Source organism: Parambassis ranga, chromosome 22, assembly GCF_900634625.1.
Source record: "Parambassis ranga chromosome 22, fParRan2.1, whole genome shotgun sequence".
NCBI lineage: Eukaryota > Metazoa > Chordata > Actinopteri > Ambassidae > Parambassis > Parambassis ranga.
This window is the reverse complement of record NC_041042.1, coordinates 1,710,039-1,833,096: the sequence shown is the minus strand read 5'-3', so window position 1 is coordinate 1,833,096 and position 123,058 is coordinate 1,710,039. Positions and strand designations below refer to the sequence as shown.

At 47.3% G+C, this 123,058-nt stretch overlaps 3 protein-coding genes and 1 long non-coding RNA gene across 7 annotated transcripts; all 4 read left to right on the top strand.

Annotated features, from left to right (window-relative positions):
* The first annotated feature begins 30,648 nt into the window (after nucleotides 1–30,648).
* Nucleotides 30,649–63,203, top strand: LOC114427089 (protein jagged-2-like). Of its 2 annotated transcripts, XM_028394855.1 has the most exons (26): nucleotides 30,649–30,957; nucleotides 31,744–32,067; nucleotides 42,038–42,095; nucleotides 45,864–46,118; nucleotides 46,485–46,545; nucleotides 50,027–50,157; nucleotides 50,718–50,837; nucleotides 50,947–51,060; nucleotides 51,477–51,590; nucleotides 52,915–53,028; nucleotides 54,045–54,091; nucleotides 54,440–54,613; nucleotides 54,755–54,905; nucleotides 55,006–55,170; nucleotides 55,508–55,621; nucleotides 55,898–56,011; nucleotides 56,202–56,315; nucleotides 56,392–56,508; nucleotides 56,593–56,620; nucleotides 57,270–57,355; nucleotides 57,878–57,991; nucleotides 58,073–58,188; nucleotides 58,268–58,528; nucleotides 58,755–58,886; nucleotides 60,624–60,783; nucleotides 60,875–63,203. In XM_028394855.1, exons 1-26 carry the CDS (start codon nucleotides 30,889–30,891, stop codon nucleotides 61,393–61,395), a joined length of 3,774 nt encoding a protein of 1,257 aa, XP_028250656.1. In that variant the 5' UTR covers nucleotides 30,649–30,888; the 3' UTR covers nucleotides 61,396–63,203. The 2 variants fall into 2 exon arrangements, with proteins under 2 accessions (XP_028250656.1, XP_028250657.1); XM_028394856.1 differs by lacking the exon at nucleotides 52,915–53,028.
* Nucleotides 63,204–65,495: 2,292 nt separating this feature from the next.
* Nucleotides 65,496–92,155, top strand: LOC114427941 (uncharacterized). The gene is made up of 3 exons (XR_003669489.1): nucleotides 65,496–65,737; nucleotides 65,818–65,900; nucleotides 91,756–92,155. It is a non-coding gene; the product is annotated as an uncharacterized LOC114427941 (long non-coding RNA).
* A 6,117-nt stretch (nucleotides 92,156–98,272) lies between these two features.
* snapc1b (small nuclear RNA activating complex, polypeptide 1b) lies at nucleotides 98,273–100,896 on the top strand. The gene is made up of 9 exons (XM_028395716.1): nucleotides 98,273–98,576; nucleotides 99,062–99,218; nucleotides 99,299–99,439; nucleotides 99,518–99,781; nucleotides 99,859–99,912; nucleotides 100,006–100,068; nucleotides 100,292–100,427; nucleotides 100,538–100,609; nucleotides 100,677–100,896. The coding sequence occupies exons 1-9, from the start codon at nucleotides 98,446–98,448 to the stop codon at nucleotides 100,718–100,720; spliced, it is 1,062 nt and encodes a 353-aa protein (XP_028251517.1). The 5' UTR covers nucleotides 98,273–98,445; the 3' UTR covers nucleotides 100,721–100,896.
* Nucleotides 100,897–101,940: 1,044 nt separating this feature from the next.
* Nucleotides 101,941–118,321, top strand: LOC114427971 (synaptotagmin-16-like). 3 transcript variants are annotated; one of them, XM_028396223.1, is made up of 7 exons: nucleotides 101,941–102,199; nucleotides 110,235–110,408; nucleotides 112,360–112,614; nucleotides 113,422–113,663; nucleotides 114,475–114,939; nucleotides 115,022–115,211; nucleotides 115,303–118,321. In XM_028396223.1, the coding sequence occupies exons 1-7, from the start codon at nucleotides 102,187–102,189 to the stop codon at nucleotides 115,614–115,616; spliced, it is 1,653 nt and encodes a 550-aa protein (XP_028252024.1). In that variant the 5' UTR covers nucleotides 101,941–102,186; the 3' UTR covers nucleotides 115,617–118,321. The 3 variants fall into 3 exon arrangements, with proteins under 3 accessions (XP_028252024.1, XP_028252023.1, XP_028252022.1); XM_028396222.1 differs by lacking the exon at nucleotides 101,941–102,199 and adding an exon at nucleotides 103,949–104,348 and having other exon boundaries at nucleotides 114,478–114,939; XM_028396221.1 differs by lacking the exon at nucleotides 101,941–102,199 and adding an exon at nucleotides 103,954–104,348.
* The last annotated feature ends 4,737 nt before the right edge of the window (nucleotides 118,322–123,058 follow it).

Genomic DNA, 123,058 nt, shown 5'->3' with positions numbered 1-123,058 from the left:
AGGCCTCGGACAGCCGGCGGCTCACAGAGGAACACAGAGTTTAATGTTCGGGAGGCGTCAGAGGGCCTTTTGCTTTTTGATTTTAGTTTTAGTGTTTGCTTCTGGATTTTTATTCAAAGCTGACCTCTGATAGTGTAACATGTTGTTGGTTGGAGACATTTTCCATAATGTGTTTCTGAGAGGTTTGTGTGGTTGGAGCGCTGCAGCCGCTCGATGACGGCGCTCTGCCACGTTAGCACGAGTGAGCTAGCTGCCAACATGGCCTCCGTTACAAAAAGAGACAAAACATTTTCACCGCTAAATGCACACACACACACACGCAGAGCAGCCGTCAGTTAATTGAGGGGGTGTCCTCAGTGTCCCATTGTGCCTCCACTCAGTGAAACTAAACAGAACAAACCACAGCAGAGCTGCAGCCCACAGCATCTGTCTGCTGTGTTTATGGTAAACAAAGGTTACAGTGAACACAGCACACACACACACACACAGCACATGCAATTAGACAACACACACACAGGTCAGCCTCCCACCTTCAAACAGATGTGCCCAGGATGACTCACACACACACACAGACACACACACAGTGGATTCTCTCCTACCTACTGTATGTAGGTTTAAACAGTGATGGAGGAGGCTCACATGCCTGCACACACACACACACACACACACACGTTACACAGGACTGACCATATATCACAGTGCAACTACTATTATTATATAATATATATATATATATATATTATATTATATATTACTATTACAACAACTACTGTCCAATCACTTCCATTTCTTTGCGTTTTTGTTTTGTCACATTAGACCACACCATAAAAACAGTGTGTGTGCAGGGACTGTGGGAGTGTGTCCACATGTGCTGTCAGACCTTTGCTTCAGGAGGCCCGGAGACCTCTGCTGGCTGTCATAATGGCGGCGATCTATGGAGGAGGTGATGGTGTTTGGGTGAAAAGGCGCAGGAGGAGTCGCTTTAATTGCTTTTCTTAGCTGAGTGAGAGGAACTGATTGACTTATGAGGGATGAAGAGGACGGACCTGCTGCCACATGGCTGTGTGTGTTCATGCATGTGTGTGTGTGTGTGTGTGTTTGTCCCGAGCATCTGGTCAGGCACGGGCCAGATGGAGTGTGAATGAGGAGTCTTATGTGGAGGCACGAGCTCCATTCTTCCTCCTCCTGCTGCTCGGCCAGCAGACGTGTCAGTTTGACATCAGAGGAGACAAAAGGAGGCGGGTGGAGGAGGAGTGACCATGTGACAGGGCCAGCTGACCTCTGACCTCCGCCGCAGATCAACACGCTCCACATGCAGGCGGGGATGTGATGATGCTGATGATGTGAGCCAATCAGAGTGCTGCTGCTGCTGCCGGCGTGTCAGGAGAACCTGTCAATAAAGATTAATAGGAGCAGATTATCTGCATGAATATTTAATGTCACCGCGCTTTGGGTCAACTGATGTGTGAACGTAGCTGTGATGACTAAACTGGTCTAAAGATAACTCAGCAGCAGACACTACAGGCTGCATTTATGCCTGCTTCACATTTCAACATGGAGGTCTGTGGGGATGGACTCTTGGTGGTCGCTTTCTGTTATGTTGATTCTGTCATCCTATGTATCTGTTTTCGATTGTTTTTGAGCTAATCATGTCTCATAGTTTGTTTTCACTTCATTCCTGACCTTCCTCATGTGTTCGTAGTGGTGCCCGTGTTTCCTGTTTTATTGTGAAAGTCCATGGTCCCCCATGTGTTCCTGTGAGTGTTACTTCCTGGTGTTTTCCCTCCGTTAGGATTGCTTGCCCCGCCCCCTGATGTGTCTCACCTGTGTCTTGTTATCCTCTTGTCGTTTATCCACCAGCAGGTGACGTCACTGAAGCTTCGTCCGTCTTATGTTCAGTCTGAGTGAATCAGTTTTGGTTCACTGAGACTGGAACCACTGGACTGGAAGTGTCCTGTGATCGGGTCGCCAAGGCCCCCGCCTTCGACCGCCACCAGATCCTCTTTGGATTCCCCCGGAAGAGCTGGAGGAAATGTCCGGTGAGAGGGAAGTCTGGGTGTCCCTGCTTAGACTGCTGCCCCTGCAACCCAGCCATGGACGGACGGACGGACGGACGGACGGATGATGGATGGATGGATGGATGGATGGATGGATGGATGGATAACCAAGGAGTGTTTGAAAGTGAGTCACATCATATTTATATTTACTCCTTCGGCTCTCAGTCCTGTTGTTTGACCACTCTGTTGATTGCAATCATAAACCAAATCACCCACTCCAGGCACCAGGGAGAAACATCATCTCAGCCTCACAGAGACGCTGCCATTATGAATATTATTTCCCAGGTTTATTATTAGGTTTTATATTTCAGTCCTTATTACCTCCCTGGGTCTCAGGTGTCCGATCTACCTGCCTAATGCCTGCTGCAGCAGTGACTGCATTTTCCTTCAGGGATCAATAAAATTAATTGTTTGTCATCTCATCTCATTTGATCTCCCCTGTACAGGATGCAGGTCTGAAGCTAACGAGCCTCAGCTCTCCTGATGATCCCTCCAGTAGTAAAGCATCAGCTGGATGTTCCTCTTTCCGGCGCTTTTACACATATGTTAAAGATAAATGTTTGCATTCTTCTGACTTTGGACATTTCTTTTACACAAGTGTGAATGTTTTCTGTTCACTGTGGCCTCACCTGTTGTTGCACAGCTACAACATTTAGGCCCCGTTCACACTGGAGAAAGTCAATCAGCTAGAGTAGGATTGAATCCAGTTAGTTAGCCTTTAAGCTGGATACGTTCAGACCTATTTTCCTTTGTTGTCCTCCAAACCGCTAGGTGGCACCTCATAATATACAGAGTCCGTTCAGACTGTGGTAAGACCTCGTGTGCGCATGCGTTGTGTGTTATTTTTTTACGGCTTTTGTACGCAACCCAGACACTGTCCCCGTGAACCGGAACTATCACATCACTAGCCGGATTCGCTAGCTGCATTTGCATTCAGACCTGAGCCACATTTGAGCCAATCTGGCTAGATCAGCCACCAAGAGATGGATTGAAATCAATCCGGATATATCCAGATACGACCCGAATCCCGCTCTAGCTGAATTGGGCCCCGTTCACACTGGAGAAAGTCATTCCAGCTAGAGTAGGATTGAGCCCAGACAGCCTTTAAGCTGGATGCAGACCTATTTTCAAATCTGGCTAGCACACACTTGTGTCCGCACTCAATCCGGCTTCATCCAGCATGTTTGCGGTCCTCCAAACCACTAGGTGGCGCCTCGTAATATACAGAGTCCGTTCACGCCGCGTGTGCGGAAGTTGCACATCGCTAACCGGAAGTAGCATGTCGCTAGCCGGATTCGCTCGCCACATTTGCGTTCACACCTGAGCCACATTTGAGCCAAAATTGATTGATTGAAATCAAACTGGATACAGCCGGATTCAAGGTGTTCACACTCGGAAAAAAACACATCTGGATTGATCAGGATGCGGCCGAATCCTGCTTAAGCCACATTTTTTTCCCCAGTGTGAACGGGGTCTTTAGCTGGATGCTAAACAAACAAACTCCAAGATTAGCATGGAGTTAGCGCTGCCTTGAGTTTTAGGTGTTTTTAACCGCTTCAGTGTTACAGGTACGAAGATCGATTCGAGTGTGTTTCATCCTGGAGGTCTGTGGGGGGTGATTCACTTTAAGCCACATGGTTGCCACACTATATACACACTGTGTGTTTATGTGTGTGCAGTTTGCTCCATGCTAACACTTAGCATGGTGACATTAGAATGAGCTTGGAACCTCTGTGGAATGGCAGAACGTGGGCACATGGCGTCCTCCCTGGGGGGAGCAAAGAGAGCACCAAGACATTTATCATCCCATCCTGCAGACATTCATCATCTCGCCCAGATAGCAGCCACTTCCAGGTCTATTTTTGCCTGACACAGTGCAGCGGTTCAGTTTGTGAAACTGAGGGTGAGCTGACAATGATTGAACGCACGGCAACAGCTCAGAAGGTGCAATCAGGGGGCCGCTGGAAAAGTTCATCCACCACGTCCAACCCATTAAAAGTCATCTGAAAGAGTAAAGTCCTGCCTGGAAGAGTTCAGTTCCCCAGGTGGCGTTCAGCTCTGCGTCCTCAGCGGGGATATCCATGATGACAACATATGTGCTGTAAAGAAGCTTAAATCCACGTCTGTGTGGGAACAAAGGAAAGTCTATCAGCTGCGGCTTGTTTCCTGCTCGCGGCGGATCAGCTGGCGTCCTGCAGCAGTGTGGGAGCCAGGCCGCTACACGCCGCGCATCTAAATGTGGGAAATGGAAGCTTTGGAAGTTTTAATAGACTGAGCGTGCTTGTATGTGAGCGGAGGCTTGGTGAGTGGGAGATGAGCGATAACGCTGAGTCATATTGTACCGAGTCGTTCTGACCCAGTTCTCACTCACATCCTATTTGCCTTCACAATTTATTCATTCGACACAGCGCTGGTACTTTCACAGAGATGCAGCTCTTTAATAATGCATGTCGACCTGAAGTGGAAGTGGGAGAGGCTGAGAAATACTGAAAGCTCGTCCATTTACTGTGTTTTTCTGCACTCCTGTTGCACTTTTAGCCATAAAAACACACGACACGGCGTTGGCCTGGAGAAATGTTTCAGTTTGAGCTGCAACATTCACATTCAGTCATAGAATATGATCAAAGTCCTCCTGTTCCACAGGGGGCGCTGTTGAGATTGGACACATACACTGCAGTCCTGACTGGTGGGGTGGTGGAAAGTTGGACCAGCCCACCTTGCTGTGCCAGCTAGAGCAGGATTTGGGCCGTATCTGGATATATATATTTTTTCTCACAACGCGGTACACGAGGTTCTACCAGGGCCTGAACGGACTCTGTATATTACAAGGCGCCACCTAGTGGTTTGGAGGACAACAAACAAGCCGGATTAAGCTGGATTGAGCGTGTGTGTGATAGCCAGATTTGAAAATAGGTCTGAATGTGTCCAGCTTAAAGGCTATGTGGATTCCATCATACTCTAGCTGGACTGACTTTCTCCAGTGTGAACGGGGTCTAACACAACTGCTGTCTGATGCAGTCTGATCCCTGGATGATGGAGGGATGAAGCAGCGCAGCAGCATCAGAGGAGGATTCTCTTGTTTCCTTTCAGACTCTGTGCTCTGTCGTTTTTGCTAACCTCTGCAATCCACGTCTGCCTCGTATCAAAGCTGCTTTTTGTCACTTGTGGATTTATCCCCTGAAGTCAGTCGGGCATCGCAGCGCTCAGCGGGATTCCCCCCCCCGCTTCATGAGAGGAGCAGGTGTTCTGCTCTTTATGTTTGATCAAACGGGATGATTTCTGTTTGAATGTTTCTGCAGATCACAGCGCTACAAAAAGCTGCTGCGCAAATAAAGTTTGATGGATTGATTCTTTAAAGCCGAGGCTGACGGCGCCCTCAGGGTCGGCCCTGATCTGACCTGTCAGCACACGCTCAGAGGAGGCGTCGGCCATTGATCCGCCTCCATGGCAACCAAACATTCAGACACATGTAGGAGTGGAGGGTGGAGCTGGAGACTCCTGTGTGTGTGTCTGTCTGTGTGTGTGTGTGTGCCGAGCAGTGAAGGGACATCTCCTAAATTTATGACCTATTGTAGAAGAAGAACAGCACACCTACACACACCTCCTTCACACACACACACACACACACACACCAGGAGGCAGGCTGCAGATGTCTCTTTATAGGAGGTGGTGAATGTGTGTGTCTGTCAGAGTGTGTTGACCGCTGACCCCTGTATACACACACACACACACACACACACACACACTTTCTCCTCCCATGACCCCATCTACCCAGACTGACAGTCAGACAAAGGATCTCCACATGAAGCAGTGAGGGCCGTGTGCTTTTTAAACTTCCTGTTCGGGTCACTGGATCTTTGTCAAATCTTTGTTTTTTAGGTCATCGGTCAGTTTATGATTACAGCTCACACGCGCTGTGTTTAAAGGACACACACACGTTTGTGATTCTGCCAAGTTTGCATGTTTCTGTTTTGATGCCGTTAAATGAAGTAATCCAGGTTCCTTTACCTGCACCCCCCCCACACACACACACACACACACACACACTTAGTGTGTCACACACACTTACACACACACGTGTGTGTAATGGTTCTTATCTCTCTGCATCAGAAATGCCCACATACACGTGTTGCCTTTAAATATGCAGCGCTGCAGGGGAACACACGGGTCACACTGTGTGTGTGTGTGTCTGTGTGTGTGTGTGTGCGCTCTCATGCTGTGGGACTGATAGGCAGCAGCCTCACTGTACAGAAACATATTGCACATGCTGCGGAGGGTTCTGTACACGCTGTGATGTTACTCTGTAATATGTGGTTCATTCAGACCTTCATATGACGACCTGAGAGACGGGAGCAGCACATTTTGAGCCTGAGAAGACTCCTGATGCTGATGTTCTCAGATGTTGGACCTTTTTGTCTTCTACGACCTTTGACTTGTGTTCGTGTGATCAAATATGTTACAAAGCTTCTTTTAGCGTCCAATACCACAGAGAAAGGGTCAATGTGATGAAACTGAAAAACCAAGGCTTGTAAAGTTGGACATTTTAATGTGGACATTTATGAGGTTCATCAGGATCCGGCCTCTAGTGGCCATGTGTGAAACTGCAGCTTTTCTTACTTCCTCTCTGTGGAGTTCGCTGGTTGATGCAAAGTCATTCCTGCTGGCCTACAGGTGGATTTTATTGGTCCATTTTCTGACCCTGTTTGTGTTCTTCTCATCTGACTAAATGATAAAGACGATGTGTTTTTTGTGCTTCCAGAAGCTTCTTTATTTTGGCTGAAAACAAATAAAGGATAAATGAGGAGGACTCAGTGATGCTGAGGAAGGCCCGAGCAGCGCTCCATGGACCACCGTGGGCCGCCGCTTCCATGTTTCCAGCCCCTGCAGGTTTGGCTTTGTTAGCCGGCGGTCCTCTGGGGGTTGATGACCTAGAATCCGTCATCTTCTAATCTTCGTGGAGATGAAAAGAGACATTGTTTACATACATCTGCCTTCAAAGGGGGAAGGCGCCCAAATTAGAAGCAGCAAGTCAAACAGTATGCAGATGAGGCAGCTGAATGGGGTGAATAGACAACTCCCGACTGGAGGCGCACGCCTTCACCCTCCTCACCCTCCTCGCCTTCATCTCTCAGTCCTGTGGGTGAGGAGGAGGAGGAGGAGGAGGGAGAAGCAGGTGCTGTCTCCCCCTCTCTGCAGAGCTCCTCCATTGTGGTTCCTCTCAAAAAGGACAGCTGTTGTGTCTCACACCCCCCTCCAGTGTTGGCTGACGTGTGTGTGTTGGCATGTGTCTCTCAGAGTGTGTGTTTGGTTTAAACGGGCTGCTGAGGACGGAGGTGCCGTCGTTTTGTCCTCAGCTGCTGTTCTGCTTCTCCCATCTGGAATCATTGATCCTCAGTCTGTCTGTCTGCTCCGTCCTTCTCCACCACAACATCAGACCTGGATGACTGAGAATCTTCATGGTCTGTTCTTCGAATAATCCTATAAAACCTCCTGTACTGCAACATGTCATCCTGTAAACTGTAAAACAATGTAAAATCAACTCATTTTAAATGTTCACATTCACTTTAAAAACTCTTTGAACTAACAATGCAGGCAGATTTAGAGCTAACACCAACCTAGCAGATTAGCATTGTAGCTTCTAAAACATGCTTGGACCATGTGTGTGAGCTGAGGATGAAGACGAACAACTTTTTTAGTTGATTTTCTGACATAACATGTGTTGGACGATGCTAACTGTTAGCATGTTGGTGCTGCAGAGCAATGATGCAGCTCATCTATAAGCTAAGATGCTAAATGACTACAGAAACATGGTGATGATTGTCAATAGGCAATAATTCAGATCATCGATTAGTGCTGCTTATATATTCATCTCTTCATCCTCAGCCTCACGGGTCCCTCCTCTGTCCTCTTCATCCCGCCTCTCTTCTCTTTAACAGGCGTGTCCGCCGCTCAGATGAGCCCCCGCTGCTTCCACAGTCTGCCCTTTTGTCTCCTCTCAGAGCCCAGATGCCTTCGTTCAGCCCCCCCAATCGCAGGAATGACCACATCGGCATCAGAGGAATGGCACCAGGAATTCTTTTGTGCTGGTCCTGTTTAGCCCCCCCCCCCCCCCCCATGCTGGCAGCCGCCGGCCTCGCCCCTCCACCCGGCCTCCATTGGAACGTCATTGTTCATCTTAAATCTGAACAGGCAGCTGATGAGGTAATAGTTTCACCTCTGTGGGAATGTGGACGCCGTTTTCTTTGGTTTAAAAAAAGACAAAAATCTGGACGTTCAGCATTCGGCTGCTCGGTTAGGTTTAGATAGAGACCGCCGTCAGGGTTTAAAACCTGCAGTCCCTTCATCGGCCAGTTCCAAACACCTCATAAGAAGACGTCACGGACATTTATGCTGCACACACAACAACATGTCGCAGCATGTTCGGCTGCAGGATTCTGCTGACTCAGCTTTTATATGCTGATGCATGCTGCTGTACAATGGAGCCATTAATGGCTGTTATGTCCAGTCAGTCATTTTTAGAATGCTAATGTAGCACCGACATCACTCTGGGACGCAGCTTCTGGATCTTTGAGGGCATCATCGATTCATCTGACGTCGCTGTCACACTGATTAACATAACTAATTAACTATCAACGCTGTGCTCCCACAACCTAAAACACAGGATGAACCAATAGGGGGATTTATTCCTTTAATTCAATTAAGACCATCTAAGATGTCAATTACCTTCATGCTCCATTACAGTATTACATTAACAGCTGTGACAAAGCTTTCTATACACACACAGACACACACAGACACACAGCATCACTGTGTGTGGATGGATGCTGTCAGCTTCAGCTACATCTATCCAAACATCACGCCTTCCAGCCACACAGCACGCCAGCCTTCATACGCGGCTGTCTGCCATGATCGCCTCTGACAGCTCGACAGCTGATGTGTAATGGAGCTCATTGTCCAGCTTTAGCTTTCAAGCTCGGCTACAAACTTAAGAAGCGTGCGAGACGTTTGGTTTCAGCACATGAAGTGATGAATGGATCATTCATGTGGCAGCGATACGGAGCAAAACATTTTCTGGTGACCCACATTGTAGCGGTGACCCAGAAGCCAAGGCTCGTGGGAGTGAGAGGACGGGGGAGGCAGGGGGAGGGGGAGGATTCCACAGGGAGCAGCGTCTGCATCATAATATGATTTCCATCTGACAAGGACTCAAAGATGTCCATGTGTCAGGGGGCGTCTAAACCAGTTAGAGTTCAGGCAGGTGGATGGAACAGTGAGGTGGACGGGAGGAGACCTGAGAACTCTGGAGGGGTGGCGGTGCATGTGGTCAGTGGAGGAGGTTCTGGTGATGATGGAGGGATCTGGGATCATAGGCAGCATGTGTGGGAGGGGAGCACCTTTCTTTTAGGTAAACATAGTTCTCGTGGCTCTGATAGCTTTGTTTGACAGTCTGCTGGTGGATGTTAGTCATGAGTCTCCTTCCCCTTTCTTCACCACAGTGCTGGAACAAGGTCACACTGATGTCCTTTTATGAGAGTAAGAAAAGCACCCATCATTTTTCCTCTCCTCGTTTGCATAATAAAATTTGAATTGCTGTGTTTGCTGTCTGAGAGGAGCTCCTTCCTCTCTCCATTAACTACCACAAAGGTGCCCTTGAGCACGGTGCTTAGCCTCCTGCTGCTGCAGTGCATCTGCTCGCCGGTCAGCGGAACACACAGCTTCGGCCGTACTGGACGGATCCCACCTGCAGGGAAAATAATGGACGAGCCCATAAACTGTGCATGCTGCAGTGTTCACGGCTGAAAAACCTGCAGTTCCTCCAGTGTCCACTCGAGGCTGACTCCGAAAGTCCGAAATGACAAATGTTATTATCTTTTGACATCATTTCATCAAAATAAACAATTTTATTATAAGATTGTCTCCAAAAAATATTCGGGTAAATTTCTACAGTTGACCAAATTTAAAGCTAATTTTCTTACAAATGTTCACATTTTAATATCCTGGAAATGTAATGCGCTCCCTCCAAACAGCAGGGGGCGCTGCAGGAGGAGGGTCAGGGTCTGAATCTGTAGAAATATACGTTTATTTCTGCCAAGGACGTTTTGACACATTTGAACATCCAGGTCCAGTGGGAGTGTTCCTCATGTTGTTGAGATTGTCACAGCAGGATGCAGAGCATCTCATGCTCCTCACCTCCACCTCTCCCTCTCTCTCTCTCTCTCTCTCTCTCTCTCTCTCTCTGTTTTCCACCACCCACCGTCCTCCATCATAAATTCAGGAAGATTAATATTTCATCTGCCACTTCACAGCGCTCTCCAGCAGTGTGGAAGGAGGAAGCGGGGGAACCTCGTTAGTCACATGTTTGCATCCAGTTGTCACTCACGTGTCGTGTTGTTGATGCTGACAGCAGATGAGAGCGTTCGTTCTGCTCACGGTGCTTTTCAGAGGCACAGTGAAAGTGCTGCAAGTGCTCTGTTTGGAGTTTTCTGCACAGGGAGCAACAAAAAGCTTCAAGACGTGAAGTGTGACAGTTTAAAAACAAAAAATCTTTCTTCTCAACACACACACTACAGTTTACTCTCGATTATTAAATGATTTCCTCACGTCTTTCATCTAACCTGTGACACTGAGGGTCCAGAAATCTCCTCGGAGCTGCAGATGTGGTGACACAGTGGCGGGCTGTGGTCCCATGTTCCGTCACATCCATCTACAAATAATGCTTAAATGTAAACATAACAGTTGACTGACTGCACAGTGAAGAAGAATTTAGAGAGGTGTCCTGTGCTGTGAGGAGCAGATAATGTTGTTAAGCTCGCACATGATGTGAGGTGGAGGAGGAGGGTGGAGAATCAATCTCCGCTCATTTCGAGGACAGAGGAGCCTTTTATTTTAGTCATCACAGGTCAGCTCTGCTCGGAAATTATCTCCGTCCTGTAATTTAATTTAATTTAACGCCACCATCCTAATATAAATGTTTTGTTACCGTGGAAACGCAGATTCCAGGAGGCCGTGTTTATATGGCATATTTATGTTTTTATGTTTTTAATGACAGCACAGTGGTCTCATAATTAGCAAGCGGCGATAAACAGCTCGCTCCACATGGTGCGGAGGGAAAATAAATCTGTTCTAAATACACACAACCTTTATCAAAGCTAACTCCTTTATTTGGTTAAATTACACATTTTTGAATAAAACCTTTTACATGAGCTAGTTGTAGACTCTAAACTCTGCTGAGGGGTTAATGAAAAGTGTTTTTTGAAATCATGTTCCACCAAATGACCTGAGAAGACTCAGCTTTTCAAAATAAAGCTTAGCAGAAAAAATGCATTAAAAATGTTTCAGCTATGAATCAATCATCAAATCTCTGTATGATATCAGAACATGTTGGATTTAATGCATTGTTTGTGATTGTTAGGCTTCTTTGTGAGGTGAAACAGGGACAACACCACAGCAGTGGACAGGGAGCGCCATCCAGTGGACAAACTAAAGCACTGCACGTAAGTCAGCTGGTTTTCTTTCTTTCTTTTGTCCTTGTCCACCTCCTCCTTCACCTTTAAAATTAAAAACCTTTTTAACCCCCACCGCTGATATAAAGAGCATTTCCATCCTCATCCATTTGCCTGGTAAGAGGTGGCTGTGTGTGTGTGTGTGTGTGTGTGTGTGTGAGCTGCTTATTGTTAAGTGGCAGCTGAGTGGTTTTGAGACAATATATTAGTTTATGAGTTTAAAGTGAAGTTTTTCAGATCACGAACTCTTTGTGTTTTGAAAGATTAAATCCTCTTAATGGTGTGTGCTTGTAAATAAAATGTATTTTTAATTTAGCTGAGTTACAGGTAGAGATCCAACAGAGGCACAAAAGATCAACAAATATAATCCAGTTTTTATGAAATATTTACATTGATAAACAAATAAGAGTTATTATCTGAGTAAAACAACAACAACAACAACAACAACAAAACTTATTACAGCCAATGTCTTGTTTGCTTGTGTGCTTTTGTTGAGTTTTCTCAAAAATGTGAAACAGCGCCACCCGCGGTTTTAAAGTTCGGTTAATGTCTCCCAGTCTGTGCGGTCAAACGAGGTACTGCAACCAAACACAAATCAGGAAACCAACAGGTGAAATCGACATTTGTAGATCAATAAATATCTTCATAAATTAATCTCATTGAAACTACTGTGAAACTGTTGAAATGCAGCTCGCTTAGTTTTATTTCTGCATAGTCAACGGCTTGTTAACCGACGCCGGAAAGTTTTAAAACTGCTAGCTAACACTGACGGCCTGTTAGCTAGCTGCTAGGAGGCAACAGAATGTCCTGACATCGAAAACATGTTTAACATGTGTGTGTCCGTTTGTGTGTCCGTTTGTGTGTCTGTTTCTCCGTTTGCTGATACTTTAGGACACATTTTTATAAAGCTGTTTGGCACAGAGAGCTCACAGTCGTCAATGAATGACCTGCTGTAGTCAGTTAAAGATAGTTTCTGGCACTTGTAGACCATTTAGAGTGATATATACTGAAGGTTTGGTTAATAAAATACTTAATTATGACTTCATTATAATAGGTAGTCATATACAAACTAAATTATCACATAAAATATACGTTCTTCTACCTGTTTTTATTATTTTTTAACATTAGTATTAATGTGTCCAGCAGGTGGTGCTGTTGCCTCAGTTCCAGGTCTCAGGCAGCTGATTACTGAGTGTGAAGTCTCTGTGAGTCCACACACACACACACACACACACACACACACACACACACACACACACACCTTCTGCTTGCTTGTTGTGTTGTCAGGTGTCAAACTACCAACTGCACACACTTGAGGGCGTGTCAGTGCAACACCTGAGAAGCTGAGAAACCCCCTCAGAGCTCAGAGAGGGGGTGATCGATAACTTGAATTATGTAGATTCATTTTTAGTTTTCAATTTGTTTATTTTCAGATGTTTGAAGGAAAGCAATTAGGCCACATGGGATTATATATTTTCTTTCCACAGTGACGGCTAAATGATGTTGATTTTACACCAGTTGTTTTTCTCTGTAAAATGTAAAATGTGTCTTTCCCTGTTTGTCCTGCCAAAACGGAAACCTCACATTTGTTGAATCAATTGCTTTGATTCAGTATTTAATTAGCTGTTTCAGCACTAGTTTAAAGAATTTGTTTTATGCTGTTATTTTTTCTTTAAGCTCTTTATATAATTGTCAGAAACGGATGGATTCAGTGATTCTTTGCTGCGGTTGAACCTCCTCCTGAAGCTGCATTAGAACACTGATATCTTCTTGGTATAATGAATAAAGGTGAACACTGTTATTCACCTCAGCACATGAAAAGCTGAATTTCCGTCGCCGTGTGGAAAAATCTCGCTGCTCAGGCCTACCTGCTGTCGCCGGCCGGCCGCTACAGCGAACGTACTGATTGGCTGCTGGCCTCTGGTGCCATTGTTGCGGCCGTGCCTCTGTTGTCTCATACCTCAACAGCTGTAATGAGAGAGGGGAGGCCGTGACGGGCCCCCCCCCCCTCCTGTAGGGAAGCTGTTAAGCTTAATGTTTAATAAGCCACTGGACACAGGAGGAAACCTGATCCTCTCCGGAGAGAGAGGGTGGCGTTTGTTTGTGTATTTGTGTGTGTGCCCTCTGCGTGCATTTGTTGTGCGAGTATCCAAGCGTGCTGCATTATTCTCTGGTCAATGTGTGAATCAGATACACTGTGTTGACCGGGCTCTGTTGTATTGGACTCTTTATTCAACTCAAGGACGGCTAGTATTTCTCCTCCGAGCCTCAGAAGCTGCTCCTTTGGTCTGCACGTTGTTTTGACCATTTTTCATTTCAATCAATCAATTTTTTAGCAGCATTCAGTTACATGATAGACTTTTTAGTTTTTTTTTTTTAGTTTTGGTGTGGCTGCACCCAACTACTGATGGCATTATGCAATCTTTCTGAACGTTGTATCTGGATAAGGAGACAGAATAATGATGATGATGATGACGTGAAGGTGGTTTAGTTCCTAAAGGAGGAGAATCTGAAATAATAAATTGAACACACAGTAACTTGAATGTATTATGTAGAAAGAGAGATGTAGCCTGTGGGCGGGAAGTAGTCTCAGAGAACATAATTCTTTCCTGTAAATTAGGTTTTTTAACATTTTTTTTCTCTGTGAATTTACAATTTTAATCTCAGAATATCCACCATTGTTTTTAAAGATTTATGATTTCAATACCCACACTTTTTTTTCTTGTAAATTTACATGTTTAGAGAATGAAAAGTTTAATAATCCCAGAGAGTAGTTAGTCCAAATTTCTCTCCTTTTGTGGCTAATAAATGTAGAGTCTGAGCCGACATGACTTTAATCTGTAACAAAAAGTCAGTTGTATGGATGCATGTTGAAGTAAGTGAAGTTTTCTAACAACTCTTCGTGCCCCACATGAGCAAAACTGGATAATTGCTGTTTTATAGCAGCTCCTCATAGTGGAAGAAAAACAGGAACTGAACTGAAAGAATCCCGCTGGGGAAAAAGTGAAAATGAATGTTTCTTTTTCAGCAGCTGCAGGTGGAGTCATCGGGTTTATTGTTTCCCCATTCATCGCCGCTCCAGCTGCACCTTTTTTACTTAAGTAACAGGAACAACCTTCTCACTCCACAAGGTTTCTTCCTGTCATGTGAAAGGATGATTGTCATCCTTCCCAAATGAATCACATCTGCTCGTTGCGTTCCTCTGCACTTTCTTTAATGGGTTTGTGTTAAAAATGGCTGCCTGCAAGGCTACCATAGACTTCCCTTAGCTTTAGCTTCACTGCTAAATGCTGTTAAATCCATCCATAATGGCATCTAGATAAGTTACTTTAACCTGGTGACCAAACTAATGTGTGCCTGTACTGAGTCACTGTTAGAGCGATTGATTGATTGATGCACAATAAGGAACAGTGGGACCTCACATACAGTCACAGCTGTGTGCACCGGAGCAGCTGGACGCACACTGAAGTGTGTGCAGCAGCAGCAGCAGCCAGTTAAGCACTCATATCAGCCACATGGTGTTTCACTGCTGGTAATAATGCAGCGTTTACTCATCAACGGTCACAGTGAATGGCTCTTCTGCCACGGTCACATGTCCTCTGCTGGCTGAAGACGCTGGCCTGCCTCCTGTCCTGGGGTATCGGGTAGAATTACGGGGCAGCTAAAGCCTCTGATGTATTATTCATCTACTCATGTCAGATATTACAGGGGAACTGGTGAAGGGGTTTAGGTGGTGGTGCTGGTGGTGCTGGTGGTGGTGGCATGCACTGATGCACCACAGGGTCAGGAAGTGGACGAACAGTCAGGCTCTGTCCACTGCGGTGCATCTGTCACAGTGACCTCAGAAACCCCAGAATCCCACCTGTTCCTCTGCTGCTGCGCCTCTCAGACCTCATTATAAACAGGACTGGAAGCATGGCTTTAATTGTGTGTTTGTGTTTTGGGTACCTGCCACTCAGAGTCGGTTTAGTTTGTTTTTCTGCATGTATTTCCACCGGTGGTGAGACAGATTCCCATGTAACTTTAATACAATGTGTCATGTAGATATAAAAATGTGTTAAAAAGAATGTTAAAGTGTTTTATAAATAACTCACAGGTCGTAATTATAGAAAGGCTAAATGTTATGGCGGCCATTTTGAGTGACATCACTGGTCAGTTTGCCTGTGTCAGCTCTATGTATGCTGCACATGTGTGGGCGTAGTTCAGTCCCAAAAGGGTGACTGTCAAAACGTGCTTTGTTTAGTAGGTCTACATTTCTACGTGATGTCAGATGGAGTTGATGGAGACACATCTGACCTGCTTCTAGTTATTTACAGCTGGTAGAAGGTCCTCACTTCTGTCTAATCAATCATAGACTTCTAATTTGCTGATGCAGTTTGCAGTTCTGGCATCACGACATTTTCTAAGTGAAACCTCGATCAGCTGCCCCCATGCTCCCAGTGCGACCTGGAATTAGGCGAGCGCTCGCTGGGCAGCGTGGTCCGTTACTACGTACACACACGACATGTGGAGGAGGGGGAGACAAGACAAAAAACCAAACCTGACTCTGTCCCTACACACAAAGCCCAGGGGTATGTGAGGGGCATGAGAGCAATAATAGCCCTGCCTAAAAATAAAAGGGGCAAAATGACAGTGGAGGATACCGTTACAAAGAGCTCCACTGGACAAATAGGAGGGCCGACGCTTTGAAGAGTTTCTCACAAAAGGCGAACCTCCCTCCACCCCCTCCTCCCGCCACCCGCTCTGCACTCCCTCCGATCAGGTTCCCATTATCGGCAAGGCCACACGGTGGAGAGGGCAGGAGGGGTTTGAAATGCCTGTCAGGAGCTGCTCGTCTGTGTCCGGCCTGCACGGCTCATGTGAGACACACAGAGCACCAACACACACTACACAGGACGTGTGTTTATATTTTATTTGGCTTTACGGCTTTCCTTGGTGACAGTCATTCATTTTCCAGTCTTGGATGGAGACAGAGTGGATCCTGAGTGATCTCACACCTCCCTGTTGTTATGAACAGTGGTAAAACCTTTAGAGGTTTACCCCCCAGGAAGACCTGGAGGCAGAGACAGGGTGGCCCTATTGCTAGGTGCAGTAGGCTAGAGCCTTTCCCAGCATGCATTGGGCCATCCATAGCTCTCCAATGTCTGCTCCCTGAACAACAAACTGGACCAAAACAAACATCTGACACTGCAGCCGCTCCAAAGACGAACAGGAACGAGGAGAAAGTTTTCCCTGTAAATTAGTTTTTCTCATAAATGTAATCTCAGATCAGATATTTATTTTTTGATAAATTACACTTTTTTTAATCTATAAAATCATTTTTCATATCGCAGTCTGGTTAAGAATGGATCTTGGGTCCATCAGGAGCTCCGTCAGGCTGAATTACCAGCCAGTGACCCGGCTCTGAGCTGCAGGTAGTACTTGCAGCTGAAGGCTGCTACCAGATGGGTGGGATCCTACAGTCTGCGAGTCGAGCTGTCACTCACAGGAAGGTAAACTGAACTAAGTGAAACAATATTTTCCTGTGATTGAACACTTGACTGCTCATTGTATTTCTAATGTGGTGAACCACACCCAATTCAAAAGGCTCCAATAAACCATGAAATGTGTTTTCATACACAAGGAGACGGAGTGGCTCTGACTGAGGCCCGGCTACAGGTGTGCGCTACCTCGGAGGCCCAAGCGTTGGAAGAACTCATGTCCAGGCATGTCCTTGTGCCGCTGCGTCCCACAGTTGGCCTCTGTAATTAGGATCCTGGAGGGTAATGGCCCTGGTGCGTGGTCGCCCAACACTCCCACCACCAGCAGCACTCTGACAGGAGGAGGATAAAGACGCCTCCAGATACCGATGGAGTTCATATGCACAATAAGTGATTGTTTGATGGTTGGGGGTCCTGTGGTTTTAGTTTTTGTATTGTTTGTGGTGGCTTGAATGAAAGCTGGTGACAGAAAAGTGGAACGCGGGGCTTCCAGGGCTCCTGGTACAAGCAGCCCAGTGCATTCTGGGTGTTGAAGTCTGGAAACACTGGATGTCTTACTGGAGTAACCCTGCTGTGACCTACGCTTTTGTTCATCTAGTGTCTTTTTGAAGGGTCTACAAAGTACTTCTTATCAGGTGTTTTAGTCGCTGCCTAACTCATTTGTGTTTTCCTGGTTATGGTAATGACAATGGCTCATGTCCTCCCACATTGCTTATCTTCTTATCTCTCCAGCTGCACTTCTAATCTTCAGGTGAGCCACAGTTTTGGAGCTGCACTGTACATGACTCACCCCCCCTTTAACAAGTCATATTTTTATTGCTGGAGGATTTAGTGGTAGATGATCTCAGGCTCTATCACTCAGGGTGTTGATCAGGACAGAGTCACAGATTCATGGCAGGTGCTTATCAGGCCCGCCAGCCGGACAACTCCTTCGGCTCGGAACCGGGCCGGCCGGAGGAGGATAATATGGCCCACTCCCATTTTCAACACTGCATTGTTGTGGCTGGCAGCGCGATCCGCCCGATTGAGATCATACAGAAGAAAGTGTCATTTCCTTCAGCTGAACCCACCCAAGAGCGACCCGCTGCCACCTTCCTCAGAACGTACATTTCCACTTCATCTGTCACTCAGTGCAACACAAAGTGACGGTGTATTAACAATGCTGCTGATCCTGGACAGTGATAAACACACATGCATACACACCCATTAACACATGTGGTCACACAGTGTTTGGCTTTTTGACCTCCAGCTAACACTGATTTTTCTAAGGCCGCGTTCACACTGGAGAAAGTCAGTCCAGCTAGAGTAGGCTTGAATCCAGATCGCCTTTAAACTGGATACGTTCAGACCTATTTTCAAATCTCACACACGCGTGTCTGCGCTCAATCCGGCTTAATCCAGCTTGTCCTCCAAGATGGCGCCTCGTAATATACAGAGTCCGTTCAGGCCGTGGTAGGACCGCTTTTGCGCACGAGTCGTGCGTTTTTTTTTGTCCTGTGTTTTTTTTGGTTTAAAAAGCAGTTTATTCCTCTGTAGCCCTGTTGAAAATAAACTCGGGGCAAAGCTGTCGTAGTTCAACGGTTGTTTACATACGGCTTTTGTACGCGACCCGGACACTGTCCCCCCACTGTCGAATCGGAAGTATCACGTCACTAGCCACATTTACGTTCAGACCTGAGCCACATTTGTGCCAATCTGACTAGATCCACCTCTGAGAGGTGGATTGAAATCAATCTGGATATATCTGGATTCGCATTGTTCAGACGATATCCAGATACGGCTCGAATCCTGCTCTAGCCGGATTGATTTCCCCAGTGTGAACGGGGTCAAAGCAGAACTACATGATAAAAGTACCATGTTTCTAGATAAGTGTGTTGGCATACTTGGCACATTGCGCACGCTCTGTGGTCAGTATCATCAGCCATATTTAGACTGGTGCATGCAAAAATGGATTGTTTGGATTAAATCAATCATTTGTTTTGATCTTTTATCTGCTTGAATTTGTTTTCTATCCATGGTCATACCATGTGTTACTGTCATGTAAAATCAAAGATGTACCTGGATCTCTTCCCCCTTTTTGACCTCTGTTGGGAGCACATCATCAAAAACCAGTAACACACATCAGAGGACACAGCAGCCTAGGAGCATGCTGGCCATCTATACCACAATCTAATGGGGCTTCAGAGTCACAATAGGTCGGTGCAGACCTTTATATGGGGTCCCCCCCTCCCTCTGAAGAGACATATTAACAGGCTTCTGAGACTAATGGATGTAGTAGGATCTAATTTAAAGGAGGGAGGGTATCGTATCCACGCGTGCACAAAGACATTAAAGGAAGTCCTCTGGGAGGCCGCAGAGTTTTGATCCCAGTCATTTCTCAGGGGGGACGCTGATCCGTTCATTATGTTGGATAAAAACCAGCACACAAAAGGGTTAATACTGTATTCCTTGCCTCTAATGCCTGCCTGTAATTTATCGAACGATAGCTGACGTTTGAACTCTAGATTGTCAGTAGACAGGATGTGTAGCAGTGTGTGTGTTGGTTGTGTCGGTTGTTGCAGCCATTCAGCTACATTGAGCCTTTTCTGAATCTGAATCTAACGTAGACGCTTTGTGTGACTTCAGGCAGCGTGACGTTCCTTTGGTCTATTCTGGCATTCCTAAACATTCTTTCGATTGCCAGAATATTTGTTTACAAGTCCAATGGAGAAGCAGTGAATTCCAGAGCTGCATTCCTGTTTGATAATTACACAGAGAGGCCTGTGGAAAGCTAGATTTATTATTGTGATAAAGGTGATAAAACATATTAGACACAGACTTAATCATTTGTGGTGTACCGTGATTGAGTTAACCTTTAGGATTTGTTATTAAAGTTTTTTAATAACAAAAATGTTTCCGCTGCAGGAACTTGTAGCCTGTTAGTTCCTGCAGCTTTGAGCACATTTCAGGAGTATTTTACCGCCCCCTTTGTTCCTGCAGTGAAGAAATGCCTGTTAGCAGACCGATTGGTTCAGATTATTACCCTGTCTGGATGTCAAAACCGCCAGTGTGTCTACCCATGATGTGACTGTATAACGGAGACCCACTTTGGCAGGATATCCACCTTTAACCCTTTGTTTTCTTTGCAAATTAAGCCCAGCCTGGTTTACAACTGTCTGACTCACGTGTTGTCTGTTGGCATATTTTTAGCTGTACTGTCCTTTTCCAGGATCTGAGCAATGATTCTTTGATAATGAGCAGCAAAATAAATGTGGGCATTAATTCCACTAAAGACCTTCACACAGGTGTAGTAAATACATCCAACAAGAGCATGTGCTTCTTAACATTAGAACATCAACAATGAAACAAGGAGTTGTTGATTTTTCCCCCTGGCTGGCAGCTGTCTCCTGCTGCTGAATAACTAGCCTGGAGTATGATAGAAATTCCAGCTGTGAGTGAACTGTGCTCTTGTAGTTTTGCATGTGAGCGCCTGTGTTTGGTGGTGATTTGTGGTTCAAAGCAGTTATGACTTTATGGTTTAATTGCCCTGCTGGTGCTGCTGCTGTCGACAGCGACACGCCTGGCCCTTCCCTCTTCACATCGCGGTAGGATATTTTCACAGGAGGTGGGCACCTGCCTCAGCTTCCTCGCTGATTGTTTCCAGGACCGGGGGCCTCTGTAGTCCTGACATTTTTTGCACTGAGGTAACGTTTCCTTGCATTATGGTCACAGAATAGCTCCCCTTGTCTATTGTGCTACATGTTAAAACTCCTTATGGATTTGGGAACAGTGATGTGTAGGGGGGGTGGAAGGGGGGGGGGGATATTCCGGGGAATTCCAGCGGCATTCCTATCAGATTGCCTTCCTCGTTCTTTTCTTTTTTCCTTCAGTATAATCAGTGCAGCTCGGTGGTGTCAAGGCCGTGTCGGCTTCAGATGTCATACAGAGATAAAAAAAAAAGAAATCATAATTGATGTATAATTAAACCAAGAATGAAATGGTTAAAGAGCACTCATACATGTGGCAGTAATGGATGGACCTGGAATGACACCAAGAACCCTCCCAACAAAGTGCCAACACGAAGTGCTGCTTCTTCACTGGAGATCAAGAGACAGACAGAAAAAAGACAAATCTCAGTTTAAAAAGGCTTCTTATCTGTGTTGATAGTAAACAGAGAACAGAGAGTGTGTCATTGGAGAGGGAGGTCAGTCTGAGTGCTTCATGGGTTTAACTTGATGCTTGGTTTCACTTATAAGCCCCCAAAAAAGACAAATCTGTCTCTGCTCCCAGAGCGGCCCACCGATCAATCATTGTATTAGTAGGTTGCCTTATACCTTGGTTAACCTGCCCACAATCCTTAGCAGTGCTGACACAAATAACATCATTATAATAACATCATTTTTATTGTGGCCAAACAGGAGAATATTTTAGCCTTTAGAAACGTCCACAGTATTGAATTTAGCAGAAAATGTGTTGCAGGAGTTTTCAGAATATCATAAATAACTGCACAGGATAGTACAGTTTGCATGTGTGTGTGCTGGATTATAATAGAAGCATCTAGTTACATTTTACTAAGTAACACTTGTTTGCTTGGATCAGCTCCAAAGCTCCTTGTTTACCTCACTGCACCGTCGATGTTTATCACCGTGGCCTTAAATCGACTCCCCGCTGACGTCTTTGCTAATTAGTCGTACGTGATACCTGGCCGGAGACCTGGAGAGTGTTTTGTTTGCATGGCTGCCTTCATGTTCTGCTGTGTGCTTGTGCTTCTTTTTTGCTGCATCTGAATTGTATGTGTTTTGTGTTGTTTGTGTCGTGAGCTCCAGAGAGCGCACAGGAACATTTTCCCACTGCTCCGCGGAGCCGCCGTTCTGTTGTCGCCAACCCACAGCCGCGCTGGTCATTGTATTTGTGTCCTGTGTATCACTTCCTGCGTCAGATTGTGGATTGTTAGAGAAACAATGGCGTGTTTCGCCTTGAAAGGACACCTCAATCATTTACCACTCGGCTGTAAGCGTATACAGTGCTGCTGCTCTGAAACAATATGTATTTTTCCTCCTCTGTGCTGTCACTTGAGCTCACAGTTAACGTAATGAATCACAGTTTAGAACATGCCCTGATTTCTTAAATAACATCTAAACAAAACAACAGACTCACAGTGGTCCCAGTCATGGCACATTTATAAGCCAGCAACGTCCATTCCTTTCCCTGAAAGGAGCGTGCTTCCTGTAACATCTACCAGTGCGGGGTATCACCTACTGTACTCATCCTGAAATATTCGCGTCAGCCAAGGCAAACATGCCCACCTCCACAAATATGCAGTCATGCACACACTTGTCGCTCCTGGTTGTGGCTGTGGTGATGGTGCTGAGAGTGAAGCCTCTCCCGCATCCCATCTCACCTCCCACTGAGGATGTTATGCAAAGTTGAAAAAAAAAGAAATCAAAGCAAAATGTTGGCCAATGCAAGTGAAAAAAATCCTGACATGTTTGGACTGAATGGCATTCTTCAGGTCTGCATTAGGCCCCAGCTTGTTGCTGCTTCGGCTGCATTAGGCACAGTAAGGCAACACATCAGCTTGAAATGAACTCACACACTAATGTTGTGTCATTAATATACATGAGAACAAGCTGACACACTTTTTTACTGAATCCTAAAAGTTCAGTCTTAAATCCATGTAGACTCTTAAATGAAACTCAGGCAGGAGTCCATGAACGTTCCTCCTTCACCTGCAGCGCCGGGCTGCAGATACATCTCTTCATCAAAGAATGTTCATTCACACTCACACGGCGTGGCGACGGGCGAATAACACACAGAGAAAGTTGTGGTTTCTTCTGCCAGTCATCAGATGAACTACACAAAGGCTGAGTGTAGATAAGGTGCCCCAGATATGAGCCAGATATGGACCAATGTGTTTATACGGCGCATCCAGGAGAAACTCATCAACACATCATCAGAGGTGGCTTCATCGCTGTCTGCTGCTGAGATTTCTGTCTGATGAGGACGAGCTGACATTATGTGAATTTTACTGTTTACTCCAGGGTTCAGCTCCAGTTTTCCCCGGTGTGTTAGATGAAGATCATCTTAAAAAGCACAAATTCAAACACATTTTACAAGATAAACTTGTGCTTCCACAGTCGGCTTTTTCGGCTACCATCATGACGAGTCCACGCCCCTATGACCACATAGAGCAGGTGAAATATGCATCTGTGTTCTGTTCTCATGGACTGAAATATCCACCTGATGTTCTGTTTTCCTACTGAATACAAACCCACCTCATTTCTCTTAAGCTTTGTTTTCAGTCATTATTTACTTTCACTGTTTCCTCACTTTCATTTGCTTATTCAGTCATGGCTTTGGTCTCTGCTGCTGTAACATGTCCTGCTTCATGATTTAATTCCTGAGAATCGAGAGACCTCCAATGAAGTCTTTCATTACATGGAAAGACCCTGACAAAGCATGTTGGGTGGTGTGTTCAGAGAGAGACCACATCCACAGAAAACTAACTGTGTTACATTACTGCTCCTCTCCTCTGTCTGTGTTTTTCATGGATAGATCTGAACTTGTGAACAGCCTGTAGGTGAAGTCCTTCAGGCTCCCCCCTCACACTCCACAGGTCACAGAGTTCTGATCGGTCCTCTCTCTCAGTTGACCCTTTGACACCTTCATGACATTTTAACCTGCTTGTCTCGTTAATGTTTGAGGTCTTCAGACATACGTTTCTGTATTTTTAAATTGCTTGTAAACAGCTGATGCACGCTGACCTCAGGTGTGCAGGATACGGAGAGGTCCTCTTTTCAAAGAGTGAGCCTCCTAAGCCCACACAGGTACTCATTTGTGGCGATTACCTGCAGGTTCACAGGACCTGCAGCACCTCCAGTCAGGCAGCCCACAATCACAGATGGGGGTCTAATTGACACTGTCTGTGGGGAAGAGGTGGTTGGGGGGGGCGATGCTGCTATTTTGTTCCTTCCTTTTATGGCTGAAGGCCTCACCCCCCCACCCTACTGAGCTTAATGAGATGTTTACATGGAGCTGGGTGTGGGAACCGGGGCCCATATGCTGCCGTGTAAGATGACAGGGACCTGCTTTGTGTTTTTGGCCTTGTTAAGAGGTTTTAGTGTTGAAATCAGAGCCTCGGGCCTCCAGCGACCTGCAGCAAGGTGACAGACACTCAGAGCTGCCATCAATCACAGGACGGAAGCCCGGAACAGAGTCCAGAATCCTTTTAAAGACGGATTTAAATGTAGAGACTATAAGAGAAGCAGAATATATGTTTACTGTTTTTTATTCCAAAGCTCAAACTGTCCCTGCTTCTGAGGTCATACACTGGGACACACCTAGCTGACATAGTTGTTTTGTATTTACCCCTAGATGTTTGGAACCTAGAAAACTCTATGTGATGTCACCGACAGGTTTCATCAAGAGAGGTTTTCCAGCTAAGTGATGACGCATCATGGCAGCACCTGTGTTTGTAGCTTAGCTTGTTCATATTTATACTTCGAATATCATAGAAGTGGTGGTCATATGTGAAAAGGCTCAAAACCAGGGAGATGTGAGGTGCTAGTAGCTTCCAGGGCGGCCTACAAATATACACAATCCCTGCAGAACTAAGTTTAAGTCAAACATGTGAGTTATGTGGAAGTTCACCCCTGTGCTGTCGTCAAAGGAGGTCTTCGATGGAACTCCAGTTTTAACATAAGCAACAGTGTTTTTTTAAACCTGACCAAATTCTTTTGATGCTTAATCGAACTGCAAGCAATTTCCCCATTGTGGGACAAAAATTGTGGGACTTTCTTAAACTTAAAGTGAAAACAATCTTGACCTCAGAGTTCTCAGTTCTGGCAAGGAGAGTCCTCCATGTTCTTCATCTCTTCCTCACTTCAAATTCAAATCAAAGGGCCCCAGCTGAACAATCCTCTAATAGGGAGTGTTATTTTAATGACCTCCCAATCACGTCCCATCTTAAAAACAAGATCCCAAGATATGTAAACATCTCTCTCAGAGCCCAGAGGGTTGACATGCCTTCAGGCTTCTTGATTTACCACCTCATATATTCCTGGTGGATTTTGCCTGGAAGTGTCAGATGTACAGTGTCTTTTTACAGTAAACCGCATCAACAGTTCTCATGAAAACTACAGATATTTAACCTCAAATCAACCCCAACACACACACATAAAATACCTCCACATGAACCTGACGCTACCACTCCCACCTGCACACTCCCATCTCCACCCACACACACACACCTACGCAGACGCCCATACAGGGCAGGTGGCAGGTGAGCAGGTGTTTGTTGGCGACCAGAAGTCTTGGGTTAGTGTGGGAGCAGCAGCAGCAGGTGCAGCCGCTATAATCCAAAGGTGTGTGTCTGATAACGCTGGAGCCGTGCTGGTTTACTGCTTTTATCACCAGCAGCGAGCAGGAGGGCAGAGACTGAAAGCTTTCCAGCTGCTGCCCATCGGTCTGCGTTTGTCTAGGCTTGACATTACAGAGATACCATGTAGTGTTAGTGTTTAACCTCAGTGACCAGGTCACTGCTGACGGGAAGTGATGTGCAGGAGTCAGTGAAGCACAGTGGAGACAGTGGAGCAATGACTAGAAATACAATTCTTGAACTTGCCAAATTTTTGTTGTGCAATAAACCCACCCTCACCTGAATGAGAGCATCCACAGACATACACACCAGAAAGACTTTCACAATTGAATTGTGAAAGTGTGTATGCATTCATCGCCCTCCTGTAGGTGTGTGAATGTAAGGCGCTGGACTCGTTGCCATGGCTGCCAAGAAACTGGTGGAGAAACATTTATCCACAGGCTGTAAACTAAGATGGACATCTGCTGTAGGTGAGCTTCGCTCTACCTTGGTGTGCATGTGGCTGCAGCAGACGGCAACTTCGAGTCCCACCAGCCATATCTCAGAAGCAGGGCGCTTCTAGGCACCGCCCCATGGTCAGACTCAGAGTCCTTGCGTAGCGTTTGTGAGAATCTAAAGCTTTGATTCTCTGTGCCATGTCTTGTGTCTTCATGCATGACGGCTCGGCTCAGTGGATATTGATGAAGTAGCCGGATGGTGGCGCTCTCATACCTGGTGGGAAAAAAAAACTTCATTCTTCACACTGAGGCCAAATTTTTGCCACTTTATTCCAGATTGATCGGATTCACTGTAATTTTCTGCTCAATCACTGATTGAAGGGGAAACATTCTGTACTGATACCTCAGAGAGTGACGCATCATCCCACGCTGTTGTAAAGAAAGGATGCATCCATTGGAAGTCCTGTGTGTGTGTGTGTGTTTGTAGGCTCGGCTTCCTTGCTGGTATGTGCAGAGGTGGAGGGTGGGCTTCAGCCTGTCAGGGAGCTGTCAGGTGATCAAACACTGCTGCCTCTGAAGGTGTGAGCCATTAAAGCTCAGAGCTGAGAGCAGGAGCAGGCGGAGGTTAAAGAGGGATTCTGCTTTCAGTGACCCTGTGTCCCCCTGCAGGAGGTCAGATCTCAAAAGCAAACATCTGAAGTGATTCGTGTTCTTAATGCACTGATAAATGCAGGTTTGTGCAGCTGGTATGCACATAAAGAAAAGTCGTCATACTTTTTTGTTTCATCATGTTAAATCCAAGACTTACAGGCCAGAAAAAGCATGTGCCACATATTGTTCCATTGAGCTGTTTGCAACACAAGGATAACAAAAAGTATTTAGGGCAGTTAGCATAATAGAGGGATTAGGATGAAATTTGATCGTGGCCGATTGTCCTCTTCACTCGATGTGTGAGCGGGCTGCAGACCTGCTGACGTCTTTGTTATTTATGTTAATTGTGTAATTTTCTTTAAACATTTGTTTAATTGTGGACTAACGCTCATATTCACAGAGGTTTACACGAGCACTCGAATGCAGCGCTGTCACAGACGTGGTCACAGACGTGGTCACAGACGGCATTTCGTTTTTATTTTCCCCTGAGACCGACCACAGTCTAGATTCCCGGGGCTCTGCTTCCAGACGCTGATCCACATCTCAGCATGACGCGCTCGTCTCCGATAGCTCGCCTTACCCCAGCCGGAGGACTCATCACGTGTGAAGCCTGCCTCTCTGAACATCTCCCAGACATCACCCCACCCTGTGATGAGCAACGGTGATCTGTCGCTGCTTTGGGAGCCGAGCATCACCAGTCTGAATCCTTGCTGGGAACCTGAAGGTGAATCAGTTTCTACCTCCACTCCCTCAACAATTATCAGTGACCTCACAAGAGTGTGTGAGCATGTTTTTCCAGAAACTACCCCCCTCTCAAGCAGTAAACAATGCATTTTTATTCAAGTTGCTGGGTTATGAGGATTGAAGACAATTCTCATTGGGAGAAAATGATCCTCCAGCCTGCAGCTGACAGACCACACAGGCAAGCTGCAACAAGACTGTCTAAAGTTTACTCTTTTGTCAGATAAGAGCTCTCCTCAGTTCTGTTTGCATTCTTCAGGACGGGACTTGTAAACGTTTCCATGGCAGCTCTCGCTCTCTCTGTCTTAGTCCTCGGCCTGTTTTGTGTTGCACATTGTGTGTGTGAAGAAGCTGTAGGTGAAGGTGAAAGCGATTGTTTGTGCAGGTAAAGTCCTTCCAGAAAACACAGTTCTTTGAAAAACAGAAGCTAATGGGTCGCACTGAAAGAGAAAGGCAAAGGAGAAAATCATCAGACATCAGCACAGTGCAGCACACCCTCAGCCCAAAACCACTCAGAAAGAGGGAAAGAGGGTCATGCTAACGCTGACTTTGCACGACACACAGTTCCTGTCTCGTCTTTTCTTCAACTTTCATGAGCAGTTTAATTCATGTCTGTGTAATAACCTCAACAATTTAAGTGCAAAGGATGTAATATTCAGACAGAAGCACGTGTATGGGTGTAAAGGTGTATTACAGCTGTAACTGCGCCCCCAGTCTTCCCCTTGTGTGCGTCGTGATCCATCACAAACATCACTTTCCTTATGTTTTCACTCATTTAGGCACAAAACCTTTCACATCACAAGCTTAAATTCTCCCACCTAAAACACATTTCTTTGCCATTTTTAAGCGTCATCAGTGACAAGTTCCATCCCCTTCAAAGAATGTTACATGGGCGTCGTTGCACCTCTGTTCCAACAGCTCCTCGTGCCTGCTGGGATTTTGTAACACTGGTGAATAAATGTGAGGAAGTGAAACAGTTTTATAGTGTGAAAAAAAAATCCTCTCTTGTGCTCACAAGTTCAAAAGGCCTTTTTTCCACTGTTACTCCATAAATGTTTACATCAGTATTCAGGTATGCCTGCTTCTGTCAATCAAGCTTTCACACATGTCCGCTGGCGGCATGTTGGTTTTTATTATGGTTAAAAAAAAATCCCTTTCCTCCTCTAAACCTCAGCCAACTCTGTCCTCCATCATGTTTTTTTGAAGTTTGGCACAAAAAACTAAAATTTTGAAACGGTGATTTTAAAAAAGAGCTTTAAAAAGTTAAATGTGACTCTTCTTCTGAGCACGTAGCTGCACGCTGGGCTGTGCTTGTCCGAATATTTCATGTCCACTCAGATTCTAAAGTGCAGTGCTCAGAGATAATTACTGTAATGACTAGGTGTGATCAATGTGATGGAACGTGCATCCGAGGGGGGCTGGAGCAGTGCACAACCTCCAGTCCACATAATGGGAAAACAGCACATATTTGGACTGCTTCCTAACATTAATGGTGATAATATAACTTTGTATTTCTGTGCCGTGTGAGGCGTCGCAGTGCTGGTAAACAGCAGCGTCCTATCTGACGGATCGCTGTGCAGCAGGCCTCTTGTTTAGTCTTTGTTCCGCATTAGAGGCCCCAGCAATGTGAGATGGTTCTTTATCTGCTGCTGAATTTCATAATCCTTCGCACTTTTGGCTCCTGAGTTCAAAAACAGGTTGTTGTTTTTTTGGGTTGTCCTCCTCAATCCACAATATCAGCATGTGTGGTAGAGAGAGTGTTTCCTGAGAAAGCCTGGATTACTTTCATTTCACAGAATAACAACTTTTTCCCACACAATCCAGAAACTACCAGGGTCGGTGCAATCAGCCCATTGAAGAACTGTCCGCTTTGGTTATCCATAGTGCAACATTGGAAAGGAAGTGGCATCAGTGGGAGCCCAGGTCCAGGCACTTAAAGGTAGGGTAGGAGATTTTAAAACTCAGTGAGAGTCGGCCAGATTTGGAAAGTAAACACACGCCCCTTTCTCTCGGAGCTCACCCCGAAGCCACGCCTCCCAATCACATGGACGCAGAGCAGGAAGAGAGTGACAACCAGCCAATGCTCCTACAGGGTCCACCCGGAGGATTGGCTGATGTTTTTATGTTTTATAGCTTCAGATGATTCATATTCTTCTTTTAAAGAGAAACTGCCGAACTAATCGGTTGCTATCGGATTGTAAAGAGAAGTTACACTAATTTAACAAGAAGCGCATCAGAGTGAAATCTCCTACCCGACCTTTAAAGTCTGTTTACCTTTCTGGCAAAAAATCATCAGAAATTCAAATGTTTCCACATCATGTGTGAAAAAAGCTGTTAATCTGTCGCTTCCTGCACACACAGAAGAGTTCCTGTCACCTCCATATCTGACCCGTTCAGTTTCATTTGGGGCTGAATCCGCATCGTCTCGGATGGCGGGTCTAATAAGGCAGCTGTTGGTGCTCTCGCTGATCCTGCTGCTGCAGTCTGAGCGCGTGCAGACAGCGGATCGGTCAGCTGCAGGATGGAGTCCGACAGGTGGCCTCTGACACCCTGTAGCAGATGTTTCCTCCCAGGGAGGCAGGTGCAAACACACACAGACACACACACACACACACACTGCCATTTGTACAAAGTTGTATATGAGTCATTCACATGCAGACACACAGGGTTCATCTCTTATCAGCAGTAATGAGCAAATATGCTGCTCAGACATGTAAACTCAGGAAGTGAAGGGGTTAATTAACTGATTATCACAGTTCATAGTTGTATTTGATTATATATTGTGTATTATTATTATATTGTGTATGATGTGAATAGATGTGAATATTTCACAATATATAGATTTCTAATGGACACACTTGGGCAGCACCCTAAAGTTCAGAGTTTTTTATATATCAAATTAGTTCCTGAAAAAGTCTTGATACTCCTCGTCAGTAGAGGGCGCAAACAGCCTGCCTGCAGCTCAGTGAGGAGCAGCTCAGGTGCCACCAAAGCTGCACAGTGCGTGTGTTTAGTGATTATTTATGACTCTCTGGAGCTGCTGTGTTAATGTTCATGTTATTCAGCTGGATGTGTGCGTAAGACCTGTGACAAAAGTACATTTAACGGAAAGAAACGTCACCATAGAGATACGCATATACTCAATAAAATTCCACTTGACATCGTGGGTGTCGTAAAAAAAGAAAAGAAAAAAAAAGAGGAGCTCGTGTGTGAGCAAACTTCAATAATAAATCCATCATCCGGCCTCCCTTTCACGCCCTCTCCCAGCCCTGCCTCCTATTGGCTTGTAGCCGCAAACGTTTCCTCCCAGACGGCACCTGATTGGTCCGCTTAGCTGTCAATCAGACGGAGAGCCCGGCTCAGGCTTTGGCCAGCAGAGACGCACCGCTGCTCGCTCTTCTCTGCTGCTTAGTGCGTCGAGCCGCGGAGGGAAGTGGAGTTTGCGCGTCTTGTTGTGCGTCTGTGGACCAAACAGCAGCAGCAGCGGTGCGCGTTTCCTCCTCCAGAGCCGCGGGCATCCCGGAGAGCTGCGTCGCCGTGCATGCCGCGGACCGCAGCAGCAGCAGCAGCAGCAGGACTCCGCTTTTTCCTCTCTTGATTTTCATTTTGACTTTAATATTTTGGGTTTTCCCTCATGGTAACCAACACCGAGCAGCCGGAGACATGTGGACTAATCCGGGGAAACTGCAGCGCTTCTCACTAGTGTGTCTCCTGCTGACGTTGTGGGCCGAGGTGAGAACTTTATTTGATTCCTCAGGAAGGCAGGAGATGTTTCTGGTGCGGTGCAGCTCATCAATAGACTGGAAGGGTTTTTTTTGGAGGGGGGGGGGAATTCCAGCCTTAATTGAATTGCCTGCTCCACTATTCAAATCATGTGATCCGGAATTTCTAAATGTGCGCTTCCTTCTGGGGATAAATTAGGTTTCCAACCGTTAAAATAGTCCGCGGTGTCATGAGCTGTGTGTTTCAGATCATTTCCCTTTTTAAAGTTGCACCGCGTAAGGAAGGACACAAGTTTGTTTAAGCAAACGGCTTCACATGCTCCCAGTGCACCTGCGCACACAGCGCTTTATGCTTTGGCAAATCTTTCATATTTCAGATGGTTTCAGGTGATTCTGACAGACTGAAGGCTTTTTTTGAAATAACTGTAGTGTGCAGCTGCAGCCTGATCTGCACAGTGAGCTAAATTGGAGTACTGGGTCTCCAGCACTGAACTTCAACGGTGCCAAAATGTAGGCTACAGTAGTGTGGGCTGCAGCGTGACTGTACGCTGCAGCACAAGGAGGGAAAGTCCAACTTTTTCTGGTACATCTGCACATTTTAACACCTGCAACACATATTTTAGAGACTTTTGACGTTTCTACATTTCCAAAATATGCCCAAAAAGACCCGAGTGATGTCACTAAGGGGAGTAAAATATCCGTTTTGAATTAAAGTTGTATGTGAGCATTTTTAAACACATTTTTCGGGCATAAATGATATTTTTAGCACCTCGTCACGCTCTCGTGTCCTCCCCAGGTGTCTCAGTCTACGGGTTACTTCGAGCTGCAGCTGATTTCGGTGGAAAACCCCAAAGGCCAGCTCCTGAACGGCGACTGCTGCGACGCGGAGAAGAGCGCGGCGGAGGGCCACTGCGGCGCGGACGAGTGCGACACCTACTTCAGAGTGTGTTTAAAGGAATACCAAACGGAGGTCACTACCAATGGACCGTGCACCTATGGCTCGGAAACTACTAAGGTTATCGGTGGGAATACTTTTCAATTCAAGGGCGGCCAGAAAACCGGACAGAACCGGAACCACGACGCTGGGAAGTTCGTCATCCCCTTCCAGTTTGCGTGGCCGGTAAGTGGATCATGGCGGAGACGCCACTTTTTGGGTGCGAATGGTGCGAACTGTTGTGATTTAATGATTGTGTAAAAGTTGCAAATACTCACCTGGATGCGCACACCCTATAACTTCCAACCCATGGTGACAACCTGCAACCAGAACGAGTGTTTGAGGTTGTTGGTCTGCAGCCTTGACTCGCTCATCCAAACTGTAACTTGGCACATGTTGGCACACGTTTCTGGATACATTGCTGTAAGGTTTTTGCCCATTCTTTCCTCTGCATGTCACTTTGCCAACTTTTGGCAATTAGTCAACTGATGGGGGGGGGGGGTCTGTGTGAACCTTGCAGTTTGTTTCTAGTGAAACAAAACACCTGTGCGCGCATGGCGCATGACTTTTACGCACAGCCGTGGCGCAGTTGTGTATTGGTTTGGTGAGTTAACAAACAAGTCGCAGGTTGAGGTGTGTGTGTGTGTGTGTGTGTGTGTGTGTGTGATTAAGACCTGGCAGGTAACTTATTATCTAATGCAACCAGCCAATCAAAACGTGCTCAGACTCCTCTTTGGGAGGCCCAGTGTGGGAAAGTGGATCAGTGTTGGCAGTCAGAGAATCTTTTTTTTATGAAAACCGCTGTTACACCCACATATCTGTATCACAGAGGAGACGTCATAGGTTAGATTCCCACAACAGCTGAGTGAGCTGTCAAAATTGGAGTCACCATGAGTCAAACTGGAGAAGATTGATGGCTGGGTTTGTGCTGAGGTCATTTAATCCATGTCAATCAACAGAAAACTCATCCATAAACCTGGATGCATGTTGGACTATTCTCTCTCTGTGTCTCTGTCTTATCTGAAGAAGCCACTGGTTTCTTGAACAGTGTTGATTTATTGGTAGAATTGCTTCAGAAATGAAGACTAGTTGGTTGTGAAAAAATGCTGCTGTAAGTAAAACAATGGAACAGTTACATGATCCAGCTTTTCTGCTCTTTCTGTAACAATATTTTGGCTCTTTTGAGAGGTCTGTGCAGAGCTGAGAACACGAACCGCCACTGAATGAACGTTGCCTCTTTAAATGTTCTGTTTCTGGGCTGGAGGCACAGAAACCCAGTTGCCGTGTGTTCATGTCAGAACGTACATATCAGCTGCTTTGTGTGCTCGGCTGGCGACGTGACCTCTCCATTCATCACTCCCCATGGTCAGCTGTCAGCAGAGGGGAAGATGGAAGTAGTAAGTTGGGGCCCTGCGGGCAGATACAGTTACCACTAAGTTGTGTGTGACACAGGCGGTGGATATCAGTGTCACCAACTACTCAAACAAGTGAAGAACCCCGTTCAATCTGGGCCGGGGGATGCCTTTACCTCGCTGCCTCTCAGGTTCACTCTCTGACCGTTATTGGGTCATTGTCTCACTCGGCGTGTGTGGGTTCAGTATTTTCCACTATCACCCAGGAGGGGGGTGGAGGAGTGTGTGAGGGATGAAGTAAGCAGGGTATCAGCGCTCAGCAGCCTCTTCTTGAGATGAGGCTGTCAAGGTCGAAGCAGCCGAAGGCTTTTAGAGAATGTTTACGTGATTTTTTTGTACCGCTGTATTGACGGATCCTTGTGTGATCTGTCCATTGGTTTGAGCTCATTGTTCACTGCTCCTCTACACAAACAGCACAACCATGGCTACAAGCAGAGAGAAGTCAGAAGTGCAGAGTAACACAGAAAGACAGAGATCAGCTGCAGTGAGTGTTGGTCATGTGACTGCTGCTCACATGTGACTCCATCATGGCGTCCTGCCGGCTGCTGAAGGTTGTTTTTAATGAATCTTTAGATATTTAGAATAAAGTGGTTTTGAGGAAATTAGATCACACTCAAAATGCATTCATGGACCATCGGAAAGGTCAAATGTTTTTGTAGGTTTGAGAAAATCCTTAAACTTGTTTATCGTCTGTGTCTGTTTTTTGAGTTCAGTTCTTGTTTCGATGCTGATCAAATCAGTTCCTTAAACACCACAAATGTCCGCATAGTACCCGTTCTTATTTATCACAACTTTCCATGAATAAACCTCGCCGCCCTCCCGCCACTCGCTGCAGCTAACACAGTGTGTTTTGTTGGAGGCCGTGGCCTGTAGCCTCTGGTGCTACTATAGTGGACTCCCTCTGTTGGCAGCCGGTATCTGGGCCAGTGGTCCTGACATAAAAAAAAGGACATTGTTCTGCCCTTTCCTCGTCTCCTCGGTCAATCATTTCCCCTTCATGTTAACCCCTCTGGCTGTTTGGGTCTTTAGTGGCATGTTTTTTCATGAAAGAAAAACGGAGGATGGGGGGTGTAAGGGGAGGAGGAGCACAGTGATGATGGGGTAACGAGAGGAAGAGGGAGGAACAGCCCCCCTTTCAAAATAAAAAACCCTTCCACCCAGTTCCTTCTGTCACGAGGGATGCATATTTTAGGACTCCTTAAGATGCTTTTTCTTTTTTTTGACCGAAGCAAAAACAAGCATTTACTTCTTCTCTTCCTCCTCTGCTGCTCCCCTCTCACCCAAACCTCCCCCCTACCACCCTCCGTCTCCTTCTCCCTCTCTCCTTATGGGGTATTTTTAGAGCTGCTGTCCTCCCATCACCCCTCTGTGAGTAAATCAAGGATCAAGGGTGCGTACTCCTTCAGTTTCATAGGCTGCCCCCCCCTCTCTCAGAGGACAGAGGTGGAACAGCTGTTTGGAGACGCCCCCCCCCCCCCCCTTCTCCCTCCCTCCCTCCCTCCCTCCCAGAATGAATGTTTTAGTGAAATAGTATTAGGAAAACAGGCTATGATTACAGCATACCAAGCCTAAGATCACCTCTCTCGGAGGAGTATCGCTGTGTTAATCACAAAGTGCAATGTTGGATGACAGCAGGTCGCCGCTTGTTGGATGGCGTCACTGCCGGCCGATGGCTCGTTTGGCTCATTTGCCGAGTGCGTCTTTGGCGCGGCGTCCTGCTCTTCCATCAAGAGATCTTCCCGGTTTGGTGATGCTTTTATGGCTGATTGGTTTTGAGGAAAAGACGATAGGAGGAGACCGTAGAAAGCCCAGGTGGACGGAGGAGTTGCGGGCGTGTCAGGGAGGCGGTAAACTTTCTCATAAAAGTTTCATTTCCGAATGAGATCCTGATGCCTGCAGCTAGTACAAGAACTGGATTTTCCTTCTATCTGCTGCCCCTGTGGCACATTTCTCTGTCCAGTTTGTGTGTTACTGTTGCTTTTGAGTCACAGAAGTGCATGATTTGAGTTGAAGCACCGTTCTTACCCATGATTATTAGCAAAACACTCTAGTCTACTGATGACGCAATAACTCCAGAGTCGAATGACTTCTTTAGTAGCTGCTGCTAAAGCTGAAGTCCTGAAACATCTGTACGTTTCTGGAGTGGAAGGTTTGAAATCGTGTTTTATGGTAACCATACTTTTTACCCGAGCCTCCAGATTTTCTGCCGAGTGTCATGTTTTTTCCCTCCGTGTGTCTGTAATAAGCCTAAAAGCCTGCAGGACGAGCGCGCCGCGGCTCCGTTACGCGCCGTAACTCAGGTTAACTGTGGTCAGAGCGGCTGTGCTCATCTTTCCCACGCTGGTTCCATGTCAGATGACCCGCTTCTAGTCAGAGGTGTGTAAATGTGTGATTAGCTGCTCCGCCTCGCCCGGCTCATCGATTTGGCGGATGTTGCTGATGGATTCAGGTTTATGTGAGGCTGCCGTTGTCTGCAGGGCAGCACTTACAGGTCCTCACCAGGTATCATGTGTCATCGGTTTCTCAGCTGCAAGGCAATGCAGTCACACGCGACATCTACCATCATGCCTGCTTTGGACACTTGATTGTGATTGGTCATTTTCAGGTCTCTCTCTTTGGGGATCATGTCAGTAAGTAGCATGCAGTGCAGGAAGGAGGACAATAGTTTCTTTGAAATGTACAGTCAATAGAAAGTGCAAAAACGTGCTTAATAAGTCGGTTTTTGTGTAAATCCATAATCCATGTGTTTACGTGAAGGGACAGAAATGCATGCATTGTGAGCCGTGGATTAAACCTGCTACACACACAAGCACGCTCAGAGCAGCTTGATTTCCCACCTGACTCCCAGTCGTTGTTTAATAGATGCTATGAAAGGAAGGAGAAGGCTGTCGATGACCAAACCCTTCATTGTTCCTGTATTTATTTACAGTCTATCTGCTGTTTATCTTGTCCATCTCTGCTCCTACCAGCAGAACACCCTGCAGCCACATATTTTGTGTGTTAGAAATCTTTTGGCTTGGGTTAGCCTGTTTTGCTAGCTTTGAGGGCGCGTTCACACCTACAGTTTGCTTTTTTTGGGAGGAAAGATGTGTGTGTGTGTGTTGTGTGTTGTGTTCAGGCTCACATTGTTAACCAGCTTATGAAGCAGAGTTTTGGATTCCTGTGCAGGTTTGTAGGCCGTGGCCTCATTTTTATACAGTCTTATTAAGACTTAGTGCTTAGTCAGTTTAGAGGGACACCAGGGTCGTTTTTCTTCTGTGGTGTTTATGCTGGTTAAGCAGTAGTTGGACCTTTAACATGGCTGCCACCAATGTAAACACACACCCTGACTCATCATTTGGCTCTATGAAGGCGAGCTGATGATCTGTCCTCTTCTTCTTCTTCTGTGCTCGGCTGCAGCGTGGCTTTGGGTGAAGGTTCAGCAGGCTTTCTCAACCCATGTTGGACTAAAAAAATCTCTGTCAGTAATCTGTGTGTTACCCAACCAGCCCCCTTTCTTGGAGAAACACTCACACACTTCTTGCACTCACATCTGCCCTGCCTTGCCCCGCCGCTGTGAGGAAGGTGGAGGTCCGATATAAAACTTTGTCTTCATTCATTCGTCACATCTGTGCTGACTGAGGTGGACGGTCAGCGCTTTCCCACGGCGTGAATATCACTTTCCCAGCGGCGCTGCAGAAAACGAGGGCTGCCTTAACCCCTTTGTCACCACACCTTTCAGCAGGAACAATGACTTTATACCTCTGCCTTTGTGCCCAGATATCAAGACGAGGAGGGAGGGAGATGGAAACGCTGATAGAGGGGGAGGAGGGGGGAGGAGGGGGAGGAGGGCAGCTGCGTTAGGCAAAATGTCAGCAGTGGATTTGAGAGCGTTTACATAAGGCCTCTCTTGTGCTGCTCTCACGCTGAATCTGGTATTCACGCCTGTTTCAGGTGTCGCTCCAACACACAGCTTTGAATTTATTTAAATAGCATGAAAATCAAATATTAAGCTGCAAATACACTTTCCAGCTATCAATAAAAAATGTGGAAATCTGCAGTCTGCCATCCCTCGCTTCGATGCCGACATTCCGCATTCTCACAGCGGGGCAGTGAACGTCACACTGTGATGCTGTGATGGTGCTGAACACTGCAGCTCAGAGGCAGCGCTTTACACTGATGGCATGTTTCATTTCATGATGACAGCTCACCTGGATGCTGCTAGCAGCATGCTAACTGTACTGTTTAACAGAGAACAGAATCCTGTCGCTGCATCACATGACATGTGAGAGCATCACTGCTGTGTGCTAGCAACACTCCGGATCTTAAGAATGCTTTTCACAAGCAGTGCTCATCATGTGTGATGTGTTTGTGTTTGTGTCATCAGTAAATTCATGATCCTAATTTTGGAGCAGCCTCAGTTGTAGTTTTTATCTCTACACACCTGTAGAGATTTTACTGTTGTTGCTGTTTCCTGCTTTGAGCTGTAGATCTCACCTACAGCTCTGCTGTTGCAGGTAATTTAAAAACTACCACTGCTCACTTACTGTGACACACTAACGGGAAACGTTGCTCGCTTGTGGTCGTGTTCAGTATGTGTGTCGTTACAGAGGATTTTATGAGGAGGTAATTAAAAATCAGACCCAGATTGTATCTGTGTGTGTGCCGCGGCTGGTGTTGAGTTTTTGTTTGAAGCCTTTAGAGCAAACTAAACTTGTATAAAGTGCAAGAAGTTGTGGAAACACTCCTCCTACTGTACAGACTGGAAAAAGTCCTGTTTAATCACTGAATCAGAGGGCCCATAATGGATTTAAGGCGGTATTTTTTCCCCCCTCTTTCATACATACACGCCATCGATTCACTGTGAAAGACTAATTCACAGAATTCCTCTCCGTCGCTGGAGGAGCCGGCGTGACCCGGAGCGACAGAAATAGCTTTTCACGCGTTTGGTGTGGGAAAAGTGAATTGGGTCATTTCACCATTCTGCAGTATAAAGACCTGATTAGATTAGCTTTGATTAGATCTGCCGTCTGAGCGAGGCCTCCTCCGGGAGGGCTGGCACAGCGAGGCCCCCTTAGAGAGGAGAGGTGGCGGTGGGTGGAGGGGCGGTGGGCTTGTTCTGTTAATAACGTGCTAAATTAACCATCCAAGCTCCTCTCTGCCGGGAGCGACATGTTTTATTCATGTCAATAGACTAACAGGTGTGACGTGACAGGTGTTGGTGCCGCTTTTATTTTTTATTTTTTCTTCCTCTGATCACAACTCCAGGAAAGTTGTTAATTGGGTCTCAGCATTTTTTTAAAACTCTCTTTTTCATTAACAATTCTCTGTGGCTGTGAGTTTTCAATTAAAGGAACATTCTGCTTCTTTTCTGAGTTTAAACTGTGCTGCTTACTCAGTGTGGCTCGTATTTCTTTGTCTGTTCAGACATGCTGAGTACTGCTCCTAAAAATGTTCAGTTAGCTTACCCTGATAGAATGACACATGTCCTCCGGTCTCTCCACTTCATGTTGCACACTCATGTCCTTATACTGTTAGCTTTGCACAAATGTCCTCCTTGTCTGTCCCTTGGGCTGTTTATAATTATGAAGTGTCCATGACCCATGGGTTTCCCTCTTCAGGAAACACCCTCTCTGTTGGAGGCTCCAACTGCTGCCATATTGGCACCATCATTGTCCACCTCAACTTTAAATATAGGCAAAGAGGTGGAGCACGAGTAGAGCCGAGGCAGGTAAGGAGCAGCTCACGCTGTGAGGCAGCACCCTCCCCTTCACTCAAAGCAGTTATAATTATGCACAAAGTGTAAAACGTAGACGTCCTTCCTCTCCTTGCTTTTTATGTCCCATCTTTGGTTCTCAGTTAGTACAGATGTCCTCACCCAGGGCAGACATCCCTACTCTGCACAAATGTCCCAGCATTGCACAGGTATCCTCACTGTACAAAGACGACGGACATGCGTGATTTGTTTATTTTACTGTCATTGCTTCATCACACAGAGGTTCTGACTGAGATTGAGGTTGAGCTCAGGAAGTGTAGCAGCAGCAGTTCCGTAGAGGAGAGCTCGTTAGCATGTATGATAAACAAAATTCATAGCATGTGGAGCAGCTTCGATCTGTACAGTATATTCTCAGTAGAGCTGTGTGTCGCTGGCGGCTGTTCCTGCCGCGCTGAAGCAGTAATTTATTCATTGAACAGGTGAAGGCGGCCGGTTTCTCCTCGCCTAATGAAAACTCAAATCCCTCTCACTCCTGTAAATTGGTTAGGAGGTGTCAAGTGTCTCCCAACACACCCTCACCCTCCCTCCCTCCCTCCCTCCTTCCCTCCCCATATCACACTCCACACACACACACACTCATAAGGTCGTCTCACTGCAGACAGCAGGGACGTGACACTTTGATCCTCGAGCTCCTGTCCTTCATGGACACACAAATGTGAAGGCGCAGACACACACTCTGACACACACTGTGAGGCTGTGGGACGGCCCCCATCTGCCTGTGACATTTAAAATTGATTACAAAGGGGGAAGATTGATTATGAGAACATTCATTTTTGCACTCGTTTCAGAATAACATCGTCTCGCGGGGCTCATAAATCAGAGCTGCGTCATCTTGAAGTGACAGAGGAGGGGATCTGATCAGAAGGCCGGGTCTTCAGGTCCAGCTCGGACCTTTTGGGATCATTAGAGCAGTTTTAATGATGAAGCAACAAACCCACAGAAGTTCATTTTCCTGTGGCTGTATGTTAAGGTCCAGGCTCCTGCACTGTACTTTTATATTTTTCCATGAATCTGGTGTGTGCTACAAACATAAATGAACAACTTAAAGCATGTGTGTTGATCAATCTGGCTCTTTTTGGAATAAATAAGACATCACCTGTGATTTCTGCTTTGTTTCACTGACTAAATGATTCATGTATTTTGCCATTTTATGGCTGCATTTGTTCCTTTTGTGTTCATATACTGTTTTTTAATGGAGAGTTCAGTGCAGGCATAGGAGTAACAAATATCTGGCTTTAGCTACGTTATCCCCCCCCCTCTACATCCAGGCGGTCTCATGTGCTGATGCTGTAACAGTCCTCACACTCTGGCCATGAGTGGAGGGTGGAAGACAGGCTGCTCTGCATGCAGATGTTCTGTCGATACACCTGCAGGCTCACAAAACCTGTCTGCAAACTGCTCTGTGTTTTCCCACATTATCTCATTGGTTTGGTCTCGGTCCAGCTCTATATTTCAGGTTTATTAAACTGGAATAAGAGCAGAGGGGGGGGGGGGTGTAGGACATGAGGCTGCCAGGCCAGCAGGGGTGGCATGTTGGTCTGTTTGGATTGGAATCAGCCGAGCAGGTGTCACAAGTTAAGTGGCTTCATTTCCTCACATTTGTTGATATTCCCAAGATATTTTCTCAAACTTGAGTGTGAGCAGTGGTGAATGTTGAACTCATAAGCATCTGTTTCAGCCCTAATGGTTGCTGCATTTTCATGTAGTGAACTCACCCTGAAGCAACTACAAGTACCAACAAACACGGCTTCATATCTGACGTGTGAGTTAGCATCTTTTCTCCCATAAAGCCCCTGAAAAAGACCCAGCACCATAAAATTACCTTTAAAGCGCCATAAAGCACTTAAAGCTGTGGCCCTTCTTGTTTGGTGTCTCTAATCTCTCCCAGCGCCACTTTGTAACCTCCCCTGTAATCTTCCCTGCAGGCCTTCAGTCACTCTGAGTCAGACTTGGGTCATGGGAACTCGCAGCTGCTCGCCCGGCCCCATGCAGTTGACAGACAGCAAGTTCCATCTCGGTTTGTTTGCTGATGCCCGTGAAGACAAAAAAAGGGAAAAAAAAAAAAAATAGCGCCTGCACCTGAAACAATCCAGAGTTTGAGTTTGTTGGATGGCTGGGAGTCCATCTTCTCTGGAAAGTAGGGCATAGTGTGCAGGCCTGCTGGGCGACACACAGTATAACTCTGGATCTAAGCACCAAACAGTGTGACGTTACACATCGGACTCTAAACTGACTTCTATTTATCTTCTTTATCAAAATATAAGGCTTGGAGCAGGGAGTGGGATGTATATTTTGGGTAATATATATAATGGGTAAGCCCCTGCAGTGGTTAAAGACAAGTGTATAAAACCCATCAACAGACGGGCGGTGATGAAAGCTGCGGTGCCACAGTCGACCACAGATATGTGTTTGCTTGCACTGATGGTTTTGTCACTGGTTTGCTAATCTAAATGCCCAATGAGGGTGACCTCTCTCCCAGACTGCTGATTCTAAGCATTTAGTCCACGGCGATGTGAAAACCACCTGAAGGCTTCCATCAGCCTTTGCCACTTGACCTAAAAGACGACAGACTGAATCCCGAAGGAGGAATCAGGCAAAATGAATTTCCCCATCAGAGGTTAAGACATTACCACACACAGAGTGCCATTGAGCAAGTCATCTAACCCCTGCTGACCTCCCTGTGGACCTGAGCAGAGTTTATCTGGATTATCAGGATAAAACGTACGAAGTGAGAGATGAAAACGTGTGTCGGTGGTTTCCAGGTGAATGTTTTGTTCTCTGGTTAACCAGCCCTGGGCACATGGAAGCTAATGAGTGACAGCAGTGTGGGAACGAGACATGTTTTCCTACCCTCACTCACCTTCTGTGTGTGTGTGACAGCGCCTCCTAGGTTTCTGTTCATGTCTGCATCTTGAAGTGTGTGTGTTTCTGTATTGGTGTGCACTGTGATAACCTCTGCCCCCCCTCCTTGTCTCTCTTTGTGTTTCAGCGAGCGTACACTGTGATAGTGGAGGCGTGGGACAGGGACAACGGCACACACAGCAACGGTAAGGCTCAGCACATGAAACAGATGCACGTTTCCACCTTTTACTCCGACACCGGCTGCCCCCACTCCGGTCAGAGCTCGGCTGCAGCACACCTCACACACACAGACATCTTTAAATGTTGTTTTTGTGATGTTTCTTCCAGTTGTCCTGGGCAACATGCAACCCTACACTTACTGTAATCTGTTCGGTATGAAATGATAAAATTATGTGAAGTTGGCAGCTGTGTTCTGGATGACGCTCTTTTTCTATGTGAGTCGGATAGAAGCCGGTGGCCTTGAGGGCTGCTGGAGAAGTCATCAGGTGTACCTGAGCGGTTTGGTGGTGCCTGCGTTCCTTCTGGTGTACAGCTGTATCCTGTTTACACTCACTCTCCTCTGGTCTCAGCTCTGTTCGGCTTTGTTTGCAGCACCACTGGGAGGAAGAAGGGTTAATTTGAAGGATGCAATCCGTGTGATTAGACGGCGCTTGGTTAGGTGTTGGCTTTCTGCTCCGCTCCTACCTGCAGGCAGCACCTGACTTCTTGTAAACAAAGCTTCTCGTCTCACTTTTACAGCATGTCAGTGTCAGCGTTTGGTGTCTGGACGGAGCTCTGACATGTAACTGACATCTTTATTCGCACGCCTCCACCTTTCCTCTCCTCCCAGGCTGTTTTCAGCTCTTCTCTATATTAAACCTGTGAGAGCATTGCCTCGTTAGGACATTCATTACAGACCGTGGCCCTCTCTTTCTACCCCCCCCCCCCCACTCCTCCTTTGCTCCCCTCTGTCCTCTGATGTCTGTCTCCTAATTAGCATCCCGGCAGCTGTCCGGCTACCGCGTGCCACTTCATTATCCAGGAACACAGTGTGACAGGCCGGCATGCAGGCTGCCGTGGCCTGGACAGCAGCTCTGGTGGTGGGACGCTCTAGCCTCGACCACCTGTAGGTGTGACAGTGATGCATGTGTATCCTCAGAGGGGCAGGGCGGGGACTCGGTGACGGTGTTCCACATCCAGTCTTGTAGACCTGGACTGTAGGACCCTGAATCTGTCAGGAACCTGTGTGTTGGATCAGAAACCACACCAAGCCATTTAAGACAACAGGAGCAGAAAGCCCGTCCTTCTCTTTTTACTCTGACTTTGCCTTTTTCTGCCTGACTTTGGGATTTTCCTGCTGTCGACACACGTCGGGGAGCAGGCAGGAACCTGTGAGTGTTACATGCAGGTGGAGCAAGCATCAGGGACACTGTAACATAATTAGAGAGAGAGAGAGAGTTCTCACCTGTCCAGGTGTGCCTGGGAACAAGAATGGAAAGACGTCCCAGTCAGGTTTGTTTTGCCCGTGAGCTCAGGGTGAGTCCTCTGATAGTCTGCCAGCATGAGTCCTGATCCAGCTGCACTCTGACTAAAAGGGGTATCTGCAGTGGCACGAAGATCTGATGTCAAACCGTCCCCTTAAAATGTGGACTCAAAGCCGCAGACACCTTTCTTCTGAAGGGGACCTGAAGTGAGCTTCCTGCCCCGGTGTGTGTGTGTGTGTTGGGCAGCAGGTCTGGAGAGGCCTCAGGAAAAAGAAGGTTGTTTATGCTGCAGGAAACCCCCGCCTGTACAAAACAAAAGAGAAACAAACATCAGGAGAACAGAGGACAGAGCTGTTGTTGACTGCGGGAGCTCATCCAGCCAAGATCATCCATATATTTCATGTTGTCGTCACATCAGACATCAGCCACACTGTGTACTGCTGACAAAGAAGTCCAACTGTCCTGCCTTCCATAGGGGGCACTCTGGAAACTTTATCTTTTTCTTTATTTTACTGTTTCTGGTTCAATATTTTGACTTCCCGGCTTGTTCTGTGGTTCAGAGGGAAGATACCTGTTCCCACTGTTCACCTGCTGTTCAGCAGAGTTGTGTAGTTCTTTTTAGGTCTCAGGGACAAAAATCTGTCCTGCTTTTGTGTATGAAGTTTGACACTATTGGAAAAAGAAGAAATCCATTTTCACACTGTCCTGATTTACTGAGCCTCACTGTGAGTTAACACACTGCCACAGATTCCAGTCCCACACCCACCACCTGAAACACCCAGGCAGGCACTCACTCACTGCTGTTCATCTCCAGCAATTAGATATAAAAATATAGACCAATCATGAGCTCCCTCGGTCGTGGAGGAGACACGCTAAGAGAGGCTGTTGTTACTAGGGAGAGCAGGAGAGAGAGGGCCATTTAAAACCGGCTTATATAAACAAGCAGGGGCTTCAGATCGGAGCAGCTGATCACGTCGAGAGCAGCGTCAGAGGGAAGACTTCATTTGGAAAGAGTGCCCGGTTTATCTGAGAGATTCAGTGTTCAGTTAACAAACTACTGTTCAAATGTTGAGCTTTCCGGGTGGCTGTGACCTTTGACCTCTTTACAGCATGGTGTTCGTAAGAGTTCTGATCCCCGAGCTGAAGACAAAGGTGACACTTTCCATATTATCAGCCATTCTACAGCCTTCTACAGGTCTTGCTTATTTTCCATCATCTTTTTATGCATTCATGATAAAAAGCCTGGAATGATGAGTGAATGTTTGTCATCAGTCCTCTCTTAGCGTAGCTTAGCACGCCACCATTTTCCTATCAGCAACATGCAGATGACTTCATTTTCCCTGCAGACACCGACACGTTTTCATACATCGTCCTTTTGACGTACAACAACGCTGTGAAAAAACGTCTTCTCAAAGTCTGACCTCTGACCTCCAGACACCAAATTACAATCCCTGCATCCTCGAGGCCAGTTTGTGCTAATTTTAGTAGAATTACCTGAAAGTGCTCCAGAGATATTAAACAGTAACTTTAAAGATTGAGCCGAAAAAACATCTGCAGTTCCTCAAATGGCCACTTGGGGGTGAATATTTTATAGAACTCACCTGCTTAGTTTATGGTGAGTCAATTAGATGAGTGATTAATCCTTGTGAGGACGGACAGACCTCCCTGAATCTGCTTCAGGAAAGACCCTGCTGTCCATTCTGAACCATGCATCTCCAAACTTGCTGATTAATCATTTTCTATATAATCTGACAGATTAAGTGTCTGTTTATGGCTTCAAGCCATTTAAACCCTCTTGGATTATCATCTAATGATACCCCTTGAAGGTGATTCCTCTGTCATGTCACCAAACAGCAAAGCCTGCTGGGTCACGGTGCTTCTGTTCCTTGAGAACAAGCTAAAGGGCCTTTCCTATGTCGCCCTTCCTCGCCTGTTCCCCGTCTCTTATTATTTCCGGCCTGGCTCCGATGGAGTCGGGGCTGGATATCCTGTGAAAGGGGGGGGGGGGGGTGGCCGAAAAGCATTTCAGCGAGCAGGAAAAGTGAAAAAGCTTTTTGGTTATCAAGCCCTCGCAGACCTCGCTCCTGTTTGTGCACGCTAATTTTCCTATTCTGTTTTTTTTCTTCTACATTCTTGGTGATGTATGAGCAGAGGTTACACCTTCCCTCTGATCCGGGTTAACAACGGGCTTTCCCTGAAGCCTCGTGGAATCTCACTGAACAGCAGAGTGGTGGGGCAGATCCCAAAAACCGGAATTAGCCCTAGTTCCGAAGTATGGCTGAAGTATGGCTGTTATGGCTGTTCGCCATTCTAACAGACCCAATACCCACATTGGTCAGCTGACCTGTTTCCTTTTCGTCCATTTTCCCGAGCTCTGTAGAAAGAGTGATGGACTGATGCATCCTCTGCCTTCTCTGTGTTTCATTTGACATCATTGATGATGAATATTTTGTCCACAGAGTCCGTTGTAATGTTTCTGTGTCCGTGCAGATGACGAGCTGCTGATCGAGCGCAGCATCTACAAAGGCATGATCAACCCCGGAGAGGAGAAGCAGCTGGTGGAGTACAAAAGCACCATCGCCAGCATCGAGTACGCCATCCGCGTGCGCTGCGACGAGCACTACTACGGCAGCAAATGCAACAAAGTCTGCCGTGCCCGCGACGACTACTTCGGCCATTATGTCTGCGACCAGTTTGGAAACCGAGACTGCATGGAGGGCTGGACGGGACCGGACTGCAAAACAGGTGAGGGAGGACAGCGTCTGTTTATGAAGAAGGAAAACAAACATTCCTAAACATAGACCGAGTTTAAACGGCGAGCCAAAAATAAACTGCACACATCAAAAACTGTCTGCGACCGCGCGGACGTAGCATCCTCAGCTCTTACTTCCTCGCTTCCCGTTTCGGAAGGAGCCTGGAAGTTCATGTCAAGTGTCAGGAATGCGAAGAATGTTTGGAAACTGAAGGCACCCTCAACAGCAAAGATCCTCCATAGTTTCACAAGAACAGGAAATGAGATTTTAACGATCAAACACCAAGGCCAGAATGATCTGTTGTTGTTTAAAATGTGTTTTTCCAGTTTTGATTTTGTCACTTTTTCCTTCCCAAAAGCCATCTGCAAGCAAGGATGCAGCCCCCTGCACGGGACATGCAGCAAGCCGGGAGACTGCAAGTAAGTCTCCTCCTGTGTTGTTGTTGGTCCCTCTTGTTGTGTTGTTGTTGGTTCCTCTTGTTGTGTTGTTGTTGGTTCCTCTTGTTGTGTTGTTGTTGGTCCCTCCTGTGTTGTTGTTGTTGGTCCCTCTTGTTGTGTTGTTGTTTGTCCCTCTTGTTGTGTTGTTGTTGGTCCCTCTTGTTTTGTTGTTGTTGGTCCCTCTTGTTGTGTTGTTGTTGGTCCCTCTTGTTGTGTTGTTGTTGGTCCCTCTTGTTGTGTTGTTGTTGGTCCCTCTTGTTGTGTTGTTGTTGGTCCCTCTTGTTGTGTTGTTGTTTGTCCCTCTTGTTGTGTTGTTGTTGGTCCCTCTTTGTTGACGCTGTCAGCTGTTGTAAAATACGAGCCTGTTTGGATGGAAACCCGCCATGTAAGAGCTTAATGAGGATAACAGGGGTGACACAACAGAGTGATGATGGGGGGGTTAGTTGATAACATACCAGGCAGCCCCCCCACCCTCCATCCCTCAGCTCCACTCTGATCCAGAAGCCATTGTTCTGCTTCCTGTTCTAAAGCTAACCCGCACTGAGAAACAGGGGGAGAGAGAGAGGCTTGTTTTTTCTGCTGCTTGTTTCCTCTCTCCACCACCACCACCCCCCCCCCCCTCTCTTCCAGTGCCGGCAGCCCACATCACCTCTTCCTATCCTGGACCTTGTTATGGCTCCAACTCGCCTGTTGGGAAGTGTGGATTCCACCCGAGGAGGGGCAGAGAGGAGGAGGGGCCTGAACCACTACCTGGTCCTTGACAGACAGGGCTGGATTTCTGTCAGCGCAGAATGTTACGAGCAGGAGTCCAGAGCAAAGATGTCACAGTCTCTGGACTCCCACAGGAGCTGTCCTGGGAGCTGTGCTTTCACTCTGAAATCAGTCCGGCAGCACACACTGGCAGGTCAAAGGTCCTGCATCAGCCTCCACAGGAAGTGAAAGAAGAATACTAAAACTAGAATATTTCAAAGTAAAACCAACAATAAAGGGTTAAAATCTGAATCCACGGCCAAAAGCTGGAAAGAGAGACGTCTTACATCCTGGATTCATCATGGCGTGTGATTTCAGCGATCCGCCATGATAAAACCCCACCGACAGACTCACACATCATGTTACCACATGAACATTAAGTCATGTCTGAGGGAGGATGACCACAGATCGCGCTCTGGAAACAGCCTTGGTTGGAGTGGAGAATCAGGCCAGTGGGACCAGAACTTTACTCTCAAAAACACCTCTGTGTCAGACGTATAACCTGATGCAGTGGCTGCATCAGGAGTAAATTCACAGGAGCCGGAGCTTTTTGTGGCACAACGGTTCCACACAGGGCTGGAGCCTTTAAAAAAGGCTGAGCAGGCGTTTGTCGTAGCAGCAGAGACATTTAGATTTGATTACATGTGGAACTGAACTGTACATTTAGACAGAGTGGAGCTTTAAAAAGACAAAGTACACACACACACACACACAAAACGCAAGTATTTAGAAATGCCAGGAGAGCAGAGAGCGAAGGGTAGGGGAGGGTGTTTTTACTTGTATTATTTTACTGAGGCAGGTTTGGTTTAGTTAAGATCACATAAATAAAACGAGGCTGACACTTCTCATTGCAAATGGCCAGAGGATTGGAGGAGAGAGGAACACCCTGGAATCTGCCTCAACATGTGATGTGATGCAGCTTCATGGCAGTCAGGAGCCGCTGCAGAGAAACAGGAAGAGGAAATGACTGTTTAGTTAGCATCTGTAAATGAGCGGAGTGTTAGCATACTCAGCTCATCAACCAGAGGTCGGTGCCTCAGATTTGCTCCTGCAGGTCGGGTTCAGATGGGTGGAGTTGAGAAAAACATCCAGCTTCGTCCCGTTTCACTTTCATGAACGTGCATGCACAGTTCTCACCCACATCACTCAGGTGCACTCACCTTTATTCCAAATGATACGAGCTCAAACCGATTCCCAGTTTGTGGTCGTGGAGACGGCTGATATGTCAACATCCTACTGTAAAACCCTCACATGTGGGTGCATGACTGGAAGAATTACAAAGAAATGCTGTTGTGTTGTCATGAAGCTTATTTCAGTTGAACTTCAGGAAATGACGTAAAAAGAAATAAAGTGAGAGTGAAGGGTTAAATACAGAGAGAGAGAGAGAACGGAGAAAAAAACTGGCCGGCAGAAGGAAACTAAAAATGTGTGTTTGGTATCTCGTTTCTTACACACAGCGCATTCACAACCTACGCTCCCTCATGTGACACTACTAAACATGTAGCTAGGCAACAGCAGGCTAAGTCCGTCCTCTGGTTCTTCGGCACGAGACGTTGCCTGTAAATAATTGAAGCACTCACAGCAGCAGCTCCATCTTCCTGTAGGTGTCTGACAGGCAGCAACAGGGCGGGGGTGGGTGCTGTGGTCAGCCGGGATATTTTCGGTTCCGTGCGCCCCCCCCCCCCCCCCCTTCCATTGATGGGACAGGGTGGTGGTGGCGGCGGCAGCGGGAACAGTAGCCCGGCGACAGGGCTTGTGGGTAATGCCACCCTTGGCTTGTTGTGGCCGCCTGAAACCATTTCCCCACTCTCTGTCTCTCTCGCTCTCTCTCTCCCACACCGCAGCCAGACAGGCTGTCCACGCTGCACGGCTGACAGTGTGCAGGGCACCGCTGCTGACCACATACAGTAGTAAACAACACACACACACACACACACACTGCAGTTCACACACACACAACGTTCTGTGCATCTTTTATGCAGGGCTTTGCTGCATTTTGATGGATCCTTGAGAAATCTCTGCTGCTGCTTGGTCAGTTTGTGAGAGCCGAAGGAAGGAGGAGGGTGAGGCGGGGTGAGGTGGGGGGGTGGAGGGGGTGTTGCTCCCCAAAAATAGCCTCCGGCAGAGAAATGACAGGACAGGTGGGGCAAGGTTACCACTGGCCTTGGAATAACAGAGTGCTGCCATAAACCAACAGATTAGCTAACCCTTCGCCGGCCTCCCCTTCGAGACGACTAACCCTCGCTCCACAAACCCGCCGCTCATTCCAAGGTTGACCTCAGCCGGGCTCACGACACAGGAAGAGGGCTGAGGGAGGACATGCAACACATGACATGTGTGTGAGAGAGAAAAACACTAAGTAGTAATTAGACGCCGTATCTTTCTCCAATCTGAGGATATGTTGTTTTTTTTTCATTCTTTAAAAAAGTGTTTTTTGCCTAACTGCTACCTGTCTCCACTCGTCATGTGCGCCCTGAGTGCTCCTCGGTGTTTCCACACATTCTAAAAGTATTAAACAACTGACCATTGCATGACCATCAGGCTTTCTCATGGGCACCTCGGTGTGAAGCTGCAAACAAGAACACAGCCTCAGCGCGCTTACAAAATCAGGAGGCACTTACATTACTGACTGTTGTTGGACCTGCTGAACTCTCCTCCACATTTTCCTGAAACTAAACGACAGATATAAAATAAATAACCTTGTGTGTTGCAGGTGTAACTACGGCTGGCAGGGGCCGCTGTGCGACGAGTGCTTGCCGTACCCCGGCTGTGTTCACGGCACCTGCAACGAGCCGTGGCAGTGCACCTGTGAGAAGAACTGGGGAGGCCTGCTGTGCGACAAAGGTCAGACACCAAGTGTGCAAAGAAGCCCGGCAGCTCACCTGCGATGTGAAATGTAGAAGTAAAATACTGTGGAATGGTCCTTTAAACTCCAGCTTTCACACTACGCTGCACATCAGCGGTGCTGCAGCCTGCTGGTTGTGCTGAGCGGTGCCACATGTTTTGGCTTTTGGGGAATTTTTGTGTAAAAGAAATAAGATCTGGTTACATTTTTGTGACATCACAACTGATGCATTCAGGGACAGATCAGAATATGGAAACTCCGCTGTAATCACAGTGTCCTTGTGACAGTCTGTACCATCTAATTCAAACCCTCCGACAAGATTCTGGTGTTCTGAGGGGTTTATTGTTGGTTTGTGCCACAAAGGTCACAGGAGTTGTGATGCAGGGCAATTTAAGGCGGTAAAACTTGCATTGCACGTCTTCAAACCCACAATCCAGTCTGTCTGAAAAGAAGCCAAGAACAAGTTTGAACACACAGCTGTAGAAAGTCTTTATTTTCCGCCAGTATCTGTGCAGTGCTGCACAGCTGAGGGTCACATTAACGCTCTTTTATGGTGCAGACCTGAACTACTGTGGGACCAACCGGCCCTGTAAGAACGGAGGGACGTGCATGAACACAGAGCCGGACGAGTACAACTGTGCCTGTCCAGACGGCTACTCTGGCAAGAACTGTGAGATCGGTGAGTAAATCAGACGTGGAAATATGCGCCGCTCGTTTTGTGCCACAACACGTTTAAGAAAATGAATCCGATCCGAGTTTTAGGATTTGATTTATGATTCTGTTTGTAGCGGAGCACGCCTGCGTGTCTAACCCCTGCGCCAACGGAGGGACGTGCCACGAAGTCCATTCAGGGTTCGAGTGTCACTGTCCGGCGGGATGGTCGGGACCGACCTGTGCTAAAGGTGAGTCTGATATTCAGCTGTGTGACCAGAAGTAAGTGGACACTCAGAACAGTCTATTTTTAGTTTTAAAGGTGTAAATCTTAAAGCTGCACGCTGCTAGAGCTGCAGCTGACGGTGCTCTGGAGTGATTGATTGTCCATGATTAGTCCGTCAATGTAGTCTGACATTTGATGGACAAACCAGTCATCATTGTTGCAGCTTTACAGCAGATGATGAGGGTTTAGATGTCTGCACAAATAAAGCTCAAAGAACCGATCCTCACAGTTTGCTGTGGAAGAACTTGTCTGTCAGACTAGTCAGAAACCAGACATGTGTAGGGGCTGTGTGTCCACATACTTTTGTCCATATAGCGTCTCTGAAGCCAGAGCTGGAGGACACAGCAGGCTATAAAGGGATGTTGTTTGTTTGTATCTTAGACACCGACGAGTGCGCCTCCAGCCCCTGCGCTCAGGGCGGGACCTGCATCGACATGGAGAACGGCTTCGAGTGTCTCTGTCCTCCTCAGTGGACGGGGAAGACCTGCCAGATAGGTGTGCATTTCTCTTAACTGCAGCTCACAGAGCCATCCCAGTGTTGCATGTTTGGATGATATTTCGGTGTGTTTCCCCGTGTTACAGCTTGTGTGTTTATCCTGCTGTGTTGTTTAACCAGCACTATAACCGTGGCAGTTCATTTCTGTGTGTGTGTGTGTGTTTGTGTATATACCGCACCCAGCGGAGACACTCGCTGAGTATCATCTGCAACTGGAGCCAGGTGACTTGAGTAAAGCTTAAAATAACCCCCGGCCTGGCAACTGCTAGCCTTGGGACCAAATATACCCCGCTGGGGGGTTATCTTTGGCTCCAGACGGGGCGTAACGGAGGAGTATGTACGCTACGGTAAAGGCGACGCCCCAGCATAGTGCAGTCCCCCCCCCCAAAAGCCACCACCACCTCAGTTTCAGCCAGGAAACACTTTCTAACCTGTAAACATGCACGGGGAGCGAACAAACAGCAGCGTCTTGTGTTACTGATCCTGCTATTATCAGAGAGCTTCCCCCCTTTTCAGGCAGCAGGGTGGTACCTGTGGGAGACGAGGAGCAGGGCCGGGGGCTGAGGGGGAGGGGGGAGGTCGGGTTTTTGGGAAAGGGCTCGGGGTGTTTAGTTTCAGCAGGCCAACAGGTGCCGCTTACCTCCTGGGAGTAGTATTAATGCACTGTGTTGGTTTATAGTGGGCGCGGCGGCGTGGCGGCGCGGTGAGCGCTGCCTCTGAAACTGACCACTTGGAATGCCGCAGGTTGGCCTTCAGGGAATGCAATAGAGAGACATTAACCCCCGAGGGAGGGGGTGGTGAGGACAGAGCAGAGGGGCGATGGAAAAGCCGTGCGAGAAATAAAACCCCTTCAGACATGAACTTCACGCTGTAAATGTTCTGGCAATTCTACATGTTTGAAAAAGACCCCCAGTCGTCTGGCTCCCTAAAGCCCCTGCTGCTGATGTAACGGAATCCAAGACGGTTTCACCAGTCACAGGGTTAAATCTGCACTTTAATACGTGTCTTATTTAATCACAATTTCTACTTTACAAGAAAATGGAATGAAGTTTTTTCTAATGAGGATGAAAAGAGGAGCAACGAGGATATAAATCACCTCTTAACTGGTCTTGATGGCAAATAAACAATGGGTTTCAAGTGTTTTGGGAGAAACATGGCTGACATTCCGGCTGACGATAGTCATAAATCACAGCATGGGTCATCAGTGGGAGCGTCACTGTGGAGTGTGTCTGTCAGTGTCTTCAGCAGCAGTGTGTCCACGCTTGGTGACGGGGCTTCAGAGCGCTGACTCCTCCTCTCTGTCTCTGGTCTCCGTTTTTGCAGACGTTAATGAGTGTGCGGGGAAGCCTTGCCTCAATGCTTACTCTTGCAAAAACTTGATTGGTGGATATCACTGTGCCTGCTTTCGTGGATGGGTGGGCCAGAACTGTGACATCAGTCAGTATCAATCCAGCAAATCATTCGTCTCCAGCCTCTTTCCACCTGCCTGTAGCACGCAGAGCTGAAACCCAGACCCCCTTTAGCTAACTAGCTAAACATGTTAGCATTGAACTAATGGGTACAACGCCAAAGATCTGACACTCTGAGTAGTCTTCCAAAGTCTTAAGTATCCACCCAGACTTGAGTCTTAGAATACTCCTATCAGGACTTTCAGACTTGACATAAATGAGTCCTCTGAAAGTTTAAACTTTGACGTGTTGATGGAAATTCTTAGTCCTTCAGGTTATTTTTCATGCATTAGCATGTAGCAGCATCTTAAGCATCTTAAAGAACGAGTCCAGTTATCCTGCTTCAAGAATCTGAGTCTTGGACTTCAGACTCGGAATAGTCTTCTACAGATTTAAATTTTAGATGCAGAGTTGTCCTCTGAAGGCTTGAGACTTGACATGGACGAGTCCTCTAGAGACATAAAACCCAACATGGACAAGCTCTGTAAAAAACCAAACACTTGTTTCTAGTCCTCCAAAGACTTTTAACTTCACTTAAACGACTCTCTAAAGACTTCAGATTACCCCCCTGATTCTTAAGACTTTGGGCCGTCTTCTAAAGAGACTCAGACTAGTCCTCAGGGGAAGGAATCGAGACCTGGACCAGTCTGAAATAGAAGAGAAGCTGGTCAGCCAGGTGTTCTGGGCTTCAGCTCTCTGTCAGTCTCCTTCACAGATCTCTGATGGCTGATCGTAGCTGCCACACACTGCCTGTCTCCTTCTAGAGTACCCCCCCCCCCCCCACTCCCAGATTATTACTTTAAATTCTTCACATGTAGTTGTTCCTCCTCTCTAGTTTGTTTTTTCTTTGCACGTCCTCACAGCCCTCCTTGCACCTCTGAATCTCTTCCAGGCATGGATCTCTTCTGCTTTTTAGCCCTATCGAACGCTTTTCCTGCTGCAGCAGCTGCACGTTTCAGCAGCGTTCTTCCATCCTGACTTTTTCTCTGATTAATTTCTCCTCAGATGTGAACAGCTGCCACGGACAGTGTCAGAATGGAGGGACCTGCAAGGTGAGAACAGCTTTTCTACCTTTCACACACACTGAACTCTTTGTTGGGTTCATATATTTCCTAATCGTCGATGACACAGTGGGAACGCTGATGATCAAAGTACCTGTCAGAGCATAAAACAATATGCCCAAGGGTGTTTAGGTTTCTGAGTGTTCTTAGGTGTGTTTATACAGAACATTCAACTCTTCTTCTTCTAAAGCCCATTACACAAAGATAAATCACATTGATCCAAATAAACCTGATTGATTGGTATGAGCGAAGAAACCCATCATAAAAACCTCAAAAAGGATGCAATTTTAATATCTGAAGATCCATTTTTCTGACAGTAGATACTTGTCTTTGTACCAGGAGGTAGCCCGAGGCTACCAGTGCGTTTGCCAGCCGGGCTCTGTGGGACGGCACTGTGAGATCCAGAGAAACCGCTGCGCCAGCAGTCCGTGCAAGAACGGCGGGCGCTGCCACGCCCTGCAGGACGGCTTCATGTGCGAATGTCTGCAGGGATTCTCTGGTACAACCTGCGAGGTGAGGAGGGGGAGACACAAAGCAGAAATATAGTTCTTTCATTGGTATCAGCTGCAGATCAGTCAAGGGATTTTAGCTCATAACAGGTTTCTGAGGGTTAAAGAAGAAGTCTTGACTTAAATTTGAGTTTTCTTTTTGAAGCTTCAGAACAACCCGTGTAGCCCGAACCCTTGTCAGAACAAGGCGCGGTGCCACAGCCTGACGGGAGACTTCTACTGCAGCTGTCCAGATGACTACGAAGGTAAAACCTGCTCCGAGCTCAAGGACCACTGCAAGACCAACCAGTGTGAAGGTAACACAGCGTCTGGGCATTTTAAAAAAATTACAAAAAAATACACTTCCAAAATGCCCTGCAGCTAATTTTCTTCTTGTTTTTTTTTTAAACCCACAAGTGATTGACAGTTGCACCGTTGCCGTGGCAACCAACAACACCCAAAAGCGGGTGTGGCACATCTCGTCCAATGTGTGCGGACCGCACGGCCGCTGCATCAGCCTGCCCGCCGGGAACTTCAGCTGCTCCTGTGAGCCGGGATTCACAGGAACCTACTGCCACGAGAGTGAGTCACTATCAGCCGCACACTGACACACACACTGACACACACAGACACACACAGACTATATTTATCATCAGTTACCATCACTGGGAACCACATGGTTCTTATGGTAAATCAGGCTCCTGTTGCACTAATCATCAAACATGAGCAGCAGAGATTGTCACAGCTGGCAGGTGTCCAGAAAACCAACATTTTGTTGTTTGTCATCATATCACATGTTGGCAAAAAAAAAGGTAAAGGTCCTGGTGAAGGTCAGCTGATTCAGAGTTTATCTGACAGTGAGACTGATCCATTGAAACAGAAACTGAGTCCAGGATCTCTCTTCTCACTCTGCCTGCAGACATCAACGACTGTGCTTCGTCTCCCTGTAAAAACGGAGGCACCTGCATCGATGGGATCAACTCCTTCCAGTGTTTCTGCCCCGACGGCTGGGAGGGCAGCCTTTGTGATGTTGGTGAGTGGGTGAGGGTGTGTGTGGGGGAGAGCCTTGCCAAGTCATGGTGCTTGTGAGTCACGTATCCCGGGAGAAGAAGCAAAGAGAAGAACACTAGCAGAAAGACAAATCCAGGATTTATTCAGATAAATTAGGTTTTCTGCAGATTTGCACATTTGCAGATGACACTGTTATTTATACTGACATATATGGGAGTGAATAAGGAGACCGTCACATACATTCTGATCATTCCTGCTAAATCCCACAGGGAATATTTGACTGTGACTTTTGTTCCAGATGTGAACGAGTGCAGCAGAAACCCCTGTCAGAACGGAGGTCGGTGCGTCGACCTGTTTAACGACTTTAACTGCAACTGTGTGGATAACTGGAAGGGGAAAACCTGCCACTCACGTAAGTGTGGCCGCACTGTCTCACCCGTTAGTCTAAATTATTTTAATCTTTTTCTTTGTTCTCCAACATGCCTGATCTTATATTCTTGAGCTACTGCAGCTTCTTAATCGCCCTCTGAGGCGCCGCGTGGCTGCTGTGCAGACATGTTTCCTCTCTGATGTCATCTTTGGCACCATCTTTTTTGTTCCAGGTGAGAGCCAGTGCGACTCCACCACCTGCAGTAACGGAGGGACCTGCTTCGACCACGGAGACTCCTTCCTGTGCAGCTGTCCCTCGGGCTGGGGTGGCAGCACCTGCAACACAGGTCAGACTCTGTTCAGGCTCTGCTGATGTTAGCTCAATATATAGAACACAATGTGAACAGACATGTTTTTTTTTAGCCAAGAACAGCACATGTGACTCGGGTCCGTGTGAGAACGGAGGGACGTGTGTCGGAGGAGGAGACGCCTTCACTTGTATCTGCAAGGACGGCTGGAAAGGACCCACCTGTGCTCAGAGTACTTCTCGCCCACAAAGCTACTTTTTGACTTTGTGCTAAACTAAAATCATAAAAACTGATTTTTTAATCCTCATTCTTGCAGATGTTGACGACTGCAATCCACACCCCTGGTAAGACAAGTTTGTGTTTTTGTCCACTTTTGTCTCTTTGGACATGGTCTTTGATCTTAAATGAAAATACATTGTAGTGATTAACATGATTATTATTTCAGAACTTCTCTCTTTACTACAACTACAATCTGAATTTCTGAGATCATTTTGTCGTGAAATCAGAATACTACAGAATAACATCTGAAGAAGAGTCTCTAATCTGACTACAAGGACGTGCATTTGAGATTTTACTGACAAAATCATCACAGAAATGTCACACAAAGCACAAAAGCCGCCGCTCCCCTTCCTCCTGTTTACCTCCTCCTCCTCCTCTTCATCCTCCCCTGCAATGACTGACAGGTGGATTAGAGGCTGGTTTGGTGAGAGAGCAAAGGGGGCAAGAGAGTGTGAAGAGACGCCTCTCTCACCATTCACAGACCCCGACCTGAGGCTAGTTGTGAAGAGTGGAGGTGTTGATAGAGGGGGGGTGGAGGCTCAGTATGTGGTCTGTGTGGATTTACATAAGAAGTCTGGACATTGATCTGGGATCAGGCTGCTGCTGCTCTGAGGCTCTGAGGCTTCTGTTACACGTGTTCCTTTAAAAGTGGGGGTGGGGGGGGGGACTAGTCCCAAACCAGACCACTCACAGTGATCTATGTTCTCTCCGCAGCTACAATGGCGGCCTCTGCGTGGACGGCGTGAACTGGTTCCGCTGTGAGTGCGCCTCAGGATTTGCCGGACCGGACTGCCGCATCAGTGAGTTGCCTGGGAACCAGGGGTTAAGGTGGGCGGGGGGGGTCAGAGGTGAAAGGTCGCAAGCGGGGGAGCGCGAGCCGATTGTTTGGGGGCGACAGATTAGAAGCTTTTTTAGGAAGACGGTCTTAACCTCTGTGAGCCGAGGTCAGAGCTGAAGGTGCGTCAGACGGGTCAGTGCGCTCTCCCGCGGCATTCTGGGAGAAAGATCTTTTCAGAGTATTATTCATTGGAAGACCAAACTGGTGTGAAGCCATTGTGCAGCAGTTCCAGCTCTCACTGAAGATATTTAAATAAACATTCAAAGCTGTTGGAGCTGAAGTGAAGCGAAGGAGAAAAGATGCTGAATCTGATCTATGACGAAGATTTACCTTCCTTTGGCTCGGTCCACCGGTCCATCTGGATTTAAGACGAATCTATGAGAAACAGAAACACACACAGACACAATGTTCTCATAGTTTGCAGCTCTACTTTTAAACGTCAGATTTCAGGAGTGAAACGATCCGTGTGTGTTTTTCTCCTCAGACATCGACGAGTGTCAGTCGTCTCCGTGTGCTGAAGGTTCCACCTGCATCGACGAGATCGACGGTTACCGCTGCGTCTGTCCTCCGGGTCACGCCGGCCCTCGTTGTCAGGAGTGTATGTACAGTCAATGTTTGTTTACACCTCCAGGACGACTTCTGACAATCTAACCGTTCAGTCTTTCCTTCTGTCCTCCAGTCATCGGGCCCGGGAAGGTGTGCCGTCACGCCGGCCTGCAGTTTCCTCACGGCAGCCGCTGGGAGGAGGAGTGTAACTCCTGCCAGTGTGTCAACGGCAATGTCCGCTGCTCCAAGGTCAGCCATTCCTCTGCACCTCTTCTCCACCCGGTCTGAATTCTCCTCTAAAGCTCTGACTCCATCTTCCTTCCTCCAGGTGAGGTGTGGTCGCCGGCCCTGCATCCTCCCGAAGGCGCTCCCTCCTCCGGACGCTAACGCCCCGTCCTGCCCCGGAGGTCACGAGTGCATGGAGCACCAGTTCCTCACCTGCTTCTCGCCGCCCTGTCACCAGTGGGGCGTGTGCTCAACGCCGGACACGCCCACACCCGTGCACACGTCGTGCGAGCCCAACAGCGGTTACCTGGACAACAACTGCGCTCACATCACGCTGGTCTTCAAAAAGGACAAAGTGCCGCAGGTAACCGAGCCGCTCGACGCTTCTGCTCAGGGACCAAAGGCAGCGGGTCTGAGGAGAGTTTAAGATTTAACTCTGTGTGTGTTTTATGAATGGAAGCAAACCCCCACTCCTCTAAGATCTTACCCCCCCTGACTGGAGCAGTCTTAGAAGGAATTAGATGATGTGATTGTTCCTCACCAGCAGTGCAGATACTAATCTGTCTTGTGTGTGTGTGTGTGTGTCACAGGGCACCACTGTGGAGAACATCTGCTCGGAGCTGAGGTACCTCCCGGTGACTCGGACGCTGGCTGAGGAGCGAGCGCTGCTCATCCTCTGCGAGGTGTCCTTCTCAACCAGCGACGCTGTGGAAGTCGCCATGGTGATTATCACACACACATTCATATGTAGTAATCACACACATTCATCATGTGACTGCTGCTCACATGTGACTCCATCATGGCTTCCTGCTTGTTGCTGAGGAGGACAGAACTTTTAGATTTTCAAACTGGACATGTAGAATAAAGTGTCGAGTTTAAAGAATTTCAATCATAAAATTCGTAATTTTGTGGATGAGTTTCAGTTTTGGGGTTTAAAGGGTTAAATTGGATCCTTTTTCTATTTGAAAAGTGGAAGAAAAACGAAGTGGGAGAGGCGTTTGAAGCTTTGAACAACATCTGGATGAGATTTAGTTTTTCTGCCGGAGCACCTTGCTGATCTCCTGTCCTGTTTCTTCTTCTCTCTCTCTCTCTCTCTCTCTCTCTCCCTCTCCCTCTCTCTCTCTAATGCTCTGTCTTTCTCTCTCGGCCGCCCAGACTTGGGGGAATCAATCACTTTTGGACTCTAAGCTCTTAATGGAGGAGATTAACTCTCACTCCTCTGATGTGCGCAGGCATGTTTTGAGCGACAGATACAGGAAAAGGAGTGGCGAGCCTGACATCCACCCAAACCCCACAACGAGGCCTTCATTAGAAAAAAATAAATAAAAGCTCACTCCCACTCACTGTGGACTCACATCACGGCGATATGTCAGCGCTCCCTTTCCGAGCCGTGGATGAAAACGTTTTAATCTCAGCAGAGTTTGAGGCCTGTGTTTGTCTTAATTATACTGTGATAGTTATTAACACCGGAAGCCATGATGGAGTCACATGACCAACACTCAGAGAGTCTCTGTCTGACCTGCAGCTTGTGTCCAGAAAATAAAATGCAAATAGTTAAATATATACATAGCATATAATGCTAATTGTCACGTCTCTGTGCTCGGAGCCGTGATCGTGCTGTTTCCGCAGAGCTGCGAACATCTAGGGACGTCTTTGTGAGGTCTTTTGAGCTCCTTGTTGGTTACACTCACATTATTTTGTGTGTTTATCTTCAGCAGAATGTCTGAAGATAAACAAGAACACGGACCAATATGCAAATTTACAGTCCACAGGCTGATCTTGCTGCCACTACAAAAAGAAAAGCTGATTTGTTTCTGTACTTTGGGGCAAAGTTAACACAAAGAATCACTAACGAACACTAACCTGTGTGCTCGGGGCTACAGAACAAGCACAAAAAAACACATTCATCTGTCAGAATAAAAGACATTCTCATCCTAACATCTGGCAGGCTGTGCACCCCCCCCCCGCTGGGACCACAGAGGGTGGAGTTAATTGCCTAATAAGGTGCTGAGGGTGCAGCAGGGAGGAGGGATTAACCGTGTCTGTGTAGTTCAATTAGGACAAACAATGGAGGGGAGGCCAGCTGTGCTCCCCGCTCGCCCCGGGACAAACACTCCTCTTTTCTTCTCCAGAGGAAATCAGCAGCTCATTCACACACCTCTGACCCCGCCCCCCAGCATGACTGACAGCTCCCATCACAGGGAGCACACAACGTGTTTATACTGATGCCACGCACACACACATACACACACACACACACACTGATGGTCCTCAGTGTAAAGTCCTGAAGCTGACGGACCTCAGCTGCAGCTCAGACAGATGCTCTCTGAATTGTCACACATGGTGCATTCAGGGACCATCAGAAGGTTCAGAATCACTCTTCCCCTCTGATCCGGACCTGTTGTGCACATGTAGGGTTAATGCATTAAAAAAATGTCCTCTGTCCTCTGTCTCTACAGTCTTTTGAGCAGGATGGACGGTCGAAGGATGGCGACTGCGGACAGATCCAGAAGGCGGCGAGCGCCATCACCAACACACTCTCCAAACGCCACAACAGCTCGATCATCTTGGCCGTGGTGGAGGTGAAGGTGGAGATGCTGGTGGAGTGTCCTCGTGTCGGTGAGTCAGAGACTGTCTCCTCCCACTGTGGCATCAGAGGCATCTTACTTTCTGTGTTCTTCGCTGCTAACGTCTCCCTGTCCCCCCTCAGGTTACCTGGTCCCGGTGCTCTGCGCCGTCTTCATCCTCCTCTGGATCTTCTGCATCGTCGTTTGCGTGTGGTGGACCCGCAAAAGGAAGAAAGAGCGCGAGAGAGCGGCCCGCTCCGAGGACACCACAGTCAACAACCAGCTGGAGCTCGGGCGGAGCAACGCCCCCAAGGACAACCGAGACAAAGACATTCACTATGAATGCAAGAAACTGATGGGCCCCTCGGACAGGACGTGCGACGGCGCCGAGGGCGAGGAGGAAGGGGAGCACGAAGGCGAGCTGGAGGGGGAGCACGAGGACGACGAGGAGCGGCCGCTGGGGGACAAGTGCGCGCCTCAGAAGTGCTCCATAGTGGGGGCGCAGCAGGACAGGGGGATGATGGGTAAGGGGGGGGTCATCTGCACGACGCGCAGCGGGCCGGTAAAGGCGCCGCACCGGACGGCGTACAGCCCCAAAGACAACCGGTGTAAAAACCTGAACGCCGCCAAGCTCAGCGAGGACATCAAAGACCACTACGTGTGAGGACGGAGGGAAGACGTTCAGTTCTTAAAAGCACCAAACGTGAAGATGACAGATGCTTTAATTTTTTATTTTTATTTAACGTCTGCGGCGCGGCGCCTCACCAAAAACAGACAAAAAAAAAACACGTCACAGCTTCTGGAAGAACTTTCTGGTTGGTTTCGGTCCTCAGGCTTCATCAACACGGAGCGCCATCGGCTGGCAGCTGTCTGCCTTAGCCCCGACCCGCGGGCCTTTTCTACGCTGTCCTCCAATCACGTCTTTTTATTTAAAACAAGTTTATATATTTACACTTAAAGTTGGCACAGAGAACCCACGGTGTGACGCCTGGCATGAGAATCTCTTTTGTTTACATCCCTCTTTTCCACTTTACGTTTTAAAGGCTTAACGGTTCTTAACCCTTTCAGAATAATGTTCACTGCTTCCTGTGTCGATCCTTCAGTATTTGTTGGGTAGAAGTGCCTTCAGCTCTCCTCCTGTCGACTGTCTGCAGATCCTGAACTCACATAAAGGGAAAGAAGTCCTGGAAGCGCAGTAAAAGCCTTTTTTCTTTGTACATAATGTAAATATGAAGAAATGGCTGTGTATATTTGAGTTTAGTAACTTAAGTGATGCTTTGTATCATAGTTAATCTAAAGATCGTTTTGTGTTTTTTAATGATGTCATTCCGTTTGTCAGTGTCTGGAGGCACTGTGACAGGTTTTATACAGATTTGTTTTGAATCATGTGTTTATTTGTTGTTTGGAGAGCCTGTCAGTTACTGTCAGAGGTCATCAGCCCTCCAAAATGATTTTTTATTTGATTGTTTTTGCTCTCTGATTATTTTAAAAGCTCTGTTAAGCTTAAAAAAAGTCAAAAATAGTTTTGTTTCTGTATCACAGTGTGCGAACGAGCACGCGGTCTGAGGAGGAGCGGCGGTGCGAGAGGTCGAGAGGCCGGCGTGTGGGCGGGGTTAAAGCGTTCTCTGTGTGAAAGCAGCTAATGTTTCAACAAAAATACATCTAATAATTTAATGATGTTTTGTGTCTTGAATGAATACTGCAAGTTTTCATGTTAGCATCCTGTTAGCATGCGGCTCAGAGGCAGCAGAGCATCAGAGCAGCTCAAACGCGTCTCTGCTTCACTTTCTTATGTTTGTAGGAGTCGTGTTGTGAGATCATCACATCACTGCTCCATGGCTGAGTTTGTCTGAGCTCTGCCGCTCATCCATCGACTCCTCGGGTCTGTCTGGAACCAGCACTGGCTTTCAAACAGAGCTGAAGCGCCGCCGCCGCCTCGTCGCTCTTCAGCCTCCCTCTGTTACTGTTCGACTCAGCAGGGTGAGCTGAAGCACTGAGTCCTGTGTGTGTGTGTGTGTGTGTGTGTGTCTGTGTGTGTGTGTCTGTGTGTCTGTGTGTGTGTGTGTCAGTATCCTGACCTGTTGTGTTTTTTCCTGCTTCTGCGTGTGTTTCTATTCTGGTCTAATGAAGGGAACAAGTTGTGTTGTTGTTGTTGTTGTTGTTGTTGTTGTTGTTTGTGGGTCTGTTGCTGCACTAAGAACACACAGGAAGAGACAAATGTTTAGCTGGGTTGGAGGGAGTCAAACATCGTCACTACATGCGGATGATTGCTTTTTTTTTTTTGTTCCTGCGAATCATTAAAAACCTGAACTGGTTCTCTGACTGTGTGTCGGCCTCACAGCGAGGCTGAGTGCACAGCAGTGTAATTATTTTGTACAAAATTTGGTAAAAGTCTTGGTTTGTTAGTGGAATATTTTGTTTTGTTCTTAGAACAATCCTATTATTTATTAAAGTATTTTATACCAAACCTTATGCAGTCTTGTCTTTTTTATATTGGATCGGATGCTAAAGTTAAAGGTTCAGAAAATATCCATGTATTTTTCTTTTTTCTTTTTAAACGTCCCAACGTTTTGGTTTTCCGTCCTGCAGCACCGATCCGCCATCTTCCATCTCCCGCTTCATTTAGCGCCAGTCCAGTGAGGTGAGTCCTGGCCGACTCGGCGGGCCCCTGTAATGGCACTGTGGGAAATGATTAACTTGAGCCGCCGTGTCTGAAAGCCTCCCAGCAGCTGTGCTGGACATGTTTAATGCTCGCTGGGACGCTCCGTGCCCCGCTGTGTGTTCATTAACCCGGCAGTTGTTTTGGGAAGAATGGGAAATGCGTCTGGAATCCCAGGACTGGCGGCTCGATGCGTTCGCCGCGCACGCTTCCACTGACCTACTTGGAGGGAAGTACAATGCAGAGAGCGGGAGGTGATGGAGGATCGCGTGTTGTCTGGCGGTAAACTGACACCAGATTCCTGCAGGCTTGTGGTCGGCGCAGGTTCATTCGATTGTTTCAGCGCCTCGTCGGCCTCCTGTTGCTGCACCTCCAGGGTCTGTTAGAGCCTGAAACAAAGGCTCACAGGGGGCCTCCAACCATTCTGTCATGAATACTGACAGCAACCAGCGTTTCTTTATTTTCTTTGTTGTTTGTTGTGAAAGGACGTGAGTGAGTGGAGGCAGGTAGGGCCTTCCTAGGGAGGGCTCCTTCTTTCATTGCAGGCTTTGTACTTTGCCACTGCTGTAGATATTTGTCGTCTTTATGGCCAAAACATCCGCATTTATTCCACATTTCTATCGTGTTGGAATCCATGCTGCCTTTAGCCTTTACCGTTGTTTACGTACTGACACGCCTGTGATCTGTGAGCCCACCATATCCAAGATGGCGGCACAGTGTGAGTGCTGTTCCTCGTTTCCATGACGACTAACCTGTGCATCCCGTCATGCTCGGACAGCGCAGCCCGGTGTGATTCGTGGCCCATTTGATGCTCGTCCTCTTGGATCACTTAAACGCACCATTGTCTCCGTGGTGATGGAACGAAGACTTCGCTTGATGTTTAACTGTCGTTCATCACTTTGCAGGCGGCTCACTGTGGCAGATAATCTGCAGGAGGAGGAGGAGGAGGATGCCACAATCACCAGCGGTGACAGATATTTGAGCGCCTCATCCATGGGAAACATGAGGAGCTTTGAACATTCTGTGATGACTTCTAGTCAGAATAAACTGAGATTATGTGATTCAAACTTTCAGACCTCTGATGTTTCCTCTGTGACGTCACCCAGAGCTGATCTAAGATGGTCTGATCACTTCCTGTTCATATCAGCCTGCATAAATATGGCATTTGTTGTGTCTGTGTCACATGTTGCTGTGAATCAGAACTGATTAACCACCTGATACCTGCCGAGCTGCTGTAAGAGTCTGTTCGTGTTTCCATGGCGCTGGAAGCTGACAGGAAAAAAGCCAGCTGGACTGTGATGCCGCAGGCGGACATGTTTGGAGCAGACGGCGGCTCGGGGGTTTGACAGTGTGTTAAGAGAGATGAGGAGGAATGCTCCAAGGAGCTCCTGAGGACAGCAGGGGAGCGACCACGCCTCAGCCTCTCTGCTGGCGGCGGGCCCTCCGACTCCTCCCAGGGTTAGGGCCGAGTCCACATGTTCAAACGGAGATGAAAGGCCCTCGGTAGGAAGGTTGGCCGGTGCCAATACCCGCCGCCTGCCAAGCGAGCCCTTCTCAACGCGCTCCGCCAGATGTTCCTTACGCTGAATATTATGCTGCTCCTCGGCTCTCTGAGGAGGGAGCCTCCGCTTGACCCCTTCACATCAAAGTGTGGAGGAGGACTCAAAACAATGAGCAGTGTGTGTGTGTGTGTGTGTGTGTGTGTGTGTGCAGAGAGATGGAGTCAATGATTTAGGAAGGTAAGAAGTGGGTTGGGTGCCGTGCAGAGAATAGACTGAGCCCACACCCACATCCGCTCACTAACAATCCATCCACTGGACTGGAGAGTAAACTTTGAATGTATGTAGGGATCACCTGCAGGTTGCTAGGCAACAGGAGCAAGTCGCCGTGATAAACAGGAAGTCAGACCAAACAACATTAGTGTGACCTGCAAGCGTTCAAAGATGGCGTCTTCTGAAGGATGTGTAAATCAGGTGTAAAACCCAGTTTAACTAAGGTTAACTTAAGTTAGTTAAATAATTAAGAACATTTATTTTTTAAAGTAACATCAAAATAAAGATGTTTTAATGGTTGCCTCAATAATCTGACTGTCCTGAAGGCAGCATATGAAGTTCATGTAGGTAGCCAATCAGACGTCACCTGAATGTTCATCAGCCAATCAGACATCACGTTCAGCCTGCTGTTTACGGAGGAAATCTACGCGTGATCCGATTCACTTCCTGTTTATCTGGCGCTAAGCAGAAGAGCGAAAACACTGAAGATAAAGATCGTTTGGCGCCGTGTTACGTCAACTCAGGAGGACGTCGCGTCGCCGTTGTGGTGTCGGAACCGGGTGTTTACCTCATTGGTGAGAGCTACTTTTTTTTCCACCGATACCTTCTTTGCTAACGACTAGCCGCTAAATGCTAACGCCCCCCCCCCCCGCAGATCGGAGTGGACATCCAGAGCAGTGACGTCATCGGTGTTGGATCAATCATGCAAACCAGTGAGTGATCGTCAGCTGCCGACAGGTTGGTTGTTTAACACTATAATGCTATAATGCTATAATGCTATGGGGTAGTAGCTGCTAGCACTTAGCCATCGTGTCCAGCAAAGTGCCTTCAGTGCCAGTCAGGTGTTATGATGTGTATATTGATGATTGATTGATTGATGATGTGTATTATGATGTGTGAAGGGAAATATTTTAAGCTTCTGAGCAAAACCTGGGTATGAGTTTATTTATTTTATTGTTGCTACATGTGTGGTTTGCATCTTACTTATCTGACATATTTGTGTTTACATTTATCGAACCCTTTGATTTTTATATGAATAATATCAGAATGTGCCAAACATCCATGTCATTCATAAAATCATACACCAGCACTTTTCTTTGGGAATATGGACGTTGAACTTTTTATACTGATTATCAGGCCTGGTTGTAAATGATGTTGTACAACAGAGACAAAACTTCATGACAGACATCAGAGATTAGTCCTGACTTAAAGGTCGGGGAGGAGATTTTGAAAACTCAGTGAGAGTCAGCCAGATTTTGAAAGTAAACACACGCCCCCTTTCTGTCGGAGCTCACCCCGAAGCCACGCCTCCCAACCAGTCTGTGACTTCGGCCATCGTGCACGTACCTCGAGTGGAAACGAGTGACAACCAAGCGGCAACCTTCGGGGCTCAAAGTGGAAGCCCATGCGGAAGTGTCAAAACTTGTAATTCACGCTGCAACAGCTGGGGGTTGGCTCCAAAAGCGAGTAATTTCCCATAGACTCCCATGTTAAAATGGCCGACTTCACAGCAGAAAAGAACATGTTTACAGCCTGGTACAAAAAATCACTGTGGTCTCAGATGATAGGTTCTCTTCTAGTGTCGATTGTACGGGGGGTGAATTTTTTTACAACTCACTCGTTTCAATTATATTCGGACTTAAAATTACGCCTAATTATGGGCGTTGCCGCTTGAGTGACAGACAGTTGACGTATCACAGCGTGAGTTTCCTGCTTCCACGATCGCCCGCCCCCCTAAACCCCCGCTCGTGCTCCCCCTCTTTGTCCATATTCGGAGTTTTAATTGACGTGACGCTGCCAACATGGCGGTGGTCATCACGTCCCGGAACCTCCCACTGAGACTCAAAACGGCTCTTCAGAAACAAACGGGTGACTCAAACGGGAAGCTCTGTCCATAGTTTTTACTGTCAATGGTGACAACCAGCCAACTATACGCGCAGGGTCCACCCGGAGGATTGGCTGATGTTTTTAGTGTTTTATAGCTTCCACAGATGATTCATATTCTTCGTTTTAAAGCGAAACTGCCGAACTAATCGGTTGCTATCGGACTGTAAAGAGAAGTTACACTAATTTAACAAGAAGTGCATCAGAATGAAATCTCCGACCTTTAAATCACCAGAGATCATAAGGCTCTTTGTGAGTGCAGATCAGGTCCTAAAGAGGATCGGTGGACTTTCCTGGTCTGTCCACATCCTTCATCATTTGTTGATCTTCTTCACATTTTTTTCCACATGAATCTGTATTCGAACGTATTGTAACAGCACATCCAAGTGAACCATGCTTCAAGGACCCCAGCTACTGGCATAGTTGTCAGTGTTGTTGCCTGTTGCTACTTAAATACTGCCCCCTTGTGGGGCACATGCAACCAAATTAAAGCGGGATTAATGTGCTTAATGGATAGCTGGAGAATAGCTGCTGTTTCCTACCAGCGTTTATTTTGTTGTCAGTTGTTACAGAGTGGAGACTGTAGGTATTTTTCCCTCACTCATTTTTCGCTCACCTCCTCGCCATCAGACACGCTGTTCTTTCTTAGTCTTTCTTAGTCTGTTTTAAACTGCTGAAAGTCCGGCAGCACTGATACAATCAATGCTCAGATATCGCCACATGTCTTAGATCTGTTGTCTTTTACTTGTCCGGGTTCGGGTCACATCCCAGGGTAGCCACCTAAACAGGGAAACAGTAACAGTTCAGGACGAACAAGGCCACACAGGACACCATGGTGACACCTGATGTTATGGTGGTAAAATGTTAATGTGGTAGCAGAGTAAGCCCAGGTTTTAATTAACTCTAGTGCCATGGAAGCTGTTTCCAGTGGGTGAGGTAAAGGTATCCATTAGTATAAAATGAAATCACCACAGGTGTCTTTATGCACTTTAAAAGCAGGCAGAGCTTGCAAAGCTGATTATAATAATAAAGGTTTTCAACAGTAGGACCATTAGACTGCGGCTGCTGCTCATCCAGACACCGAAGGCTCTGAATGAGCACTCAAGTCAAACTGATAAATAAAGGCAGAGGAGGTGTTCACTCACCGTTTGACTGATTGCCTTTTGAAATCTGAAGAGTTTGATGCGGCACGCCTGGCTTACATGCGCACCCCCCAAGGCTACGCATTTTATCGACAAGCCTCAACGCAGAAAGGAACGCCATAACTCCCGATATCCTCCACCTATTCATCACAGCAAATGGACTGTTTCAGAGCAGCTCACACAGCATGAAAGGCGAGCGGCTCTCTCCCAGAGAGGCCACAGAAAGTGGATCTCTTTGTGTTACACTAAAACACATTATCTTACACAGAGGTGCGTGCCGCATGCTCTTCATTTGTCAGGTGCCGTAGGTGAGGTTTTTTTTTTAATGCTACAAAAACAGCCTGAAGGAAGGTGAAAGGAAAAGTTCAGCTACGGTTGACGGCTGTAAACGTCAAAGTGCGGTTTCTGCGCTCACACGTATAGACTCCAGCTTCACAGCGTGTCATCGGAATCAAAAGAGAAGCTAAAAAAGCTGCTGATAAACTGTTCCCCAGGATTCTACGAAACACATCAATCTGTGCTGGCAGGCAGTGTGTGAACGCACTGTTTTTATATTTCACATACATATAGTTTTATATTTCAAATGTTGCACACGTTAACCAGGATTTGTGGAGGACTGGGGGACCGTCCGGCTGGATGTGGATGTGCTGACTCATGTGCTGCAGCAGGGTTGCGTGCTGCAGCTTTGGATAAAGTATCAGAGAAGCGATGCTGGCTAATGATGACAAAGTCAAAGATGCAGAGGGGCTAAAACAGCAGAGTCGCTGAGCCATGGCGTGCAGGGCGGTGGTGGGTGGGTGGAGGCACAGATTTAGACGCAGGGTTCAGTTTTCTGAAAGGGAGCCACGCTGCACTCGCCGTTGACGTGCTCACTCATAATGAGAGCTGATTCGAGACTTAATCACGCATTAGGCCTTATTGTTGCACCTCCGGCCGACTGATGACACAGTGGTCCGTCCATCGCGCTGTCTCAACCCCAGACCGCCCCGGGGCTCGACCTCACAGCGTGCAAATGGCATGACGTAAGGTCCGGCTCACGGCCTGCATGCATGTCATTGTGTGTGTGTGTGTGTGCCGTACAGGCTGAAAGGTCATGAAGTCAGTTTGTACAGCCAGTCAGGCCTATCATTAAGAAATGAGTTTTACATTTGTAGTTTGTATGGAAGTTGTGGAATCGGGTAGGACGGTCAGACATCACAGTTCATCCATCATTGAGCTGAAAGTGTGCGACCCTGAATGTTGTCTGCTGTCAGTGAATCAGCTCACATGCTGAGCTAAGTGTGTCCCTTGGGGACGGTTTCCAGCTCCTCCGCTCGTCTCCTCAGCATTTCTTCCTCTCTGATCTGTCTCGTTTGTGCCTCCGCGGGCGGTTCTTCGTTCTTTCCTCAGAATCAGCCTCCCTCTGCAGGGATCTTGTTTGTGCCAGGTGCCTCCCCTGTAGCGCCTCGTTAGCACCCGTCCTCGCTGAGTGATGTCAGGAGAGGTGTTGGGCAGTCATACGTCCTCCTGTCTGTCAGGCCTTTGCACCACAGTGCCACAGCACAGTGTGATCAAAGGCCGATGGAACGATAAACCAGGCTGCGTTTCAGCTAATGATCAGAAAGTCTACCCTCAGGATTCTGCAGGAGAATCAGCATTTTAAATCAGACGTGTTGAGATCTGTCTGATCCAGAAGATGAGCTGCTGTCATTCCACGACTCTGTGACTTAGGATTGTTTTTAGCGTGCTTCTGCTTGACTTGAAGGATTAGCGGCACGGTTCAGGGTGGAGGAGGCTGGGCCGATGCATCCTTTGAACCCTGTGCTAAATTTCACAGATTTCTGAACGTCAATCTAAAAACGCTGCTGTTTTTTCACCCACAAAACATCTGACAGAACAGAACAGCTCTGACCTGAAGACGCTCCATCCACCCAGGAGATCTTCACTTTAGTTTTACTGCCATTTCCAAGCATCATAAAACAGGGCTGGTTCAATTTTTACGCATACTGGCTGCACATAAAGATGGACGAACCTTCTGCTTTCTTCTTTCTTTTAAATCCAGTTCTTCATGAGACCCTCCAGAGTCAAAGAAAGTCTTAAGTCTTCATTCAGACATTCATTTTGGCACATCAAATATTACTCATACCTGTGAGCATCTCCAAATATATCCAGATTATGAACGTGTGTTAAATATAGCTGCTAAAAACTTGGCATAAACGTGAAAACATCACATGACATGCTAACCGGGTGGGTTTCAAAGATCATGAATATCTTGTGGTGTGTGTGTGTAAGTCTTGTGTTGTTGTCCGCTGAGGGGGTGCTGTCAGTTCTTTCAGCAGCGACTGTTGGTTCATACAAACTTTTCTGGTTGTTGTTATAATTGTTTATTTTTTATAAAAGTGACTTTCATGCTCACATTTTCATCACAAAGACACAAAAATCCTCTGAAGGCAGGCTAATTGCTACATGCTAGCTTTCAAAGATGATCAGCAGCTTGTTTCGTTGGTTGATTGGTTGACTGACAGATGGTTCCTCCAATCAGCTGCTCAGTTTTCTGTCCTTTACAGTTTTCTTGGGCGACCTCCATGATGGTTTTGTGGATGATAATATGTGGGACGTGTTCTGGATGTCAGGACTTCCTCCTTTAAACTCAGACTTAATCAATCAAATGAGGAAGGAGCCATCGTGGATCTGATGAACGCAGCGTCTGAGTGTCTGGCCTGAGCTGTGCCTCACTGATGGACTGTTTGTCGGTTTTTTATTCATGGAATCACCAAACCTGCCATCCCAGCTTCTGAGCAGGCGTTCCGAACTTTTGTTTAATCTGTATGTGCGACCGCAGCAGCTGTCAAAGTAGAGGAGAATCCGTGTATAAACAGGGCTCGGCCTGACAGGGCAGCACGACCAGCGCATAAATCTTCCTCAGCTTTGATGTCCGACAACAAGAGCAGACCTGTGTTTTTCCACCCTGCCAGTGAAACTAAAGATTCTGGTCCAGGACTGTTTTCTGCTGACGGCTCCTCTCAGAGAAAGCCTTTGAAGCCAACACCTCCTCTCACAGCCCGGCTGTCCTCCGGTCCCGGGTGGATGGAACGGGTGGATGAAGGGTGGGACGGATGACTTCTCTTGAAAGCAGAGCTGCTCTGCTCTTCAGCTGAGTGGCTCCTGTGAAGGGGCCTGCAGCCGTCAGACGGAGGGGTTAATGGGCCACTTCACCTCTGAGTTTCCAGGTCAGATCTCCAGATAGAAATCAGCTCCGAGACACAGAGACACAGCCGAGGAGGAGACGCTGAGGAAGGAGATGAAGCACAGCGGTTCATCAGAGCAGACTGCACGGATAAAACCAGATTTATCTTAAAAAAGATGAAGGCTGTACACCCAAACAATCCAACAGGAGCCCAAGGTACAAATATATTCAATTATTATGTCTTTATTATGTCTTTATAAAGCCTTTAGTAATGCTTAATTAATGCAGTGCTGCTGTTGGTGTGTAGGCAGGTGAATTTACATCTGCCTTTCAATACAGGTCAGTGCTGCTGTGCCACATAAATCACTCGGCTGCATCTTCTAACTGCAGTGGAATTTTAACGCCTGCTGTAAATGGATCCATGTGACATAAATCATCTTCCTCGGCGCTCCTACAGGGAAACATGTGGAGCCCGAACATCCCACTGCTACAGAACATGGGCAGAGAGAGGAGGAAAAAACAGTGCTCGATGTAAATCAGGACATATTTCTATACTTCCTCCCCCCCGATTCCTCCTCCTCCTCCTCTTCCTCCTCCTGCAGCCATCCCACACCTCAGCCTGGCCGGTGCAGGCAGGCATGTCGGTGCGCTGGCCCGCGCTTCAAAGCCCGACTTCAACCAGAGTCTGACACAAAGAGGGGCCCAGATGCTTCTTGTGGAAGTCCAGCAGAGTGCCAGGAGATGCAGCCGGAAAAACAGTCCAACAGGTCCTGGTTCTGTCTCTATGTGGACACACAGCACACAAACACATTATTTAAAGGAAGCCTTCGGCCTCACTGCACACAGATCTTGTTTGAACCAGCTCTGGAGGGCACACAGCAACGATGCTTCCTCAGTAGGAGTCAGTCCTTCAGTAGCAGCTGCCTTAATGAGAGCAATAATGTTACAGGGAGCCGCCATCACTTTGTGACTTGAATTTGATTAGCCTTACTTCCTCCCGGTGCATTCTGGGTGTTGAAGTCTCTCATGGAGCAGGAACATCGACAGCAAACATAAGAGAAACTCAAAACATCCCAGTCATGGTTTTTGTCAGAACATTTTTGCAGCATTCAGTCATCTCCATCTTTGAAGTGCTGACTGAATTCCTGAAAACAGATCAGGCTTTGAAATAAAAGGCTGAGTGGATCCAGCCCTCCTCTGCTGTGGACCGGGAGGATGAGCAGACCGACCTGCCACTGATCATCAGTGTGTGGGAATCAGAAGCAGGTGTGTGTGTGTGTTGTTGGTGGAAGGTGGCGGTGTGGAAACCGGAGCTGCAGCTGAACAATGTGCTGCTATCAGATGGTGCTCGACCCGTTTTATCGGCTGTCAGTGAAACTGGGGTGCACTGTAAAGAAAATCTGAGTAAAGTATGGCAGCTGTGGTCGCCATTTTGACATTGATACATTCTTTTTTGAGAGATGGTCCAGAATATGGCAACGTGGCTTCAATCAATTCTTTGACCTCTTATTTGGTGACATTGATCTGTCTGTATGGGCCCTGGTCCAGCCCCGATCTGTTCATTGCGATGCTCAGACTTGTTTATTGGTCCATGTGTGAACAGGAAACACGGCAGTGAGGAGTGAAAACATTACAAGCCCGCATGGCTGCATACCTTCTCTGATGCCCTCCGCCATAACAGCTGGACGCTCGGCGTTAGCATCACGTGTCATCATCTGTCTTTCCCTCTTTACATCATTTAATATGTCGACCTTTGACCCCTCAGAGAGGGTTTTTGCAGCTCTGCTTACATTCCTCAGATCCAGCAGCTGATTCTCAGTGTGTGTCTGACAAGAGGTGCAACGAATGTCGGGACGACCTCTCTTATTTAACATAAACATACATCTGTGTGTGTGTGTGTGTGTGAGACATACCATGCCTGATTATTCATGCTGTTAAGACAGTGGCTGTGTCTAGAGAGTCTGCAGCAGCTGTTCTTTGAGTGTGTGTCTGTATTATCACAACTGTGATGTTCAAGAACTTACGGTATTAAACCTGACTCACACACACCGACTAGACGCAGGTCATGTGATCACACACACACACACACATGTCTCTTGAAAGGTGACTGTATTTCAGAGATGCATGTAAAGACTGCAGCCAGCATTGTTTGTTTTTAGCATAAAGATGCCGCTGCCTTGGTGTTCGGACCTCTGCACAGCTCTAATCCCGTCTCACATCACACTATCTGCACAGCAGAGGATTATTGGTCCTGTTGGTCCTGTTTAGAACGGTAACCTGGAAACAGGATGGAGCTGAATCTGTCAATCATCTGCACAGACAGAGGATTAGTCACGTGAGGCTGGGCGGCAAATTAAGTTTGCAGGTGTAAATGAAATATGTGTGAAACAAATGCATAAAAAGAACAAAGATGTACAGTTTCTACAGTTATATAATAAAAATAATTTAAAAAGACAAAAGTTTAAATTAGCTTTAGGTCCATGCTGGCTAGTTTAGCTCTTACTTTGTGGTCATAGCCATGATTTAAAATCTCAAAGTGGCTTCAGAGAGAATACAAAGGTAGTGGGGTCCAAACACTCTGCATTATTATTATTATTATTAATAATACTACAGGGCTCTCAGTGTGCTTCCTGTTGTAATCCAGGCGTTGCTCTGACACGTCCTCCTTTATTTACATATTTGTCAGTCCCACTTTAACATTAACATGTGACGACAGAAGCAGTTCGGCGATGTGGGAACCAGGATTTTCTTTTGTTTTGCATCCAGAAAACAGTCATTAGATGTTTGTGAATCAGGTGAAACCATGATGAACACCAAAACCACATAATCGCCTTTACTTGATTGTTTATGAGACAAAACTTCATCATGTTTTAATCTTTAACCAACAGAAAGGGCTTGTTGTCTCTAAAATATCCCTGAACATCCATCAATTATTCTCTCTTCAAAAAAGGCCTCAGACCGGAACGTCAACAAGTCAAATGCAGGAAGATGATCCAGTGCGTGGGAGATGTATTTTTGTATTTTATCAGGGATTCGCTGTCTTGATCTAATGATTACGGTCTGACTGACTGGTGGCCGGCCAACACAAACCTCAGGGTTTACCGTGATTCATGGCTGATCGTCTGAAAGAAGCTATAAGAGGCTTTTGTCTGGCGTGTTTCAGGATAAGACGCTGATTTTTAGGACCCGCAGCTCTGTTTACCTGAAGGGACCTGTTCTGTCCTCCGCTACAGGGTCACATGGAGGATAGAGGCTATCCCAGCTGACAGGCGAGAGTCTGCGCACATCCTGAACAGGATGCCGGTCTATCACAGGGGTTAACACAGACTACCAGTCACAGCTCCGGCCAAGTTAGAGTCATGCGTGTCTTAGGTATACATGAGGAAGATGGAAAAACCCCCACAGACAGGCCAACTGTGTTTTGTATAGTTTCCTTACATAGTTAACCGATTTGATTGGTTGACGCTACAGTGACTGACGGATGATCTGTGCCAGGTATTCTTAGCACAAATCATGGAAGGTCAAGTGACTTTCACTTTCCTGGGATGACCTCCATTATGCTTCTTTGCAACAAAACATCTGAAATCTCATCATCGTCTCAAAACTTATCTTAGTTTTTAGGTCATTTTTCATCAGTACATCGAATGACACGATTTGATCGGTCTGATCTTCAAGGTTTGAGGATTCCACACGGAGAGTGTATGAGTCCTGCATGCCAGTGTTGGAGAGAAAAGTGTTGTCAATGGGCCATGAAGAAGTCTGGAAACCTACCAGTCGCATATTTTCTGTCAGTGTCCATACAGCAGTGTGTCAACAGTGTGTAGGAGATGCAGCATAATTGGATAAATTCTACAAAGGCTTGTATTAATCTGCTTGTGAAAACCTGCCAAGACAAAGCGCTGCATCCAAAGGACGCCGGCGAAGACTTTAAATCAAAACCACCTTTTCTCGGCAGGTCGCTGATCCTCAGTGAAAGAGCAGGACGACTCAGTGTGACAGAGTCTTACCAGTGATTAATACTCTGAGGTGTGCTGCTTTGTTGAACATTACTGTCAGCGGGTTAAACACACGTCCCTGCCTAAACACGCCGCCCTCGCCATGCCTACCGCTGCCTGTCCGGGCAGACAGCAGGCGAGCACGTTGAGACGGGGAGCGTTTCACTGTTGGCGCAGCATAAACATCTTTTACACGTCGCCGCGGGGCCTGTGCGCTATTCGGGTGACTCAACAGAAGAACCTGCATGAGTGGGCGATTTGGCTCTTTGATGGAAATGAGATGCTACTGGTGGCACGCCCCGCTCTGGAGGTTTCACTGGCAGCTTCCTGTGCGGAGAAGAAAAGAGCTCTGAATGCTCCGACCTTTCATCCTCATTCCCTGGAACGAGTGTATTTGAGGTCACATAATTCTGCATTGCATTCCTGAGAGGTTATCGATCCGAATGATAATTCAGGCATAAAAGAATTCTACAAATGTCTGCTGGCATTTTCAGATATTCAGGTGAAACCAATGGCCTTTGCACTCTTATAAGATAAGTGACTCAGTCACAGGATTATCTGAAAGAGGACTGGATGAGACGAAGAGCGAGGCAGACATCACATTTCCATTCATTTCACTCTCATTTCAGTGAGTTTGGAAGAGCGAATAGTTAACCAGGATGTGTCACAACTTTTAAAGAGTGGCATTGTTTTCCACGCTTGATGCAAAAATGGACAAATTTAGCAACAAGCAGATTCACCAGGAGGTTTTGGAGTCTTTTTGTGAAAAGATGTTTGTAATTTATATAAATGTCATGATTTTAAAATGTCAGCTGGATTCTTTGTAGGTCTACTCACACTGACACAACAGCGCCCCCTCTCTGACTCCCTGAGTGTAAATTGGTGGAGCAGATTTCCCACCAGTGCCGACCCGAAGCCACAGAGATTAAACTGTGGGTTTTCTTAGTTTTTAGTTGAATTTTTGATATATTGGTGTTAAACAGTCAGATGTCAGACCATTGTCTGCCAGTCCTTGTCATTCAGAAGTTCCCAGAGGAAGCGACTGAATCAGCCTGACGTGTGGTTTGGAGGGAGAAGTTCCCACCTTTGTGCTCGTCGCTCTGCCACTCTTGTTCTCTTTGGTTTTCCTTCAGAAAATGAATGAGCGCTTCCTCCAACATAAAACTGCTGTTTCTGGTGGTTTGGTCGGTAATCATCGCCTCTCAGTTTATGAAGATTTGCCAGAAACCGCTCACAGTTCACTTTCTCTTCTCTTCGTTTTTAAATCTGGATGAGCTGGAGACCAGGCCAGAGCGGGCGGAGGCTAGGAAGCCTTTTCAGTGAGCTCTGTTGTACATATGGGCAGAATGTTTCAGCATCTCTGTGTCAGAGTGTTAACATGTGTCTCGTCAACATTCCAAATGAAGTGAGTAGTGAATCATCTGCATCAAACAGCAGTCTGAGCACTCCCCTGTCCATGTGTGGCCCAAAAGAAACTGGATGCTGCAGACAGCGACTCCACCAGCTGTCCCTGCCCGGAACCAGGCAGCCCTCATAGTCGTGATGTCGCGTTAAGCCCAGAAGTCCATGACAAGTGTGCAAAGTGTGGGTGTGTAGTTCTTTTGCTGCTAATGTTTTGTTGCGTGGTATAACAGAACACCTTCAGAGGTCTTGCAGACTCGTGCAGGCCTCAGCAGGTTGGCGCTGTTTTGGCAGGACATGATGGTCATGATGGTTTGTCTCACTGAGGTGTGTGTCTGCTAAAGTGTTTAGAAAACCTTCTCATGCCATCCACACTGAGAAGTGAAAGTAGACTTTCATGAAGCATTTTTTGGAACGTGAATTTTTTTTTTTTTGTGCACAAACATAATCTCAAGGTGACCAGGAGAGATTCCTACAAACACAGTCACGATAACGGTGTGTGTTCAGTGTAGTGTAAACACTCGCTGTGTTTAAAGTTAAGGTCTGTTTCACCTCAGGACTGATAGCTAAAGCTGCTGAAACTCCACATCAGAGGCTGTACACTTGTTTATTTCAGAAATTTGGACATTTTAACGGAGCTCCATGAGGACTGACTCACTATTGGAGCCAACGCTCAAGTGGACATCGGAGGAAGTGCAGTTTTGTGCAGTGAACCTTTACAGGTCCTGATTGTTTTCAGTTCTTGAACAAATACAAAGGAACTGGTGAGGTTTCCAAACTTCTCACACCTGTTAATGCTCTTCACTTTTTTAAATTCTGATGCTTAACATCCAAAACTGTTAGACACGGTTTATTTATGACAGGAAGAGAAAAACTTGTGTTGTAATTCTAATATTTAGATTTTATTTTAGATTTTAAGACATCATTATCCCTGCAGTTACACTCAGGATACACACTCCATGCATTCAAAGATGAGCGTTAACACATGTATGACTGCATCTGTGTTTCTCATGCAGACACACACACACACACACCTCACTGTGATTACAGCGCACACTCACACACACCCTTTCCTCCCTATTATTATCAGCACTCTATGGCACCAAGCTCCAGCTACCAGAAGACCAAAGCACAGAACCCTCATTACTCTCTCAAGCTAATGCAGAAAAGACCACCTGTGTGTGTCCCTTTGTCTCCGAGAGCGTCTGTCCTGACCTCAGAAATGTCTGACACACACACACACACACACTCTGTAGCAGTGGGTTTCCAAACGTTGTTTGAAAATCAATAAATGGCAGAGAGTCAGACGGTGTAATTGTCTCTACCCTGCCAGGAAAATGATTCTGATTCACAGTAAGTGATGTTTAAGGCTCATGTGCTTCAGTTTCAATTTGATAAATAGCCTCCTCGTTTCCTTTCTAAGTGAGAAAATGACACCCAAACAGAACATCTGGCAATTCTGTGTGTTGGTTGTAACTCTCCAGCATCACCCTGCTTCTTCAAGAAAAGGAACTCAACTCAACTCAACTTTATTTATAGAGCACTTTAAAATCAACCAAGTTGGCCAAAGTGCTGTCCACAAATACAAAAGCATATAAAACACATGAAGATAAAAGAACAATAAAAACATAGTAAAAACATAAAACAGTATAAGTCGACATCTCAGACTGAGTTAAAAGCCAAAGAGAAAAGGTGTGTTTTCAAAGAGGATTTAAAAGAATGCACTGGGAGCCAATGAATGGAAGCTAAAACCGGAGTGATGTGCTCAAATTTTTTGGTACCTGTTAAAAGTCGGGCTGCAGCGTTTTGAATTAATTGCAGATGAGACAGCAGCGTCTGGCTGAGCCCAACATAAAGTGCATTACAGTAGTCAAGTCTACATGAGATAAAAGCATGGATTAAAACCTCAAAGTGATGTCTTGATAAAAATTGCTTGACTTTGGCTAGTTGTCGTAAATGATAAAAACTGGACTTGACAACTGATTTGATCTGCACATCAAATTTCAGACCACTGTCCATTTTTACCCCCAGATTTGTGGGAAGGAAGAAGAAGAACAGTCATATGACCGAGAGTCAGATTTGCATTCTGGTGCCAATCAAGTCCTAAATGTTAGCAGGAGCCAGTGAAGCTTGGAAGAGCCGCAGAGCTGTGGAAGGCCATGAAAATAGTGTTGATCCAGTCTGTTTGATGTAAATATGTGCACAAGTTGTGTTTGTTGACTGCAGCAAACCAGATGACCTGATCATCCAGGGGTTGGTCGTTACTCTGGTCCAGTGAGACGTGCAGCTGTGTAAATTAAGACTTGACTCTCTAAATCTATCGCACAAAAGCAGCATGTAAATACACACAAAAGCAGAGGACCAAGGCAGCTTCCCTGAGGAACACCAAATGGTAAAAACCAGTTTGGAATTTTGATGATTTTTTTGAACAAACTCCCACTCTAGGCTGTCTGGTAGTTTAAGGAAAATGTCAGAGAAATCATATCTGGATGAGATTTCACCGACATCTGTGACTGATCAGATCCATCTGTATTCTTTCCATAAACATTACAGATATATAACAGAGCCATAAACTTCAAAATGTTCCTTTCTATCCTGTGAACAATCCAGAAATGTCGATGAAACCTTCCAGAACTTTATGAACATTCAGATGGGAAACAATCTTATCAGAACAATAGTTTATACATCATGTGCCCACGTGGCGACATCAGACTGTGACTGAACAGAAAATAGTTGAAAATAGAGTGAATGGCAGAGGGCGGATCTGATGTGTGTTTCCTGGTTTATATAAAGCTCCTCCATGTCACATAAATCTAATAATACACGGCCGCTATTATGAATGCTAAGGAGTCCTTCAAATGCACCTGACACAGCACAGAGCGCGCTGCACGTACACACACCAGTTGTTCGTTATCAGCAGGAACTCGGGTCTACATGAGGGAGGAAATGTTCCTGGTTCCCACCATAACTCAGCACAGGCCTAATCAGTAATGGTAGCGTGATGAATGGACGACTACAGTCTGCGCGGGTCTTTGTCGCGAGCAGTAAACAATGAGTCAGACTGGTGTATCTGACAATTATAAGCAGCCTTCAAGGACTTCTTAACATATCCAAACATGGTGTAAACCCCCACCTCCTCCACAGACACACACTCTTTTTGACGCCAGTCATGTGGTTTTGTGAAATGACAGGCTCCACGTTCTCACACACAGTAAATCAGACACACACACACACAGTCTATCACTGCTGGCGCTCACACTGTTTGACCTCCACCGGCCTATTCACAAATGTCAGAGTAGAGATGTGAGCGCTGCAGAAACTACAAAGCAGCAGCTTGGAGAATGATAACCTCTGAGTTCTCACGCTGTGAAAGTCACACAGAGAACATTAAACATGTGACCTCACACAGATATGAATCAGAAAGCAGCCCAACAGCTGATTTACTGGAGAAACTATGGAGGAGGGAGGAAGAGCAGCAGTGTACGAATAATACTCACAACAGCAGGAGATTTGAGGCTTTTGTGTTTTATCTTGCTCGTAGTAACGTAAGCAAGCTTTAGCATCTCGTTAGCATGAAACAAACACTTTATTACCAACCAATTTTTATCTTGTCTGCAGGAAAAACACGCCTAAACTACGAGCAGGAGCTTTATTAGAAGTCACTGAATGCATCGTTTAATATTTTGTCTCTTCACGGGTCATTTGTGAATCTTAAATTGCACAATTGTCATAAGAATTACACTATAATGAAAATAAAATGCAGAATTTACCAGACTTTAAGACTTGTGAAATCACAGACTTTAACTGATCCAGCACCCAGTGAGGAAGCAGTGGCAGTTACAGGCATGTGATGGGCAAATACCACCACCACCACCAGCAAATACTTAAGTAAAAGATTTCACACTGTCTGTTGTGAGCTGCTCCAACCACTGTGTGGCGGTTGTCTGGCTGATTAAGGGTTGTATGTTGTGGGTTAATTAGCTTCAGGTGTGTCATGTGGAAGGAGCTCCGTAGCCTTTGTATCTGGCCCTTTTGATGGACAGCTCAATAACCACCTGAATTTATTAGTTATTATTAAGATGCCATGTTGTGTTTATAGAAGCTTTTATTCTCTTTCCTTGTGGTCGCTGCAGTGACCTGTTTCTGTCCACAGGGATCGGTAACGTTTACGTGTGCAGCCGCTCCTGCAGGCCAACTCTGTAGGTGAAAAACGTCTTTCTCCCTCTGCCAAGACATAATCCTTTAAACTGTATGATACATTAATGAAGACAAATGGACCTCTGTGTGTGTGTGAGCTCCTCTGAATCTGTTTGGTTTGGTCTCCAAGCACCGAGATCATGTTTGGCTGCGGCTTTAGAACCAAACAAATACTTTTTGCACTTACGGTGCTTCTGGAGCACGCTGTTTGTTCACCTGTGACTTCTGGGTGCAACAATTGCTGACGAACCCTTCTGGAACGTCTTCTGTAAGCCCAACTAATCACCATGAAGACCTCCGGAGCTTTTTGGACACGTCCCTGGATGTGTTGTGGGTCAGCCTGGGACTTAGTGCTGATTGGAAATAAGACATGTAGCATGTTAAACGGTTATAATGTGCTTTCAGGCCAATTACAAAAAGAGAAATGTCTCCGCAGAGAACACCGACATGCTCCTGCTCTCTGTGGGTTTAATGAGATCCGTGATGTTTTGATGCCTTTGTGAGTCCGTCACAAAGACACAGGTTAACATGATGATTTCATCTCAGTCGATTAAACCTCTGTGTCTCCTTTCAGTCAGGATTAAATGAGGCAGAAAGTCTGATGCAGCTTTGGCAGGAAGGGAGAAAGGTGTTCTTTGCCAAATGAGGATGCAATCTCCAGTTCTGAGCCATTCTGTTAAGTTATGGACACTTTTTACATACAATTGAGAAGTCCTTGAATGCAACATATCTTTAGGACGAAGTCTGTTTATTGCTATTGGTAACACCTGTGTGGAAAACTATTGTGTGTTATCCTGACATGTCTGAGTTCTCTCTGCTTGTAACCATGATTGTGCTGTTTGCACAGAGGAACAGGACTTTATGCTGCACAGTGAACCATGAACACACAGTGACTGATCATGTGACAGGACCTGTTCAGGGTTCAGAGGGTTAAATGTCAGATCTTTCAGACATCAAGCTGAATTTCCCGTCTGCTAATTTAGCTCTAGAATCTCATCCATTCTGCAAATCTGACAACTTTATTGTCCATTACACGGACAACACATGGAGCTCCCTGTCACAGCAGCACGACTGTTAAAAATAAATTTAAAAGCAGGGGGTGACAGATTTACAGTACATGACATAAATAACATGAGATCCATAGACAGCATAAGAACAAACAGGTGTGCTGTGTATTGTTCACTCAGCCTCAGAGGACGCTGTTTGCAGGCTGCAGAGAAGCAGCTGGATTACAGGCTGTACAACATCAAATATGAGAAAATCATTGCTGTGCATCTGTAGCACAAAATGTCCGAAATCAGTCGTCGCTGGACTCCTCTGGTCCACCTCACGCTCTATTTTACCCTGAGGCTGGGAGCAGCAGCTCACCTCCAACATGGAGAGAGATCCAGCATTATGGATTCTGGACTACTTCCAAAAGTTTAGATTTAAGCAGGTACCCTGTGAAAAGTTGGCATCACGCCGGACACTGAGCCAGGAAGGGTCCCCACATTCTCTCAAATCTGGACTGTTGGTTGGGTCTGTGCAGGCGCAGTCTTTCCCTTTAAATGACTGATAGCATCTCACTGAGCCAATGAGCAAAGGTGGGTGGTGAAGTAGACTTCCCAGTTAGGAGAATCAGTTCTTTAGTCTTGGCAGAGCATCCAGGACAGGTCATGATTGGGCCAAGCAGGAGGGTCTCAGTGAAAGGATGGGCGGTGGAGGTAGAATGGAAATTCTCCAGTTCTCCTTGACATTGTAATAAAGACATTTTTTGGTGGAGTGCACCTTTAACCACGCAGCAGATGTGCCAGGCGAAGCCAAGAGCCCTGAAGGAGTGTAATCTAATCTGTCCAGGATGGTCTGCCAGTCAGCCCATTAGAACATATGGGACCAGCCCTTTGTGTGTGTTTGTCGCCTCACTGAATGCATGAAGAATGAACACACACACACACCTGAGAGCAGCTGCAGGTAGAGCTACACCCACTGAAGTCACGTAAACACGTTGCAGGCAGCAGCGCCATAGCAACCGCCTCTGCTGGTCGCGGGGCCTCCGGGCTGCTGTTGATGATAGCGTGGCATCATGTCCTCATGTCGGGGCCGGCGTGGCCTCAGCCACACTCTGCCGGCCTTTCTGCTGAGTAGCTCTTTAGCGTGTTAGCACTTGTTGACCTGATGTCATGTGTCAGCTATTCACCCCGAGCATTCAGACTCTGAATCACACAACTTTCCCTTCCTGAAAGATTTAAGATTAGTAATTAATTTTTAACATCAACGACCGCAGCTGCTGTGTGACTTGCTGACAGCAGAGACATGGGGGTAACAATGCAGGAGGTCAAATCAGAACTCAGAAGAAGCTGCGATGAAGATAAATCAGACCGAGGGCACAAAAAGAAGTGATTTCATCCTCTCCTTGAGTTAAGACCTCATCATTTCTGAGCTGTTTTACAAAGTTTGTGAGGCTGTGATGGACATCAGGAGGAAAACACGGCAGTGAGGGGGTGGTGATGGTTAGGGTTAGATGATTTAATGTGTAACCCCAACCACGAGTGAAAACAAAACAGCATGTGTTGTCAGGGGGACTGGAACCCTCGACTTGTTGGAAAATCACACACAGAAGCGTCACATGTGGCTGTAATGTAACAGTGTAATCACCTGTGTGTGTGTCTGTGGCTGCAAATCACAGATACATGTTGCAGTCACACACATGTTTGCACATATGAACCCATGCAGACAAACATGTGTAAACAAACCGATTTTCCACAGGGCTCTGACGCCGGCTGAAAATAGTGTGAGGTGTCCGCGCTCAGACAGAGAAGCAGTGTGAAGCTGTGGGATGTGACGAGAGCGCCGCCGTGGGTGGAAACTTCTCTTAAAGGAAAATTCCACCCACTAATCCTCCTCATCATGAAGTGCTGAAGCTGAAACTTTGAGCTGCTGTGCTGATGTTCCAGCTCATAAAGGGGCTTGTTTAAGCCACAGGTTTGAACTCAGAGCAGAAGAGACAACAAAGCTGCTTTAAAATCCGCTTGACAACATTTGATGTGCGATTATGAGCTTTTGATTATGGGTGTTTTTCATTGTCAGACTGTGGCTGTGAAGCGACCGCCATCTTCTGTCTCATTAGCTGCAGTATGATTAGCATTGTTGCTACAGCGTGAGAACGTCCCTCCACTCTGTCTTGTGTGTCTTTTTTTTGTGTTCACCTCCTCTGTCCTAACTCCACCCTGGCCTTTCATCTTCCTGTTCTCACGCCTGTCAGTACTTCCTGCTCACGCTGGCCCCGCCCCCTCTCTGACAGCTCGTCCCGCTCGCTGTCACCGCGGCATGGACTTCCTCCCCTTTTTATTCCGCCAGCCTCTAATTGGACGGAGCTTGTTTTACATCAGAAAAAGCTCTGCGGCCTGTTGGTGTGCCGTGTGTGGCGGCTGTTATTGTGAAAAGCGCTGCATGTGTTTGTTTGTACACAGTGTGGTGAGTAAAACAGAGGCGAGCCCGACATGTGCGGGTAATCGAGATGCTGCAGTCAGTATAATTAGATCCAAACGTGTCTGCGAGTGCAAGCGCTGATTTACAGCTGATGAGTTCATGACATAATCTTTCATTTAGACCTGAAAATAGCTGAACAGCTTTAACCAGAGACGCACTCACTCACACATTCAGGGACGGCAGAGGGTGAACTCATGTGTTTATGGTGCTTATTTTGGTTCATTTCCTTATACTCACTGCAGTTACTGCTCAAAGACAGCTGTGTGAAGGCACTTTAAAGCAGCGGTCCCCAACCTTTTTTGCACCACGGACCGGTATCATGTAAAACAATACTTTCACGGACCGGCACAGAAAAAAAAGTGCATAAAGAGACAACTTGCTCTTATGCTTAATTAGTGGGAGCCTTTGAGCTTTCTCAGCAATGAGGCGGTCCCATCTAGGGATAATGGGAGACATGACACCCGAAGTGTGTTTCTTATGTCCAGTCCACTCCGTAATTTTGTTTTGGCCGTCATTAATTGCTTCAGTCGTTCTTGTTCATGTTTTCTTCCATGGCTTGTCTTTTAATGCAGGGTGCTCGGTCTCGCAGTTTTGAAGGCTTCGTTTCATTTGCGAGTCTGTCGCCATATCACTCAGAGCGGACTTGGTGTGTGAGAATCACCTGTTGCAATAAATCCGTATTTTAAATAGGACTCCTGATATAGTCTTTTAAATGCAGGTTTCTTTTTCTTTGAAGGGGTATGCTCCTCTTCTTCTGTCTCCTCGTTAGGCCCTTTCCCCTTTCCGAAGAAGCTCTCCAAAGACGTTTGTTTTTTATTCATTTTTGCTGCTTGTGGGCTTAATTTTGGGGCCGTATCCCGTGACCGAGACAAGCGTCTGGGCAGGTGCTTAAAGGCACAGGCGGATGAATCTGATCGATTTATAAATGAAACAGCTGTCAGACTCAGATAATGAATAATATATGTTTTGCTCAGTCTTTCTGTGCGGCCCGGTACCAAATGACCCACGGACCGGTACCGGTCCCCGGCCCGGTGGTTGGGGACCACTGCTTTAAAGGACCATGCCAGTGTATTGAAACAGGCTGCAGTTCACCTAGAGGGCGCTGTGATCTAGTGAGGTAGGAGCTAAAAACCTGAAAAGTCCCATAAAACACTAGCATCACTAGCTAATGGCTGCTGATTGGTCAGGTTAGATTAGGACTGGTGGTGACAGGAGATCCTCCCTCGATGACAGCTGGAGTCCTCAGATGTATATCTGTACAGGGGCTGTGCTGCTGCTGGTTGGATGTGTCCAATCGTGGTGACGTCACTTTTAGATTAAAAACGTTTTTTGACCCCCCCTGAAACTAGGATTTTGGAGCTGAATCTGTCTTTCTGCGGAGACAGGAGGTCCCCACTGATTCCCAGTGTGTGACGCTGATGTCTTCATGTAGAGGCTCAGCTTTATTGCCCCTGTGTGTGTGTGTGTGTGTGTGTGTGTGACCTGCCCGGGCTATCATTAGCAGGACCTTTGGCCCTCCCCTTCACTCTGCAGCCAGGCAGCCAGCTGCTCCTGCACTCCCTCATTAGCTCCGGTCCACCTCGGCTCCATGTTACCTGCTGGTCATGTTACTGCCCTCCTCTTATCGTCACATAAGCAGCTCTAACCTTACCTCCTCCTCCTCCTCCTCCTCCTCCTCCTCCTTCTAACCTAATCTGTCTAATGTGTGTGTAAATAACACAGATAGCTTTTGTTTTACCATCAAACGGGCCCCGGCCATGGGAACCTGGTCATTAATTACCATGTGATTCATGGTTATGGCTCTGTGTCTCGTCTCGCCACTAGTCTGTCATTAAGACTTTCCCAGACTTCCCATAGCGGCCTCTCCCAGCTAACAGCTCACCCACTCACAGTAGCAGCACCTTCTCTTCCTCCAGGACGTGCACGCAGGTTTCCCCTGCACACCAACACATCTGTTCCAGCTGCAAAGTTATCAATGAGCGCAGCCACCTGGGTGTTTATGGGGGTTGTGCAGCCCCTGATGTGACTGAAAACCTTTTCATGATTGTCGTTTGGCTGACTTTAGCACTCGGCGTGAAAATGTGAGAGCTGGACTGTCACGTTTGTTGCTACCATAACTCTAAGTGTTTGTTGTTTCTGCTCAGTCTTGTGTCGGAATCGACGTTGTTGAGTGTTTGAGCACACGTGTGCGATGATTTGTTGTTGTAGTTCTGTAGATGTGCAGGCTGAGAGGGACGCGGGGCGGGTGGGGGCGCTGCTGTCAGTCTGACTTATGGCTGCAGTTGCTACATTCAGCAAGAGGTTTAGTAACAGCTACAAACTGGATGGGAAAGAAGCCAAGAGGCTGAGCAGGAGTAATCCTACCACCACCACCTGAGCTGCTCCACCACTCACTGTGTGTGTGTGTTTATGGAAGGTCATTAATGACAAAAACATCATCAGACTTTGAACTTTCTGATGGTCCTTGAATGCATCATGTGTGATGTACAGCACAGTAAAGTTTGACATGTTTTATCTGAAACACTTCATCCTACATTTTAGAAAGATTTCCATGATGGAGTCACATGTGAGCAGCAACATTCAGAGAGTATCTGTCTGACCTGCAGCTGATTTCTGTCACACACACACACACACACACACGTCTGACTGCAGACATGATGGAGTGTGTGTGTGTGTGTGTGTGTAGAGGAGTGAGAACACACACACACACACACACACACGTCTGACTGCAGACATGATGGAGTGTGTGTGTGTGTGTGTTCACACTGGACGTGTGAATACAAAGGAGAAAAAACATTAAGGTTTAATTGGAAGAAAAAGACAAATGCACCTGTTTGATGAGTGTCGGCAGAGACTGGTGAGTGGAAGCGATAATAACCAGAAAATAAAGGACGACCAAACGGAAACAAATGTTATGTTTATTTTAAGTTTAGTGTAAACCTTCATTCATTACCCTCCGAAGATTCCTCCTCTCTGTGAGACTTGATGGCTTTTTTTTCCCGCTCCTTGTTGCTTCAGCTGCCTCAGACTGTAACTTACTCTGCCCACCACACACACACACACACGTCTCCTCAGTCCAAACAGTTGCTCGCGTCACTTCAGTGAAGACGACAGCGGACTGGACAAACTGATATTGGTTGTGTTGGTGTTGAAGTGTCTCAGTTTGTTATCTGGAAGCTGAACTGCACAGAAGCTGAAAGCTGTTCCACCACAGTTTGTTTTGACTTCAGGTTTAATGTGAATGTGAAGGTTAGCTGTGAATTTATGCTCTCTCACACACACACACACACACAGTGTGAGGTTCTGGTTCCAGCAGGTTCCTCTGATCCTGTATGTGCTGCAGCCTTTATTTTTAGCCACCTCATTAAACAGCTGCTAATGATTCTTAGCCGTGTAAATGGTCTGATAAGCTAATTATTGGAGGAGAAAAACCTATTTCCATCCCACCCACGTGAACGCTCCGTCTCTGACGCGCTGCTCCGTTCCAGCCGGAGTGATTAACGGTGGAGGAGCGCTGCGTGTTGTTATTGTCCTGCAGAGAACCTCCCCACTCTGTCCACCCAGAGTGGAAACATTTAGGCTGCGAGCATGAGAGATGTGGAGCGTTGTTAGGCTTGTTTGGAATGTGTCGTCGGCTCCATATAGTTTTCAGCCTCACTTCTGTCTCATGCAGACAAGGACAAATCCAGCATCAGCTTCAGTCTGACTTTGATAATCTGCAGATTGTGTAAATAAAGTGGAAGAGGGCACACTCTGAATTAAATCGTCACTTTTACATGCACATCTGTCAGGTCTGTGGTCAGTAGGGCTGGGTATTACCATCAATTTCCTAGATCGATTCGATTTCGATTCTTAGGGTTTTAAATTGATTAATCACGATTCAATTCGATTCGATTCGATTCAGTCTGAATCGATTCAATCTGCTCTTAAATAATGAAAATATACAATACGTTGCAAAATACACGTCTTTATTTTGTAAATTTGACAGTTCACATGTAACTGTAAACAAAACTGTCTTATCCTACTGTATTAAAAAAAGTGCAAATGTAAAAAGTGCTCATATGAATGTTGCAGAAAATTGCACTTTTTACATGAAAAAATTTTAAAAAAGTATTAAATATTAACAATCGTAGACAGTCAACTTAAACTGTCACACAGAGATCCTTGTTGAGGAAAAGGAGCTCATTGACATTTGCTGACTGTATTTTCATTCGTGTCACATCTTTCACAGATGTATACATCACGGGGATCACAGTTTCATTCAGATGTTTACGCTGCACCATAACGTAGTGTGGTTCGAGCACCTGAATGAGCTGCCGGAATCCTTCAGTTTCCACTGCCGAGTATGGGCGTAAATCTCTGCAAACAAAAGTTGCGATGGCCTCTGTTGTCTTTATGGGCCACGGAGACTCTGACGGTAATGCTGGCAGGTCAGGCAGTTTCTTTTGTTTTGCTCCGGGCGGTGTACTGTCGGAAGCTAAGTTTAGCGTAGTGTGGTACCTTGTCAGGTGGTTTCTGAGGTTTGTAGTAATCCTACAATAACTGAGCTCTGATTGGCATATCTTACAAACTACCTTGGTTTTATCAAGCTCTTCGTCCTTTGTCCTTTTAAACTTGAAATGATTCCACACTTCGGATTTCATTTGGGATGGCCTGCCGAGCGGTGTTTTCCCTGCCTTAGCCATTTTGGCTGCGTGCCTGAATGACGCGACGTACGACTGCGCAGCTGCGTCATCACGCACCAGAGCGCTGAGGGAGGAAAATCACACAACACAAAAAAACTCGATCTCATGCCCTGTGAATCGATCGCAAAATTTAAATGGAATCGATCCGAAATCGATTAAATCGATTTTTTTACCCAGCCCTAGTGGTCAGTGTGCTGCAGGACGTAAGAAGAGGACATGCTCAGACATGTCAACTGAACATGCTGCAGAGGAATGCGAGGTGTATGCATGTGTTAAATGGGAGTGTGCGGCGGCGGCGGTGGCGGGTCGATGTGTAGCCAGGACGCCTGGTGGGAAGAGGATGCAGAGGCTTTAGTTACAGCACCTTTAATCGTGTTTACACGGACGCTTCTGTGACATCAGGTCTTCATTTTTCATCTGTCCTCACACACACACACGAATTTTGGATTTTTTTGTTTTGCGTTTAAAGTGTTTAAAATCACTGGAAGCTCAGGGCACAGATTCTGAAACACATTACATTTTATTTCTGTATTTTCCAGAGCAGAGTTTCTTATAAATTTGAAGTTTTGATAACATTCTTAAACCTTTTAAATTCCATGCCTGCTGAGCCAGCAGAGGCCGTCACGGCCTCCTTTCACTCTTAAGTCACACTTGTTGCAAACAAAATGCTCGATTTACGGAGGATTACCAGAGTTTCTGTATTTGTCGGGAGAAGACGTCTCACTGACGAGACAAACCAAACAAAAGCTGCTGCAGAGACGCTGATTTAAAGGCGGGGTGACCGCTCTTCATATCACCAACAGTCATTTAAAGGCCTATCCTGTGATTAAACGGTCTGATAAGCTGCCTCTAGTCCTGCCGACATGGAGCTGCAGGGTTCAGCGTGAAGCTGGACGTGATATTAAAGTGCTGGCTGGTGTTTTTTGGTCATCCTCCTCTCTGCGTCTGCACCTGCTGACTGTGTTTCCCTCCGTGACGCCACCGTCGCCAGTAATCACAACCTCCCATCAACCGGCGTAAACAGACATTAAGCTGCTGCCTCTGCACTCTGCACTTATGAGATTGAGCCTGGACGCAGAGTGTACAGTAATTAGAGAGATCAGCTGGAAACACTATTAAACTGATGGCTGGAGCGCCCCCAGGTGGTGGAGCGAGGTAATGAAAGCTGAGCAGGTACTGCTGCTCTTATTGTCTTATTCTCGATGGGGAAAACGTTGGTGTCCTTAAGTCTCACGTGGAGGTCAGAGGTCAGGAGGCCGCAGACGGTCTCACCCCAGCTGATTTACAAGGTGTGAAGTGCAGAGAAACGTCTCACAAACACATAAAAGTGCAGAAAACAACAAACATTTAGTCGGAAACATGATTTAATTATCAGCTGCTGACTCTTTGATGTGTCCACCTCTCCCCTGCCGAGCCCCCCCGTGATTGAAAATATGTGCGTGTCCTTTGAACTTCGCCTCGGACTGGGCTGTGTGGCCCCTGAGGGCCTCCGTTTGTTTAGCTGCTGATCAAGTGCTCCTAAATGGAGATGTCTGCTGCAGTGTGTGGCTTCAGGGTGGGAGACGGCGGCAGCCCCAGGAGGGGTGATGAATGGCTCTCTGCCTCCCCCATTTGCAGCTGATCACCTGTTGTTTGGTCACAGAGAGGGGGGGGGGGTCTGCAGGCTGGAGGTGTGTGTGTGTGTGTGTGTGTGTGTGTACTTAACCTGCTATAACTGTGAGGACCAGTGAGCTTTTATCTAAAGTGTGTGTGTGTGTGTGTGAGACAAAACGACATCTGAAAATGTCAGCATGCATCAGCTGATCAACCTCTCCTGCCTGGACTGAGTGTGTGTGTGTGTGTGTGTGTGTGTGTGTGTGTGTGTGTGTGTGTGTGTGTGTGTGTGTGTGTGTGTGTGTGTGTGTGTGTGTGTGTGTGTGTGTGTGTGTGACTCCCCAGACAGGTGCTATTAACCCATTAGAGAAGGAGAAGTTGGCATTAGAGGATTTATGGTATTGGTTTTGTGTGGAGAGACTACAAGACTTGGGGTTAAACCAGAGTTTGTAGTTTTTTTACCACCTTCCTCAAACCCTTTATGAATCTTGTTGTTGTCGTTGTTGTTGTTGTTGTTTGTACATATGGTCCTAACATGATGTGATTGTGCAGATGTCCTGGATGCAGCTGTGTTCTAGCAGTTGCTAACGTCTCGTCTTCTTCGCCATGTTTTGTTGGCCGTACGTTGCATGCATGAATCCAGCTGCTGTCTGAAGTGTTTATTCAGAAATGTGTGTATCTTCCTTTTTGTGCGTCTGTCTCCGTCCTTTTGACGGGTTGTTGTGTTGTTTAGCTTCTCTGCACAGAGTGCAGTTAACTCTCACAGCGCTGCAGTGTGTAGAATCACGGTGAGTACAGTCAGGGTGTTTGTTGGAACTGAAGCAGCTGCAGGATTTGTCTCTGAGTGACATCACCACAGACCAGTCCTGCGTCTGTTGTGTGTTCATGTGTCTAAACTCTCAGATCAGAGACAGGAAGAGCATCATTATGCTCGTAGATCACAGGAGCCGTGTAGGTGATGCGTCTTTTAAGTTGGATTTTCCCTTTAAGCCCGGTTAGGCCTGCACCTTACAAACAGCTGTAACTCTATGATCCATGAGCGCTTTGTTCCTCTTCTTCCAGCTCCTTTTGTTGTCTCCAGTGTGGCGGAGCGCATCATCTTCACAGAGAACAACAGGACACACAACACCATATCAACGCAGCCCTCCATTGTCTGCGGTGCGGTAAGGCGATTCTGCCTGTCATCATCAGCAACAAAAGCTAGCGGCCGCCTTTGTGCTGCTAACAAGTGTCGTTATTCAGACCCACAAAACCCATCAGTCAGCTCAGACAGAGGTGGGGAGCAAAACCTCCACAGGTGGTTTGAAATATTGAAAATCTTTCTGGAAAAACTGGGCCAGCCCTCTAGTGGACACTTAGGGAACTTCAATTTCTGATACTTTTTGGCATTTAAAACTTTAAAGCTTACATCTGCAACAAACTTTTACAGCCTTTTCTAGGTTACCATGGTGACAGGCTGAACCAACACATTGTACACATGTGCAACCACACGAGGGCGCCAGATACATGAATAGACTGTGACATAGGGCTGAACGATTTTAAGAATAAATTGAATTGCGATTTTTTTCTGGCAAATATTGCGATTTCGATTTCATCCACGATTTTTTTCAAATCATGTCAAACATGTTTCTGTGTAAATGACTTCAGGTAGCTACTCTGTCACTTCTCAAAAACTATCAGTAGATCTAAATGTAAACTCTGATAACGTGCACTCAGTATTAGTTTTAATAAACATGAAAATTTAAACAATTACAGAACAAAATAAAGTTTTATTTCAAATAGATTAAAAGAAGACTAATGTAGTTCTGTAAAGTATTATTCAACAGTCATTAAACAGACTGAAGTGAGCCTCCTAAGGTTAAACAGTAAATACAGTATTGAGACTTAAGTAACTCTTAAAGTTCAATGTGATTTAGAACAAATGATCAAACTTTAATGGGAATCATATCTAAGGACAAACGGAGCTGCTGCTGTCAGCTCTGTCCACCGTTTACTAGAGTCCTCATGGAGCCTCTTCATCAAATGCCTGCGTTATTGTTTTGGTGACGTCATTAGCTGTTGCCTCTGTCTGCATCTGATGTACACACACACACACACACGCGACACACACACACACACACACACAGGTGTAGAAGAGCTGCTGACGGCACAACAGCAGCGAACCTGAATATAAGGAGCTGGTGATGTTCAGAGAGGTGGGCGCGTACGTGCTCGCAGCATTTACACACGGCCCTTCCACTGCGACTCACGTCGCACGCACACAGACACACACACAGGCTTAGAAGACGCGCCGCTGCTGCCGGCAGAAACAGCACCGAACATAAAGGTGGAGTTCGTTTTAGGGACCAGTTCCTCCGTTTTCTTTTCGTTTTCAGCCGTAGCATTTGACAAAACAAAACCTGATTCAGTTAGGAGCAGTGCAAAAAATCGCGGCTTTGACGATCTCAAAATCGCGTCATCTGAGATCGCGATTTTCGGTCTAAAACGATAGATCGTTCAGAACTACTGTGACAGTAAATACACGAACAACAGTTTGTTGTGGTAGAACTTGTCTGTCCTGATCTCAAGGCCACCTGACCTCTGACCTCATCACCCTCCATCAGACTTTATAGATGATTAATGGGCTGGAGGGACTTGGCGTCCACATACTTTTGTCCACATTGTGAATATTAACACCTGTGCAGAGCTGTGTTGTCATGGTTGTTGTTGCAGTTCCATATGTGTCCACAGAGCTGGAAGGTGGTGGCGGCGGCGGTGATTTGCTGGGACCCCGTGAGCGTGGTGTTGCATGTGGTGTCAGGTGTGAAGCGTCGCTCCTGTTTCGGGCTCTGTGTTGGATTATCTTGTGATCTGCAGAGTAACAGCAGGCGGCTTTGTGCGCTGCAGGAAGTGTGTAAAGATATCCGTGCGGTTCCTCGTATCCTGAGGGCTGCAAACCACATAAAGGAGAGAAAACAAAAACCACCGGCGCCGGAAATCCTGCCATCACACAGGTGGGGTGACAGGTACTGCTTCCATTTTTGTCGTCCTCCATTTTTCTTTCCTGACATTCTTTTTAACTTCTGCTCCTCCTTCCTCACTCCCATTCTCATCATCCTTCATCCTCTTCAATTCAAGTCAGATTTAGAGAGCAACAGTGTCAGGAAAAACTCCCTCTAACAGGAAGAAAGCCTTCCTGCTGACAGTCGGCCGGGTAGAGGAGGAGAAGAGGAGGGAGACGGGACAGAGAGGATGAAGGAGAGAGAGAGAGGAAGAAGAGGGAGACAGGACAGAGAGGATGAAGGAGAGAGAGGAGAAGAGGAGGGAGACAGGACAGAGAGGATGAAGGAGAGAGAGAGGAGAAGAAGAGGGAGACAGGACAGAGGATGAAGAGAGAGAGCAGAAGAAGAGGGAGACAGGACAGAGAGGATGAAGGAGAGAGAGAGAGGAAGAAGAGGGAGACAGGACAGAGAGGATGAAGGAGAGAGAGGAGAAGAAGAGGAGGGAGACAGGACGGAGAGGATGAAGGAGAGAGAGAGAGGAAGAAGAGGAGGGAGACAGGACGGAGAGGATGAAGGAGAGAGAGAGAGGAAGAAGAGGAGGGAGACAGGACGGAGAGGATGAAGGGGAGAGAGGAACAAACGGGCACAGACACCATACATCACCTCCTCCCTGTTTTGCTGCTTCTGCCAGTACCATCTTCACCACCTCTTCCTCCTCCTGCTTCTTCTCCTTCTACTGCTTCTGGTTCTGTTCTGGTTTTTTCTACTCTTCCTCCCTCCTTCCTTCCTTCCCCCCTCCCTGATTCTTCTTCATCTTCCTCTTCTTCTGTACCCCTCTTTTCTCCACTTGTCCTTCATCTCCCACCTTCCTGTCCTCATTCTCTCTGTTTTTATCATCCCCATCTCTCTCTCTCTTTCTCCTCCTTACTCACATGTCACCTCCTCATTTGCAGTCTTATCTCTCCTTCTATCCTTGTCTCTCCTCCACCTCTCCTATCTGTTACACAGTCTCTGAGCTGTTTGGCTTTGTTTCCTCTTTGGTTACATAATCTCTGACACCTCTCCTCCCCTCCTCTCCAGTGTGAAGAGCACAGTGTGTGTGTTTATTGTGATTCTTGTCTTATCTGATGTGATGTGTAATTATCTCCTCAGCAGAAGTAGTGAATCGTCTGTGTGTTTCTGCTCAGACATGATGTGTCATCATGGAAATGGATGCGCTTCATATCCTGTCGGGTCGTTTCAGACAGAACGAGGAAGATCACGGTCTGAAACGACCCTCTGACGTGTCCCATCAGCCCGAGCTGCGTGATGCATTCACAGACCGTAGTGTTGGGGTCGGTATGACGGACAGCAGCATACACGCCTCACTGTGTGAACGATGTCTGAAAGTCGATCCCTTTGTCTCTTCATTTTCAGTTGTTACATTGAAGAGGGATGATGGTGTGTGTGTGTGTGTGTTTTCACAGTTGTTCTTCTTCTGTGGTGACCGCCTGCCGCTGTCGACCTCACGCTTATCCTGGGGTTGAGGGTCAGGGCCAGTTGTCATCAGATGTTTTGTGACACAGTTACACTCTTGACGACCTTTAAAAGACATATTTATGGGTTTAATAACATCTATCCTGCCATATTCATTCAGTTTTGGCCACTAGGGGGCGAGGTTCAGCCGTTGGCTAGTATACAGTATGTCTTCAAAGGGAGTGGGGTCCATTGAGTAAAATATAGATATTACATGCAGGACTCTTGCAGAGCAGTTCTGAAGCTCAGTGTAGAAGCCTAGTGTCACCGCCATCTTGGATAAAGATGGCGGGACCATCTCCCGATTTGACATCACCAGTGACGATCTTAACCAAATACCCAAATCACTCCAACTGGTCCCTCTCAGCGTGGAGCAGGTGAGAGGGCTGCTCCTTGCTGCTTCAGCCTGGAGGTCACGGATCAATGAACAGGACCACATGGTCTGTAATACCCCGTTCACACTGAGGGAAAAAATGTGGCTTAAGCAGGATTCGGCCGCATCCAGATCAATCCAGATGTGTTTTTTTCTGAGTGTGAACACCTCGAATCCGGCTGTATCCAGTTTGATTTCAATCCGGCTAGATCCACCTCTCGTGGGTGGATCTAGCCGGATTGGCTCAAATGTGGCTCAGGTGTGAACGCAAATGTGGCGAGCGAATCCGGCTAGCGACATGCTACTTCCGGTTAGCGACATGTTACTTCCGGTTAGCGATGTGCTACTTCCGGTTCACTGGGCCAACACGGGACAAAAAAAACGCATGACGCATGCGCACATGCGGTCCTACCGCGGCGTGAACGGACTCTGTATATTACGAGGCGCCACCTAGTGGTTTGGAGGACAGCAAACATGCTGGATTGAGTGCGGACACAAGTGTGTGCTAGCCAGATTTGAAAATATATGTCCTCTGCATGATAAGTCCTCTGCAGCCATCAGGAGCACAGAGGGCCCGCTGATCTTTTTGTGTGACATGGTTTTTTCCTGATAAATGTAAACGCAGACGGGAGCCACAGTTGCTGACTGAACGATTTTGAAACGCAGCTCACCACAAACACTGACTTTTATTGTGTTAAACTGCTTTTTTTCACAAATAACTTCACCACATCTGAGAGCTGCTCTCATTCCAGCCTGATTTATTGTTTGAGGCAGCTTTTTTTTCACCTCATGTGGTTACAGTTCAAAACAAAAAAAGAACCTCTGCAGAGTTTTTAATCGCAGGACAGTGTGGAGACGCTCGGCCTCTGAGAGCGGCTCCAGGCTCCGGGCCTGTCGGAGCTGCTTTTTCCATCCGACCACATAAAACTCAAATGTTGAGGATTTTTTATGGACTCTGGTGTAAATCAGACCTCCTCAGTGACATACGCAGACTGCGACTTTCTGTCAAATGAGTCCAAACCTCCCTGTAAAGCTTCAACGAGGCTCCAACCTATTAGCTTTAGTGACATAATTGGACGTTTTAGCTTGATGACTGTTGAATCTCTGACATGTGGAGGGAAGTCCTCACCATCACTGCCTCACTGCACTCAGCCTCTGACGGTCCAGGGAGCAGGGAAGGCAGAGCTCCTTGTTACGTCTTCATGAGCTGTGAAACTTTCACTGAGCCAACCAAGATCTGAGATCTGAATTTTTCCTCGGTCTGTTTGTCAGCTGATGATATGATCATCTATGTCCCATGTTACTACGCTTTAAAACCACGTATGTGTAAAATGAGACGTTAGTAGTAAACGTTTGACACTTTCAGAGTCCTCTGCTGTGTTGCAGACTTCTGGTGAGCTCAGGGTGAAAGCAAATCGTCTGCAGACACTTTTAGACTTTGCTGATTTAAACCTTTGTTTTCATTTGTGAACATAAATTTAGTTACTTTATTTGCTTTGCAGCTGAACCACAGACTGTTCAGGGGTTGTGAGTTTAAGAAAATCCACAAAACACACACTCTCTCTCTCTCTCTCTTTGACCTCTCTGACTTTGTTTCCACGTCAGTGAAGCCGTCCTCGGCCCCTGCCCAGCTGACTGTCACCCTTGCTGGGCAGCAGCAGCAGCCGTAACAACGCCCACGCCACTTGCCCCCTCAGCACGTCGAGGTCACGAAGGCGCTCAGCAGGGCTCGAACCACATAATAGGCTAATCGCTGTAAAACAAACATGCCGGCTTACCCATAACCCCCCTCTCTGGATGCTGCAGTGTGATTCAGGTGGACAGTGGAGGCTCGTTGGAACGGCGCTGCATTCTGAAGCTCGTTAGGAAACGTCACACTATGTCCTTTAATAAATGAGATAGGGGCATATGATGCTAATCAGCTCCCTTTAAGTCTCCCACAGTATTATTCGGAGTTTGAAATGTGTGAAACAGTCCTAGCTCTGATCAGCTCACAGTCCTGCTGGTTTAATAAGAATGAGGCTCATGCTTATGTAGCAGCGTGCCCGGCCTTCTCCTCGTCGTCATGGACACTAAACATGGAGGACAGTGTGAGCAGTTTCAGCTTGGATTGACAGAGGAGGGGCCACTTATTGGACCTGAGAGCGGCTGTGTGGAGGGGGTGGTGGGGCAGTCGAGGGATTCGGTGTGGGTAGAGTGCCACTGTACCTCCTAGTCTCCAAACTAATTAGCCTAATGGAGCTCTGAGCTGGCTGCAGCTTGGTGTCACTTCTGCACATAATGAGCAGTGTGTGTGTGTGGGTTTTTGTACAGTTATGTCAGGACTGATTCTAGGGGGCGCTGCTGAGCCGTTCCACCAGAGAGTAAGTAAGAATATTTGATTTGAGCTTCATGTTGTCTGAATGTGTTAATACCTTTAAATCGCCCATTGTTTTGGCAGAAGAACTCCTTTAAATTAAACTGCATAAACATTCCTTGTGCCGCGTTCGCGGACTGTCTGTTAACTCGGGGATGATCTCCAGGTGCAGCAGCTGTTTGTGTGTTTGTTGTCACTGATTCACAGAGAGTCGTGGAGCTCTGTGTGTGTGTAGCGTTAGCTCGATGTGTGTGGACACACTGCCCTCTACTGTTCACTCCAGGTTAGAGCGTTTTCTCATTGATTCAAATATCTTTTCTTCTCCGAGGGTCAGTGAAAGCGTCGTGTCGGCTGCTGATGACGCACTAAGAGCGCGCCAGTCGTCTTCAGACGATATGTTTACGTGACAGGAGCTGAAAATAATAGGTTTTAAGGCTAAATGCACAACAAGAGAAACAGATATCAGCTGATGTCTGAAGGTTAAAAGTCCAGAGTTGTGTTTTCAACGAGAAGAATCCGCACAAACGATGGATTTCTGCGTTAAACAGCTGAAAACAGACTGCGACGAGCTGCTCGGGCGGTTCCGGGAAACAGAGTCGGTCCGATTCGAGGTGTTCTCCAGAATATGGAGGGAAATGAAGTTCTCAGAGATCTTCTAGTAGGTTCACACCTCTCCTTTATACACGTCCTGTTTTTATTTACACCGTTTACTCTGCTCCAGTCATATTTACTAACAGATTAAAACTGGAATTATTGTAAATTCAAATGCTTATTAATGCAAAAAGTAAACAAGGTACCAAGGTAAACAAGAACCAGGGGTATAATAATGTATATTAACATGTAAAGTAACTTGACTCCATTGTGTAGTTGATGATAATAAAAACATTAACGTCTCCTCCATCCCAGCACATCTGGATTAAAGCCCCGGTTATAAATAGCTTTATGTTTAAACACAGAAGAATTGGTTAATTTATGGATAAACATTTGAAAAATTGATCTGATTCGATGCTTTTATTTTGTTAAACTACCTGACTGGTGGCAGGAAATGTGAAAGTTGGTGTATGGATTAAGAAAATAGGAGTTTTCCCTCAGCGCTGTGATGAAGTGACGCTGCTGACGTTCTCCTTGTTCTCCGTGTGGCAGCGGCGTCGTGACGTGGGAGAAGCGAGCGCTCAGCCGCCTGGCTCTGGACACGGCCTGCTGCTACTTCCTGCCGCCGTTCAGCTTCCAGGTCCGAGTGGGAGGACTTTACCTGCTGTACAGCTTGTATCATTGCCAGACCGCCTCGCCTCCAGAGCCGGTCAGAACTGCAACACACACACACCTGTCCTATAGAGGCTCAGCGACAGTTTAAAGTGCTCCCTTTGTCTCGGCCTGCAGATCCGCCTGGCGCTGAGGAACTGGGAGGACACGAAGCAGTTTGAGAAAGACGCTGTGGACGCTCAGCACCTTGACGCTGTTTACATCCTCCGAAAGCTGATGTTCTGCAGAGCGTTCCACTTCACCGCCATGCCCACTCTGGTGAGCTGCCCTGCAGAGAAAACGACTTCTCATTTAAGCCTTTTTAGTGAGAGTGTCTTTGTCCTCGTCTCCTTCCAGCTCTCCTACAAGAAGAAGAGGAAGGTGGAGGGGGCAGTGTTGTGCCCGGAGTTCATGGAGCGAGCGTCTCGACCTCAGGAGCTGATCAACATCGAGCTGCTGGAGGAGCTTTCCAACGTCCACGAGCTTTATGAAAAGCTGAAGACCTCCGTCACCGATCCCACTTCAGGGGTGGGGGATCTGTCCCTCAGTCTGACCAACAAAAAGTTTGTCCCTGAACTCCGCAGCACTGTGCTGGACTTCTACAAGTGGCAGCAGAGGAGCGTGAGTGTTCCACACATGCTCACATCTTCATGCAGCGTCTGTCTGATCTGTTAATGTGATGCTGTGTGTTCTGTCAGGGTGTGGCTGGTGGAGGAGCAGACAGCGGCGAGGGCACGTCCTCTCAGCAGGAGGTGAATGTTCTTCAGCTTTTACCAAAGATTTAGTAATATGTTTGTCCAGAGGGGGGCGCTGTTGACTGACTGACTGCCTGTTTGTGTCCTCAGGGCTCCAACAGAGCAGGACTCCTCGCATACATTAAATCAAAGGCGTACGGACAGGCAGCCGAGGTTTGGAAACATTTTTAACATCTTCTAAATGTATATTAAATCTTTTTCTTCCTAGTATATAATTTATTCCCATCTTAATTCTATTTCATTGACTTATTTTATGTAATAAAACTACTTTGCTTTATATGTTCTTTAATTCCAAGCTGTTAGTTCTGACATTTTCATCAGTATTGAGCATTTAAAGAACTTTTTTTTATATTTTATATCCTTCTGCGATTTTCAGGCCATCAAGTCGAGGCGCCATCGTCAGGTGGAGCTGGATTTCAGCAGCGCAGAGGCCGGACCCGCTCCCAAGTCAGCTGGCTCCAGCATCAGACGGTCACTGAAACGCAAGACTGAGGGGGGCGTCCATATTTCAGGTGAATCCTGCAGGCTGCTAAACAAGGATGAGACGTAGACCAGGAAGTCATGCTGTGACATGAGTCTGACTCTTTGTGTTGTATGAATGAATCTCTTCCACTTTTCTCAGGCGACGTGTGGAAAGGAGCCGCGATGATCACTCGCATCAACGATCTCGCTGCGCCGGACTCGTCTCCTAGCGGTAAGCACGCTCACTCGCTGCACTCTGATCTTCATCCACTCACTGACGTTTTTATTTGTTCTTTCAGAAAACCAAAAACCGCAGAAAAGGTTCAAATGGCGAGACGCATGATGAAGAAACTGAAGAAGACAGCAGACATTTGGTTTTATATATTTTGGAAAATGTGGCTGTTTTTAAATGCATTTTCTCCTGGAGTGAAGTTATCAAAGGAACACTGCTTCTTACTGGGCAAAATGTTTTATATGTATATAAGTGTATATGTATTTATAAAACATGTAATTCTGTTATTTGTGTGTGTTTCAGAATCAGAATCACTTTATTGATCCCAGGGGGAAATTGCTTTCATTCCAGCTGCTCCATGTATACTCAAAAAAACAGGTTAGAAATATATATATAATAAAGTAGTAAGAGTAGAATAAAAATAAAACCTAATAAAATTCTAAACATTCAAGTAAAATCCAGGCAAGTGAAAAACTGATAGTCATATATAATACAACTAATACTGTGTGCAGTAAAAACTTGTCTGCAATAAATCCAATATGGATATAACAGTTTGATGGTCACAGGAAGGAAGGACCTCCTGTGGCTCAGCAGCACGTGGTGGAGAGGATGGAAGCTGTTCTCCAGGATCCCTGCAGCTCAGACAGCGTCCTTCTGTCTTTCTAGTGTGACTGCTCAGGTGTCATCTACTTGTAATAATATTTGATGATTCAATTTCTGCTTTTGTCCACAAATATTTAAATTAAGAAAAGTTAAGAATTGTATGAAGTAGAATCAATAAGCATGGAACATTTTCATATAATAACAAAGATGATCCATTAAGCTTGGTCAAAAACCACATTTAAAACAATCAATTAGTCAAACATCTACATACACACATTGAAAAAAAATGCGATCTTTTACACCTATGGTACATAAACACAGAGAAATGTAAACTTGCTGCTAACACGTGGGTGAGCTTTTAAGCTAACTTAGCATGCTAGCGAAAGCTAACGGTTTCTTGTTGATCGTCACAAAAAGTCCCCTCTGGGGGACTCAGTCAGGACCACCAGACAACACTGACAGGTAGACAGATATGTTTGGTTAAATGTAAACCTAAAATAATAACTTTGACTGCTGAAACTTCATTTAAAAATATAGAATTTGGGTTAAAAAAAAACGCTTTCGCTGAAGCACGCATGCGCGTTTACGCTTACCTGCGTCATTACGCTCAGCGCGTTCTAAATTACGTGCACCGGATGAATTGTTAGAATTCACACCGCAGATTAATAACGTTTATCAACCTGTAATAGCTGCATGTTGGTAAGAAAACATTTCCCTTATATTAGTATTTTGAAGCGTTAGTACATTATTATGTTAAAATAACCGGCCTCTCTATGTAATAAGAGTTAAGAATCAGAACGAGTGTAGCGGTATAGCGTGGTATAAAAAACGTCCCACGGTCCGTGAAGGCGTCGCCGTGCAGCGTTGTGCGGGTGCGGGTCTGGAGGATGAAGAGCGGCGGGGATGCTGCTGCCTCCTCTCCGCCGATCACACACTCGGTTCCGCTGGCAGCCTGAAGAGCAGCAGCAGCAGCCATGGCCTCGGACAGTAAGTACGACCGTCTCCTCGCCCGCTGCCTGCGGTTCTGATGATGATGATGATGATGATGTGAAGCTGGGATGGAGGCTGCTCTCGGATTTATTGTGGCAGCGACATAACGTGTAGGCCAGTTATCCCTCCTCCATTAACACTGTTGATTTGTGATTGTAGCGACGTTATGAGCATTTAAACGCATCATGAAAGAACAAAGGTGATGGTTCCTGCGGGGTTCGGTGGTGGAGTTCTGCTGCTGCCATCATCATCTCTGTGTACTGTCTGTGTAATATATTCCAGTTGCATTTGTAGGTACAGTGCAGGACATTTTCCCTGCACTGCTGCTGCAGCTCAGGCCAGCGTGGAGCCTGTGTTGTGTATTTTTTATCATCTTAAAAACATTCTTCCTTCATGATGTTTTTCTTCCAGTTTACAGAGCACAGAATCCTCGGATGCATCATCTATGCAAATAACAAGCATGAATACATTCACCTTATAGATACACAAACCATCTGACACCCCCCCCCCCCTGTCGTGGCCTCGCAGCTCAAAGAGTCAAAAGTAAACACCAGGAACAAGTCGGGCAGGATCCAAGATGGCATTTCCTTCACAGGAAGGCAGATCCGGCAGCGGGACGCGTGGAGCAGACAGACGGAGAGGGTTCTGGTTGTTTTGGTGTTTCAGACCATGTCCAGGTCTGTCCACAGGAGGAGCCAGAACAGCAGCTAGTGCTGCAGCGTTCTGTGTGTCCAGCTTTAGCAGGCGTACGTCTCTGACATGTTTACACTCTCAGCAGTGTGGATCCAGGTAGGACGTTACTTCAGCTGATGTTTACTTTGGGTTCCATCCAGCCCCTCACAGTGCAGAGTCATGTAGGAGCAGCACTCAGCTGCTGGCAGGTGGAGCGAGGAGGGGAGGAAAAGACATGAAGCTGCTGCAGCGCCTCAGAGTGTCCACGAGGTCCCGCAGGGCTCCTACAGAGCCACTTGAAGCTCAGTGTTGGCCTTGTGACCCCGACTGAGGAGCTCTGATGGGTTTATTCATTTATTTTGAGGCTGTAAATGTGTTTATATCTGACTCACGTCATATGAACAGTGGAGGAACTGCAGTTAGTGTCATCACAAATGAATCACATGAAAGGCAGCTTGAACCCTGGGTCATATTTCTGCATTAAGACCATGATCCACTGAGTGAAGAAGCACGGCAGCATCAGAGCTGTGTGTGTGAGATTCTGGGTGTTGTGGCCTAGTTACAGACTGCTTCGATGTCTAATTCATGGCTCTGTCTTGGAGGCTTTGAGTGCTGTGTGTGTGTGTGTGAGATTAGCAGCATCAGGAAATTGAAGCTGCCTTCAAATCCATGTTTGTTCCTGTTTCTGTGAGCAGCTGACGGGAAACGTCTGACTCAGCTCGACGTGCTGATCCCGGACAAAAGATGATTCATGTAAAAATGAATTAGTCACCGATATGTTTGTTTTCGACCCTTTAATCAATGTATTTATAATAACAGGGACACTAGTGATTTACAAGAAGTCATCAAATTTCCACTGGAGGCGCCTCATCCCTGAAACGACAAGAAAACATTGCATATGTTATGAAAATAATAATATATTTTACTTACATGTAATGTGTCTAAAACTAAACCATCCGCTTGTATTCAGCGTCAGGTGTGATGTCAGGATCTTGGCTGTCGTCGGTGTGTGATCAGCCGCCTGCCTGGCTAACCAGTCCAACATGACAGATCAGCCTGAGCCTGGTGCAGCTGGCTCCGTGTTTAAAGTTCCTCAGAAAGTGGAGGAGGTGCACAGCTGGAACTCCACCTCAGGTTATGTTTGTCTAGTTTACGGTGCAGCCGGCTTCTTCCGTCTGACAGTTCCAGGCCTTCGTCGTCCCGCGGCGCGGTCACATTCCTCCGCCTGGTTGTTGTGTCTCGCTGGTGTTCAGGAAGCGACGTCCGGCTCGCCCAATGAGAGGCAGGAAGGCTGCGCTGAGTGACGGTTCAGGCCGAGGAGCCGGAGGAGGACGGAGGGTTTGAGAGTTTGTTTCTGCCCCAGTGAGAGTTTAGAGGGTAAAAAAGTGAGGAAGAGGAGAGGAGGAAGGCATGGCCAGTGAAGGAGGAACCCCCAAACCAAATCTAAACGCTGCCGGCCGAGGTTGGAGAGAGGGTGAGTGGTGCTGCTGTCATCAGTGTTACAGTCAGGCTGATGTTTTATTTTATTGGAGGCGTCAGACAGAACGCTGCTGTCACATGGTCAGTGTCTGTCTGTCTGCTCCTGGCTGTGTTATAAAGTTTATACAGAGCGGGTTAAGGAGGAGCCGTGAGGTCAGGGAGCCGTGAGGTCAGGGAGCCGTGGGGTCAGGGAGCCGTGGGGCCAGGGAGCCGTGGGGTCAGGGAGCCGTGGGGTCAGGGTTCAGTTCTGCTCCTTTCTGCTCATCCTGTGCAGGCGTTCAGTCGTTCTTCTGTGAGTTCCTCATCTTTGTTGTAGTTCAATGTGTGTTTTTCATCTTTGTTGCCATGTTTGCTTTGTCTCGGGACATTTTGTGTCTCCTAGGGATCGTTTTGGATTGTTGTCATTTTTTGCACATTGCACATTTTACACAGACACACACAGACCTGATTGTGTAGTTGGTTTCACAGCCGTGTGTGGTGTGTCTTTGTGTTGTTGAAGAAGAATTGATGACACACTCTTGTTGACAGCCTCTGTTGATTCTGGCAGTATCGAGTGACAAACGTGACATTAGCAGCTCCTAGATACAGAAACAACAGTAGGAAGACGTTAGCTTAGCATGCTAACAGAAGCCTCCCAGAACCGTGACCGTTCATGTATGAGTGTGTAGGAAACATGTAGGAGTGATGACAACAAGTTATAGAGGGCACCACAGAAGAACAGAGGCGGAGTGGGGTCCCCGGTCTCAGAGCTGAACACAGTCATGTAATAGTTGTAACAAGTATTGTATATCACACACACATGTGTATTGTTTTGTAGTCCTGTGTGTGTGTGTGTGTGTGTGTGAGTGTTTTTATTTCTCTCTCTTCATGCAGCTGCTTGTCTTTTTGCGTGATGTGTAAATTGTGTAACTCCAGCACAGTTGTAACAAACAGCCGTTGTAATGCAGCCTTTTCACCAGCAGGTGGCGCCTCTACATCAGTGGTGTTAGAAAGGCCTCATTGATCAGCATTTCTAAATGAACTGGTGACTGGTCTGACATTAAATACGACTACACACTTTCTGCTCAAAGAATTATTCATTTTGAATATTCTACAGCTCAATGATAACCTCCATGTTTACACAGAAAAGCCTTAAATGCCCCCCCCCCACCAAAAACAAGACAAAAATAAACACTACTTCCCACAGATTTCAGGCATTTGTCTGTAATGTGACGGGTGCAGATAAGTGACCTGTCTTTTTGCATCAGAGGTTTTTTTGGTTCTTTAATTTCCACCATCTCTTAACCCTGAGATATTCTCATCCTCTCGGCCAATCAGGACAAACAGACAGACGGCGCCATGGTAACATCAGTCCTTCTTGCATGTGGGTGGAAAAAAGTACATTCATTATACCTTAACAGAGCCACTGGACTGTTTCCAGGGAAACTATGATTTTCAGGTGTGTGTGTGTGTGTGTGTGTGTGTGTGTGTCCTGATCTGGGTCCTGATAGCAATAACAGCAGCTGTTTGTGTGTCAGTGAACGTCACAGGAGCTCCCTGGATCTTTCAGTAGAGTGTAGGTGATGTGTGTACAGGATTATAATCTGAGATTCAGAGACTGAAAAAACAGGTAGTTTAATTCATATTGTTGTAATGGTTTTCATTGACAGAATGGATACCGGCCCCCAAGAGGCCAGAATGAGTCACTGCAGGAATGTGGTGTCCTTGGTCCATTAACATTTGGAAGGCCTTAACCAATCAGAGTAAACCCAACAAGCAGCAGAGGACATCTGAAAGCTAGTAGTTAGCGGTTAGCATGTCCGCTGTAGATTTGTTTTGTTTTAGTGGGACTCTGTGCCAGCAGCAGCCTTGGGTGTCCCACAGACTGCAGTTCCTTGACTGTCCACTTGAGGCTGTCTCCAGAAGTGAGTCAGTCCCCACAGACCTCCATGGTTAAAGTTTGACACTAATGAGCACACTCTAGGAGCTGCTGCATGTCTCCTGCGATGGCAGGATGCTGGATTAGCATGGCTGGCTAATCTCACCCATGTCAGAGTTTAGGCTAATGCTAACAGCTGTGTCTGGCTCTGAGCTGTGAGTCCACATGTGCAGAACCGACCTCATGGCTCAGTAAATGTCTGTTTTTTCTTCATAAGTGCTTTTGAGCAAGGCACTAAGCCAAGGTGTTAGCTTGACAAATGCTCACTTGCTTAAAAAAAAGGTGTGATCAATCTGAGAAGCACCAAAAGCTGCAGTTCCTCCAGTGGCCACTAGGTGGACTTCTTCCATGCTTCCAGACTCTCCGTGTTCATACATGCAGATGTGTTTTTCTCTCCAGCTCCAGTGCTGCAGAAGATGAATCCTCATTAAACTGAGCTGGTGCAGACGTAGTATACATGTATGACACTAATTACCCACATTGATCGGTGACCTCACAGCGACCCGGGGCCGTCAGCAGGCGCTTCTTTTATTGCACGCTGAACCGCGTTCTTCCTCCTCGTATCTCTTGTTAATTAGCGCTCACAGACGTGGCGTTCGCCGCCGTGCGACTTCTTTTCCCTCCTCCGTCTTCATCTAAGCCTCACATCAAAGTGCTCCTCTCCTCTGGAGAGAAGTCAGCGGCCGCATAGTAATCAGAGGACTCAGTATTCACACACACACACAGCCCCTCAGAACGTGTGTCTGTCACAGATTAGTGGATGTTGTATCGATCGCTCCGTCCCTGATCTGACGCCTCTTATTGACTCCTGGGTCACGTCGCCTCCCTGATCCTGGTTTGTACAGATATTCATACATGAGCCGGACGACTTCCTGCTGCTGTGATCACCTTCCACAGGTTATCTAATATGGGAGGAGTGTGTGTGTGTGTGTGTCTGTGTGTGTCTGTGTGCATGTGTGTGTGTGTGCCTGTGTGTGTGTGTTTGGTGTGTGTGTGTGTGTGTGTGCATGTGTGTGTGTGTGTGTGTGTGTCTCTGTGTGTGTGTCTGTGTGTGTGTGTGTGCTGTGTGTGTGTGTGTGTGTGTGTGTGTGTGTGTCTGTGTGTGTGTGTGTGTGTGTGTGTGTGTGTGTGTGTGTGTGTGTGTCTGTGTGTGTGTGGTGTGTGTCTGTGTGTGTGTGTGTGTGTGTGTGTGTGTGTCTGTGTGCATGTGTGTGTGTGCCTGTGTGTGTGTTTGGTGTCTGTGTGTGTGTGTTTGGTGTGTCTGTGCCTGTGTGTGTGTGCCTGTGTGTTTGGTGTGTGTGTTTGGTGTGTGTGTGTGTTTGGTGTGTGTGTGTGTTTGGTGTGTGTCTGTGTGTGTCTGTGTGTTTGGTGTGTGTGTGTGTGCCTGTGTGTGTGTTTAGTGTGTGTGTGTGTGTGTTTGGTGTCTGTCTGTGTGTGTGTGTGTGTTTGGTGTGTGTGTGTGTGTGTGTGTGTGTTTGGTGTCTGTCTGTGTGTGTGTGTGTGTGTGTTTGGTGTGTGTCTGTGTGTGTCTGTGTGTTTGGTGTGTGTGTGTGTGCCTGTGTGTGTGTTTAGTGTGTGTGTGTGTGTGTTTGGTGTCTGTCTGTGTGTGTGTGTGTGTTTGGTGTGTGTGTGTGTGTGTGTGTGTTTGGTGTCTGTCTGTGTGTGTGTGTGTGTGTGTTTGGTGTGTGTGTGTGTGTGTTTGGTGTCTGTCTGTGCCTGTGTGTGTGTTTGGTGTGTCTGTGTGTGTGTGTTTGGTGTGTGTGGGTGTGTGTGTGTTTTTGGTGTCTGTGTGTGTGTGTGTCTGTGTGTGTGTGTGTGTGTGTTTGGTGTGTGTGTTTGGTGTGTGTGTGTGTTTGGTGTGTCTGTGTCTGTGTGTGTGTGTGTGTGTGTGTGTGTGTGTCTGTGTGCAGCAGGTGTGAGGACAGACTAACCCGGGGTTTCTTCCTGTCCATCTGGGTGCAGACAGTAGGAGGCTCTGATTCTCCAACACTGAGCTCAGTGTCTGAGCAGCTGAGAGGGGAAACTCCTTTTTACAGCCGCACCCGAACACACCGCCGTGCTGTGTTCACCTCAATGTGCGTTCTACATTCATTTATTAGTCATCTTTCTATTGGCACAATACTGATGCTCTAATCAATACGTTTTGTTGTTGCAGGTTCGTCTTCTAAAGCTGCTCCTGCTAGTTATTTAGCAACATTAGCATGTGTGTGGCTAACCTGAATGTTGTTCTTTCAGCTCCTGTTATCTTTCTTTTCTGCACAACCAGGAAGTCATGACTGACTGACACATGACCAGCAGTCATGTTTGTCCAACACAGGGTTAAACAGTGTAAAATAAGCAGAGGCTGTGACTGGGTGTGTTGATCAGGAACATCTGTGAGTCCAGCTTCTCCTGAATGACAGAGACAAAAGGTTGAATCAGATAAATCGTAGTATTTCATCCTCACGGACTCATACGCTGTCGAGTGCTTCTCTGTGGGATGTGTACTCAGCTCTCATTGATTTTTGCTCGCTGAAGCGTTGCCGAGGAAACCGGAGACGGCCGTGTTGCCCCCCCCCCCCCCCTTCCACTCGTTATGCATTTCTATTCAGAGCCTAAGTCGCCTCATTGAGAGCAGAGCAGTGCTCTCTTCATGTCTCCACCTCAGTTCATCTCTCTTCTCTGACGTTCACCCACTTTTCTTTCCCATCCGCTCTGAATTCTTCCAACTTCTTCCTTCTTAATGAAAAAATGTCTGCCAGTTTTTAAAGAGGTCCTGGTCCAGGCACCCCACTGTGACAGCAGAACAGGGGCGTGATCTTAGGCCCCGTTCAAAGTGGAGAGAGTCAGTCCAGCTAGAGTAGGATTGAATCCAGATCGACTTTAATCTGAATATGTTCAGATCTGTTTTCAAATCACAGTGTGTCCGTGCTCAACCCAGCTTAACCCGGCTTGTTTGTTGTCCTCCAAACCGCTAGGTGGCGCCTCGTAATATACAGAGTCCATTCAGGCCGCGGTAGGACCACATGTGTGTGTGTCGTGTGTTTTTTTTTGTCCCGTGTCGTTCGTTCTTTTGTTTTTTTTGGTTCAAAAAGCAGTTTATTCCTTTGCAGCCCTGTGGAAAATAAACTCGGGGCAAAGCTGTCGTAGTTCGATTGTTGTTTACATACGGCTTTTGTACGCGACCCGGACACTGTCCCCGTGAACCAGAAGTATTACGGCGTTAGCTGGATTTGCTAGCTGCATTTGTGTTGTGATGTAAGTCAATCCGGCTAGCTCCACCTCCGAGAGGTGGATCGAGATCTATCCGGATATATCCAGATACGCATTGTTCAGACTCAGAAAAAAACTCTGGATATATCTGGATCTGGCCTGAATCCCGCTGTAGTCGGATTTGATTTCTTAGTTTCACTTTTGAGGTGTAGGAGACTAAAGGTTTCTTCACTGATGTGTTCTAGCAGCTTTTCCCACAGAGACAACATGTCAAAAACACGTGTGAAGGTCCTGCAGGCTGCTCTGGAAGTTGTTACATATGTTATGCTGATCGTCCAATCAGCTGCTGAGTTCGTTTACAGTTTCCTACAACATCCCAGATGTAGCTTAGATGTAGCTTAGCAACCCCAGTCCGGTAACCTGCCACAGTGCCATGTGCATCAAGCTAATCTCCTCCATGTCTGAGGCTAATGCTAACAACTGTATCTTGCTGTTCATGAAGGGGTTAACATTGACTCCATGGCTCAGTAATGACCTGTTTTCTCCTCCGTCAGTGCCCTTGAGCAAGGCACTGAGCAGCTGTTTTTACTGTGCTGTTGAGCACCGGGTGACTCGGATACTAAAGTCTCACTCGTTCTGTCTGTATGTATCACATGTACCATGCGTACTGTGTGTGTGTCTGTGTGTGTGTGTGTGTGTCAGGCTGTCTGTTTGTGTGGTCTGATCAGTGTGTCATTGTGTGTCCCCTCTCCCTCTCCCTCCTCCTGCCAGTCACCCCGGAGGCCATCGGCTTCCTGTCTGCGGTGGGCGTCTTCATCGTTGCGTTGGCCGTCCTCTTCCTCTTCATCAACAAGAAGCTCTGCTTCTCACGCGTCGGCGGGCTGCCCTGCCTCGAACAACATGGCCGCCGCAAGAAGGGACGGGCAGGGATCCGCCAGGGGCTTGGTGAGTGATGACACCCCGCTCAGTTACTGTTCTGGAGCTTTTTAACTTCCCATGGTCCTTGAATGCATCACGGGTTAGTTATTAAACATCATCAAGGATACAGTAGTGGAGGTTTTGTGTCTTGTTACACAACCTGAACCCTGTCAGAGAGAGAGAGAGCGCGCACGCCTCCTCCCATTAAACTCTTCAGTGACAGAGAAGGTGGGCGAGTTTGTATTTGTGCTGTGATTTCTGTGGGCGAGTGTGTACGTACGAGAGAAAGAGCTGACTCAGAGCTCGCAACAAAAATCTTAACATGGCGAAACCTTGAAGAACAGAATAATAAGAGCGCTGCAGAGAGACACGGTTTGTAGACTTTCCTTCCTCCCTCTTGTCAAACAGAGAAACACCCACAGAGCAAAGGTCACAGAGCAGGTCACAGACACACACATGTGTGTGTGATGCTAGCTTCACTTTGGTCATATTTTTGTAGCTTTTATTGGCTGAACCAGATGAAGACAGGAGGACAGAATCAATGAGGCTGATGATGAAGACTGAAGGGGTTCTCCTTGGCAGAGTTATGAATGATCTTTAATGTTCAGCACTGATGCTAACAGTGCTGCTAACAGTGATGCTAATGTAAACAATGCCCTGTGGGTGGCTTTATCCAGACTGTGAGCAGAGGCTGAGCTGGTTTGTTGGCTCTCCACCTGTAGCAGGTGGAGCTTCTGGTATTTCCTGAACAAACATCCTGTTCAGAGTCTCTGCGCCACGTTCACAGCTCAAACCCCTCTGGAGCTCCACAGGACGAGGTAGGGCAGCTGGACACAGCGCAGAGCTTTTCAACATCATACACAGGTTGCTGCATATTTCATATTTCCTTACGGTTCTTTGGCTTCATAAGTTTCGGTGGGCGGGTCTAAGACGGAAGCAAATGATTCTGTTGACTGTGGGTTAATGTTTATGCCTAAATAAATACATATGAATGTAAATATGACTATATGAACATATTTACACATGAAAGTATTGTTCAAATGCATATAAGAAATACATTATTATTATTATTATAGTTATTGTAATTGGATCATTGTGTCCTCTCCGGGAAGTCCTCAGCAGGTGGAACCGTCAGTCAACCTGTGCTGTTTGATCAATATAATCATTGAGCCACATTACTCCACTGTGGCAGTGGAGCGGTCACTCGCCTCCCTTCCTTTTCTTCTGATTACCATGGTGACCGCTCAGGTGCATACTGTGACCTGCAGTTTAGAGAGGGGGAGGCTGATCACTCCGCCGCCGCCGCCGCGCCGCTCACTCTGCTGTTGCTATCCAGTTATGAAGGAAGTGAAGTGACCCTCCAACACGCTATTACCTTCATCAGGAGAGCGTGTGTGTTCACTCACTGTGGATGGTTTTACTCCCACACAGCACTGAATGGCTGCTGCGTCTGTGAAGGCGGCGGGGATTCAATAGTTCTTTTTGTTCACGAGTCAAGTGCAGCAAAATGAAGAAACAACCACAGAGTGTGGACTCAGTGTTCCTCTTCAATATGTCATTAACTTCTAATGATTCGACTCATCAAAGGAGCAGGAAAAGACGCCCTGACTCATGGTTGTCGTCTAAAAACAAGAAAATTAAACATTATTTGAAACTATTTGAGTCAAGCTGTAGAGAGGAAGTGCAGTTCTTTGAGTGGCCACTTGAGGGAGACCAAAAGCTCATACTTTTCTCATACAGGTTCCTCCATCTTGAGGAGGAAGTGAGCGGCCACTTCCAACTGGTGGAAGCTGGAGTGGTAGAAACTTTGGTCAAAGATAGCAGTGTGTCATCTGCATAGAGGTGTTAGCCTCAGCTCTGTAACGCTCACGCGCTGTTCTTCTTCTCTTCGCTGTCTGGATTCCTCTCCTCTCCTGAACTCTCCCAGTTTTTCCCTGTTTATCTCTCCCTCTGTTTCCCTGTGTTCACCTCCCTCCAGTGGACAGCTACGGCGGCGGCGACGAGGACGATGACGACATCAGCAGCTCCTCTGACAGCGAGGATGAGGTCCTGAAACAGTTTGAGATCTCTGTGTCACGCTCGCAGAGTTTCCGCAGCACGGCGGCGGCGGCTACTGGCTCCGAGCAGCAGTCCCAGCAGGTCCAGCAGGCCCAGCTGTCGTTGGGTCGACGCCACAAGTTCACCCGACTGTCAGACCACGAAGAGGGCAGCACTGAGCCGTCAGACTGTGAAGGTACTGATCACAGCATGTCTGCGAGGATCTTTGAGCTGGCACGTAGCATGTCTACAGACAGACTACTTCCTCAGAGGATGCTGATTGGTCCAAACCACTGACAGCTAGACCACAGGTGCAGACAATTAGAGAAATAAACCTGAAGCTGGTGTGCTGCCTGAGCTAATTTAAGCTAGTTTCCCTTTCCTTATTTCCAGTGTAACTTTCCTGCTCCACACAGCAGCAGCTTTGTTTTGATCACAGCAGCAGCTGTGTGGTGGGCGGCGACATCGTTCGGTCAGGGTCACTCTGCCTCAGCTCACATCATGTGTCCTCCATCTTTAACTGACATGTGAGCGGCACAGTGACATGAGCGAGGTACAGCACATAACAACAGGCTGGTGACTCACCTCGGCCTGTTGCCATGGTGACCCCTCTGTGCAGCCATCAATATAACAGTCAGAGCTTCCTTAATGAGAGAGAATTGGAGATAATTGCTATTGATTGGTCTGAGGTACGGCTTGTTCGCACAGCGTTCCTGCATCAGGAAGAAAAAAATAGAAGGTCCGACAGATGACAAAAAATCACCATGGTAACACACACAAACACACAGCATTCAGGAAGCTGCTTTTACATCTCTGTGACTGAATTAGACCCGGAGGAGATGTTCAAACCAGCCAGGTGAGGGGGCGGAGTCTCAAATGCTAGCAGCTGATTGACCTGGAGGGCCTGTTACCTGCTAACTATGCTATGCTAACTACTGTCTGCTACAATCTGTTGACTCCTCTGATCTTCTTCCACTCACCGATTTGAACTTTCTATCTGCAGAAATGGAGGCTCAGGGCCGTCACGGCTTCCTGGACCCACTGTCCGCCGCACTGGAGGAGAGCGAGCAGGCGTCCGCTCCTTCCCTGGAGAAAGCTGTCAGAGTGGAGGCGCCGGCAGCCAGCAGGGACAGCCCCACCCCGGGCATGCGTCGACAGGCCGCGGACGGCAGCGAGGACACGGAGAACGTGACGGATAACGACAAGAACGAAGCCACTGACAGCTCGTCCGCCTGGAGCCCAGAGGTACTGCAGCCTGGTGTAACAACTCTGATTCTTTAATGGGGGGGGGGGGGACTGACTATGACCTTACCGTTACCCATCATGCCTGGCAGGGGTATCGTAGTCCCTCAGCTGTGAGGGGATTATCAGCCTGCTGTGTTAATCCGCTCAGGCTCCATGTAGAAGAAACAAACACAGACTCTCAGGTTCTCTGCAGTTCCTGCTCTCCCCACGCTTTGGCTGACAAACAGAATCTCATGAATAATTATGGTGTGTGTGTGTGTGTGTGTGTGTAAACAGTGTGTGTGTGTATATGTTTGTATGTGAGATGTATTTCGGTGCATGTACGTAGGAGATCAGCGATGTGGAGTCTTAACAACCCCTCAGTCACCAAATCACACTTTGGAATGGAGAGCAATCTGTGCTGTAGACACCTCCCACACACACACACACACACACACACACACACACACACACTTAAAACACACATGAGTTTGTGGTGAGTGGTGTAGCAGCATTGTGTTTATACATTAACAGCTACAGCAGGTACCGCTGCTGCAGCCTGAGCAACATGCCCCAAAACAGCTGCTACAGGAGTGGATCTCTGCAGCGCCCCCTTGTGTGGGGGGTTGTATGTTTTTTTTTTTTAAATTAACCCTTAGCCATATCGACGGCGACACTCTGCCCCGCTCTGTCCACACTCCACACGGTCGATGTGTTGTGGCCGGGGCTGGCTGGGTTAGAACCAGGAGACCTTTCAAAAGACAATCAGCTGAGAGATACATTCTTCTTTAATTCCTCATACATCATGTTTTTTTCTCCTTTTCTTTGGCAGCAGGAGCAGCCGCCGCTCCTCAATGAGCTCTCCTCTCAGCCCGTCAGCTCCACCCCTCGAACCCCCATCTCCAAATGTGGAGACCTGCTCCTCTCCCTGGAGTACCAGCCCGACTTGGAGAAGGTCCTGGTCTCTGTGATCGCAGCCCGGGACATCCCCGATAAAGCCCGCAGCGGCATGGACTCCTGGCAGGTGCACATGGTCCTCCTGCCCTCCAAGAAACAGCGGCACAAGACGTCGGTGCAGAAAGGCTCGCTGCCGCACTTCAACGAAACCTTCCGCTTCTCCCGCCTGGAGCCGTCCGACCTGCAGATGTCGGCCGTCCGGTTCCGGCTGTATGCGCTGGGAGGCAGGATGTCCCGCGAGCGCATGATGGGGGAGAAGTTGCTGCATTTGGGAGAGCTCAACCCGGAGGGGGGTGCGATGGAGACGACGCTGCTTCTGGAGCCGCGCAGTAACCTCAAGGTGAGTCCGAAACACAGACGCTTTCTCACGTGCTGCTTGTGTCTGTTCTGGCCTGAGGTCACATGTCCACGTCCCTCCTCAGAGCTTGGGCTCCCAGCTGAGTCTGTCTGCCGTGTCCCAGAGCGACAGCGCCTCGTCCACTCAGTCTCTGACCCACGGCGGCGTCCCCGAGCTCCTGGTCGGTCTCTCCTATAACGCAACAACCGGACGGATGTCTGTGGAGCTCATCAAGGGCAGCCACTTCAGGAACCTGGCCATCAACAGACCCCCAGGTCTGCAGGGAGCCTCCCACTGAGCCCTGATTCTAACGTTTGTATCATGACTCCTCCTCACTTCTCCTCCTCTCTCCCTCCTCCTGTCCAGACACCTACGGCCGGCTGTCTCTGCTGAACTCGGTGGGTCAGGAGATGTCCCGCTGTAAGACATCAGTGCGTCGTGGTCAGCCCAACCCCGTCTACAAGGAGACGTTTGTCTTCCAGGTGGCGCTGTTCCAACTGTCGGACGTCACGCTGCTGATCTCCATCTACAACCGCCGCAGCATGAAGCGCAAAGAGATGGTGGGCTGGATCGCTCTGGGCCAGAACAGCAGCGGCGAGGAGGAGCAGCTCCACTGGCAGGACATGAAGGAGAGCCGGGGACAGCAGGTGTGCCGCTGGCACGTCCTGCTGGAGGCGTAACGTCGCTGCCTGTGGGACGGGGTGGAGGTTTGCAGACTGGAGGATGATGCATGAAGTTGGACAGCATAGCCACACAAACCTGGAACTATTCGTCTGTCGTCCTTCAAAGAGGAGCTGAGAGTTTGTCTTCGCCGCTTTGGTTTCTTTTTTTTGTGGAAAGTAAATTAGCGCTGAGCGTGTGGTGCAGTGAGAGGAACCTGGAACAGAAATCTGTTCAGGGCTGGTCTGGATGGTAAACGGTCAGCTAAAACCAGATCGAAGCCGAGCTACAAGCTAGCAGATTTAGCATCCAGATGAGTCCTGGAAGGCGGAAGTCAGCCTGATTTCAGACATTAGCTGAAAACTAATCAGATTTATTAAGATAGTCACATACAGAGGGGTTAAATATGATATCTGCTGACTGCTGGAGGACCATGTGACTTTAAAATGCTGTAAAAGGACTGAAGAGCGGGAGTGGGAGATATTTTATGTGTAAAGTGGCGTCTCATTCATATTCAGCTCTCATTCATATTCTCCTGATGCTCGTGCTGCTCCACAGGAAGCTCAGCAGCTGGAGCCTCTTCAGCCGGCAGAGACGAGCCTCATCAGCGCTGAATGATGCGGCTCGGCCTCCTCCACGTGGCAAAGCTCATCAATGGCTGAGCAGGGAAGAGGCTTTAAATATGCCTCTGCAGCTGTTAATAACAGGCCATGAATTAGCCTGGAAGTGTGTGTTTCTCTCGCCCTCTGGGTGGTAATTGGTAGTTACAGCTGTGGAGCGCTGCCGTGTGATGACGGTGACGCTGCTGCTAAGGCTCATCCTCTTTCCGTCGGAGCGTCTTTGAGTCACAAGGCAGCAGTTCAGCCCGGAGGGCGGATTATATGTGTTTGTGTCGACAGCCTGTGTAGCTCCAAACCCTCAGGGGTTCACGCACACACACACACACACACACACACACACAGAGGTGTGGCTGCTGGTTTGTTTTTCCTCGGGCAGGTAACAGCAGCTTTTTGGTGACTTCAGGAGGTTGTTGCATCGTCTTCCACCGCCTTCATCTTCATCACATCCACCCTTTGTAAGAGGCGAGCTGGCAGATGTATAAATGATTCAGAGCAGCAGAACATGAACTGTTGAAGGACACGTGAATGGATTCACTCTGTATCTGCTGGATGCAGACGCTGCTGTGAGCGCTGTGCAGAACCTTAAAGCTGCAGGTTTATTTCAGGTATACATGAAGCGCGGTGGGACGACAGGAGCTGCAGCCGGCTCACACTCCTCCAGAGGATTCGCCTGTTATTTAGCTGTCGATATTATTTTGTATAAAGACCAAAATAATGTAGTTTGGAGTCAAAGACCACAACCAGAGTCTTGTTAGCTCTCTGCTGTTAGCGTCTGACACTAACGTTCTGCTTTAAAATGAGCTCAGAACGCTGTCGCAGCTTCTGTTTGTTTGGCAGGTTCATGTGTGAAATGGTTTATTTTGGATAACCTGGGCCGTGCTCTCCTGACAGGAACTTCGATCTTTGAGTGTCTGACTTTTATTAGCTGCAGCAGGCACGCTAATTAACATTATTATCCAGGAAACCTGACGTCTGTCTTGCACATGAATTCATGCTAACTCTGCAAAGCTACAGCTAACACGTCTCTGGTTAGATGTTTTTATATCGGCTGTAGAAGACACAAACACGAGCTTGTTAGCTGTTGTATTATAGCACAAAACCACCAAGACACACTCTAAGAACTGGTCAGGCAGCACAAGCCTCCGAGCATGATGGGTAACGAGTAACTCTGTGGGCTAAAGTTAGCCTGGAGCAGAGGTGAAAGCAGCGTCCTGCCAGGAAACTGGCAGCTCATCAATATTTACTGTAGTTTGTGTAGAAGTGGGTATATTTTATGCATGTGGAGTTGTTGTACTGAAGCATATCTATTTATATTTTATAAAACGCTGTTCTTAAACACGCCCCGGGATTGTATGGACACTCGTGCATGCTCAGTTTCAGACTCCAGGTTGTATTACAGATGTGAGACAATCATGACTGCTGCAGATGTAATACTGATGAAGTGCCTGTAACCCCCCCCCCCCCCCCCCCACACACACACACACACACACACACACACACACACACACACACACACACACACACTTGCATGAAGCCTTCCTCGTGGTGCGTTTCTTGTGGACTGCATGTGTGGAAGGTTTTAGTGGTGGAGGCCAGGACCAGGGCTGGTCAAAGACCAGTAAGAGTCCTCCAGTGTCAGGAATAGACACCAGGAGGGGCTGTAGATGGGGGGGAAGAGCCTGTTACCACGGTAACGAGAATATTTTATAATTGAAGTCGTTTTTGTGCCTAAACGTAAGAAATTAGTGATTAAAAGTGAAACAAAGTGTTAAAATAAAACATGGACGTGCGTCTAACAGAGTGTCCATATGTGACGCTGCCAGTGATGCTAGGCTAATGCTAGGCTAATAGCTAGGCTAACGGCCTCCTGCTCCACCTTCCACACAGAGCGGGGTCTGTTGTGTTTTGTACAGACTCCTCCACCGTGTGCACAGACCGTGGAAGCACAGAGTGGGGGTGTCTCAGGTGAAGCCGTCCTCTGTGCACCGGACCTGCGGCCCTGGTTTTGGCCGTGCATGTTGAGCCCCCGCAGCACCCAGAAAGCACTTTTTGTACCAAGTTTTGTGGTTGCCAATAAAAAAAGGCAGGAGATCCCTGCTGTGGAAGCGTCTGCCCTCCGTCTGTTTGCCTGGCTCCGCCTGTCCTCTGAGCTCCCTTCAGATGTCTTCATTCTTTGTAGAGTCCAGAACACACACACACACACACACACACACTCAGCCTGCTGCTCTGTCAGATTTCCTGTTTTAAATCTTTGCCCTAAACACTCGGAGGAAATCCTGCTGAGGGGGATTAGAGATTAGGGAAAGTATCGGAGTGTTTTGAGGGAGTTTAGTCTAATCTTTGGCAACAGATGCCTCAGATTCACCCTGGAACATGGACTGTCGTTTGTTTACACCATGTTTACACCAGCTTGTTTACTTTGGAGATGACAGTCTATGTTTATTCACTTAATGTGGATAAATATAATCTAACGTTTATTTCCCCCTTATTTGATTATTATTATTAAAATGAACTCCCTCCTTTTATTAAGGGTTACCTTCTAATTTATTGTGGATATTTTTGTTTCTATTACTGTTCTTAGATAAAATACACAAAACCACCACAAAAGCTGTTAATAATAATAATAATAATAATAATAATAACGAAACACAAGTACACACAGAACTGACCAAATGAATGTTAACATAAACAAACATCATCAAAGGGACAGAGAGGGACCACAGTGAGACACAGACACACACAATGTTCATAAACACAAAGAAAAACGACAACAACACACTCCAGCAGCCTCACAGTTTGACCAGCTGGACCTAAGGTGTGTGGACAGAGGACACAGGGACTTGTCAGTCTCTGTGTCCTCTGCCCCTGTGTCTGTGTCCCCTGTCCCTGTGTCCTCTGTCCCTGTGTCCTCTGCCCCTGTGTCTCTGCCCCTGTGTCCCCTGCCCCTGTGTCCTCTGCCCCTGTGTCTCTGCCCCTGTGTCCCCTGCCCCTGTGTCTCTGTCCCTGTGTCCTCTGTCCCTGTGTCTCTGTCCCTGTGTCCTCTGCCCCTGTGTCCTCTGCCCCTGTGTCTCTGTCCCTGTGTCTCCGCCCCTGTGTCCCCTGCACCTGTGTCTCTGTTCCTGTGTCCTCTGCCCCTGTGTCTCTGTCCCTGTGTCTCTGCCCCTGTGTCTCTGTCCCTGTGTCCTCTGCCCCTGTGTCTCTGCCTCTGTGTCTCTGTCCCTGTGTCCTCTGCCCCTGTGTCTCTGCCTCTGTGTCTCTGTCCCTGTGTCCTCTGCCCCTGTGTCTCTGCCTCTGTGTCTCTGTCCCTGTGTCCTCTGCCCCTGTGTCTCTGTCCCTGTGTCTCCGCCCCTGTGTCCCCTGCACCTGTGTCTCTGTTCCTGTGTCCTCTGCCCCTGTGTCTCTGTCCCTGTGTCTCTGCCCCTGTGTCTCTGTCCCTGTGTCCTCTGCCCCTGTGTCTCTGCCTCTGTGTCTCTGTCCCTGTGTCCTCTGCCCCTGTGTCTCTGCCTCTGTGTCTCTGTCCCTGTGTCCTCTGCCCCTGTGTCTCTGCCTCTGTGTCTCTGTCCCTGTGTCCTCTGCCCCTGTGTCTCTGCCTCTGTGTCTCTGTCCCTGTGTCTCTCTCCCTGTGTCTCTGTCCCTGTGTCTCTGCCCCTGTGTCCTCTGAGAAGTCTCTAAAGCTGTGGAGGAGCACAGACCACGCAGCGCCGCCTGAACGCTGCTGGGAAGATGCTGCCACGTCACGCCGCGCTCACTCTGTCTCCTAGCAACAGGAAACATCTGCCTCCGCGAGGACCAATGGGGGCGCGCGCGGAGCGGTGTGTGTTGTCCTCCTGTTGCCGTGCGCGGGATATTTTAGGAGTCTGGAGAGCAGCGAGCGTCTCAGCCCGTCCGCGGATCCGCCCTGCAGGAGAACCGAGCCGCGCTCCGACTTCAGGCCGAGCTGCAGCCACGCGACGTCGGCGTGAGGACGGTGGATGTGACGCCGAGGACAGAAGCTGTCAGCGCCGCAGGTCCGGTCAAGGTAAGGCGCGTTTCTAACGGGTTCACTGGTGGAGGTGGGGAGCTCCGTCAGCCGCCAGCAGGGAGCGGGGAGAGCTGGAGACAGGGGGGTGGTCCAGCTGCCTCCACCCGCACAGCAGCAGCTGACACCTCTACACCTGTGACTGTTGGTGGATGTTAGAGGGTCCAACGAGACCCTGACAGAGCCAGCTCCTCCAGAGGATTCAAAAGTCATGAAGATATGTGCAGTGATCAGTACACACACACACACACACACACACACACACACACACACACTCTTCCCACGCAGCCTCCCTCTCTCTCATGCCTCCATCAGTGCGTCTCTGGCTGCAGCAGTTTGTTAAAAATCTGAGTCACCGCAGCAGCGTCCCACTCTGTTTATGATTGATTCATGGCACACAGACAGACACACACACACACACACACACACACACACACACAGACAGACACACAGGGTTTGTGTGTTTGTCTGTGTTACACTTTCTCTATATCTGTTGCATTATTAGTGGATGTTTTTATTAATTACTTTTACATTTGGACTTTTTTCTTGCCTGTAAATTGTGATGTTCTGTTCTTCTCCTCACTCCTCTCTTCCTCTTCCTCCTCTCCTCCTCCTCCTCACTCCTCACTCCTCACTCCTCCTCCTCCTCTCCTCCTCCTCCTCACTCCTCACTCCTCACTCCTCCTCCTCTCTTCCTCCTCCTCCTCACTCCTCACTTCTCCTCCTCTCTTCCTCCTCCTCACTCCTCTCTTCCTCTTCCTCCTCCTCCTCCTCCTCACTCCTCTCTCCTCTCTTCCTCTTCCTCCTCCTCCTCACTCCTCTCTCCTCTCTTCCTCTTCCTCCTCCTCCTCCTCCTCCTCCTCCTCTCTTCCTCCTCCTCCTCACTCCTCACTCCTCTCTTCCTCCTCCTTCTCCTCCTCCTCTCTTCCTCCTCCTCCTCACTCCTCTCTTCCTCTTCCTCCTCCTCCTCCTCCTCCTCCTCCTCTCTTCCTCCTCCTCCTCACTCCTTCTCCTCTCTTCCTCTTCCTCCTCCTCCTCACTCCTCTCTCCTCTCTTCCTCCTCCTCCTTCTCCTCCTCCTCTCTTCCTCCTCCTCCTCACTCCTCTCTTCCTCTTCCTCCTCCTCCTCCTCCTCCTCCTCCTCTCTTCCTCCTCCTCCTCACTCCTTCTCCTCTCTTCCTCTTCCTCCTCCTCCTCACTCCTCTCTCCTCTCTTCCTCCTCCTCCTCCTCCTCTCTTCCTCTTCCTCCTCCTCCTCCTCACTCCTCCTCCTTCTTCTCTTATCCTCTTCCTCCTCCTCCTCACTCCTCCCCCCTGCAGCAGTCTGAGGACGATGTGGACACTCTGACCTGAAGTCCAGTCAGAGAGCAGAGATCCAGCTGTGGACCGCCAGCAGCAGGTAGCACGTCTTAATCACATCTCTCAGTCTGTTCTGCACATTAAGCTGAACGTGTGGCCCTCTTAATGTTAGCTTAACAAGGCCCTCTAGTGGCCAAAGGAAGCACGACGCAGGTCAGACAGCAGCTGAGATTCAAGACATGATGTTATTGGTGTTCCAAAATCAAAACTGCACAAAGATAAAAAAGAAAAGCTTCACTAACAGCAGACACAGAGGGCTTAAAGCGTCCTCATAATCTGCTCAGTGCACTTTCTACGGCCTAAAACTGGCACTTTATTCAGTCTGCTCTGCTTAGAGGACCTGTGTGTTGATGCAGTGACATCTGGTGGTGAAGCTGCAGACTGCAGTCATGTAACGACAGCATTATAGAATCATGGCGCTCTGTAAGCGCTAAGCTAACAAACTGCTGTCAATAAGCTGCACACCGGCCCTTTAACAGAGCTTTATTCAGCACAAACATCTGTTTAATATTTCAAACTTTGTCTCTTTGCTGGCGGCAGTCACTTCCCTGCGAGAGAGACCAAACCATTCAACAACGTCGAAAGTTGCTTACTTCAAGAGGAAATATGCGGAGGAGGAGGATTTACACGCAGGCCTACATGGATATTTTCAAAAAGTACGTCCTGTTTCTGTTGTTTTTTAGTGTCCTTGTGAAAACAGTTGAAGCGTTGATTGACCTTCAGAGATGTCTTATTCGTCCTTCGTCATCCTTCAGTCCGTTCATGTCCATTTTGCCTTTCTGCAGCACTTGATACTGCAGGAGGACCGGAGCTGCATCCTGAGGCTGTCCCTGGAGAAGCTGAGGTTCCTGGAGGACCCCGAGGCCTACCTGCGGCGCTCCGTCCTCATCAACAACCTGCTGAGGAAGATCCACCATGAGGAGGAGGAGCTGGAGGCCGAGGAGGAGGAAGAAGATGAGGAGGATGGAGTAGAGGAGGAGGAAGAGGAGGAGGAGGAGGAGGTTGTTGTTGGGGAGAGGGGGCAGCAGAGGCTGATGTACCCGGACAGGAAGCGGGTGAAGGTCCTGGTGACGGACTGCTGCTCCCCGCCCTTCAGTCTGGAGGACCTGCAGCGGTACCGGCTGGTGCCCTGCTACCCGTCAGCCGGCTGCCTGTACGGCCTGGGTTCCTGCCCGGGCCTCACCCCAAACCACCAGGTCCTCGTCTACAACCTGGACGACAACGGCTGAGCCTCCACCCTCGCTTTAAGACGCCTCTTTTTGAAATCCAGCGGCCGTCCACAGGCCTGCTGCTGGTTTCCTCTGGCTCTGCCCTCTGACGGCGCGTCAGCAGGACGCCGCCTGCCCTGGTGGGTGGAGGCTGTGAGAGGCTCCTCTTCTGGCTCAGGATCCGCAGGATGTCAAACTCTCAGCTGTTTACTCTTTGTGCAAACGTGAGAGGCGTGAAGCGGACGGCTTTGTGTTGCTC

What these genes read in the sequence shown, in the direction of transcription:
- LOC114427089 (XM_028394855.1), top strand. Translation starts at nt 30,889, where the DNA reads ATGTGGACTAATCCGGGGAAACTGCAGCGCTTCTCACTAGTGTGTCTC. An exon ending in AGGAACCTACTGCCACGAGA is followed by an intron (nt 55,171 to 55,507) that starts GTGAGTCACTAT and finishes CTCTGCCTGCAG; the next exon opens with ACATCAACGACTGTGCTTCG. An exon ending in GCAATGTCCGCTGCTCCAAG is followed by an intron (nt 58,189 to 58,267) that starts GTCAGCCATTCC and finishes TCCTTCCTCCAG; the next exon opens with GTGAGGTGTGGTCGCCGGCC.
- LOC114427971 (XM_028396221.1), top strand. Translation starts at nt 104,285, where the DNA reads ATGGCCAGTGAAGGAGGAACCCCCAAACCAAATCTAAACGCTGCCGGC. An exon ending in CGTCCGCCTGGAGCCCAGAG is followed by an intron (nt 113,664 to 114,474) that starts GTACTGCAGCCT and finishes TTTCTTTGGCAG; the next exon opens with CAGGAGCAGCCGCCGCTCCT. An exon ending in AGCCGCGCAGTAACCTCAAG is followed by an intron (nt 114,940 to 115,021) that starts GTGAGTCCGAAA and finishes GTCCCTCCTCAG; the next exon opens with AGCTTGGGCTCCCAGCTGAG.
- snapc1b (XM_028395716.1), top strand. Translation starts at nt 98,446, where the DNA reads ATGGATTTCTGCGTTAAACAGCTGAAAACAGACTGCGACGAGCTGCTC. An exon ending in CCGCCTCGCCTCCAGAGCCG is followed by an intron (nt 99,219 to 99,298) that starts GTCAGAACTGCA and finishes CTCGGCCTGCAG; the next exon opens with ATCCGCCTGGCGCTGAGGAA. An exon ending in ACAAGTGGCAGCAGAGGAGC is followed by an intron (nt 99,782 to 99,858) that starts GTGAGTGTTCCA and finishes GTGTTCTGTCAG; the next exon opens with GGTGTGGCTGGTGGAGGAGC.